Consider the following 144,179-nt stretch of genomic DNA (forward strand, 5'->3'; position numbering starts at 1 on the left):
TGACACTCGGTAGTACTGATAATAATGATTTAAGTGCGTCTGTTATGACCACTAGTAACAATACGGTCAGTGGCTTAGACCTTCTCGGAACATATTCTGATAGTGACAATTCTTCAGACAGTAATGAAGAAGTGTAAAGAGAGTAAATTATTTTTATTAAAGTTTTAAATAAATTAAATTCTCCGAAAACCAATTTTTTTATTTAGGATTTTTTAAATATTTGTGTAAAATGATAATAACTATCCAAATGTGTAAACTTTGAATCTGCTTCAGCAGTTCAAATTGAACTACTGGGTGTCAATAGCTGTTCAATTAGAACTGCTTTAAGCACTAATGAGCCAAAGACGAAACGCGAAGAAAATGAGTGTTCCAAGACAGTGTAGAACTGGTTTAATGAATTCAAACGCGGTCGCAGTTCGCTCACCGACGAATTTTGTGAAGATAATCCAAAATCAGTAGTTTTACCAATAATCGTCATGTGACCACAGAGAACAGACATCCAACTTTTTTTAAAACCTGTGTAAGGTATACAAGTGAAAATTCGCAAACATTCACCTTTGCGTACGATTTTGCTGGTATAAATATCATTGTATTCCAGCTCGAACGCAACAGCCTATAAGCGATTGCAACTTGTTGATTACTTTGCCAAACAACCGTTAATTTTTTAAATGTATATATATATATATATATATATATATATATATATATATATATATATATATATATATATATATATATATATATATATATATATATATATATATATATATATTTGTATGTCTGTTCTTTGTGATGTGACATACCGTGAAATAGGGGCATTCTTTGGCATTAGTTACACTCGCGTACATTTGGTATTGCATTTAATCGTTAGAGAGATTTGTTTGAGTTGGATCCCGCATAATCTGATAATTTCTGATAGGTGCGTGTCGATTTGTGCAGGAAAATTCCTAATAAATGCAACCGCGGAAGTTCCAAAGACATATATAGGATCGTGACTGGTGACGAATCATGGATTTATGCGTATCAGTCGGAAACAAAACAGTAATCGACTGTAGTGGTCTCCAAAGACAAGCGAAATCCAACAAAACTTATTCGCACCCGAAACACTTCGAAGCCAATGGTCGCCTGTTTCTTCGGAAGAACGTGATATGTGGAAACTGTGCCAAAGCACAGTGGTTCTAAAGCCGAATTTCACGCTCTTAATTGATAATTCATTCCCGTAACTTGAGTGTAATTCATGATATAATGTATTTTCTGAAAAGGGTGCCCTTCAAACCAGTTTTTGTAAGAAAATATATAAATTTTCAATTTATATGAGTTTTTCATGTTTTACAAATTTTTTCATCATTAAAAACTACACAACTTTCTCAAACATACTATGCTGCTATCATTTCAGTTTAATGAAATAGAGCCATTTTTCATGTTTTTTTTCTTCAAAATTCCAACTTGTCTATCATCAAAAGGCGCAGAAAGGTGCAGATGACACTACTTACATATTACACTACTTCAAAAGAGCTTTCATATCATGGTTGAATTAGTCAGCGATAGTTTGAAATAACTTTCTGCACAACTTTGTCGAAGTAACTTAGCCCCTATATTGGCCCTGAGCTAAAATAATATTTTTATCCCGCTTTTAGGGGGATTATTCACATAAATAAAATTCGCCAAAAGATGGGTCTATCATTCTGAGCAACTTTGTTGAAGATACTGTACCTCAAAAAATCACGTTTCTATGAGTTATCAATTAAGAGCGTGAAACTGCGATTTTGAAGCACTGTGCACTGCAACGTAAAACGGTCAATTTAAAATGGTATACAATCATTTGTTTGCCTGAAGTCTTTGGAGAAATTTGCAAAACAAACAAAAGAAGACGAAGATCATAACAATGCGGGCTCTCACACAGCAGTCAAATCGGCCGTACTGTTACGATTTAAAACTTGTACGTTGTACGTTTATTGTACAATCCGTAATGGTGAAGTATTCGATATGGTTGACCAAGCATCAGTATTTGGTAGTTAGAGAGTTGATCAACACAATAACTTGCACTGATATTTTGCTGTATCGCAGTGTGATTCGTGGTAAAAAGTTTTATCCTAGCAACCAACGAATAGATGAAACCAGAGTGCCTATAACCAGAGTGACGACAGCTGTTCGTTTGAAATGACAGCTTCCAGTTCCAAACGAGCAAAGTAAAGTAAAGGTTTGGGATTACGTTCCTTTTGTGTAATTTGGCCTTTCTGTTTCAACAGACTACGCAGCCGATTCTTAGCGTACAGAATCATTACATGGCTAGTATTACGATCTTACTGACATTATAAATCATTCCAGGTCGGGGCTCGAACATATGACAACTGACTTGTAAGACCAACACCGTATGCATTGAAACGCCAACGAGCAAACGACCTATCAATTACAAAGCTAACGACACTGCCGGATTAAATGTTTTGAATTATAGCCAATATTACGGATGAAACTATAGCTGGAGTGGAACTTCAGAATTTACTAGATCACACTGTCAATCAAGACTCATCATCAAAATATTGTGAAGAAAGATTTACCAAATAATTCATCAATTGGATTTCATCGGAAAAAATGGCCTCTGATGGTAGCTCGGAACATAACGAGCAAAAGCAAAGTTTCGTTGCAGGCTGTTTAGAAGATGGGTAAATTTTTTTCTTCTTTATGTATGATTAGTTTATTTATAAAATATGGTGATATTAACAAATCATTTTCTAAAATAAATTTTAATTCGATTTGATTCACTATAGTACATTGATTTATGTAATTTGTGTATCGAATGAAAACCTTAAGGATGTTTGCCTTCGTTGTGTTTAGTATTCCATCTAGGGAAGGTCGAATAAGATCCGCAAAATTCACTCTTCGTCATCCGTGCAATAATAACAGAAGTTTTCGTTGCTATAGAAATCATGCGTCTCGTACCCTAGGACACTCACAAAATTTGTGCTCTGATGTTGCGACCGCGTTGTTACAGTGTTTGCAGTTTCTCCGTCTGCCCGGTGTTGAACGAACAATAATCGTTTGTGATCTATTTTTCTTTTGACTATCAAAAACAGGACGCTTTTTTGAAAAGATGATAGTCCTTTAGCTCGATGTACGTTCGACCAAATTTAACACTCCTTTGATTTCGGATTTTCGCGTTCAAATTTTGGTTCTGCTGGTACTGCTTGGTACTGCTGACAGAAGGAGACTGCTGTAATTGAGGTAAGAGCAAGGGGATTATATAGGTTTCGAGCTAACTGTTTCATTGGCACCCGTGCCGGTATTCTACGCCACAGAAACGTACCCATTATCGATGTAAGCTTTGCTATGTGTACACTTGAACAAAGACATCATATTAACAAGATATCCAGCTCTCACATTTCCCGAACAAATAATTGGCAACATCCTTTTTTGCGAGCATGTCGCCCTCAGGTGAGTCCGCATCGAATCTCATACATAGAAGTAGGGGAGAGAAATGTCAAATTCGTACGCGCCAAAATAGCAGGGCTGCGCACCCATACAATTGACATGACATGTTGAATGAGACGCCGTGCGATGGCGTTGCTGAACCGAAGATTGAGATCGCTCCAAGCTGACAGGGTCTGACTTGAAGGAGGTATGATCGATAAAAGATACCAGATTCTAGATGCGATGAAAGTGTTCATAAGGGAAATGTTTTGCAGCAACGTCAATAATCGCTTTGAATGTAACCATACGAGTTGGTTAAATTTTCTCACTGTTGCCTCCCAGTTTAACGAATCGACGTCAACATTTCAAAAGGGCCTAAAAACAATTAACAGATTCTCTTTGTTTACTTTCTCTTTCGACTGTATCTGCGTTATTATACAAACGTTCGTTACATATTCGGTACTGATGGAAACATGGGGATATTGTGTTTCATTCTACACTAATACTTTGTAGGTACACGTGAAAATAATATAATATAATTCAATAATATAATATATTTTTAGGTACACTGCTTAAGCTCTAAGATGCCAAGGGTATTTTCTAATCTTAATTAACGACTAACTTAAAACCAGAATAGTATCATTAGATTATGTCGTCTCGGATTTTCGAAAATACAGCTTTCAGCTGACGATCGGCAGTGGTCGGTGAATTGAATATTGCATGAGTCTTCCAGATGGCGTTGTTTAATATCTACGACCGCTTCCTTCGGTTCGTGTGGGTCTGCGAGAAACACCCCCAGGCTACGAAGGCCCGGTGGGTGACCCGCATGCTGGTCATCGACTGGAGCGGTCTTCCGTGGGCGGTGATGGTGATGTTACGGAGGGTTAGGTATATGGCGAAACACAGACTGCTGATAGAATTTCTTTGGGCTACCGAGCGTTGTATGGCAAAGGGAGCCGATAAATGTCCGTTAACCAGTAGTCGCGACGAATCTCTTTCTGTTAATCGGGAAAGTAACAACCAATTCGGGATTTATGCCGAGGGAGCACATGATCGCGAATAAAAATTTTCTATTAATTCTATTATTCTAAGAAATGAGTTTTGCTTTGCGTTTGCGCACGTTTAATTGAGCGATTCTATCTTTGAGAGCGAGAGTGGCTTGAAAAATGTCTCGATCGGGACTTTCTCTAGTCTGCTCTTTAGTATGCGAGACAGGAGTTTGTAGTCGTAGTTTTTTAATGGTCTTTACGAGTGAGCGGTGTCGCCAGCACCTGTCTTCTTCACTAATACGAAAACACTATCTACGAAATCGGAGGGGAAGTTCGCGTGTAGTGCCTCGTTCAACACGATGTTGACTTCCCGATGTATAACGTCGAATGTTCGTAGATAGAATTCTATCGGGATTCCATCGGAGTCTGGAGACTTTATTGGTGAACTTGGTTTGATCGCTGCTAAGATTTCGGCTGTCGTTATTTCGTCCATGCATTGGTTATTGGTTTCGTCATCTTCGGGTATTACTCTGTCGCATCGTTGTTCCGTTCCCGCTCTGGTTCAGTTTCTGCATATAGGTCGCGGCAGCTCTCTAACATGTGTTGTTCAATAGCATCTAAGTGATCGAGTAACTCGTTTCTCTCGGTCCGTAGCCTCGCGATGGTTGTTCGCTTTCGTCTTCGCTCACCTAGCTGAAACGTGGATAAAGGTTCACCGGCGACGTAGGTTTCGTTGATATGTACAAACATGTGCGTGAATTCGCGTTGTAATTTCAGCATTTCTCCTTCGAGACGGTTGATGGATGTCAATATTGTAGTGTCACGGTAGTAATTATGTTATCACTAAATAACGCGAATTGGCAAGAAATAATGAAAAATAGCCGCAAATTTTCCTTACAAATTATTCCTAATATTAGGATCGCTGATTGAACAGAACAGAAGATATCCGTATCTAAAACAGAATAGGCGAAATTACGAGGAAAACTAAACGTGAGTAATTTGTATATTTGCGAATATACTATGTTCATATAATTAAATGTTTTGAACTAATTAATTGTTGCATACCATTAGCTAAACTGAACTTATGCATTATACTCGATAGGAAAATTATAACTTCTTATCACCAAACACATGTGTTTCATTTGATCATTATAGTTTCGGAAAAGTTCTGCGAGACAAGTTCGGTCAAGAAAAACAAATAAAGTCGGTTGTGGTAGTGATCGCGGTGCAGCTGCTGTAAGTTCTGAATGTGAAGCAATTGAAAATGTGCAATTGGTGGTTACAGTCGATCCAGAGGTTACAAACCCGGGCCGCTCGTGTAGAGTTTGCCGCGAAAATGATACGGATGAAATGGTCAACTGTGATAAGTGTCTCAAATGGTTTCACTTTGATTGTGTACGGGTCACGCAGGAAATTGAAAACAAGCCTTGGAACTGTCAGTATTGTGCTAATCCTACCCAGAAAACCAACTTGACGGACGATCATCAGAAAACACTACCTCTGAATGTCAATACGGCTAAGTCTGTATCATTTAGCGAAGATTCCCAAGCGCTTGACAGACTGAAGTTGAAACGGCTGGAGGCGAAACGTGATCTGAATAAGAATCGACTGGAAGAAGAGCGTTTACTGATGGCGAAGAAAGCGGAACAAGAAAAAACTTACTTGGAGGAGAAATACAACCTGCTGGAAGAAATGGTTAGCGAAGCTGGGTCGAATCGTAGTAGTGTCGCAAATACTGTCGAAAGTTGGGTTGGCAAACAGCAAGTTCCAGTACTTCCTCCTTCGGATCGTTCAAGTTTCTAGCCTACAGCTCATTCTAGTCGACAGTCACAAGCTCTCAAGACGTTCCGATAAAGCTAGCAACTTTTTTTAAATAACTATTTATTGGAATATGAGTTAAAATTAAATTATTAGGATTTAAATTGGGTGTTTAGCCACAAGTGGTGACTTTTCAGCCCTATTATATATATATATATATATGATTTGGTTGTTACCATGAGGACATCATTTGCTTCCGCAATTCTGAGATTTTTGTGTAGGGAAAATTCTAAACCTACTTGTATTGTGTAATGGGGCAAAGGAACTTATATACTAACTTACTAACTAATACAGAGAGCGAATCGATTCAATTGAAGATTGCATCGATTTTTGTCGGAATTTGCTTATAATATTATGTGACATTACATCTAATGGTTCTATATTTGTGAGTCTGTGTAACTCATTTGTACTAAACCAGGGAGGACGCTTCAAAATCATTTTCAGAATTTTATTCTGAATCCTTTGAAGCGTTTTCTTCCTGGTGGAACAACAACTTGACCAAATTGGTACTGCATAAAGCATGGCTGGTCTGAAAATTTGTTTATAAATTAACAATTTGTTTTTAGACAGAGCTTAGAATTTCTGTTTATAAGATGATATAAACATTTAATATATTTATTACACTTTGCCTGGATTCCTTCAATGTGATCCTTGAAAGTGAGTTTTTTGTCATACGTTAAACCTAAGTATTTAGCTTGATCAGACCATGTCAAGTCCAAGCCTTTCAATTTGAGAGTGTGATTATTGTTTGGTTTAAGAAAAGAAGCTCTTGGTTTATGAGGAAAGATAATTAATTGCGTTTTTGCTGTATTTGGTTTAATTTTCCATTTTGACAGATAATCACTGAAAATATTTAAACTTCTTTGTAGGTGACTGCAGATCACTCTTAGATTTCTACCTGTGCTAACAGACTTGTGTCGTCACAGAATAGCGATTTCTAACAACCAACGGGTAGATTTGGAAGATCAGAAGTGAAAATATTATACAAGATTGGAGCTACGCTCGAACCCTGCGGAACACCGGCTCGTACGGGTAGCAATTCAGATTTACAACTCTGATAGCTAACCTGAAGAGTACGATCAATTAAATAATTTTGAATCATTTTGATCAAATAAATAGGAAACTGGAAATCAGACATTTTTTTCTATTAAACCTTTGTACCAAACACTGTCGAGTGCTTTTACTATGTCTAGAAGAGCAACTCCAGTGGATAACCCAGAAGATTTTTTGCTTTTATCATGTCGTAACTCTTACAAGTTGATGAGTAGTTGTTCATGACGAAATCCAAACTGCTCTGGTAAAAAAATTGAATTCTCATTTATATGAGACATCATCCTCAACAAGATAATTTTTTCAAAAAGTTTACTGATAGAAGAAAGTAAGCTAATTGGTCGATAACTTGATGTTTCTGCTGGGTTTTTATCAGGTTTGAGGATAGGAATTACTTTAGCGTTTTTCCATCTGTTTGGGAAGTGAGCTAATGAAAAACACTTGTTGAAAATTTTAACCAAAAGTCTCAAGGCAACATCGGGAAGATTTTTAATAAATGTTTTTAAGTTTCCTAATGATTGATTTAATTTCATCAAAATTCGTCTCAATAATGTCATCTTGTTATAACACTTGGGTTGAAATATGCTCATATTTCAATGAGACTTCATTTTCAATAGGACTCACAACGTTCAAATTAAAATTGTGTACACTCTCGAACTGCTGAGCAAGTTTTTGAGCTTTTTCGCCATTTGGAAGAAGTATTTGATTTCCTTCCTTGAGAGCAGGAATTCTTTTCCGAGGTTTCTTAAAAACCTTAGAAAGTTTCCAGAAAGGTTTAATTTGTTCAACTTCTATAGCGAAATTTTCATTTCGCAAAAGAGTAAATCTGTTTAATTTCTTTTTTTAAATCCCTAATTATGTTTTTCATAGCAGGATCACGAGAACGTTGATATTGTCGTCGACGAACAATTCTTCAACCGAATGAGCAGTTGAAGATTGTCATCGATGATAGGAGAATTTAATTTAGTTTGAGCTTTGGGAACTGAAAGATTTCTAGCTTCGATAATGTAATGATTCAAATTATCAATTGCTGTGTCGATGTCCGCAGAATTTTCTAAAATAGTTTCATGATCCACATGATTTTCAATGTGAGATCTGTAATCCAACCAATTAGCTCTATGATAGTTGAATATAGAACTAAATGGATTAATTATAGCTTCGTTGGAAAGTCTGAATGTTACTGGAAGATGATCTGAGTCAAAGTCAGCATTTGTAATTGGTTCACTACAAATGTGACTTTGATCTGTTAGAACCATATCAATTGTAGACGGGTTTTTCACGGAAGAGAAACAAGTCGGATTACTGGGATGAAGAACTGTGAAGTAACCAGCTGAGAGTTGATTATGAAGTATTTCACCATTACTGTTATTTTACCTACAATTCCACTGGACATGCTTAGCATTTAAGTCCCCTATTACGAAAAATTTCGATCGATATCTTGTGAGTTTTTGCAAATCGCCTTTAAAGAAATTAAATTGTTCGCCGGTGCATTGGAATAGCAAATATGCTTCAGCGATGAAATAAATTCCATGATTGGTTTCAACTTCGATTCCCAAGGTTTCAATAACTTTAGTATTGAAAGAAGGTAATATTCGATGTTTAATTTGCCGTTGGAGAAAAATGGCAACTCCACCACCCATTCCAGTAAACCTGTCAAATCGATGAACCACATAATGTGGATTACTTTTCAATTTGACATTTGGTTTAAGGCAAGTTTCTGTCACAATGGCAATATGAATTCTGTGAACTTTGAGAAAATTATAAAATTCATCTTCACTCGATTTCAAAGATCGAGCATTCCAATTTAAAATATTCAAATAATTATTTAACATCACTGTTAAATTTTAAATACTTTATAATATTATTTGCGAATTGCCATCCGATTTGAAATGCTTCAAAAAGTGATGAAGTCGAATTCATTGGGATGATCATTTGAAAAAGTTGATCTTGTAGGTTATTTCATTTTCAGTTATATCGCCTAAATCAACTTCATTTAAAGAAGCGAATGGCATTGAAGGAATATTTGTAGGTAGACTGCCATTAGAAGTAGATGATATGGCCGATCTACCTATTAATAAATTGTTTTCGTTAGAAGATGAACTGCAAGGCGGTCCTGTGTTTTGATTATTTACATTAGAAGAAATAGGTGGTAGATTTCTACCTGTTATACTGGCATAACTGACATTAGAAGAAGATGATGACGAGGTCGATCTACCTGTCAATAAATTGTTTTCGTTAGAAGACGAATTGGCAGGCGTACCTGTTTTTTGTTTTAAATTAGAAGAAATATGTGCCTTAGAAGAATTAGGCGTGGTATTTGTAACGGTTTTTTGATTTTCAGGTATGTTATGTAAATTTAAGGTCGTTGATTTGGCTTGTTGTCTAAGCGAACGAGCGTTTAAATTTTTTCCCTGACAGGACATTTCAAATAATTGGATTTATGATTTCCATCGCAATTTGAACATGAAAATTTATCAGTGGTTTCATTCATTGGACAAACGTCTTTCGAATGCGATTTACCACAATTCAAACACCGTATATCCATATGACAATTTTTGGTTCCATGGCCGAAGCCTTGGCAACGACGACATTGCGTTAAGTTTGCAATACGATTATGCCGTTTATAATGTTCCCAATGAATTTTAATGTGGGAAATGAAACGTACTTTTTCGAAAATTTTCAAATTGTTTACATCAGTTCGATTGAAGTGTATTAGGTAAAGTTCATGGGAAATTCCAGAGCGTGGTTTAGAAGTACCATTCGCTCTTTTTTCATAAGTATTACTTGGGAAGGGGCAAAACCAAGCAATTCTTTTAGTTCATTTTAAATATCATCAGTACATTGATCATTTGATAAGCCTTTCAAGACAGCCTTGAAGGGTCTATCTGATTTTATATCATATGAATAAAATTTATGAAGTTTCTCGGACAAATATCGAATAAGACGTTCGTAATCTTCCAATCCATCAACCAAGACTCGACATTCTCCTCTTCGTCCGATTTGAAATGAGACTTTTACTTCCGGGAGAAAAGTAGAAAGCTCAATCCGGAATGCTTTGAAGTCGGAAATCATCACCGTCACTGGTGGCATAGATTGTAGTTTCTTCCCAGAACGACAAGCGTCCATTTTGGGAATTTATGAAGAATTTTCTTCTATGTCGCTACAATCGGATTCAGGAAGAATCTCGTAAATATTGTTAGACGGCATAGAATCAACGTAAGGAAAATCCGTCCGTTGTCTTATATTTTTACATTCAGATTCTATAAGATCGTGAATGTTATTAGAAAAATGTTGAATAACGGATTGTGATTTATTCCGTATTGAATTATTTTTAGCCTTAGGCTTGTTGCCTTTCCGGTTGGACGCAGGCACTTTTGAAATGAAAGAAATTTTAAATTAAATTAACTAAGCTAAATTAGTCTTCGATTAGACTCCTAGTTTGGAAAAGTCTTGATAAAGACTGATTAGTTCGAAGAATAGTTATTTGCCTTAAAAAAGGCTGATTAATTTCTGAGTCACTCTAATATCACTCTTTGTTTCACTTAGTCACTCTAATATCACTCTTTGTATAGCCTTGAGAAAGGCTGACTAATTGTTAGTCTTTAAAAAAGACTGCTAGTGATTCAGGTAGCCTTGAAAACGACTGAAGCCTTGAATCAATGAAACTCTAGGTAGCCAGAAAAAATTTCCAGGAGCAAAGAGCTATACGCGTGCGGTGCGAACGACTGTTCAACACCGACTGAGCTAGCAACTTCGGGATGACTTCACGTCGCAACAACAAACCAGACACAGTTCATCGGAATTCACCGCATAAAACCGATTACCGTGGGCGCGAAGAAGATCGCTGTTAACTGATCTATAAACAACTAGCTGCACGGAACGCTATTCCGAGAGATTTGCCCCAGTTTCCCGGCGATCCAGAGGACTGGCCACTCTTCCTAGCGACATTTAACAGTACTACGGCAATGTGCGGTTTCACGAATGATGAAAATATATTTCTTCTGCAACGTAGCTTGAAAGGTCGAGCTTTCGACTCCGTTAAGAGTCGACTAGTGCATCCCGCCAATGTTCCTGCAATACTCAAAACTCTGAAAATTATGTTCGGAAAGCCAGAAGCTATTATCCACTCGCTCATCGAAAAAATCAGTGCCTTGCTGGTCATAAGAGAAGACAAACTAGAAAATCTGGTAGACTTTGCTGTTTGTATAGACATTTTTCTTGCTATTGTGGATGCTTGCGGTTTGGAAGAGCAGCTATACAACGTAACACTCTTGCATTAACTTGTGAACAAGCTGCCACCATCCATAAAACTTGGATGCACAACTAAACTCACAGATTTACCGAGTGAACGTTTCAACAATAACCAATATTGAGGTCCCGGGAAGTCTTGTTTCCTTGTTTCCATTCGTGATAACTGGAGGAAAATTTGAAATACTATCGGGTAACGAATAAAAACTTCCCTATTTTTTCTAAATGGTATTACCTGCTACAAAATAAACGAGTGAATAGGATTTAGATAAAATAGTTGATTCATTGTAGTTACATATTCTAAAAATTTTGATAAAATCATTTTAAATCACCAAACAAACGTCAACAGATTTCACGCGCGACTTCATTGTTTGTTATTTCCGCTTTATTATTTTAATTATTTATTAAAATCATTAAATGGTTATATTGGTTGATTTTGGCAGCCGGATACCGAGAAAAAATTATTAATTTACAAACAAACAAACCAAAATATTTTTGAATGAATTTGAACAAAGAGATAATTTAGTAAAATAGAGTAATAAAAAAATGTTGAAAATATCTGATAACTGAAAGGAAAAAGAAACTCCTGCAATTGTCGCCTTTTACGACCTGGAAGCAGGAACCCAGTGGATCTATTTTTTTCCGCCGGATTCCACACGGCATCTAGGCTGGTACCGTCCGGAGAAAGATAATAGGTACTATCAATCTCTTAGTGGACCTCAGCCCCTATACCAACTAACATGACGTACATACTCTACTAGTTTTTAATCAAATTTTGAAGTTTTTATACGATTTTATAGCGTGCTCTAAACGACGGTTTAAATTTTTGTCGAATGCGAAAATATGCAGAAATTTTTGATAGGACTATAAGACCCTTCATTTTAGATTGGGAATATCGGTTTTGAGTCCAGTTTAGAAATTCTTTTACGGTTTTTGTTTCACCGGTTTAAATGACGGTGTACAATATTTAACACACTTTACTCTATAACTTCGAAACCGGAAGTGGAATTCAGATGAAATTCAAGAGTTCCGTATGGGACCACAAGAACTTTCATTTAAATCTAAGTTTGTCGAAATCGGCCATCTCCGAGGAAAACTAGTGAGATTATTTGACACATACACACATACCCATACACATAGACATTACTCAGCTCGATCAACTGAATGGTATATGAAACAATTTTTACTAGTCGATTTTCAAGGAATTACATAACCTTTCTATATGAGAAAGGCAAACGGCAAAACCGAAAACAGAAAAGGAAACGAACATTTTTTTTCATATGTCATTTATACGAAAAATTGTACAACATTTGAAAAAATTGATGACTCGATCTATTCTATGGTCACCCTTCTATAGGACCTAAACCATCATGCATCGAAATACTTTCGACAAATTTTTCCTTTCTCAAATAGAAAGAATATTGCATTATGTTGAAAACACGACGATGTGGTAAATGACACTCGGTTTTCCAAGTCTCGGTCCAAAATCCTTTTTTCGCAGTGACTGCATAGCCTTTCCAAACGAGAAAGGAAATTCGATTGTTTTTTAATTCGACTCATCCTGTAATTTATGATGTCCGGATATAGTATGAATTACTTTAAAAAAAATTGTCGCCGGTGTATTCAAGCAATGAAGCCTCTCTTGTTCAGATAATAGCCGTTGTATTATGACGTGAGGACGCAATTAATTTTAATTGGAATTTTATGCTAAATGACCTAGGTTCATTCGATGCGCTTCGCATTGATTCCAATTTGCAGTAGTAGATTCTAGCGTTTTGGACCCAAACAACTTTCAATAGGAAAATTGAAGATAAAGTAATTAGGAGGTTGTTGCAATTTTGATGAGTGGAATAAATGAAAGCTGCTACTTTTTGATTGAATAGGTCATAATGAAAATTAGGCGATTACGGTTGGCCGGGCATGTTGCTAGAATGTTGGAGAACAAACCAGTCAAAATGGTCCTCGATAATAATCTGACCGGTACAGAAAAGAAGAGGCGAACACGACCTTCAGAGCCTTCGCAGCTACCGAGGCGAATAGCCATGAATCGAGTAGAATGAAGACGCCTTCTATATATAGTTGAGAGACTACAAACTAAGGTTCAAATGAAAGGTCATACAATGCCATATACGCTATCGAATTTTATCCAGGCCCGGATCCAGTCTTCTGTTCTGGAAATACAGGGTAGTGTGTATGAAATTGTAACTATGACCGAGAGATAATGCCAAACACGTATTTTTTTCTAAAGTTGACTCAAAACTGTTTCAAATTAGAGGTTATGCTAGTTGCTCGCCCAACGCATCGATTCCAGCTATCCCAGTTCCCGATACCGGAAGAACCGAAAATGGTGCCTCAAAGGAGGTTCAATTATTCGAAAAGATCATGATGTTGGTTTTCTGGGATTGTCATGGTATAATTTTGAAGGACTACTTCAAAACAGACCGCAAGTATTCCCGTGCCATAACAGAGCGATTGAGAAACGAAATGTGACATGACCTTATCTGAAGCATATGAGCATCGCTAACCATGGTAAAAATAAACGGTTTAGGGTTCCAATTACTTGCCCGTCCACCTTCGTTTTGGAGTTTTGGACCTCTACTTCCGGAACCAGAAACCAAAACCAGTATAGCCAAAGTTAGTTTGTATGGCCATCAACTACAATATGACCTACAAATTTAGAAGATTCTTTCCGTTCTTTACGAATCGGAGTTCCACCTCTCAAAATCTATCCACATTTTAAAATCTACTGCATCATTACAAGTCTTGTGGATTGTTGTGTTCTATAAATGGACATTTAAATGATCTTAGAGATGTGTGATAGAAATGGTATGATAGTAAACGTTAATAAGTGTAATACAATAACCTGATTTCGGACACAGCCACCAATTTTTTTAAATACTCAATAATGAGAATTCCAGAATTCCAGTTGAAAAAGTACTGTCTGTAAAAAACCTAAGCATCATTTATGATCGCGAGCTCTACCTGTCTTTGCGCAAGTTTTTATGATGTTTTTCGTCTGAAGAAACATTATATTTCACTAGTATGCAGTATTCTTGAATACAAATGTACAATTTGGGCTCATGTTCACGTCGGTCTGAATCGTCAATTGTCACGTTACGAGAATCGCTGTGCCCTCATTTCGCAATTCGCTAGGTTTATCGTGCTCAATTTTGCAATCCGCGAGGTTTATCGATTTGTTAGAGTGTGCGATTTAGAATTTTGATTACTCATATCACACATCCAGTTTTGAAACTACTCATTGTATTATTTACCTTAAAACTATGTTGAGCAATAAAATTTTTACGTGAATACGCCTTACTTAATTAAAATATATTCAAGTTATATGATGTGAATCTTACTTTCAAGGATCATATACAAAGAGTCCAAATGAAATATAATTCTGTTATCACATAATCAAGAAAAAAAATTACATTTAATTCCACTTTTTTTAACGTCACTAACGTCACGAGATAGTAACAGATAATTTTGTTATGTTTGATTGTATGATACTTGATTTTTAGAAATATTAGATATCATCCATTTCGTTATTGGAAACGGCAGAAGGTGTTCATTCCACGATTATCCATGTAAGTAACTGTAGAGAGTCTGTTTGTTTTTGATAATAATAGAAATATAATTCTTCAGTAAAATCTTATGTTGGCCTCCAAATTAGTACCTTATACAAAATTATAGAAGTTCTATTTTGATTTTAGTTTCTATTATATTGTAGTTCTAACGCCCTGTATATTGAATGTGACGGATTTATTTCGTCGCGTCGCGATTCACTTACATTCACAATTCAAAGCATGTAAAGATAAGTCATATCATTAACTTTACAGTTCGTTTAGCTGAAGCTTACATCGATACAGATGCAAAATTTATTTTTACATGTCAATAGATGTAATATTATGTCATCAACGAACAAATTATGGCATGCTTGAGTTTACGTCAAGCGTAAATTTCATTTTTTCTAAGACTGTACTTTACCAGTTTGCTCCACTTAGACTGGAAGTTGTTCCAATGGACACGTTTCGTATCAAGAATAATGAATCAATTGCACGTCCGGTTGGTGACTACACAAGCTGACTCCACACACTTAGAAAAAGTTACATCTTTAAAGATGCATATGAAAGGAGCGTCGCGATTCACTTACATTAACAATACAAAGCATGTAAAGATAAGTCATATCATTAACGTCACAGTTGATTTAGCTGAAACTTACATCGGTACAGACTCAACATTTATGTTTACGTGTTAGTAGATGTAATATTGAGTAATCACCGAAGAAATTACGGTATATTTGAATTTACGTCAAGCGTAAATTTCATTTTTTCTAAGAGTGCAGTCATACTGGCCTTAAGAACTTTAAGAATGTATTGTATGGCACATATATTTACTCATGAAAATTAACCGATAGTCAGATTTTCCTTCAACATTCTGAGAATCAAAAATTACCAATAAGTTTTAATTTACATTTTTTGCTCAATTTCGTTTCCCATTCTAAATGCTTGCTTTTCACTTTTGTTCAACAGATTTTCCCTGTGTTTACTCTAATTTTCCGGGGTTTTAATCATTCGATTCGAGGTTACAGAACATTTTCATTTTTTATCGAACACAACATTTACATCGATTCTTAAAAAATGGTTACTACGGGTACTAGTGTGATGTGTAAGTCGATGCTTTTCACGCAGCCGCCTAGGTTCGATTCCGAACTCCGTCCTAGGGTCAGAAAGTTTTTCTGGCCAGAAGAAGTGAATTACTATGAGATTAAGACTTGTATAATCGTAACAAAAAAAAATGGTTTGATCGATTCTTATAAACTTAGCGCTGCACCAGTGTAGTGTAGTAACGACTATTTTCGTTCAAATTCGGGTGTAATCAAAGCATCCTTTTTCACCCTACACCGGTTTAGCCACCGTTGAAAACGAAAATGCTATTAGATTCAAATCATATTTTCAATGACCTTTTTTCAGCCTTTTGAAAAATCCGAATTCGTATGCTGTTCACCAGCTACAATATACAAACAAAAGCAGGATATAACAATGCAGAGCCGATTTCCTAATTGGTTCATAAAATTTTTTCACTTATTTTTTGCCTGCCGTCACTTGAAAAACCGACTAGTTAAAATTGGCCCGGAGGGCCAAGTGTCATATACCATTCGAATCAGTTCATCGAGCTGAGCAATGTCTGTGTGTGTGTGTGTGTGTGTGTGTGTGTGTGTGTGTGTGTGTGTGTGTGTGTGTGTGTGTGTGTGTGTGTGTGTGTGTGTGTGTGTGTGTGTGTGTGTGTGTGTGTGTCAAATAATCTCACTAGGTTTTCTCGGAGATGTTGAACCGATTTTGACAAACTTAGATTCAAATAAAGGTCTCGTGGTCCCATACGGAATTCCTGAATTTCATCCGGATCCGACTTCCGGTTCCGGAGTTATAGGGTAAAGTGTGTTCAATATTGTACACCGTCACTTAAACCGGCGAAACAAAAAACGTAAAAAATTGTCTAAACTGGTCTCAAAACCACACAAATCGAAAGTCATTACCAGTAGGCAACTAAACAAACCGATTCCGGCTATCCTGGTTCCCGATATCCGGTTCCGGAAGTACCGGAAATAGTGGTCATATATACCAAAATAGATCTCACTCACTTTTCTCAGCGATGGTTTGACCGATTTCCACAAACTTAGATTTAAATGAAAGGTCTCATGGTCCTATACGGAATTCCTGAATTTCACCCGGATCCGACTTCCGGTGCCGGAATTATCGGGTAAAGTGTGTTCAATATTGTACACCGTCACTTAAACCGGCGAAACAAAATACGTAAAAAATTTTCTAAACTGGTCTCAAAACCACACAAATCGAAAGTCATTATCAGTAGGCAACTAAACAAACCGATTCCGGCTATCCTGGTTCCCGATATCCGGTTCCGGAAGTACCGGAAATAGTAATCATATATACCAAAATGGATCTCACTCACTTTTCTCAGCGATGGTTTGACCGATTTCCACAAACTTAGATTCAAATGAAAGGTCTTTCGATCCCATATGGAATTCCTTAATTTCATCCGGATCCGACTTCCGGTTCCGGAATTATAGGGTAAAGTGTGTTCAATATTGTACACCGTCACTTAAACCGGCGAAACAAAACACGTAAAAAAATTCTAAACTGGTCTCAAAACCACACAAATCGAAAGTCATTATCAGTAGGCAACTAAACAAACCGATTCCGGCTATCCTGGTTCCCGATATCCGGTTCCGGAAGTACCGGAAATAGTAATCATATATACCAAAATGGATCTCACTCACTTTTCTCAGCGATGGTTTGACCGATTTCCACAAACTTAGATTCAAATGAAAGGTCTTTCGATCCCATATGGAATTCCTTAATTTCATCCGGATCCGACTTCCGGTTCCGGAATTATAGGGTAAAGTGTGTTCAATATTGTACACCGTCACTTAAACCGGCGAAACAAAACACGTAAAAAAATTCTAAACTGGTCTCAAAACCACACAAATCGAATGTCATTATCAGTAGGCAACTAAACAAACCGATTCCGGCTATCCTGGTTCCCGATATCCGGTTCCGGAAGTACCGGAAATAGTAATCATATATACCAAAATGGATCTCACTCACTTTTCTCAGCGATGGTTTGACCGATTTCCACAAACTTAGATTCAAATGAAAGGTCTTTCGATCCCATATGGAATTCCTGAATTTCATCCGGATCCGACTTCCGGTTTCGGAGGTATAGGGTAAAGTGTGTTCAATATTGTACACCGTCACTTAAAATATTTTCGGATACAACAAACATTTAAATCGTAATTTAGAGTGCGTACTAGAAGAGTTTGTGTGTCATGTTAGTTGGTGGCCGTACGAACCGACTTTGGTTTGTGGAAATGTGGATGACACGCAATCAAAGCATTGTTTTATTTTGTATGTTATACTAGTTAATGCACAAACAATCTCTTGGTTTCTTTCAAAAATCGAAGAGATAAATTTTGAATGGAATACCACAATATTATATGTGCATGAGAAAGGCATCATTACACCACTAGATGGATTGAAACATGTTTTTTGAATAAATTTTGTTCTAGATGGATTGAAACATGTTTTTTGAATAAATTCTATTTGTACATATTAAACATTTTGACAATAAGCAGCAACAATAACAATTACACTTTGAAGCCAGAGATTGTATATGGAGATTGATCTTTGAACATAGTATGGAGACTGATCTTTGAACATAGTCGCAACTTCATCGTCGTATTTCAGAAGAAACTAAAATAAGAAAAAAATTGAATACCACAGATTTCTAAATTATTTATGGAAATAGAAAAATCTTTGGGAAATAACTGTCTCATTTCATTTGTTTCCACTCGCATTGATTGAATCGAAAAATCTTTTCTCAACACGAGAAACCATCTGAAGAATGTGATCTACTCAAAGTTCCAGAATGGCACCATCATGAAGCAAAACACATTGCAACATATCGGGGGAAATAGAAGTTGTAATCGACCGAATGTTTTCCATCATACACGACGGTAGAATGAAGTAAGTTTTTCTGTTCGTGCTGGGAAGCAAAGAGTTGGAACAACAGATGAATGAATCTTCTTCTTTGTTTGTAAATCGGTTCCGATTCTAGTTGACTTCAAAAGAGTGAGCTCGCAAAAGTGTATTTGCCCCGGTGAACGACTAAGATTCAAGTATGTAACACTAATGATTTAAACTTTTTGGATATTGTTCTGAGTCAACAAACCTTACTTTGATATCAGGCATCTCATTCGCACTAAAATCAACGACAAAACAGCAAAAGAGCAATATATCCTCAATAGCCTAACATAACTTGTGAAAGTATCCGTCAGGTCCCACAGGGGTTAAACTTTGCCCATCATAGGTCCTTCATATTGACGAAAGTTTTTCTCATTGCAGGGATGGTTAGGAATGCTAATGGGCCAACCGTTTAGATTCCCTTGCTGTGTAATGATAGTTCATAGCTTAGTTGGTTACTCATGAGAATACCAATCTAGAAATGTTTCAATTGTTCCTAATACGCAGCTATATATCTCCCTCATTTTGTAATTACCTGAATAACAGTAGCTGCTGCGGAATTCATGTCACCGGACAGCAGAGTTAGAAGCTTTAATTAATAAAACGTGTTTAATGTGGAATGCTGAAAATGGAAACTTCATGAATAGAGTCACCGTTATCATATTCATCTCTGTTCAAAGGATACGATGAAAATCGGCATGTCGCGCGATTTAGATTTCTGCCTTACCTACGTATAACAAAAGTATTCCACACGATTTGTGATTCGGGCTACGGTTACAGTGAGATCAGTTGACTTTAGGTGGTGTAATCAATGAAACGGTATTGTGTCTCGTCTAATGATATAAATGCCGCATTAAATTTTGCATTAAAAACTGTTTCAATGGTGCGACGACATTGCAAATGTTAGAGGAGTGTTTCGACAACGATACTCTGAAGAAAAAACAGTCGTTTATCAGTAGCACGAACGTTTCAGAAGTGGTCGTGAGTTCGTTATCGATGATGCGAGAGTTTTCAGTCGAAAAAAGACGATGTTCAAAGCTTTAATTGATTACAAAGGTGTTGTTTATCATGAACTCCTTCCACCATGTGTATATCATGAACACCTTCCTTTTTCGCCGAAAAATACCACATTTGTGGCCAAACAATTTCTTGCACCACGATAACGCACCGTCACATAATGCCATCATTATCGGTGAATATTCGGCTAAAAACGAAAAAAAACTTACGGCTTTACAATCAGACCAAATTAGCTCAAAATTTGATGTTATGCTGTCCTGGTTACTAGTATATATGTAATTTTCTAGAACTTATCCAAACTTAAAGATCGGTGGAATCATTGATTATTGAAAGTACGATGATAATCCTGCAAATGCCTTGAAAATAAACAAAGAGAAACTGACACTGGCTTTGATTACCCTATGCAGCTTAAACATAATTGAATCTAGACATTTTAGATCAATATTGACTTCTCATTTCGTTCAAATGAGATCTGAAAGTTGACTAAAATTGGCATCTTGAAAATATTTTAATCTTGTAATTTTCGATCACCGTTGACTTCCTTTTTTATTCAATTAATATTTTTTTTTGGGTTTTTCGAAAATAGTTACTTTTTATTTGTTGACAACCCTATGCAACTTGAAAACGCTAAAATCTAGTCAATATTGACATTTCTCATTATCCAACTATTATTAGGAAGTTTTTTAAAAATTGTCTTTTTGCATTAAGCTCTACAGTAGCAAGTCGAAATTTGACCGTTTCATAGAACAGCATAGAGATGAAGATGAGATTTCATAGAACGTCACTAATGAAGTTGTTATGAATTTCTTAATGATAGTTCATTACCCGCAATAAAATTCGCACCGAAAACAAAATACAGCCCTCCTGTTGATTACGATCATTCTTTCGTTGCAATCATCGCCCAATGCGAACATGAAAGTCGCCGCTGCATTAGTTCAGCGTTCGGTCATGACTGTCATATTTGACATTTTATCGTGTGATACGTGTGACATTAACATGGGATTGCTGGATAGTTGGCAACATAAAAGTTCTCATACACATGGCATCCAAAAAAAATCGGTGGTTTCCAGCACTGAGCGCAATCGTATACCTCCTCTGCTCCTGGAGATAGTTTATGTACTTAAGCTAAAGAACACGCTAAAATGTTATCCAATAACAAATGTATGATTTAAACAACTTTTCTTGAAACAAAATTATAATATCTTCACTTAGTCCTGACATAATGAATACAATCCAATCGATACATAAGTTATTTGATTTAGACAGCCAAGGAACAATTTTTTCGATATTATATTTATATATTTCTCATCGTCAGCCATCAATCTGAGTTCTTCAACATTGTTTAATGTTCACTACCGTATAAGTGATAGTCCAAGCAACAGCAATGATGATGGAAAAAGTTTTTCCATGGCCGAATCCATCGCAAAAGGACTTATGTTCACTTGGTTTCTTCAAGCGGAAACAAAACTTAATTCACTGACTGTTTGATTAAATAAAGGCATCACGTGACGGAACTTTTACCTCCAGCCCATCCGATTGCATTTTGTTCCGTTCTGGGCTTTCGTCGCAATGCAGAGATGAAAAGGAAAAGATGATACTGATAGTAGACACTGCCAATCAAACACAAATCCACCCGGGTAAGCACGTTGGTAGTATAAATTAGATGGAAACAAGATGCATGATACTCATTGCTAATGGATATCTTGATTTTATTCTTATGCTGGTATTATACTGAATCTCCTCTTCGTGTTAGTGTTCTTGTCTACTTACATGATCGTTCTGTGACACCATGCGTGGTGTGTATAACACACAGAAAAACTATATTGTAATTTTATATCGCACATGTGCATATTTGAATAATTGAATAAAGTTTGATGTCGTATCATATTTCATTATATTTAAATAAAGTAATACCCTAAATTTCATTTATTGGTTCAAAATTACAAATTTTCATCAAAGAAAACGTAATTCGATTTTACTTTGAATACGATATTTCCTGGAACTTTGATTTGCACGTCGTTAAATTTTCTAGTATTGATCCAAAATAAAAATCTCTACACATTGAAAAAAACGAAGCAAAAACAAGAAAAAAAATGCATGTGAATATTATTTCGAAATTGAAAATATTCGTCATCAATGGATCGATACAGCTAATAATTGCATCGTTTCGTTCCAGTCGTCCGAAGAAATTTCAGTTTCTGACGAAGCCAATTTACTCAGGACCAAAAACTGGAGCATCCGCTTCCAACTAATCTGGCGATAATGTTCGCCTCGCTTGTGGTGTGGCCGTTTGTGGTGTCACCGGTGTGACTGAGAAGTGCTGCTGTGGTTACCGAGTTCGATCCAATCGCTATTAGCTCACTATTTAGGAACGAGAACGATGTGCCTCTCGGGGTGGGTCAAGTTAGATCAGGCTTCAGAGTGCTGTTCGGTCAAACGGTTTGCACTTTTGGATGATAACCCGGTGAACGGAGGTCATTATGAAACATGGATAGTAGCTTGATAGTCATATTTTGTGTACTAGTATTCCGACACCAATGCGAAATTTTAATACATGAATCCCTTGTTAGAAGGGAACATCAATAACGCGGTCCATACCTTCGTAAGCATCAACAGTAGCTCTAACTTGACATGAATAAGCACGTTGCAGATGAACCTGTCTTGTGAGTCGTTGTACTTTGGAATATAGTTTCATGAAGCTAACTTCGTATCATTGTTTTGAATTGATTGAACATTAGAATACTATATTTTGAACATGGTTAATTGATCAGAATGGATGTATTACTCAATTATCATAACGGAATCCATTTTTGAGAGCAACACATATTTTTCCATTCTTACGCTTGAATCGGACATTCGATCCGGATAAAATTTAATAAAATTTGTAAAAATTGATCCAGACAGCATCGAAAAAATCGAGTGCATATTTTTGTTACATACAAACACAAACATTGTCTGTTCTCGATTAACTGAGTGGAATGGTATATGTCTATCGGACCCTCAGGCCTCGATTCAAAAGTCGGGTTTCGTAATGATTGCACTCGCTGCCTTATATAATGAGATAGACAAGAGGTATTCCCTCTATTTTTTTTAAATTTTAAACCGTTCTTAATTTTCAAGTAGAATGTTAGCCATGTTTTTGTTAATAGACTATGTTGTTTCAAACGAATTCCAATAATGTAAATAATTTAACGAGTTACCGCACACGTTGATTAATTTGCTAGTTCCCAGCTTTTGTTAAATACAAGTAACTTTGAAAGAAACAAAAGTCAGTTTCTCTGTATAACGTTTGCAAAATATATAAAGACTTTTTAACTGAGTTTCGCTGTATAACTTTATTTTGGAAGAGATGCTTTCATTTCCATCCAGCAAAGGTTTAGAGACAATCATTATAATTGACTGATAACGTTTTCGTTTATTAATTCGTCATCGCTATCAGGAGCATTGTTGTAATGTTTTGTCTTTCTCATATAGAAAGGCTATGCAATCACTGTGAAAATCAACAAGTCCACAGTTCCAAACATGAAAAAATATACACTGATTTTTCTCGGAAACTGTTTAAACGATTTTCACGAACTTTATTTCCAGTGACTCCTATGACCCTATGCTATGAAAACTTCTAAATTTTATTAAGATTCTAAACCAAGTTTTTTTATAACACCATGTAAAAACAAGATTACTGGTTAGTAAATTGTTTCATTGTGATCTTACTTCGACTACACTGGTTCCCGGATTCCGGTTTTAGAAAGAAATCCACATCGAATTTTCTGAGATTTCTGTGATATTCCTATAGAAAACTCTAATCAAAAACAGCACTACCGATCAACCACATCTTTATTCCTCCTGTTCTCATATCCACACCCCCAATCCCCTCACCACTCACTCGACACTCAGGATCCCACATCCTCCATTTACAACAAATAAAAACAATATCTATCTCGTAGTCCTGCACATGTGAAGATAACGCCTCGGACGCTTTCTATCTCTGACACCACGTCTGGGGATAACTTCTTCATTGGTGTATGATTTAACCGAATTATCTAACTCATTAGATGCACGCGGCTCATGCTGCTTCTTTTCCGCAAAGTTTCCTGACTCAGTTGACTTCGCTCCCGTTAATACTGGATTGTCGTCTCGCTTGACATATTTCTTCAACATCTTGACATTACTTGACGCTCATACACTTTATTGTTTGTCATATCCATTAAAGTTGCTCTACCAGCTCCAGACAGGTTTATCACTTTATGTATCGCATTTTTATAAACTGAATCTGCTTTATCCTTTTTTTGTTGCATCACTAACACCATATCTCCTACCTGAAATTCATTCGCATGTGCCCGTCGTTTCTTGTCTTCCTTTTCATTCCGCTGATATTTTGAAATACGGTCACGATCCCGTAGCTCTTCATCTAGTAATTGTGCAGAATTAACTTTGATATTGGGCAAAAAACTTCTTACGACTCTTCCGAACATCAATTCTGCTGGAGGAATTTTTGTTACATGGTGCGGCCAGGTATTATATGCGGCAACATACTCAGCCAGTGCCTCCTTCCAATTCTGTCTCGTGAGTCTGGCTATAGCAATAGTTTTGTTTATACCTTGCATGCTTCGTTCAACAAGGCCATTTTCGGTGGGATTAAGTGGCGTACTATGTATTAGTTTGATACCCCAAATATTATTCAACCACGACTGTAAATCCGAGCTATTAAATGGGGGCCCATTATCGGCTTTCAAAGTCTTAGGGACGTGGTAAGTATTGAAAATACGCTGTAGAACTCGTTTCACCGCTTCTGAATCGGTTTTCTCCATCGGTATTGCCACGAGGAATCTTGAATAATTGTCTACAAGGACTAACGCCTTCCAATTCATAGTATCCGAACATGAAGCGAAATCCATGGAAACGTACTCCCACGGATTATTAGGGAGATCTGTCAAAGTAATTGGCGTCGGCTTACTGCTAGAAATGACGAGTTGACATTCAGGACAACTTCTTACGAAGTCTTCTACATCGCGGTCCATACTAGGCCACCATATTCCCTGCCTCAAGAAGAACTTCATTGTGGACATCCCTGGATGGCAACGATGAGCTAGAATCAAGGCCCGTCTACGTAGAGTAGCAGGTAACACTAGCTTCTCTTGCTTTAAAAGAATGCTATTTTGAACATACATATCGCGTTGGAATGGTTGAAACTTGGCAATATTTGCAGGCCATTTTTCATTTTTGTTTAGCCATTGAACAACGGTCTGAAGCTCCTCATCTTTTATTGATTCTTCCTGAACTTGTACTGTGGTTAAAGCTAACATTTGCTCATTGATGCTGTTTATGTTTGTATGAACAAAACATAATTCATGTGGTTCTTTTTCCATTCCAAATTGCATATCATCACGTCGCCCTCCAATTCGAGATGCTGCGTCAGCAATATTATCCCTTCCTGAAACATGCTCGAAATCGTAGAAAAAATGGTCCATCCTCATAAACCAACTTTCTGCACGTGACATAATCCTTTTGCCTACATCCTTCCTTTGTTTTCCTTTAATCATAAACATAAGCGCTTCACTATCTGATCGCAACGTAAATTTGCGTCCCAACAAATAATACGTAAATTTTTCCATGGCCCAAACAATTGCAAGGGCTTCACGATGCAGTTGTGGATACCGACTCTCTACATCGGTTAAACTTTTCGAGGCACATGCTATTATTCGGCGCTCACACGAGCCTGTGTCCTCTTGAGTCAGTACAGCGCCAAGCCCCCAGGGAGAGGCATCTGTATAAAGTATTGTTCGATCATCACTCTTAAAGTATCCTCGTTTTATCAAATCATTCTCCGTCGCCGCTTTTAAATCATCAAACGCGATCTGTTGTAACTGGGTCCATTCAAACTTACTATTCTGGCGAAGTAAATCACGTAGAGGCTTAGACATGTGAGAAAAATTTTTAATAAATGGGCTGATAAACGTAAGCATGCCCAGAAAACTTTTAACTTCGGAGGAATCCTTAGGTTTCTCAAAACACATTATATCCGAAATTTTCTTTTGCGCAGGTAATATTCCACCTCCGTCCAGAGTAAATCCAACAAAATCTATAGTTCTTTGATTATATGATGACTTTGATTCATTTATCGTTAAATTATGACTACTAAGCACGGATTTAACTTCACTGACCTTCCTTTGAAGTTCTTGCAAAGATGTCGCGAACACAAGAATATCATCAAGGTAAACAATGATTCCTTGGCAATTCCTCAATATCATTTCCATCGTGCGCTGAAATAGCTCTGGGGCACGTGAAAGTCCAAAAGGTAGTCTCGTGAAGCGCATTAAACCATTGGCGGTCATAAAAGTAGTAATATGACGGACATCTTTGTGTAACCCCACATGAAAATATGCGTCTTTTAGATCCAATTTCGAAAAGAACATTTCACCTTTGTTCTGTGGAATATCTGTCCATATCTTCTCCAACGATGGCATCGGGTATGGCTCACGAACTATAGCCTTATTGACTTCTCGATAATCAATCACAATACGGAAATCTTTTGTACCTTTTGGCACCAACACCATTGGCGACACAAACGTAATAATGTAATTCTCTTTATCGGCCCTTTCAATAATTCCTCTTTTTTCCATGCTTGCAAGTCTCTCATTGATCGCGTGTTCAAAAGCTTTTGGAATGTTATAACGGATTATTTGCTTCGGAATAACCGAAACGTCTATCTTAAATCGTACTTCTTCAACGGCTAGCTTTGGGAACTCACTATCGTTTGCATTATGCATATGGTTGGAGACTTGCATTTCGCATGAATTAACATTTTCCTCCCGAAAATTCGGATATCCTATTCGGATTAAATTTAACTTCTCAGACGTTGAATATCCAAGTAGAGACAGCTTTGTTCCATTTACTACGAAAAATTTTGCCAATACTTTTACTCCTTCTTGTCCTTTGATCGCTATGTATGCGTTAAATGAACACAATACGTCCAAAGGCTGCGAATTGGCATAACCTCTCAATACTTCCTCAGGCTGAACGGTAAGATCACGAATAATGGTGTGACCGTTACTTTTAATCATCTGCCACCCTTGATTCGTTATTGTGTTCACAGTGGCTCCGGAATCTATCAAAAATTTGATATTTTCGGACCCAATTATACAATCTACAAGTCGAGGATCACAGTTAGAGTCAAAAGCTATCGATGCTGAATTACTACGCCCTGCGATCATCTGATTAATTCTCTCAGTTTCCTTTTTAGTATTCTTGTACTCATCTATTTTAGAGCTGCTTACTGACGAACGACAAAACTCCGCGTAATGTCCGATTTTGCTGCATTTAAAACATCTTACTCTAAAAGCAATGCACTGTCTCGGCCCGTGCCAGCGGCCGCATCGTGAACAATTACCCTTATTATCCTTATTGAGGTACCAGTTTTTACGATCGCGTAGATACTTCACATCAGTCCCGTTTGAAGTTGAATGATATGGCGTAGAATGAGATTTCTTGTAAGCCAAATTCTTCACTTGCAAAGAACATATCGGTTTCCACTCTGATTCCTGCGCACTAGCACTCGAAGCCTCAATCTCACGTCGCTTAGTCGATCCGTTACACGTTTCCTCTATTTCTCTAATTACCATGGCTAATTATTCTGTCAACATTGTTTTCAAAAATATCCGACATTTCATAAAGTTTGTCAGTAATTTCCGGAACCGATCTTCTTAACATCGCTTGAATCAGTTCTTCTTTTCGCTGTTCTTCTGTAAACTCACAGAAATGGGACTGAGACTCCAATCGTAAAACCCAGTCCGCAAATGCCTCATCCGATTTCATTTTCATGTCACGGAACTTCATTCGCTCTTTTGTAGCATCGCACATTTCGTGAAAATATTCATTTAAAGTAGAAATAATAGTATTGTATACATTTTCTGCTCCTTTAACAATTCCACTTGAAATTCGTTTCTCCTGCATCTCGATAATACCGAGTAGATAACTGCCGGCAAAGATTTTTAATCCCGTTAGTCTAGTGGTCGCGTCCACCGGAGGTTTAACCGAAACGATTCGTTCAAACTGATCCCGAAAACGGATCCATTCAGCTTTACGTTTATGTGTAGGCAAGGATTCGTCGAATTTATGCAATGGCCATGATCCTGATAACCATTCCGTCCTGCGTTTTCTACCGCCAGCTAATTTTTCCTTCACATCCGAAATGGTCAAATATGGAACAGAGCTTTCTGCGCCACCGTCAGTACCAATGTCACTTTCATGCCAGTATCCGCTCATTCTTTTCGAAATAAATCAGAAGCGCTTGGCAAAATGGCGTTCAATGAATTTTCTTAATTGACAAACGGCTGCTCCAAAAGTAATTTAATTGTTGTACATCAATACATATATGACGGGTAACTCACGCTCTTGTATACCGTGCTAGCATCTTGACAGTCGTTTTCTAGGCAGTGCTGGCAGATATATTATGTTTATTTTATTTATTTTTTTTTATACAAATATTTTTTCGAAAAAAATTTTTTTTCTGAAACTAAATTACTTGTTACTCTGCTAATTATTCAAATTTGCCTTTAAGATTTATTCGCTGCAATCTATCCATTAGTTATGGGTTTAAACCCCAACCGCAACCGTTTTGTAAAATGTTTGGCAAAGAACTTGAACTCCACTCAAACAACAATATTGACCATGAGCTTAACTCGGTGCAATGTATCATATGTTGGCCATGGGCTTAACCCGACGCAACAGTAATTCTTTTTTTTTTTTTTTTTTTTTTAAACAATATTGACCATGAGCTTAACTCGGTGCAATGTATCATATGTTGGCCATGGGCTTAACCCGACGCAACAGTAATTCTATTTTTTTTTTTAACAATGACCATGAGCTCAACTCGGTGCAATGTATTATTTATTGGCCATGGGCTCAACCCGACGCAACAGTAATTCTATTTTTTTTTACAATGACCATGAGCTCAACTCGGTGCAATGTATCATATGTTGGCCATGGGCTCAACCCGACGCAACAAATGTTTGGTAATGAGCAAAACTCTACTCAAACTTGAATCCATTTTTTTTTTGGCAACCCAGTTTCTCTATTTTTTTTTTATGCATTAATTTTTTTTTTTACCACATATTTTAATACAAACCTAGAACATCTCGCCAAAAGAAAGCTATTGTGAAATAATGTTCATAAATACCTTAATTTCGGATTCAATGATCATGGCAGGATCGCCAATGTGATATTCCTATAGAAAACTCTAATCAAAAACAGCACTACCGATCAACCACATCTTTATTCCTCCTGTTCTCATATCCACACCCCCAATCCCCTGACCTCTCACTCGACACTCAGGATCCCACAATTTCCACAAACTTAGATTCAAAAGAAAGGCTTATAGGTTGCTATTGAATTTTATCCGGAACCGACTTCCAGCTCAGGAATTATAGGGCGATGAGTGTTACTAATTTCACAATCCAATTCGTGACAATTAGGAATTGAATGAAAAAAACCTCCACACAAAATATCAAGTATTAATATGCATTAAGAATCAGTGAAAGATTCATTGCGGCCACTAACTGCAGCAAATGAGTTTAGAATTGTAATTTAACTGGCACCTATATTACGGTTTTCATGTAATTATAACCTCACATGCATTAAAACATAAAGCATTTAATTTGCTCTAACAAACACGACTACGTGGTTCTCTTTCACTGCAATCAAAACATGTACTATGATAATTAAATATGTTGTGTACCTTTTCCAGTTATAACGAAATACCCCTTCAACGTCATGAAAGCAACAGATTAGTGTTTGCTGAAACCAATTACAAAACCGCTAATTATTGGCACAGTCGAGAGAAATACTGTCATCATATTTGTGCATGCTTTATATATACATGAGAACTGACTTATTTGTCAACATTGTAACCACTACATGTGGTTGAATGGATGCACAGCCAGGAAAAGTTTAATTGATTTCCTCTCATATTTCGTTTTGCTCAAGTCGGTAACGATATTAGATTTCAGCACCATCCGGTTGTTACAGCAACAGCTGGTGATGACGATGTGATGAACCGTTCTGATAGGTTACTTGGTGCTATCGGAAACGCAAGGACAGGAAATACCTAGTAGTGGAGGAAGGAAACACCGGTTAGTTCAAATACTTTATCCGCCAACTTCACCCAGCAGCCATTGAAATAACTTTTTGTATCCTGAGTAGCGCGGCACGAACCAACAGCCAAGAATTGAATTAAACGCTTAATGATGCTTCAATACAAGGAACGCAAAATGGAATTTAATTGCCATCACTGCATCGTCTATAGAAAGTAAAACATGGTGGGGTGATATGAATTTTAATCTTCATTAAACATGTGTGCGAAAATAATATGAAACTCAAACATTAAGGTGAAAGTGACCCGTATATTAATTTGATTATCACGTTTCATAGCATATCAATCAAGAACAACAATTAAACAGTAATTTTAACATTTGGTATTTCATTTAATAATCCCGGATCACCTACGCTCGATGGAAATTCCAAAAATATTATCAAGTAAATAGGGCATATTGAATCCAAGAAAATGTTTTACACGGACGGATCACGGATTAAAGAGGTTACTGGGTTTGGAATGTTCAACAATATTGTTTCGGCCTCATTTAAGCTTCATGAACCTGCATCTGTTTATATAGCAGAATTAGTAACAGTTTATTACAGCTTGAGTGTAATCAACACATTATCACCAAACCATTATTTACTCTACACAGATAGAATGAGTGCAATAGAAGCCATTCGCTCAAACATGACTGGCAAGAATGAACCGTTTTTAATTTTTCTTGGGCTAAAGAAAACAGTCAAATTAGCCAAATGTGATGCTATTGAGAATGAAATTTATGAGCGACCGATTACTTTCAAGGAATTTTATATCGCGTCTCGCCAAAGAACACTTGAGATAAAAATGACCTGGGTCGGTGGATGCCCTCAATTATTCATAAAATATCGACAAAGGAATGGTTCAGGGGGCTGAATGTGAGCAGGGATTTCATTCGTGTGATGTCAAGACTCAAGTCCAATCACTACACTTTAGATGCACATATCCTTCGAATTGTACTTTCCGAGACTAATCGTTGTGCTTATGGCGAAGGTTACCGCGATATTGATCACGTCGTTTAGGCATGCGTCGAGTATCGCGATGTCAGATCTCAACTAATAAATTCCTTGCGTACTCAAGGTAGACTATCCAATGTCCCAGTTCGCGACATTCTTGCTTGTCGTGACCTTTATTACATGAAACTTCTTTATCATTTCATTAAGACCATTTGAATTCCATTTTAATTTTTATTTTATGTTAGACTTCTTCCTCTTCCATAAGTTCTACCAATAGCCAGCTATTTTACATTAAAAAAAAGTGATGGACTGATACAAACAAACCTGAAATAGTTACAAGATAAAAAAAATGTTTTTTATTTAATGTAACTAATATTAGCAAATCGTTTGACAACAACAGTGTTTAGATTAAGTAATGAATACCGAAATACTATTATGCTATTTAGGGAAACTTGTAGTAATGTGTTTTATTATATATTAATCGTTGTGACTGTGTTCGAAATATATTAGGTTTAAAATACTATGTATTGTACTAAGGCGAAGAAAAACTAATGTATATTGCCTTTAGAAATAATCGTATTCATGGAAATTTTTTTTTAACAATTCATTAAAATTGCATTTTTTTATTGTTTATTTTTGCATTCATTCGTTGATTCATTCATATCATGAGGACTAACAATACAGCAGCATATTGCTAATTATTTCTTGGTCTTTGAACTGAGAATATCCCATTTTGAAAGGGAAAGGAGAGGTTTTGTGCATGTCCGTTTTAAAACTTTAAATTGTACACTACGATTTTTTGACAAGTACTCACTACTAACGCTCGTATCAAAACTGTAATTCTTTATAAAAAAAAAACCTGTTTTAATCCACCTAGTGGTGTAATGATGCCTTTCTCATGTATAATATTTTGGCATTCTATTAACAATTTTCCTCTTCTTTTTTTTCGGATTCGACATACAGAATGAAACAGTGCTTTACTCGCGTAGGTCATCCTGAGGAAAACGAAGTGGGTTCACTATTATATGCACTTCCGGCACCGGAACTCGAGAACCGGTATAATCAAAGTCGGTTCGTACGGCCACCAACTAACATGACGTACAACTACTAGGTCTACTAGTTTTTATTCAAATTTTGAAGATTTTATACGATTTTACCAGCGCACTCTAAATGATTTAAATGTTATGCAGTAATTTTTGGTAGGACCATAAGACCTTTCATTTGACCCTAAGTTTGAAAATAACGGTTTTGAGTGCAGTTTACAACATGTTTACGTTTTTGTTTCACCGGTTTAAGTGACAGTGTACAATATTGAACACACATTACCCTATAACTCCGCAACTCGAAGTCGGATCCGGATGAAATTCAGGAATTTCATATGGGACCAGAAGATCTTTCATTTGAATTTAAGTTTGTGGAACCATCACTGAGAAAAGTGTGTGAGATCCATTTTGGTATATATGCCCACTATTTTCGGTGCTTCCGGAACTGGATACCGGCAACCAGGATAGCCGGAATCGGTTTATTTAGTTGCCTACTGATAATGACTATCGATTTGTGTAGATTTCCAACCAGTTTAGAATTTTTTTAATGTATTTTGTTTCGCCGGTTTGAGTGACGGTGTACAATATTGAGCACATTTTACCCTATAGCTCCGGAAGCGAAAGTTGGATCCGGATGAAATTCAGGAATTCCGTATGAATCCATTTCATTTGAATCTAAGTTTGTCAAAATCGGTTCAGCCATCTCCGAGAAAACCTACCTTATTTGACACATACACACATACACACACATACACACACATACACACACATACACACAGGCACACACACTTTATTAGCAAATCCAATACCTTTCAGCGTTTATAATGGCTTGACCATAGTTTGAGCGAGATTTTGAGCATATTCTTCAGAAAACGATCAAAAAATTTTGTGAAATTCGCGAACAAGCTTCAAATTCTGTGGTCGGTTCTTCCCAAGCTTTATCTTCATTTGAGCCCAAAAGTTCTCAATTGGATTGGCATCGGGCAAGAGGGCCAATCCAAGGTCACACCATGGCCCATTCAAGACGTTTTTGCACATGTTTTTCACTCAACATCGGTTTTTTGAAAGTACTTCAAAATTTCAAACTATTTTCTATCAAGTGTCTGCGAACAGCTCCATACGATATATTTAAACATTTTAGGTCAACTTTGAAGCACCTTCGCGCAAAGGTAATGTCGGATTTTTCAAAAACAGGTCACAAATCACTTTTTTGTTTTTTTTTCCGACAATACACCGACAGAACCCCGATTTAGAAAGTCGTCGACCTCTTTCAAACGATTCGCCAACTTACTCACAAACTGTTTCGACTTTCGCATGTATTTCGCCGCGGCAGCTTGGGTCATTTTGGACCTTTCGGGTGCGAACACAAAAAACGGCTTCGAAGCGCGAAGCGTACGCAATACTCATTTTGGAAAATTGTTGAGATCGAATTGTAAACAATAGTCAGTTGATTTATTCTCGAATTGCATGAAGGACACTACTGCCCTACACTGTGTTAAAAATAAATCACATCATTCGACTTTATACGTTACGTTATTTTGTTTTACTTCAATATCTGAAATCGGCCATGTAGTAGAAATGTTGCATTGATGTTTAAACGAAGCGAAAATCCAAAACAAGCAATATTCAAATTAATAGGTATACCAGTATGAAGTGAACTTCTTTTTTGAAAATGAAACACATATTTTGAATGAGAAAATGTGTATTGACCATTGCTTTCTTGACCACCTCCCAGGCAATTTTTGGATACCACACCAATAAAAATGGTCGTCTTTTGAAGCAAACCAGTTAGACACCCAATTTTTGACTGCTTTGTAGGAATCGAAGTGCTGCTCAGCCAATGCATGGCCGATGAAAAAGTAGTTAAAAGGGTCTGGTGAATACGTTTTTCGGGGTAGTGCTTTGATTGCATTCTGAACTGATTTTGCTTTGTGTACAGGTGCATTAACGTGAAACAAAATTACTTTGCCGTATTTTCTGATCATTTGACGACTAACTCATGGTTAAAATTGATCATTTGTTTTCTGTAGCGATTAGTATTAACAGCTCCATTAGGTTATAGAAGCTTATGATACACCACACCATTCTGATCCCACCAAACACAGAGCATTGCCTTCTTGCCGAATCGATCTAGTCTTTCAACATATGTTGATGGTTATCCCGTATTATGTCATGATTTTTCCGATTAGGTTTCCATTTTTCATCGCCAATAACAGCTGATTTTCTAGAGTGTCTTTGGAGTAAAATTTCACAAGTGTTTGTTCGGTTTTCCATCTCTCTTCCATTCAATTCATGTGTCACATTTAACATAGTCGCTATTCACTTTTGACTAGAACTATTATCTTCATCCAATATTGCTTGCAATTCGGCGTCCTTAAACTTTTTTACGGTCTTCCACGTACTTCATTACTAGCATCACAATTATCTTTTGTTGCATGCACATATTTGGAACACAACATTGATCATAGAGTTACTTTAAAGTTATAATTTTTTTCAAAAAAAAGCAAAACTAAGTGTTAATAAATGGAATGGATATCTATTTATAGTATTATTGATTTACATTATTTTTTGTGTTTATTTATGATTTATAATTATGTTTAAAAATCGAACCTGAAGGACAAAATAAAACAAAATGAAAATCCAATCATTTTTTTTGGGAAGGGTTCTACCAAAAGCGACTAAATTATGATGATTTTATAATATTACTAGGTATACGCAATATTACCGGAATGTATTGTTGATTGATTGTCAATCAAGATGAAATTAGGAGCGTTTGCTTCGATTTTTCGCGTCATTATAGCATCAGTATTGAACAATTTTCGAACTATTTTTTCAGCAGTCGAGTATTCGGTAAAATAACATGTCTAGTAATGAAGTGACTATTGGTGCAATAGCCTTATATAGATCCCGAAAAAATGTGAATGAATTTGAATTTTATTTGAAGCTTCCAAAAATAATACTTTTCTAAATTGTTTCTTTATTTTATTACCGAATTGAGACTCTGTACTATTACGAATGAAATGATGCATGATTTCTTTTTATTCCAGATAAATGGAACATCTGAAATCATGACAGCAGTGGCTTGAGATAAATTATGGAACCAAGATCAATAAGGGAGCAGGTACTCTAGTAACTTCTGCAGTATGTTGGAGAGTCACATCAGAACCAATATCATTACGCGTTGGCTCATGAGCCGGAGTTTGTAGTCAAATCCTACTCTGTTTTTGTAATTCCAGCATTATTGACTATCATAACGGCTTTTTCTAATAGAAATACTTACGAGCGCAGGAAGTTGTTTGGAATTAATAATCATTTAAGTGAGAATAAATGGCAGGCACGTTTAAATTTTCTGTGTTGCTAACGTGACAGAGTAATGCCAGTGATGGCGCATCTTGCCCATAATTGAATCATTTGTAACAAATGATGCTTATTTTATAAGCTTTAGATTCAACTCAGCTGTCAATTGAAGTTTCAGTATACGTGAGAATGAATTCAGGCGTATTGTGGTAAATAAAGACATATACTTATTTTTATTCATCTACTGACGTAACATGTTTTTCTCATGCATTGTTTTTTTTACCATAAATGCGTTTATTTCTTAGGCAATATACATACGTTTTTCTTCGCCGTGGCATTCACAATACATAGTACTTTAGTTTTTATCAAGCGATTTGCTATTATAAATTACATTAAATAAAATACATTTATTGTGTACATGATCTTATAACTATTTCAGGTTTGTTTGTATCAGTTCATCACGTTTATTCATATAATATAGCTGGCTATTAGTTGAACTCATGGAAGAGAAAGGGGTCTAACATAAAATAAAATTTAAATTGGAACTCCAATGGACTTAATGAAATGATAAAGAAGTTCCATGTTTGTAAGGTCACGACAAGCAAGAATGTCGCGAACTGGGACATTGGATAGTCTACCTTGAGTACGCAAGGAATTGGAAAGTCTACTTGAGTACACATGTCCAAACGACATGATCAATATAGCGATAACCTTCGCCAAAAAACACAATGATTAGTCTCGGAAAGTCCAATTCGTTGAAGATGTGCATCTAACATCTCATGCATTGGTTTTGATAACATAATATCATAATAGGAGTTTTTATTAAATACTCGCAGGAAAATAAAAAAGGTTTGAAATATTCGTAATCATAATTATGTTATATCTATGATGTAAATATATAATATATATAAAAAATATAAATATTGAAAACATATTATGTAACAGATATCAAAACATTTCCGTTGTCCCAAAAACAGTCATTGTTTCTCTACAGTAATATTTAAGAGATAATGAGCATTATATTCACCTTTGCGGTTCAAAGTTACCTATTTAGTTAATTAATTAATAACAAGTTCCGTTTCTGGGAAGCTCAGTAGCACAGCAAGAGAGCAGCAATTTATTCGTAAATAATTTACATTCTGCATCTATCCACAGCGCAAATTAACCGGACGGAGTCATATGAATCACCCACACCCAGTCAGGATAAAAGGTGGTATACAACTTGAGTAGCGCGCCCTCTTACTTCCGACATTGATCAAGTGGGCGCTATATAATTGGAAGCAATTGCAATCATCTTGCTGCTTTCTACCATGTCAGCTTCTCAGAGTCTACTTGAAGTTATATATATAGCACGGAGCAGCGGTAATATTCGTTTTCTCACAAACGTACGAACTGTCTGATTTGAAGTCGCGGTCTAGGTCTGTTGGTCTATCCACTTTCTCGCAAAGGAAAAAGGATACCGATCTGGGTTAACACGGGTTTTCTTTTCCCTGGCGCTTTAATGCAGTGACCGAGTTCTTTGATTATTGATTCCGGTGTGTACCACTTTTGTTTTACTTGCTTGATGATGTCCTATGGCTCTTCTATTTGCGAAGTGGATCTAGTGTCGGTTGCTAGGACAGTTGAGTATTTTTGCATATTCAAGTAAATCTATTACTAATATCTAACAACGTGATAAATATCAAAAATCGTTGCAAGATTTCACGAAATAGTGTTATTAGACACAACTTCGATACACATTGATCACATTATACAGTGCAGAACCACAACAAGTTTATAAAAAAGAAGCCTAATATACTGTTGATCTATTGTTCATCGTCATTAATTGATTGCATCGAAGTTATTTACTTGATCTACTATGATGAGGCCAATATTCAATCTGAGCTTTATCATCAAGAATGTCATCATAACAATATGAATGTGAATTGTTGTTTCAAGTAACAGGTTTGAAACAAATCAAAGTTTCCAGAATTCAAGGACAAAAGTGTGCTGATGATATAAATTTGTGAGAAACGAATAAAAAGAGAACAGATACTGTGAGTTTTTATAAATCAACTTCATTTGTTTCGTGATCAGAGCTACTCCAGGAATGGGTAACAAGTCAAAAGACTGATTTTGTCAATAAAAAATAATAAACTTTAAATTTATGGTCATTGACTCTTCTTATTAAGATTTTTTATCCATATTTTTACGACTTTCGAACGGAGCCTCGAAGACTCATAGTGTTATCTACCATTCGATTCAGTTCGACGAGATCGGAAAATGTCTGTGTATGTATGTGTGTGCACTTTTCGAAGATTTTTTTTAAATATTCTCAGAGATGGCTGAACCGATTTTAACAAGTCTAGGCCCGTTTGAAAGCTACTATTAGGCCATTGATCAAGTTCGAAGATCAAATGGCTGTGACTTTCGGTTCCGGAGATATGATTGTATAAGTGACGTAACCGACAAAACACGTTGTTTTTGCCGCTCTAATGTATATAATGGTGTCAATATTTTGGGATCACCTCTAATTTCGTAAAGCGCTATTGTTCAGAAGTTTAAGCATCTCGAGAAAAATCCCCATGCAAAATTTGAGCTAAATCGGACATGGGTAAGGGGTGCTGCCCAACGATTAAAATTTGAAAATTTTCGATCTTGACAAATCACCGTAGTTTGAAAATTTTCGATCTTGAAAAAGCACCATAGGGAGTAAAATCTTAAAATTGCATGAAACGTCGAGATTTAGTGTTATCTCAAAAACAATTTTTTTTAAATCGACTTTCTGGGACTTAGAACATTTTTGATATTTTTATTAAGTCCCAGAAAGTCGATATTTTCAAAAACAAAAATTTTTCGAGATGACACTAAATCTCGACGTTTCATGCAATTCGAAGACTTTTGGCATCAACAATTTTTTTTCGATTTCGAAAATTTCATGCATGCCCTTGACGGACGAAGTGAGTGTAACATGTGCAGAATGACAGGAAGGACTTATTCTGTTTCGGAAAAGAACACAGGTGAGAAAAACTGTTTCGGAAAGAGCACACTTCATTAGCTAGAGGGATTTGTTCGTTATGACGATAAAAAAGATCCATTCAGTTAAATTATATTGTGAAGAATAAAAATCGTGCAGTTCTGAGTTTATAAGACCCAATCTGAATTTTCTTTATCAATTAAGTCAGACGTTTTCTAAGGTCGTGTTACAATATGCATTTATTTTTCCGTACATTTATCATTACATCACTTGTTCTTTTATTGTTGTTGTTGATATACCTCAGTTGATTGACGTCGAAATAATACCTAGGATAACGATTATTATGCTCATTTGTTATAATCAATGACTAATCATGTTTAAATAGTCCCTCTATAATATTAGTGTCGAATTGATTATATCTTCTTGTACAAAAATTGTTTCCCTAATTATAACCGATGATTTCGAATTGAAGTGCTATATCTTTTTTTTGTATAGACAAATCCGAAAAAGTTTTTAACTGATAATTTTTACCACGTACTCGACTAAAGTCTGAGCACTCTGTACATTAAACTATCTGCTCCATAAATATGCAATGATCGTGAAAAATCCACGGGCGATTCTCGCCTCATTTGTGCCTATCTCTATCACCGCTCCATAGGACAGGACCTGAGACAATTGTTAATCCACATCGCGAGCCAGTTTCGGACCAGCTGAAGATTGGTTGAAAGTTGCGAAAGCAAATACAAGATGCAGAATTTAATGTTACTGCAGGGTGGCATAAAAAGTGTTGTCAGTATCGTTGGTAGTAGTGTAATTTGGTATTGAATATTTTTCTATACTGATACATAATCTTTTTAAAGTTATTAATTTTAATTAGATTTAATTTTACTTTCCTTTTAATTTATATCAATGTGAGAAGTATATAAGTTCATTGAAAAATCACAGGATAATACAAAGATAGAGATTGGAATTACCAAGTGTAATGTAGATTATTTGGGTTATATTTCAGACAAGCGCCAGATCTTTGAATAGTTCTCTTTGTTATTGCTTTTAAATTGTAATATATGTTAGATAGTTTAGTATAAAAAACAACAAAAGCTAGTTACTAAAAAATATACTTTTTGGAATATTTGTATTATCTTTTCACTCTTTTTTTCACTGATTACGTTTCCTAAAATCATTTTATTAAAATAACTTTTGATGTATATTTTTGATTGAATTAACATTTCTCTGAATTTTTTGAAATGAAAAAAAAACACATGAAATAGGGGGATGCTTTTTAGAACGAATAGCTAATTCTATTGGCAACAGTGCTCGCGAGGGTTGTAATATTTATAATAGGGAGCAACCGGAATAATTAAATGAATATTTTTTTAGAAAAAGAAGCCAGTTGTCAGGTCTTGTCCTAGACCGCTCCCATCCTTCCTGACATTCAATTGCCAAGCAAGCAAGGCATGATATCACATTTTCGCTCCTCGAGACGATGCGGACAGTAGCGAGTATTTTCCGGATTCAAAACGTACCGTGTGCGCTGTTGAACAGCGAAATCACCGCAAGTCTTACTACACGGAGACCATGCTGACCAGGCTGAATACTCACATTCGATAGGTTCTGGCAAGTAGCGAGTGCTGGGACCCCACGACGGATTGGTGTCATGCCGGGAGGAGTCACAATGCACGAAACAACGTTCCATTTTCCGTAGTTTTCGAGGACAGCGCTGACCTCCATTAGTGGGGTGGACCTGGTGGGTAGAGAGCAGAAAAAGATTCATGTAGATGCATTGGAAAATGAATCTGAATTTTCGTTTGCATTGAATTCACAATGAAAAGAATCGATTAATAGCGAATGTAACAATGTAATATTAGGAGGGAAATACAAAACATGTTGAACTAATACAACTATATTCTTCTTATAGCCCCATAAATTCTAGTAAACAGCGTTCAATGGATTAGTCTTATAAAACATTGAAAACTAAACCTCAACAGTATTTTTCTTAAAAAACTCAACCTTGGATTTGAGTGGACATATAAAATTTAATTATTAGTGTATTAATCTAATTTGATATCAAGTATCAGACACGTAGGTATGCACATGCCCCAGTCGCACTCTACCTTAAACGAATACTAACCAAAATTGATCGACTTTTTACGCGAAAACCCTCTCCACAAGTAACATTGCATGGTCCTCTCTTCCAGTGGGACGTCTTGCAGTCCTGTTTGAAGTCTGTTGCATAATCCGAGCTAGTACTGATCTGGTCCCGGATAGGGATGTTTGTGAATTTACGATCTGAAATCAATTTTACTTACTGTATTACAAAACAACTGTCAATTTTCTTTTCCTTAGGGCAAGTTCAGGAGTGTTCTAGGTCTAGATGGATAATTTATGTCAGTTTTCAATTTTAAATCTAGAAATAATAACAAAATAAACTGGCAGCCCATCACAATAATCGAAAGAAAGAGTGATTAAAGAGAAACTGTCACTTGCTTATACGCCCTTTTGACAAATTACTCGAGATATAGAAAAATAGAACGGCATCGTATACCAGTTTTAAATTTGACAGTTGAACTAACTAAAACTAAAACAGCTTGCTGGGGATACGTTTATTTCAGTTTCAGTTATATTATAGACCACCCATATGAATCTTGCAGCTGCTGAATTTGCTCTTAGAGTATTTACCTTTGCTACATGTATCTAAACAGTCCTCCCGCGACATGAAGTTATTGTTGTTACCGCCACAGCCGGTGAAAAACAGAATCGAGCAATCGTTTTTGGTATTGTCGAAATACCAACGGGTCTGCGAGTCTCGACAGTTTCCTGGTTTCGGCTCCAGATAGCAAAGTTCTATTTTGGATCACGAAATTTCAGGAATGAATTTATGATCGACTAAATGCATTCAATTATTTTACCTGGTACACCATACAATCCATCACAAGCAGGAAGATCATGTCCACATGTAACTTCCTCTACCGTTTCAACACCGTAGCATGGATCATTTGGGTCTGTTATTTGCAAACTGTTTTCAGTATTATCTTCTTCCTCTTCTTCATCATCGTCCTCATCCGTAGTCGGACGTCGCTTTGTCAAATAGTAATTAACGAATCGTTTGTAATGCTGCTTCGTGTTCAGTGATTTACTAATCGGCATCCTTGTTCGCATCATTCTACCAAGACCGCAAGTGACACTACACGGTCCCCATTCCGACCACTGAGTCATTTTACATTTGGGATTAATCTGTGAAAAATAAAACTTTCATTTACCCATGGTGTACTATATGATTACAATTCAAGTTTGTCAAACTAGATTTAAACAATCATGAAAATCCTATGAAATGTTCTGAATGATCTTTGAAAATATCATCTGATATTACCCATCAATGTGTGGGTGTTCTCAGCACATTCTGTTTGTTTGAATAGTGTAGCAAAACTACATGCGACACACACGAACAAATTAAGCTAGAACGGAAATCGATTTCAACCATTTTTACTCACATTTGCACTAATCACTGGTTGTGAAATGTCTCCAGCACACTCTTCACTGCACGGTACCGTCTGCTGTAACATCGGTGGGGTTGGCATACGCTCGCATTTCTTCCGAGCGCCTTTCTTTTTGTACTTTCGAGAACGTGTCTTGTTTCCCTTGCCACAAGGTGTGCTGCACTCACTCCATGGTCCCCACTCGGTCACCTCACACTCCGGGTCACTTTGATATGTTTCATCAAGCTCCTGGCTTGTTTGGTAGTCACAATCCCTTTCGCTTCCGACACATGGTCGACGATCAAAAAGTTTCTTTTTACACTCCGCTTGTTTTGCCTTCATGGGATATTTATATGTTCGACGTCGGGTTTGCTTTCCTTTACCACAACGGGAACTGCACTCCGTCCACTCACCCCAGGATTCGGTCTCACATTCATTATCTTCTTCGTTATCCGAATCACAATTTTTTTCGTATAATCTTTGTCGAGAAAGATAAATTCTAGCGAGTGGTTTCATTTCCGCACCACTCGGATCATAGAAGGGCGATCGTGGATCATTCGGATAGTTGGCTTTGATTCTTCGAATAACATCCGGTGGATTAGTTGGTTGGTCAGATGAAATGTAAGTCGGTCCGCTATCGGTACCAGCATCCCATGGATAGAGATTCAATATTTTATTCTCGATCCAGGAACAATTCATCAAACATAATTCTAATCCTGATACTCCCACGATCCAGTCGGGGGAGGGGTCAAGCATTGAAACAATCGATACAAGGTGATGGTTGGAGTCCACTCGGAAAACCGCGAAAGTTTTGCCCGTTACATTCGGATATGATATGCCACGTGCTTTGATGATTGTGCGAATTTTATCACTCTGTCAGAAATAAAAAAAAATCAAACCACTGTGATTACGTACATCGGAACTCAAAACTCATTACCTGGTTCTTCAATTCGCTCTCTAGCATCCTCGTGGATCCATGCTCCGCAACTTGCTTTAAGCCTTCGCTGGCGATTTGTCCGTACTCCCAGAACCGATAATCGACTGTGTGTGATGCTCCGATAACATCGCTAAATCTCGTCAGCCATCCGTTAGATGGAAAATCCTTTGGATGAGTGTGCCTAGACCACAGTCCTTCGAACGTCAATTCGTACTTTGCCTCGTCACAAGCGCAGCACTCCTTCAGTACTAGCGGTTGTGTATCCACCGAGTCAGCTTCATCCTCACATAGGACCTTGCTCAATGGACCATCATCCATGTACCACACATCACGGTGTTCGATTACTGTAGCACGAATCGCTATACAACCACTCCTTGCCGGTGGTGCAACCCAGGTGACCTGAATTTCACTCTTTGGAATGGAGCTAGTTTGTGTTACGGCGTTCGGACATCGCTCACTAAACTTAGTCTGAATATCCCCCAGGAGATGAAAGGTACCAACGCTGTGAAAATCTCCGTTTAACGGTTGCTCCGGACGACTCAATGATAGTTCCTTTTCGGCAGCCAAGAAAAACCCGGAGAACTTATGTGGCACCTGCATCGACCGGATACCAACGAGACTAACTGGTGAAAAGAAAGATAACGGTTGGCCGATTATCTATATATCTATACATATGTAAAATTGTTGGCAAAAGTGTGTGTATCGAGTCTTCTTTGGTATGCGTGAACCGATTTACAAATGATTTCTTTTGGTATAAAAAATTCCCTTACTCCACACTATACGGAACCGGGTGTCAATTTAAAAATGCAAAACTAGTCGCGTAACCTTTTTATGTCATAATTTTGAACGATAACAACTCAGGCGTTGTGGATGGAATGATATAATTTAACAACCAATGTATTCGGAAACATTTAACTTAAACATGTATGGTAACGTCGTTCCAGTATTTAAAAGCATACTATTGAAAAATTGGTTTGAATCGACGTGAATGTTTTCACGAGTCAATCACACCATACCATCATGATGTCATCCGTTTGATTTATCTCGGACGGCCGATAGTTTCGATCGTTACTCTACACTACGAATTTCATTTAGTAGCAGTTCTGCTTCAATTGGTATAGGGAGGATTTACGTCATGCAAGAAAAAGTATCGCTCCCTTGTGCATCGTATGAACCTTTGCACCAAAAAGAATCTATAAATATATGCCATTCTACAATTTAAACTATATTCTGAGGCTGTCTGCCAACGTAACATGTAGCATGTCGAGTGACTGGGTGCCATTTTCCGTCTGCTGCATATCGTGTTCGCTTGAATATATTGAATACCGATCAGCTGTTGATTCTATAGTAACTAGCAGGACAATTTAGAACTATCGACGATAAATTTTTCGGACCTAATTTGAAGCGCTCCACTTCATCGAGGTTAATGCAAATTATTACAATATTATTAGTTCTGACACGGTATGGCGAACTAATGTCAAAAAGTAATGTTTTAAGTAATTTTTAAATCTAAACACTGGTGGCGTAGATTGCTCTGGTTTTGCACTTTCGAGCAGAAATGGCAATGAAACACCGTCAAAAAAATGGCACTTTCAATGAAAAACGGCATAAGATGCCGACTTTCTGTGTTTTCAAGTAGGATATGATAATTGATATTTCAAGTTATTTTAAAAATCTAGACGGCGAATTTCGGCTTTATTTAATTTTATAAATACTTCTTGAACGCACTTGACGATGATATATTAGTAACAGAGAATTCTTACTTCCTAAAATTAGCTTTAGAATTCTAGCTAACCATTTATTGGTCTGTTTTCAAATTTAATTCTGTTGATGAGAGTTTTAAAATTGCATTTTGAACAAGTACGAGAACTGGTACAAAAAGTACAGAAACTATGAGGTTAACGGAGGTATTTTTACCACTTTAATATATTTAAGCACATAGAACAGATATCCAAGTAGAGATTTCAATGTGTGTCAGAGATTTAAAAAGCAATCAACAAGTAGCAATTGCTTATGGGCTCTTGCGTTGGAGCTGATTTTGAACGGATTTTCACTTGTATGTTTTACACAGCTTTTCTGAAAAAGTTTGTACTAGCTTGTATGTCTGTTTTCTGTGATTTAAGCCCGGCGCTAATATTTTTGGTGGCAATCAAATTGTATATATTCATACATAATGGGCCGTATGAATAAAACGTAGCATGCTTCAATTTCGGTAGTAAATGCTACGTGTGGATCACGTTCCTGTCAAAACATGCTACAAACTGTAGTATTTACTACAAGTTTTCGGTAGGTAGCTCTAGAGGTTACTACTCGTGTGTTTGCTGATAAAGTGAAGTACAGAAATTAAAAAAGTGGAATTTTTACAGATGTAAGTACGTTTCTTGCTTTGTGCATGCTTATGCCAGCTTTTACGGCTCTGTGTCGATACGGTATGCAGTAAATGCTTAAATTCGGAAGTAACATTAACTACAAGTTCGAACTTGTTTTTTATTCATACCAAACCGCGTTATATTCTGTGGGCTTTGTTTTTGAGAAGATACTACAAAAAACAGACTTTACTACATTTTATTCATACGGCCCAATATGTTCAGAAAGCGCAGGAAGTACAAGAACAGGTATTTTAGCGTTGTTGACCGTCCGTGACTTTCCCGTGATTGATCAGAAACCAGTTGAAATTGCATATTGAACCAAATGCATGATACTTGGAGAGATACATATCATGCTCAACGTGAATCCTAAACTGGCTTAGAACATGAACTAATAAATAACGTAGATGGCCTCGCCCGTGCAGGTCAATATGGGAAGGGAAGGATTGTTATACCGTTTTCATATATTGATCAGAGCAGCCCGAGAGCTGACCCGGAGTCGCTTGAGATGTTCGTTTTAGCAACCTGGGGTCGCTCTAGATCGGACTCCAATCGCGTAGTTTCGCTCTGAAAATTTTCTCGGGTCACATCACGACATCCTTGAGAGTTTGTTTATTTTTTCTTTTTTTATAAGTTGTATAGGGCGCGTACCATGTGTTCGTTTTACTCGGAGTCAGAGTCGCCCGTGTGTAGGTTCAAAAACGAAAACGGTATTAGTTCATCACTTGTTGCTACTAGTGACCGAGGAACTCTCTGCATCACCACGAGGGCCACAGGAAAGGAGTGGTGTTAGTGAGGTGAGGAAATGATCAGGATTTATCTTAGTAGAGATTGTTATCTACTTATTTCGAACAAATAAAGGAAAGAATTCTAGCATTAGCATTAGAGGCCACTCATGTTTTGATACTCGTTTATTGATCAGAACTAATTAAGTCTGCAAAATATTTTTCAGAAACAACTTGCCTGGGCATAGCAAGTAGTTTCACATTGTGCAACCTGTATTGATCCCTGTATGCTGATCAATACAGACGCTGGCCACGTCCGGTTGCAGATCTACTTGGGAAGGAAGAATTGTTAGTTCAATGCATGTTGCTTCTAGAAACCGAGGAATCCTCTGCATTTTCTCTGGGTTGCCGGCTGGGTTACCTAACAAAAATAATATAATACCAAATTGATCCTCCTCGCAGTCTAAACTTTTTTTATTGATTAATTTATTTATTCGTCAAGCACATGTAGACTACAGACAAAAAAAAACGTTACAATGGTCTCTTATATGCTATACATTATTTCTACGATTTGGTTTCAATTTTTCTTTTATTTGTTTCCTGGACAGAGTTACAGACCCGTACTCAGGATTTCGTTTCGGGAGGGGCCCAAAGATGAAAAAATAAATTAACAGAAGATTCTGATGTGCCTAAATATCGTGTGCCTCTTACTGGTGTTTTAACAGACACTTTAAACTTTTCCACTGGAACTATTATTATATTACATTTCTTTACGCTTACTGTCTTGTTATTTCTGTAACACATGTCTGAGACCTTCTAAATAATTATATATCTGTTTTTGATTTCGGGAGGGGCCAGGCCAGGAAGAAATCGTCGTTATTTTCGAAAATTCGGTCTTGTAAAATTGTGTTCGACTTCCCGGATTAGTTGGAGTTGGCGGATGTGTTCACTTGTCAAAAATTTTCCATAAGAGTAAGGCTGCTGTCAGAGTGAAAGCGTAACGCGAAGCGTCTGAGTACGCGTGCGAGCTAGTTGCATTTGATCAAAGCAAACCTGTGTAAAGGTCGGCCAGCATTTCCTTAGGTTTTATTCCATATACCTGATGCACTTCGATGAAGATTCATAGGAGGTGGTCAGGTGTTGTTGGAAGGCCTTCTGTTGCTAATAGCATTTTTATACTAGTGGGTGTCATACCCTCGATGCATACTGTAGGTTGTTACAAATACAGACGGACGAGGTGCATTATTTTCGGGTCACGAAGTCTTGCTTTCAACGTTTCGGAACACTTAAATCCATTTGCAACACAAAATTTGATGCACGCACGTTGTTCTAAATTTTCATCCATTATAAAAATCGCCACACGAAAATTTTTCAACTTCTTTGTATAGACGCCAAACAAAAACTAATCGTACGATATACGTCAAAATTTGACAGAATGTGTATAAAAGTGTTGCCAACATTGAAAGAATAAAAGTGTACCGATTGGACAAGCGCGGGAAATTTAAAATGAAAATTTCGGTTCTGTTTTGATCATAAGGTAAGTTGCTTGATACACATTCAAATTAAACTTTTTTTAGATCAATAATTAGGCACCACATCGTACCCCCAGTGATGTCAACTCTCTCAAAAAAATACAAGAACAGATATAGGAACAAATATAGTAAGTACCGGAACAAGTGCAGGAACAATTTAGAAGGTAAAGGAACAGGTTCAGGAAGTGCAGGAAGTACAGAAACAGCTACAGTATGTCTAAGAATAAATGCAGAAAGCACATAAACATGTACAAAAGGTAGAGAAACAAGTACTGAACGTACAGTTACAAGTGTGGGAGGTACAGGGCAAGTACAGTGGAGAAAGTACAGAAACAGGTGTTTAAAGTTTAGGAACTAGTACAAAAAAAAGATTAAAAAGTTGATGGAATTTCAATGAAAACTGTCATATTAATTTCCAGTCGCATCTCAATTCTAGGACATCTGGAATGAATGAAAAGGCGGGTGAGTAATGTCAGAGACATAACTGGATGTCGTGAATACGAAAACAACTGACATGTTCCTTAACACTTCCGAATATCAATTAGTTGATCAATTGTATGAATTATTCAAGCATTCCCTTTTCCACATTTTTCCACAAAGAAGGCTTCACTTGATCTAGATTACTGTGAATTTCACACAGCAAAAAGTGCACAAATCTAACCAAACTGTTCTAGATTTGCACTAAACTGAGGATATTCCCCTTCGATTTGCTCCCCACCGTTGTCCCTTTTCGTTGTTTTTTCACCAATACAAACGACTAGCAGTTGTGACGTAATCGCTCTTGTCGGAAGCGAAACTAGCTTTGCAAACGACACAAAATACATCTGCTCGCAGTGGCGATAGAATCTATACTGATCCAATTTTTCTTGAGAGGTTTGTTTTTATCTGATCTATAAAAATAGCAGCATATAGAATTTTAATTTCGATTATTTCATTTCAGATTTGCATTTCATTGAAAAAAACTATCCGGATGCTGTACGGGATTCATTCCTGCCTTTCAGAAGGACCAAATTGTGGAACTCACTACGATATTAAACACTGTTCGGAACATTTTCTCGGACGATTTGTTGTACAGCAGCAGATATTTTGTTCTCTTCCTTAGAACACGTTCTGATTGGCTGGTGTTGACATGGGTCAAATGAGACAGGGTTTTCAATAGTGTACTATTGAAATACTTCAATGTTGTTGCTATACACGCTTAGGTTGAAAAATTTCGATTCTATTGGTAGTTAGATTATAAAAATCCTTTCACAGATCACTGAGCTATGAGCTTTAAAAATACGAGAATGGCAAACGCGCCTTATGACTATCCTCTTTGATACTCGTTTATACCAAACATTTCAGAAAAGTTTAATTTTGAATTATTTGAGATTATGTCACACAACTGAATATTTTATGATAAAATTGTGATCATATTTCCGATGGCATGTAGCAAAAATTATGTTGATTCGTTAGATACAAGAGATATTCACGATCAAAAACTTATCACTCTCTCAGAGGGTAAATTTTGAAAAGGCACCCCATAGTAAAGTAAGTCGTATTCACGACAAAAATTGATTTCGGAAATTTAAAAACTACATATCTGGAATTGGGAGTGTCAGCCATTTAATCTCAGAGGTTGGTCAATGATTCAATAGTTGCTTTAGACGTGCCTAGAATTGTTGAAATCATTTGAGCCCTGTCCGAGAGAACTGACCGAACATAAAAAATTGCGGTTTATCGGTTACGAGGGTTTTGAACAAGCGATATTTTTCAAAATTTATTCAGCTCTGGTAAAATTAAGCGGATAGAAATAAAAACTTGTGCCACTCATACCAGTACATATCTCCGGAGTCGGAAGGGTCTGCCAATTGATTTTATCAATGACACAATAATAGCTTTCAAGCGGATAAAAAAAATCCTTGAAAGGTACTCGTACACACAGACATTCTTCGATCTCGTCGAGCTGAGCTTATCGTATAAACACTAGAGGTCGCCGTGGGTTTCCAGCTATCTTGAATCATATCTTTTGTTAAGATAATAATAATAATAATAATAATAATAATAATAATAATAATAATAATAATAATAATAATAATAATAATAATAATAATAATAATAATAATAATAATAATAATAATAATAAAACACAGTTTCTTGAAAAGTGTTTGATGAAACTACCCTGGGTCAGTTTCAGTTTAAAATAATGGAAACACAAATTTAGACAAACTTTGCTTTCAAGTTGGACTCAAATAATATGAATTCCAAGGTAAAATTATTTTCTGCTTCTCTTACACGTGATAAATTAATTATTGTTTGGCTTTTACTCAACTGCCAAAAAGGCATTGGTAGCGCAGGATTGCTCACACGAACGAGAAAATATCGGTGGAAAAAAAAATGGCTGAAAAGCAATAACGATAATGGTTATACTTGCTCCACCCATCAATATCAGTAGATAGATAATGAAAACCCCAGCTTAACGTGACGATGCACGATGGAGAAACGAATTTATCGCTATCCGAAATGAATCGTTCAAATATTTCGCAATGATTTGGAATATGTTCCCATTCTCAGGTCGTTATGATGGAAATCGATTCGATGGGTTTCTACAATTAAAAAACGTAGGCCGCATCCGTGCGTTGGAATGGAACGATCGGTGGGATGCACACAATCCTAGAAACACTTTCATGCGTATTTGTGTCATTTATGTAACAAACAGGCATTACTGCAATTGAAAAAGAAACCGCTAGTTGGTTCGAAACAATGGCAATTTGTGTACGAGTGAAGGAAAAAAGCTGTTTCTGACAACTTTTCAAGAAAAACTGTATGAGGCAAAACAATATTATAAATCTATTGAATAAAAAAAAACAAAATATTATAAATCATATCATCATTTTATATATTTAGGAAATGTAGTGCATCATAAATCCTGGTAAATTTTTTGAGCAGTCAGTTTTTGCAAACAAGCACTTCTATGAAATACTCTTCATCTTCTGATCGTTGTAGGGATACTACCTTGATATTGTCCCCTTCAAAGTACTCCCCATTGATTGCAACACAATTATGCCAGCGCTTGATGCAATCCTCGAAACAGTTTGTATATTCAGTTTTCGGTATGGCCATCAGATCCATCTACGATATTTCCATAATATCATATCGGGGGCTGAAACGCTTTCCACGAAGCGGTTTCTTGAGTCGACCGAATACGGAAAAATCGCAGGGAGTCAATCAGGTGAATTCGGTGGTTGCTGAATGTATTCGTTTCGTTTTTAGTCAAATGTTCACGAATAACGATGGCATTATGTGATGGTGCGTTATCGTGGTGCAAGATCCACAAATTGTTTGCCCACAAATCTGGTCTTTTTGGCGAATTGCTTCACGCAAACCTCTCATAATGCCCAAAACTACTCCTTGTCGACGGTCTGACCTTGTGAACGGAGTTCATGATACACAACACCCTTGTAATCAATGAAAACTCGAGCATCGACTGAAAACGACATGGTCACTTCTGAAACATTCGTGCCATTGATAAACAACCGTTTTCTTCAGAGTATCGTTGTTGACGCACTCTTCTAACATTTGCAATGTAGTCGCACCATTGAAATCGTTATTAACGACTCGTTGCAAATTCAATTCCATTTTAAAAATTCTACAAAATCGAGGACACGCTCAATCGCAGATGTACTCAATAAAGCGAAAATTTTACGAATGTCCAGGTATCAATCTGAAAATTTAATAAAATATCAATGACAGATGTAACAACCTAAAAAAACATTATCGGGTCACTGAGAGCGCCACAAGGTGGTGATCCCGGGAACTTTTTGATCAAGGTAGTAATAAACAACAAACATTAACCAAGTTTTTCTCCAGAAAGATTTCACACATTCAGAGTGTCTCGGATGAAACTCATAGTGTGAACAATAAATCTTCTCTCAAGTTTTATTTTTCTGAACCAAAAACAAAGTATTCAGTTTTTCGTACTCATATAGTTTTATCTGCATCACTCGTATCCAAAATGGAAACAGTATTTGCATACACCACTATGCTGCAAATAAATTCGTTTTTTTAACTGAAACAAAAGTTGCATATATATTACACCTACGATACGGGCGTGTTGATATTTATACAAAAAATAGAAAACACGAAATTCATTTCGTTTTCGATAAAACTTTATCTAAACTCGAGCCAAGATTTGTGCTGTCTGCTATCGGTATTTTCACCAGTAACTTACACACTATATTGTTCGTTCCGGTTTCTGTTCATATCTAGCGTGGCGGGCATTATACTATTTTCATTCGCCAGGTATTCGTTTTAGATATTTTACTTATTTTTGGTTTTAGTCGACAAAACACCTCGCGCTTCCAGTATTCCTTCAAGATGGAAGCGCTTGATGTATTGTTCCAAAAGTACTAGTAAATGCTGCTTGCAAATCACTTAGCTTGCACCTAGGTACATAACGATGTCTGTTGATTCGTAAACTCCAGTACAGTGGAACACAACTTTTGACGTCAAGGTATGTCAAAATGAAAAAAACCGACTTTTGTCTACTGAACCCCGTTTTGTTTGCCGGACCTTTAAACTACGGTCGGTTTACAAGTAAACGAAAGTGAAAACTTCATGAGAATCTGAAATTTAACAATGCTATGCGTCATTTGCTCAATACTTCATAGAGTCTTTGAGTAATCACTCGATATCATAGTAGTTCGACCACATTCATCAGTAACATTGTTTGGTATGGTTATAGGATATCTAGTTTGATCAGTTTCGAACCGATTAAATCTTCTACTATTTATTTGAACATCAAATTTACTTCACTGCATTCAATATTTAGGCCGTGTGAGCCAACTCCAGTAGGAAGTTAAACACTAATACTTTTCTACGGTCGCTATGTTAAAATATCTCTAAATACTCACTTGTGTACGACTCCCCAGGAACATATTTCTCCGGATTGCCGGAGATACGCAACCGAAAGCGACCATCGGCGGGCGACTTGCTTGCAACAGCTCCCTCCGGCGTCCGGTCACATCGGACGGCGGCTGTGGTGTGCTGCCCGACCAACACCAGCACAAGTATCAGCAGACTGTATACCAGTGATGCCTTCTGGGATTTGAAAACGCTTGCTGTCGATGTTGTATTTGGATTCATTGATTGTACAGCTTGTCGTGAGCTACATTCGTTACAGAGACTAGCGTTAGTAAAGGCTCCACCTATTGATTCAGGTATAGTCAATTATTCTGAAAGTAGAAGAGTAATAACATTGAATGAATATTCAATCATTTTTCATATGTACTTCTCAGCTATCGTGGATTGTACGTGAAGCAAAAAGAAATTGTTATTTGTTTAATGTTGGCTTGCATAAAATCGCTATTCGAGACGAAAATTTTCTGCGAAGCATACAATGTACTTTTTGCTTTAAAATCCATCACGAGAAGAAGCGAGAATCGAAAGTTCATAATTTCCGTCGTTTCAACGAGACTATCGTGTTTATGACTCAAGGGACTACCTGCTGTTTTGGAATGGAAGCTTGATTGAATGTTCCATGCTATAACAGCGTCGGCGAAGAGAAAACTACCTCATAGTGGATTACTTCATTCAATTCACATACTGTTACTATCTGGGCTGCTTCTGACGGTACGAGATGGAACAGGGTTGCTGATTTCACTAGCATAGTGAAAATAACCGTCATCTTTTGACTACATCGCAACACTTTCAGCCACAACTGATTCTGACATCGGAGATAAAAAGCAAAATGAGAAGGGAAATATGCACTGATGATGGCGGCTTCCGCTTCATTGAAATGTCATAAAACCCCTACAATATGGGTGTTTTTGGAACAGGATTGATGAGAAGATGTCAATTTTTTTCCTATGCCAGGTTGTTTAACTAACTGGGACCACTTCATCGAAATTTTCCGACATCTAACCATAACACCCGATATGAAAATATCAAAGTTGTTACGGTTTTTAAAAGATATCAATAAACCACCATCTTGGAATTTAGAACCAATTTAAACATCCTGTCTCGACATCTACATATCGAATACGTTCCGAGAATACTCTTATTGTAAGGGTTTTCAATGAATATCAAAGAGGCCATCGTAGATTTCAGAACCTCTTTAAACCCCATTTAAGGACATCTTGTCATCAAACCTGTTCCAAAAGCAACCATATTGTAAGGGGTTTCATGAAATATCAATGAACCGGAAGTCATCATCTAGGATTTCAGAACCACTCCTTACACCATTTTCAGAAATCTACTCGTCAAACCCTTTCCAAAAATACTTATATTGTAATTCCGTATGTAATATAAATGAGCCGGAAATCCTTTATCTTGTATGCAAAAACCTCTTTCTACGAAGTAGGTTCGTAAAAAAATTTACGTTATTTGGAATTTGCTTCGTAAATAGAGTTAAGTAAAAAGAGGTAACGTATAAAAAGTTTACGTAAACGGAGGTTTGGGTGTAATCGAAAACAATAAGACCAATATTGCAATTTTCACGTTCGTCAATATTATAAGTCACTGTAGGGCAATTTTGTAGTCATCACAAGCCTCGAATTTGAGAATAAACTGGAAACTTGCAAACTTTTGGTTGGTGGCTATTTTCACAGATTTCACAAATCCGTTATTCCATGACCGGAAATCGAAACCGTATAACATCCAGTAGCTGCTAATCATGGTCTATGAAACAGTTCATATTTCGTATATGTCGATTTAGTTAACTACGTAAAAATTATGTGCATATTCTTGTCTCATTCACTCGATTATGTATCGAATGTTAGGTTGGTTTTTGTGCTTTTTTGTATAAGAAAGGTAGTGCTAATCTAAAACAAAATAATCAAACTAATCCCATATGAATCTAAAGTGTATTGTATTCAAGATAATTTCCGTTTGTTTCAACTGATTTAAAGCCATATAAAATTTTCACTAAGCCATATAAAAAATATTTTTATACATAGGCAAACATCAAACCTATGTACATCTCGTGTCACATCTATATAACACGCACAACAATTGTATTTAAAAAATTGAGCTAATTGATAAAATATGCACGAACATGTTATTATTGGTATCAGTGGCAGTTCAGTTCAGTTTCTACCCTGTAAGAAACAATGGCAATCACATTTCATTTAATCTTTTCCGTCGCTAAAAGATCCTCCTCCAGTTTTGAACCGCCACTTTTATATTTAGTAGAGTAAATGTCATCATTATCGTAACGAGTACAAAGAAGAACAAAAATTAGAATGAATTCTATGTTCCACGAATAGCTTGTAAGAAATTTTCAGCACTCAATTTAGACAAAGTAGCTATTTTAGGCAATTTGCGATCATGCTTTATCACGTAACAGATCGGCTGAAAAGTTCGTATCGTTTCTATGAGAGGGCGCCACTAAATCCATACCATTTTCAGTTAGTACCAACCTTCAAAAGATACGTGTATAAATTTGACAGCTGTCTGATTATTAGTTTGTGAGATATTGCATTTTGAGTGAAGCTACTTTTGTTATTGTGAAAAATGGAAAAAAAGGAATTTCGTGTGTTGATGAAACACTACTTTTTGATGAAAAAAAGTGCCGCCGATACCAAAAAATGGCTTGATGAGTGTTATTCAGACTCTGCACCGGGCGAAGCAACAATTCGTAAGTGGTTTGCAAAATTTCGTACTGGTCATATGAGCACCGAAGACAATGAACGCAGTGGACGTCCAAAAGAGGCTGTTACCGATGAAAACGTGAAAAAAATCCACAAAATGATTTTCAATGACCGTAAAGTGAAGTTGATCGAGATAGCTTACACCCTAAAGATATCAAAGGAACGTGTTGGACATACTATACACGAATATTTGGATATGAGAAAGCTTTGTGCAAAATGGGTGCCGCGTGAGCTCACAATCGATCAAAAACAACAACGAATTGATGATTCTGAGCAGTGTTTGGAGCTGTTATATCGAAATAAAACCGATTTTTTTTCGTCGATATATAACAATGGACGAAACATGGCTCCATCACTTCACTCCGGAGTCCAATCGACAGTCAGCTGAGTGGACTGCACGCGATGAACCGAACCCAAAGCGTGGAAAGACTCAACAATCGGCCGGTAAGGTTATGGCGTCTGTATTTTGGGATTCGCATGGTATAATTTTCATCGACTACCTTGAAAAGGGAAAAACCATCAACAGTGACTATTATATAGCGTTATTGGAGCGTTTGAAGGACGAAATTTAAAAAAACGGCCTCATTTGAAGAAGAAAAAAGTTTTGTTTCATCAAGACAATGCACCGTGTCACAAGTCGATGAAAACCATGCTGAAATTGAACGAATTGGGCTTCGAATTGCTCCCTCATCCACCGTATTCTCCAGATTTGGCCCCCAGTGACTTTTTCCTGTCCTCAGACCTCAAGAGAATGCTCGCTGGTAAAAAAAAATTAGAAGCAATGAAGAGGTAATCGCTGAAACTGAGGCATATTTTGAGGCAAAGGACAAATCGTACTACAAAAATGGTATCGAAAAGTTGGAAGATCGCTATAATCGCTGTATCGCCTCTGATGGCAATTATGTTGAATAATAAAAACGAATTTTGGCAAAAAAATGTGTGTTTCTATTAAACGATACGAACTTTTCAGCCGAACTGTTATGCCATTATTTACAGGAACTTTCAATCTGTAGCGTATTACCATTCAAACATTTCAGGTTTACACACCCCACGCAAACACCCGCTTACATGATCACTCACTGATTAAAAAGAAGCGACGCAAGAAGTGTGCGACGATGGAAACCATCTACATTCAGCTTTATTATTAAACACCGCTTATCATGTATTGGAGATATTTCCATCTACTCATAGGTAACCTTCACAGTCTCGTGTATTCGAAGTGTGTGTTGAAACCATGTTTGAAAATCAATGTAGACATCTTTGAGGAATCGTAGTGCGAATTAAATTTTTGGGTGCCTTCCGAAACGAAAACTGAATACAACCAAAAATAGAACAAGTTCATTTGGTTATCGACTATCCAAATCTGCTAACCCGAAAAACCTGATTAATTTATGTGAAATAGACATTTTTATACTAATCACCTTGTATCTCCGAAACCGGGAACTGGATCTGACTGAAGAGCAAGATGTTTTATAGAATCTTAAAACTTTTCATTTGAATCTTAAAACGGTTCAGCCATCTACGAGAAAAATGAGTTACACAGTTACACGGTTCTGCCAACATCTGGTTTACATATGGCATATTCGAACGATTATGTTGACTAAAACGAACCGTGCTAAAATCGGTCCGAGGCAAAATATCATGCTGTACACAGTCTTTTGGGTACTTAGAAACAAATGTACGTAATAGTATAAAAAATCGTGTTTTATGGTGCTCCCTAGCATTTCTCTGCCAGACAGCGCTCAAAACATCTACTGCTGGAATAGGGGAAAAAGTCCCTTACACAAAAATTCCGATATCTCCGTTAAAAATGGATGGATTTTAACAATCTATAGCTTGTTGGATAGCTATTACCGTGTGGAATCAAAGTCTGAAAATATATTCTGTTTTCAAGGTCAATTGTGACAGATACTGTCAAAAAACATTTGAAAATTTTGACATAAAACTTCGTATAACTCAAAATCTCTGAGATCTCGACCTCTTAGTTGATAACACACATACAGACACACACATACACACAGACATTGGTTCAGTTCGTTAAGCTGAATCGATTTGTATATGACATTCGGCCCTCCGGGCCTCGGAAAATTTTTCTAAAGTTTGAGCGAATTCTATACCTATTTTTTATATTTATAAAAAAGGTAAAAATATGATTAAATCGGCCACGTAAAGCTAGTGTAAAAAAGCATTCTTTAGAATAAAATTCAGGAACTTCATGAGGGGTTACAAGACCTTTCATTTAAATCTAAGTTCATGAAAATCGGTTTAGTCATCTCCGAGAAAAGTGAGTGCAAAGAAATGTTACATACATACATACATACATACATACATACACACATTCATTCATTTCATTCTTAATGTGTGGAAGTCGATTCAACTACAACTCAAAAGCATACCGGTGAAGTTTTATTTTTTGCCTATAACGCAAGCAAGCACATATACAGTTATCAGCCCATTGGTCTTCTCTATCCCTTGATAAAGGCATTTGAAATTCATTTTATCTTATTTGAAAATCAAATCATTGATTAAACCATTATCAAACGAACGGTTTCATGGCTACGTAGAAATAGGAATATCATTAGTTGTTTCCTATAATATGATTTGATTTGAAAAAAAAGATGTGCACTAAATCAATGATAGAATAGGATCCATTTTAAATCGTATACAAAACTCATACAGTGAGTAATTGCATAACATCGTTAAATTTCGAAACTATACCACCAAGATCTAGTATAATTAGTTTCCATAGCTAGAAGGTACACATCCTACGTTAGCGTTACGGCTTTCTAGGTACAGTGCAACTGCATTCAAATATAATTAACGAGTACAGCTTAAATCCAAGCAGCAGCATGACAAATAGTTATGTTTCCTTTTCAAGAGCAGTCGCAGCAACTATGGATGGAGCCCACGAACGGTATAGTACATACGCTAATTGCATTGTAAGAAATTTTGAAAATGTTCACTAATCAGTTTGAAAACAGGAAAATGTGCTCTGCCAGCTTCAGTATTCATTCTTCAGCGTTTCGTCCTCGTCAAGTTCTATATTTTAGAACTCAATAATCGTGTGATCTCTGATTGAATTTGTACTCGGGGTAGATAGAGCGAAAATCACCAATAAATCGGAATAATTTGAACACTACATGCCCTATACGTGGGCCCAATAATAAACTATAATTATCTTACCAGAAATGACAGGTTCACAGTTTCGACCAGACCCTGTTCGCTTGAAGCGAAATCAATTTTCAGTTCAGCAACGCCATCGCACGACATCACATTCAACATATCATGTTAATTGTATGGAGCGTAGTGCTGCTATTTTGACGCGCACGAATTTGACATTCCTCTCCTCTACTTCTATGTACGAGATTTGATGCGGACGCCATGCTCGCCAAAAAGGATGTGGCCAACGATTTGTTCGAAAAATATGAGAGCTGGATATCTTGTTAATATGATGTCTTTGGTTTCGACAGAGCGTTTGAAAGTTTCGAGACCTTTTTTCTTTGCTCACAGAAATGAGTAAACACGTCTTGCTTTACAATATCCTCAAATGAACGATTACAATTATTGTGTTGCTTACGCATATGAAAGCCACAAAATGGTCGTGCTTTTTTTCTAATAGTGCGCAAAGGTAAGATAATAGTGCGCAGTCCAGGCCCGTACCCAGGATTTCATTTCGGGAGGGACCCAAAGCTTAAAAAATCATGTTAATGAAGATTGCTTATGTACCTAACCTTTTTTCTCGAAAGCAGGTTTTGAAAGTCCGTGTCCATCGTCATTCAAAAACTACTGCACCAATTTTTTTTAAATTTTGCACACACTTTCTACATATAAAAAACCAAACCCCAACGTTTTCCTTTTCGTTGTTTGTTACTATGGGGAGGTTTTACAACAATAAAATGGCCGATTTTTTCGTGAAAAATCGTACTTTTGAATTCAAACAACCACCAAAAATTCAAAAAAATTAAAACAAAAAACAAACAGAAACGTTGGGGTCTAGAAAGACTTCTGCTCTAACTATGCTGCTTTGATTTGGTCACTTCTGATTAGTCTGCGCTGAGATACAATGGACACCGCAAATCATGAGTTTTAAGAAGCGTCTTCAAAAATGCTTCTTTACCGACTTATTTCTAATTATTTTTCCACGAAAAAAATACAAAATGATACAATTTTCTTTTTTATGAACAAACAAAAAAGTTTGTTCATAAACTGGTATAACCTACAGAGTAAAACAGTGTAAAGGTCGGTTAGACCATCTCTTAGAAAAAGAAGTGAGTTCCACTACTGCAGGTACTTACGTACCCTGAATCCGGGAACCGATACAATTGAAGTTGGTTCGAGAAAGGTGACTGGGATCTTTTTTGATTCCCTGGCTACAATCTCAGGCCGTTAATCGTAAACCGGGAACCAGGAAAACTGAAATTAATTTGTTTGGCAGTCTACTGACAATGACTACAGTATTGGAATAGTTTTGAGGCAAGTTTAACCCGTTATTAGGTTAAAGCAATAAATTAATCATTATAAATTAATGATATATATATATATATATATATATATATATATATATATATATATATATATATATATATATATATATATATATATATATATATATATATATATATATATATATATATATATATATATATATATATATATACAGGAAATTAAAATTAAAAACTAATAATTTTTAAATTAGAAATAAATTTTAGAATTCAATATGGGACCATAAATCCTTTCATTTAAACAAAAGTTTGTGAAAATCGGTCAAACCATCGCTGAGCAAAGTGAGTAAGATCCATTTTTTAATATATGACCACTATTTCCGGTGTTTCCGGAATCGATTTGTTTGGTTGTCTACTGATAATAGTTACCCATTGAAGTAGTTTCGAGGCCAACTAAGAAATTTTTTCACGTTTTTCGTTTCTTTACTGGGACCATGAGACCTTCCATTTGAAGTTAAGTTTGATAAAATTGAGAGGGGAGCGGTTGTGCAAAAATGATAACTAGATTCGGTCTTAGCCGTTGATTTTTCATGAAAAATGGTTAATTTTAAGAAGCTTTACACTATTTTTGGGTACGATATTACCGACAACGTTTCTACACGGAGAACCCTTCGATCATAAAATTGCCATATCGCAGTTTTTGATTTTTGCGATAGTTGATTTAACTAATTTCGTTTTGATTCAACCAAAATGGTTTTTGATTTGCATATATTCAAGTAGTTGAAAAATATGTTGTTTTGAATGCTGTCAAATGCCGGAGACAGTTGAAAGCAAAACAATAATTGCAATGCAAAATCAACAACTTTTTTAGATGAAATCTGTTCGCGTCGCTTCAAAATGTCAATGAAAACAACATCGATGGTTAAAGCGTTTAGTGAAATTGTGTTCATTCGATTTGAGAATTTTATGATAACAAGTGTTTATCTAACAGCGGTGTTGTGATAAAGTTAACCTCGTTTGAGATGAAAGAGATTTGGTGACAAATTAGAAAATGTTAATGAATGATCATTTCGTAATCTTTCAGGTATGCGCAAAAATTTTATGCTTCAAATTCGATCATTATTTACTTCCAGCAGACTGTTTTACTTCCAGCTGTTTGTTTCCGATGATGATGTTCATGCATTAGCAATGAAACGCTTTTTGACATGAATTTAATTTATAAAAGTAACAGGAGCGAAGGGTTTCAAACGCACAGAACGCGCTGCGATTGAATGGCGCGTTTGAATTGCCGTCGCAAAATTCAAATTCCCAGCGGTTGATACACACAAGCTCATATAAATTGACTAAAATTATCAGTGCATAACTTTAGTTCAACCGTTTGAAGGCATCATTTTAGGTAAATTTAATAATTTCGCTAATTTACTCGCCCCTCCGGGCACTTTTGCTGATTAAAAAAGTTTTTCTACATCAATCATTTCTGATCGAATCAGAAGTATTTTTTTTAGAATTTAGATCTTTACTGATCTCAAAACAAACAAACAAATAAAACCGATTTATTTTTCAACTAACAGAATTTTGTTTCAATAACAACACCAGTTATTTCAACTAAAATATTTGTTGAAAGTGAAAGGTATGTGTCCTCACTAATTGACAGCATTTTTTTTCAAACAGTTAAATTAGTTGTTTCAACCATCGTTTCTGCTAATCGAAAAACAAAAATGACAGTTTAGTTAAAACAACAATCGATTAGTTGTACAAAATTTTAACCAATCGAATTCAGAAAATCAACTAATATTCTGGTTGAAATGGGATCGCGGGTGGTTCCGTGTAGATGTTTCTAAAGCGCATTCGATGTTCACATCGTACTCATACAAATAGAATTGAGTTGTTTTCGGTAAAATCGTTTGTGCTTATAAGCGCAAAAAAGCACAACTTGAGAAAGGAAAGTTGAAATTGACTGCTGTTTCGGCGCTTCGCTAGGATATATTACTCAATAATTAGCGCTACAAAGTTTGCATTCGATGCTTCCACCGAGCTAACCCAGATTGTGTGCGCACAAGCGACAATATTTTCACATGCGTGAATTGTTTTCCTGAGCCAGACAGCGATTCAGATTATAAGTGAAATGTTTTTTTCTTAATTTTAACTTTGACCTTAACTCAAAATAATCCAATTTTATTTAAATTTTTTATCATTTTTCATATTTCTCTAACAAACTCAGTAATTTTAAGATAAAGTAAGATTTTTCTTGTACGAATCAGTTGTGAGATACAAATAGAGCATTAAAATATCGTTTTCACTGGAATGTTTTCTCAATAAGAAACCATTTCATTTATTTTCCCCTATATTCAACAGTTCCTCTTGCTTCGTTCGGTACTTCCTATTGTGCACCTTTCCACAATCGAGTGTTGCCTCAGTTATTCGCTGGTTCGCAATCTCTTACACTGTGGCTGGAAAAAATACTTCTTGTGGGTGAAGGATCCTCTCTAACATGGGCTGAAGCAGCGAAACATGACTAACACTGATGATGCTACTACTGATACAGTTTCAGCGTGTCTCACACTTCTCTGTCCAGAGCTCTCATTCCACGATTTACTGTCCATGGCCGTACCAGAGTATGGTGAAATAACGGTAGCCAATGATTCTAGCACCTATTCGAGCACGGTTATTTCTCTTCGTATGCATTCGACGGACGTAGATTTACTTCCTAAAGCGGCACTTGTCGTTCAGTCAACCATCGTTATTTTTATACAGATTCAGATTTTTTCTTTCGCACATTCTTAGTTTTTTAACAAGCTGTTCTTGAAATTGTGTAGGAAATGTGGGAAAATATTCTCGATCGGTTGATACTTATATTGCAGCGTCTGTATAAGAACTGATATAGTGAAACTCGGTGCATTCAACCATCAATTATAATGAACTACAAATTATAAGTTTGTAGTGGAACTTTGAGCTCAATTAAAAAGAATTTATAAGTTTTCTGCCCGTTTAAAGCTGCGATTAGAAATAATCGACGTGTCCAAAATAACCAAAAACAGTTCGTATCGCCCAAAACTAACATATTCTACAATTTGGAACAGTTTTGAGGCCAATATATGATGGTATGGAATTTGAAATTTAAATGGAGAAAGTTTAGTAAATTTTTCATTCTGTTGATAAAGTACTACACTCAAATATCGAAGTAGCATTGAACATGCGATGTATTATTTTTAATTTACTACATTATAGCAGATATCGTTAACAAGATTCATTATACAAAACAAATACGTCAGTATTTCTTCATCTTTCATATGGTGATGATCACATTCACATTACATTAAGGATTTTCTTAGTAGAAACTTGCGTACAATATGTATTATGCTGCAAACCAGATTTATCGTCATTTTTACGTCCTGCACCGAAATGTTGGTTTACAGATGATGTTGATGATGATAATGAATATTAACGAGCGAAATGGAAGTCATTGTGATAAAGCTAATTTTTCCGGTTCCACCCAGTAGAATTGTTTGCAAATTGAAGTTCATTGAAATACTGAGAACAAAATCGTTCAAATCTGCATCTATTCCAGGCACCCTCCAACAGTAATCGGTTGCTAAATTTTCCATTCTGGTCATGTAAAACCTGCCCTGCTCTCCGTTGTTCTCTGAAATTCACAAATGGTTGTAACGCTCGCCGATCTCTTCCCGTTGATATTCTAAATATACACGCATGTCACCACGTGTACATGGTTGATGGATGTGTCGAGAAAGTTTAGTTTTATCAAAGACATCATATTAACAAGATATCCAGCTCCCACATTTCCTGAACAAATCATTGGCAACATCCTTTTTTGCGAACATGGTGCCCTCAGGCGAGTCCGCATCGAATCTCGTACAAAGAAGCAGGGGAGAGAAATGTCAAATTCGTGCGCGCCAAAATAGCAGAACAGCGTACCCATACAATTGTCATGATATGTTGAATGTGATGCCGTGCGATGGCGTTGTTGAACTGAAGATTGATTTCGCTCCAAGCTGACAGGGTCTGGTTTTATGGTCGTGGAGTTTATCATCCCTTTCGAGAAGAATCTTATTTATTGCATCGCTCGAGGCTTAGTGGTGATAAACTGGTTACTAAACCTATAAAACGACGTAGTGAACAATGCATTTTTTCGACTCGTAATTGACTAGAAGGGGATTACTATTATACTTCAGAATAACAGTTTTGTTACGACTCCGAAACATCCTCTGACTGTCTTAGGTGCGACCTTAGACTGAATTGCAAAACTAGCTTTAAACAGTTTAACACTGAGTTTGATTCGACATCAAGCGAGGGAAAAATTTAATTAAAACTGAGGAAAAACGAAAGTTTATAAAATTAACAGGAAATATTCGAATGAAATGATTCAAGGATTCTCGGTTTTCTTTAACAGATTCTTCACTTACACCAACATATGTACGTATTGTGAGCTACGATGAATATAAATTATTGAGAATGAAGCCATATTATAATTGGACAGCAAATTTCCAACTTTGTCTTAGGCAAGTGAGTGAAAGGAAGCATTTTTTCTCCTTTGATCTTATAAATCAGCAGTAATACAGGGAAAGTCCATCAAAGTAACTGCTAGAGTAAACTTATTATCAGGGTAGAAATTGGCTTGTTTTACTTATTGATGTTTCAATTATCGCATCAGAATATTTCAAGCTGAGAAAACAATTATACCGTAGGGATGCTTGAAAAGGTTACACCACCCTGCTGGATGCTGCTCGATAATGAAGGTACCGCGGGAAAGTTCTAGTACCCAATACATTGAAAAATAAAACAATATCTCAAATCTGTAGAATGAGTACCTTGATACGGCTTGTTAAAAAGTTATTATGGCTTGATGATCGGGTTGGCGGTTCAATGCTTGATTAACCCGGGTTAGCGGTTCAATGTATAGGGCACTGGTCTTTCAAGCCAGTTATTCTGGAAAGCTCCACCTGGAAAGATTCTTCGTGTCAGTAGGATCATAGTAAATGCCACGCAATGATTCTGTACACTATGAATCGGCTGCGAAATCTGTTGAAACAGATGAGCCATATTCCACAGAAGGAATGTTATGCCAAAGCTTTGCTTTGATGATCGGGTAGTTGGTTTTTAAAAACTTTTGTTTTATTATTATTTCCTGTTCTCATTTACATTTACAATCGAGATCTACGATTTAAAATATCTGAAGCCAAATTTGAAGAGCTGTTTTAACTCGTAATTGAATTTTCTCTCGCATTTCCTTTTGTTCTCATCAGTGTATTAATATATTAAATTGAACTGTCCATCCCACCAAGCAGTTTAACTTAAATCGCTAAGCGGACGCAAAGTTTACATTATTAAAGTACTGACTTTTTTCTGGCCTTTTTGATGTATGGATTTCTTCTGTATGTATATTCTGATGTAACTGGCATTACATTTCCAACCATGCCATACCTTAGTAAAATTATATTTCAACAACATATCTGATTTGGCAGAGAAAAAGGTTTTTTTATTTTATCAACCAGCGTGCCTAAAAAACTAAAAGGATCGGATCCATGGGGTTGTTCGAACCAAAATTTGTAATGATCGACATTTTCAATCAAACAGTTCAATCAATCGTCACACTTTTGAATCCACAATTGAATGAGAGTCTGCTTAGAATGATCTTTATTAGGAACCAACACCAAGCACGCCAACCTAGAATATAGACTCTGTTTGTCTTGATTTGTATTTGTTTTATAGCCGACGAAATAACATCAATATCCCAAATGTATACAATTACATCTTTGTACATACTTGCGATACGGATTTCGATATTTAAGCTTCTCTTCGCCAAGCTTGATTTCATATTTTGTATACTATCTAGCAACAATCTACCTCTGGCATGCTACTCGTAGGCCTGAAACGTTAGCTGTAATTTTGCTTATATTTATAGACTAGCTGAATTATCCGGCGTGGCTCGGAAATATTTCATGAAGGGAAGTCCGAAAAAAAATCTAGCAATTGTTCTGCCCGTTGAAATACTCTGATTGTAATGAAACACAACTTAGACGGCAACCCGATTGAACAATATTCCGTTCATGTTTAGATGGCGAATGATCAGTGTCCCATCTCAGATCTCACAATAATCATAATTTTCACGGTATTCTCGACAAATAGTGTCAGCTTTATGTTTGAACCCTTTAGTTAGGAACATTTAAAACACATTTCATTCTATAAATACCTTCTTAGGGCATATTCAGTAGTGTTCTAGTTCTAGATGCATAATTTATATCAGTTACAAAATTGAAATCTGGATTTTATAACAAGAAAAACTGGCAGCCCCAGCAGTGTTTTACTCGTGTTTCAAATATACAAAAAATAGAACGGCATCGTAGACCAGTTTAAAATTTGACAGAAGAACTGGTCGAATAAATAAAACTAAAACGGCTTGCTGGGGACACGTTTGTTCCAGTTTCTGTTCTATTATAGATTTTCCATATAGAACTTTTAACTGCTGAATTTGCTCTTAGTAACCTCTGAGTTCCAAAAAGTATATATGTTAGTAACGTACTTGAATTAATGTTTCAGTTTACATCCGATCTACAATACCTGAGGCTTCCATGATTATAAACACTTGCTACTTGCTCCCCATTATAAAAATTCTCATGACATCGTTATTTCCACGCAATCGCTCAAGAGATTCTATCTAATTATGATTATTTTATAACAAAAGGCTACATTCGCGATATAAAATAACTTTTTATATCATATATTTTACCTCTGCTTTAACCATTTTGGTCGTTCACCGGGGAGGAGAACCTATAAAATAATGATTCAGTTAATACAAATGATGTCACAAACTTATTTCCATCACCCTGTGTCGAGAGTTTTCACAATTTACATAAAAAATGCACATTGATTATATGATTTCTTCGTCAATTCAGATCAATGTTGAGAATACTACCCTCTCTCTTGTGAATATTTTTGTGAACCTGTGAACTTAGTTGCTAGGAATATACTGTACTCGTAAAGAAGTACTAATTTTTCGAACGAACCCGATCAATTTTTCCTTACACTTCCCATGTTCGGACACTTACTTACTCACTCTTTTAGTCGTAGACCACGCGGGTCTCTGCTGTATACAGGAGGCGTCTCCATTCAACTCGGTTCATGGCTGTTCGCCGCCAGCCTCGGTAGCTGCGAAGGGTCCGCAGGTCGTCCTCATCCATCTTGCCCGCTGCGCGCCTCTTCTTCTTATACCGGTCGGATCATTATCGAGAATCATTTTAACCGGGTTGTTCTCCGACATTCTAACAACATGCCCGGCCCACCGTAACCGCCCGACCTTGGCCGTTTGGACGAGGGTTGGTCCTCCCAGCAACTGGTGCAGTTCATGGTTCGTTCGCCTCCTCTACGTACCGTCTTCCATCCGCACTCCGCCGAAGATGGTTCGCAACACCTTCCGTTCAAAAACACCTAGTGCGCATTGATCCTCCGCAAGCATTGTCCAGAACTCGTGCCCGTAGAGGATAACCGGTCTAATCAGCGTTTTGTAGATAGTTAACTCGTGATGGGTGACTGACGTTATCTTCTCTCGAGCCCCTGTCTTTCATGTACTGTGTCTTTGACACATCCGATCCGCTTGGTCTCAGCTTTTAGTCCGATGTACGTATCTTCCATCTTCTCAAAGTTGCGTGCTATACTATCAATATCATCAGCGAAACCAAGTAGCTGGACGGACTTTCTGAAAATCGTGCCACTCATGTCTATCCTCGCTCTTCTTATCACACCCTCCAAAGCAATGTTGAATAGCAGACACGAAAGGCAGACAGAATAGCAGACACCTTGCCGTAGCCCTCTGCGAGTTTCGAAGGGACTCGAGTTTATCTCCGATACTCGAACAACGCACATCACTCGATCCATCGTAGCCTTGACCAATCGTATCAGTTTGTCCGGGAATCCGTAGTCGTGCATGATTTTCCATAGCTGTTTGTAGTGGATAATACTTAATAGTAATAATAACAGTTGTAATAATAACAATAGTATAATAAAAAAAATAAAAATAAAAATAATAATAATAAAATCAGACTTTAGCATCAAATAAAACTAATCATTCTGCCAACACTGTGTGCCGCCCAAACTACCTCAATGCATTTCGTTACTTTGAACTCACTTATACATAGAGGCTCGTATACTTGGCTTGAATCGGTGTACCTATTTAAGAGGACGATGATAGACAGACGCCTCATTCGATTGGCGACGTTTGGACAAGACACATCGGACAGGAAGTATCGCAAACATGCAGTGTTACGACACTGTTCTCGATCGATTGTGTCGTAGGCTGATTTGAAATCGATGAATAAGTGATGTGTGGGCATTGTATTTGCGGCAATTTTGCAACACCTGGCGGATAGCGAACACTTGGTCCGTGGTAGCGCGTTCGCCCATAAATCCTGCCTGATGTTGTCCCACGAATTCGTTTACAATCGGTGAAAGTCGACGGCATAAGATTTGGGAGAGTACCTTGTAGGCGGCGTTCAGCAGAGTTATCGAGCGGTAATTGCAGCAATCCAGCTTATCGCCCTTTTTGTAGATGGGACACACGATTCCTTCCATCCATTTCTCCGGTAAAATCTCGTCCTCCCAGATCTTGGTAACGACCCAGTGCAGTGCTTTCACTAATGCATTACCACCGTGTTTTAGTAGCTCGCTTGGTAGTTGGTCAACGCCTGCGGCCTTATTATTTTTCAACCGGCTTACCACCTCCTCGACTTCTTGGAGGTCTAAGACCGACAGTCTATCGTCCTCCGCACGCGTTCCCAAGTTCGTTACCGCGCCGCCACTTTCGTATTCCGCCACAACGCCATTGAGGTACTCGTCGAAATACTGCCACCACTTCTCGATCACCGCATAGTCGTTCGTGAGAAGATCTCCGTTGGTGTCCTTGCACATATCGGCCTGTGGCACATGGCCTCTGCGCGAACGGTTCGCGTTCTCGTAGAAATTCCTTGTGTCATTAGCACGGAACAGCTGTTCCATCGCTTCGCGATCTCTGTCTTCCCTCTTCTGTTAAACCGCGACGTTCGGTTTCGACGTTTGGTAGCCACCGTCGAAAGTTTTGAGCACATGCATACAGCAACCAAGTAGTGGTCCGAATCTATATTCGCACTGCGGTAGGTGCGAACATTGTTGATGTCCAAGAAAAATTTTCGGTTTTCGGTCTGTTGGTCAGGTGATCTCCAGGTAGCTTTGTGGATATACTGCGGGGAAAGAAGGTGTTGACTACCATTCCTCGGGAGGCCGCAATGTTGACCGGTCGGTACATTGCTTCCCTTCCTACCTGGGCATTCATTCTTCCAGATGGCGTTGGTAAATATCTATGTTGGCCGCATCCTTCGGTCCGCGTAGGTCCGTGGGAAACACCCTCAGGCTACGAAGGCCCGGCGGGTGGCCCACATGTTGGTTTTCGACTGGAGCGGTCTTCCGTGGACGATGATGGTGATGTTACGAAAGAGAAAGAAATAAATATTGTGGAAAACGGGACTAAAACGGGGTTGTTGGAACAAGATGTCTAAAAACGACAGAGATATAATTAGTTGCATTGAGATGGTGAAGAGACAGGGGAAGGGGGAACGAGAAAGTTAGTAACAAAAATAGATATTGTTAGTTCCAATGAAGATGGTGGACAGGGACGAGGATCGAGAGAATCGGGCGGATGTTAGTGTCGAACCTGTAGGTGGAGATTATACTTTCTGAGCGAGGAATTACACATTACACTTGTATATCAATGTGTTTGAGGTACTGGTATATGAGAAGCATATATATATATATATATATATATATATATATATATATATATATATATATATATATATATATATATATATATATATATATATATATATATATATATATATATATATATATATATATATATATATATATATATATATATATACATATATACATATATATATACCATCCCGACTCGCCAATACATCCCGAACCGAAACCTCGTGCCCTAAGGGATTCCAGTAGCTCGCGATACTCTACGCACAACCACACGAAATACCGGATCCGGAACAGCAACGCCAACAGAAAAGAACCCATAGTTCAACATAGCGACAGCCGAGAGTCCGCCGACCAACGCAGCAAGGAAAATGCTGACACGGGGTAAACCCGACATAGCAACCATTCCAGCCGCCAACCACACGACATCGAAGACAACGTGGCCGATCGACGATATCGAACTTTGCTGAATTGTCAAATCCAAATTAACAAAAGGTTTAGCGATAGGAATTTTAGTCAGTCTTGAGTGAGATACGTAAGCGAATCCATGTAACCGAAAATTAAGTGAAATAAAGTTTTGCCTTTCTCTATAGAAAGGTATTAGAATTGCTGGAAAAACCGACTTTCGAACGGAGCCTCGAAGACCCATAGTGTTATATACCATTCAACTCAGTTCGACGAGATCGGAAAATGTCTGTGTCTGTGTGTGTGTTTGTGTGTGTGTGTGTGTGTGTGTGTGTGTATGTGTGTGCACTTTTCGAAGATATTTGAACGCGCTCAATTTTCTCAGAGATGGCTGAACCTTTTTCAACAAACTTGGGCTCGTTTTAAAGCTACGGTCAGGCCATTGATCAAGTTCGAAGATCAAATGGCTGTGACTTTTGGTTCCGGAGATATGATTGTATAAGTGACGTAACCGACAAAAAGCGTTCTATTTCAATGCGCTCAATTTTCTCAGAGATGGCTGAACCGATTTCAACAAACTTGGGCTCGTTTGAAAGCTACTGTTGGGCCATTGATCTAGTTCGAAGATCAAATGGTTGTGACTTTTGGTTCCAGATATATGATGGTATATGTGACGTAACCGACAAAACACGTTGATTTTTTCCGCTCTTATATATAAGCGTGCCAAAATTTTGGGATCACCTCTATTTTCGTTAAGCTCTAGTGCTCAAAAGTTTAAGCACATCGAAAAAAGCCTTCATGCAAAATTTGAGCTAAATCGGACATGGGTAAGGGGTGCTGCCCGGTGGTATAGGTTTGACAATTTTCGATCTTGAAAAAGCACCATAGGGGGGAGTACATGAAATTTCCAAAATCGAAAATTTTTTTTGATGCCGAAACTCTTAAAACTGCATGAAACATCGAAATTTAGTGTCATCTAAAAGAAAATTTTTTTTTGAAAAAGTCGACTTTTTGGGACGTAGTCCCACTAAATCTCGACGTTTCATGCAATTCTTAGCCTTTTGGTATCAAAATTTTTTTTCGATTTCGAAAATTTCATGTACTCCCCCCTATGGTGATTTTTCAAGATATATGAAAATTCCACTAAGTGGACTAAGAAGGGTTTTTTTAGATTAGCATCACTGTTCTCATAAAAATAGGCAACGCGAATGTCAAGCACAAGTTTGGAAAATGATGCTGACTGTGTGACATAAACACTGAAGCATGCTTTAGTGAACTACTCGAATCAATCTGATTCAATTGGTGTCAAAATTAGTATCCGAACATATTTAATAAAAGTAATAAAATATAGTAATATAGTAATAGTAACAAAATATAATATAAGTAATAAAAATTATTAAAAGAAATATATTTTCATGAGACTGTTATGAAAGAAGAGAAAGGCATTATCACACCACTAGGTGGATTAAGAAGGGTTTTTTTTTATTCAAACCGCGATAGTACACGGCATAATTTATATATACCATCCCGACTCGCCAACACATCCCGAACCGAAACCTCAGGCGGTCTACCTCGTACCCTAAGGGATTCCAGTAGCTTCGACCTGGCGTCGCGATACTCTACGCACGACCACACGACATGCTCGATGTCCTGATAACCGTCGCCACAGGTGCAGAGCCCGTTCTCCACGATCCCGATACCCCGGAGATGTGCGTTGAATGTATAGTGATTTGGCATGAGCCGTGACATAACGCGAATGAAATCACGACTCACGTTCATCCCCTTGAACCAAGGTTTTATCGATACCCTAGGAATAATGGAATGTAGCCATCGTCCCAGATCGCCATTGCTCCAAGAAGTTTGCCAACTTTCGAGAGTTTTCTGACGAGAGATATTGAAAAAATCATTAAAGCAGATTGGTCTTTCATAAATATCACCTTCTAATGCTCCCACCTTAGCCAATGAATCTGCCTTTTCATTATCCGGAATGGAACAATACAAAGGGACCTAGACTAACGATATTAAATAAGACCGTCCAGATAAAGTTCTCAAGTGTTCCCGTATTTTCCCCAGGAAATATGAGGGATACTTTCCTGGCTTCATTACCCGGAGAGCTTCTATTGAGCTTAGACTGTCCGTGACAATGAAGTAATGGTCTTTGGGCAAGGTTTCAATGATCTCGAGAGTGTACTGAATATCAGCTAACTCTGCGATGTAAACTGAAGCCGGATCACTGAGTTTGTACGAAGCGTAATGTTTTGATTGAAGATGCCGAAGCCTGTGGCCTGTGTGTTGATGTTTGATCCGTCAGTGTAAAACATCTTTTCACAGTTGACTGTTTTAAATTTATTATAAAAGATATTCGGGGCCACTTGAGGTCGCACGTGATTCGGAATGCCACGAATCTCTTCCCTCATGGATGTGTCAAAAAGCACAGTAGAATCAGAAGTATTCAAGAAATGAGCACGGTTTGAAATAAACGAAGAAAAAATAATATTTTGAGTCATGTAATCAAAATACAAGGACATAAAACGGGTCTGAGAATTGAGCTCGACAAGTCTTTCGAAATTTTCAATCACCATCGGATTCAAGATATCCATTCGGATTAGTAATCGATATGAGAGATCCCAGAATCGATTTTCCATCGGTAAGACGCCCTCGAGCACTTCGAGACTCATCGTATGAGTCGACTGCATGCAACCTAAGTCAATACGCAAACAACGATACTGAATTCTTTCCAGTCTAATGAAATGGGTGCTCGCGGCGGACCGGAAACAGAAGCATCCATATTCCATTACGGACAATATCGTTGTTTGGTAAAGCCTGATCAGGTCTCCTGGGTACCCCATCAAGTTCCGGTTATTGTGCGAAGAAAATTGATTCTCTGCTGGCATTGATGTTTCGGATGCCTAATGTGACATCTCCAGGTGCCTCTGGAGTCGAATCAGACCTCGAGATATTTAAATGTGAAGATCTGAGCTATGGTTTCACCCCTTAGTTGTAGCTGTAATTGTGCTGGTTCTCGCTTCCTTGAAAATACAACCAGCTCAGTTTTCTCCGTAGAGAATTCGATACCCATTTGAAGAGCCCTTGTCGACATGTTATCGAGGGTATCTTGCAATGGTCCTCGCAGATCGGCAGCTTTGAGTCCTATAGTAGACACTACGCTGTCATCAGCAAGTTGTCTTAGCGTGTAAGATGTATTGAACATTCATCAATGTTATTTACGTAAAAATTATATAAAAGGGGGCTTAAGCATAAGCCCTGAGGAAGACTTATGTAACTGAATCGTATTGTCGACAAATCACCATGCGCGAAATACATGTATTTCTCGGACAATAGATTATACAAAAAGTAATTCAAAATTGGCGAAAGACCATGCTGATTCAACTTCTAAGATAGGATGTTTATGGAAACTGAGTCAAAAGCCCCCTTGATGTCTAAGAAAAGTGATGCCTTTTGTTCTTTCCGAGCAAATGCCATTTGAATTTCTGTTGAAAGCAACGCAAGACAATCGTTCGTTCCTTTGCATCTGCGGAAACCAAATTGTGTATCTGAAAATAAGTCATTTGTCTCGACCCAATTGTCTAGACGAAACAGAATCATTTTTTCGAACAATATCCGGATACAGGAAAGCATAGCAATCGGTCGATACGAATTGTGATCGGAGGCTGATTTCCCTGGTTTTTGAATGGCGATAACTCTTACTTGTCTCCAGTCATGTGGGACAATATTATCCTCAAGAAGCCTATTGAATAAATTTAATACGCGCTTTTTGGCAGAATCAGGCAAATTTTTCAACAAATTGAATTTGATTTTGTCTAACCTCGGAGCTTTATTGTTACTTGACCATAGCGCAAGTGAGAGCTCTACCATCAAAAAAGGTGTTTTGTTTCTGTTTGATGAGGCGACGCGCATGATCGTCTGTTCCGGAACAGAGTCAGAACACACTTTCTTAGCGAAATCGAATATCCAGCGATTAGAATATTCCTCGCTTTCGTTCATGTGTTTTTCTGCGCATTCGTCGAGCTGTGTTACAAAGAGTACTCATCGATGTTTCTTTGGTTAATCCGTCAACAAACTGGCGCCAGTAACCGCGTTTTTTTTGCTTTGATTAAGTTTAGTGATGAGCACTCTTTGTCCCACCAAGGGTTGGGAGGACGGATGTTAGTTTTCGCGCCGGGTCGTCTGAGCTCGAGTCGCGGTTTCGAGAATCAAGCCAGCAAAAACGGGTTCTTGTGCTGTTTCTAGTTTCTCAGATATCGAATTTGTGTAGCATTTCCAATCAATATTTCGTGCAAGGTCATACGAAACATTGATTGTCTCCGATGGTCCTGCAATCTATTTGAGTTGTTATTGTCGATCATATAAACAATTTGAACGTTGAAACCCCCTTGAATGAGACCTTTGCTTTATCCACCCCCTCCCCTTCCTCAAGAAGTATCGTTTTCAGAAAAATTCTATCAACTTCGAATAAAACTTCCTTTTTAAGAGGCACTCATTATATTTACGTTCCGCAAATACCCTTAAAACCATATTTGAGTTTTTCAAAAAGTGTCGATTCTCTTCAAATTGGAAAAATTTCGTCAAGTAGTAAGTAACATGTCGAAATTTTGAAAATCTGCTCTTAGAACTAGAAACAAACAAGTTGAACCCCGAGCTTTCCGAAGTTCTTCAGTGCTCACTGTATTAATTGTAGCTATACTCAATGGCAGTATAGGTTACATTCTAGCTTTCACTTAACTGCTACTTGTATAATGCGCAACAAGTGTAAATCGTCCACTTAAATTTAAACATATGTGAGACGAATAAAATCATCGTACCGATAATATAAAAAACATAATTCAAATGTAATATCAAATTTCAATATTTACAAACAATTTAACAAATCAGAAGGGCCCTCACGGTTTGACATTTGCATTTTGAATATTAGATTTTTCACCGTGACGTCACAAATGAACAAGAATTCATCTTTGACAGTTCAGCGGTACTGCTTACATACAAGCTTAAACAAAATCAAGGAACACATCTCAAACAGTCATCTTTACTCTTCACAGCTAGCCACTTTTTTTAATAAATCTTTCTAACGAACCGTATCGAATCGTTAACAAATGTTTTGAAACTCTACTTAGGCGCTATGGACCGTGCACGGTCTCATCCTTATGTCAACAAACAAAAAAATCTTTTTAAAAATAGTACCGCTGAACTGTCAAAATATGTTCATCCGATTGAGGTTGGCAGTGGCGGTAAAAAACCTTATGGTAATGGGAACTCAGCAGGGCAACCAGTTTATTATCATTGTTACCAGTTTCACGGAGGATGGGCGATGTGCCCAAAAAAAGATAGTCACTGTCATGTCTGTAATTTTTCTGTGTTGTAACTATTCTACTGTGTATCCCGGAAAAGCTCAATAGCAAGAGACCCCTCGAGCTGGGTCTCAGGGTCGGCTTACTACTGGGTACACAGAAGGGCTTCGCGAACAACTTGTGTAGTGACTGTCAGATGTCTGAATATGGGTTGTGAAAAAAAATGAAATGTATTTGGACTAACAAAACGGAATTATTTGATTTACTTCATTTTACTTTTTAATCTGTAAGTGTGAGTGTATGTGAGTGCCGTGGGGTTTTACTTGCACGTACCACTGCTGCTGTTAGGCGAATCGGGACGGTCCTGCGAGCGCTCGCGTGGCTGCTACGGACGGTGCCATTGTACGGGAACTATGGCTGGCGTAGAATTCCGGCTGGTCGAAATTGGTTGGATGATGTAGTGTTAGACGTAGTAGTGTAGGGTTAGACCAAAGATAAATAATAAAGACATGTATGTGCTTACAAATATTAAAAAAAAATCTGGTCCGTTCCCGGTACCTTCTAAAATGACACGAACTCACCGCTTGGTGGAGCGCGAGATTAATTGCATTGTTATCATTTCGACCAAAGTGTGCCATGAAATCTCAATATATACAAATGAGCTAACGCATCGAAAGGGTTCTCACGGTTTGACATTTGCATTATGAATGCGATGATGGGAACTCAGCAGTGCAACCAATTTATCACCATTGGTGCTAGTTTCACGGAGGACCGTAGATGTGCACCAAAAATAGATCGTGACTGTCATGTCTGGAAATTCGTTTGTGGTTAGACGTAGTAAGCATTCAGGGCTCACTAGGCCGAATCGTGTGCTACCTTGAGAGGATTTTCCTTCAGTCCAAGGCGATCAATTTAACACACCAAAAAAAATGGTCCTGAACGAATTATTGTCACACCTCATAATTTGACAAAATACCACAATGTTCAAACTATTTACTATGTACTGTTCTACTGAACCTCAGCACACGAACGCCAGATTAATTCTGAACCGTTGCTCTGGGTTCGATTGCTCTTCTTCTTCCTGTTCACTGAAAATTGGCGGTTGTTTTCACCTCCTTCCAGGCGCGAACAGTTAGTGTGCCGCGCAATCGTACTTCATCAGCCGTAGAAAAGCTTTCCTCCCCCTTGCATTTTCTGTTATACGCTTCGGTGTTTATTCGTACCCACTGTGTTGTTAGAGTGTGTTGACAATTGTGTGTTTTTATTGATTTAACCCTATTAATCCTAGTTTTTCAAATAACATATAATCTAACAATTTGAAAAAAAAATTTTTTTGTCTAACTCTACTAACAATAAACCCTTTTATTAACATTTAAAAACGTGACAGTACAAATAACATTTAGACATATACTGAAAATAATCAGAGGACTTTGTAACAAACGGTTAACGACTCACTCACTCAAACAACATGGCGGACGTACCCCACACGGAGAGTGGCGATCTGACCTCAACGGTGCACAAATAACCACACAACTATTAACACGTTTTTGTTCAAACTCACCTTTCTGTGAATCTAAAAATAGAGTCATTCATCTAATCTTCCCTGGCGATGCTCATTTTGTATTTTTGAATCTTGTTTGACATTAGAAAGTTTACAATGAGCTAAATGTATTTCGAATTGAATAAAATCAAAAATATTCTAATAATGTGTATTGTAAATGTATTCGTAAAAGGTTATTTAGTCATCAGCGAAGCCAAAAAATTGTACGGACTTTCGGAAGATCGTGCAACTCGTGTCGATCCTCGCTCTTCGAATCACATTTTCTAAGGCAATATTGAACAAAATATAAGAGAGTCCATCACCATGCTGTATCCCTCTTCGAGATTCGAAGGGACTCGAGAGCGTCCCAGATACTCGGACGTAGCACATCACTCTATCCATCGTTGCTTTGACTAATCGTGTCAGTTTATCCGGGAAACCGTATTCGTGCATGATCTGCCATAGCTGTTCTCGATCGATTGTGTCGTATGCCGCTTTGAAGTCAATGAATAGGTGATGCGTGGGTACATTGTATTCACGACACTTCTGGAGTACTTGTCTTATCGCGAATATATGATCCGTAGTGGCGCGGGCTCCAGTAAATTCCTTAGATATTAATGATAGATGCTGAGGCTGAGCATGCACCCAGATTGATTCCTGTGTCGTTCTCTGTATCTAGTGCTTCGCCATTCAGATGCTCGTTATAGTACTGCTCCCATCTTTCAATCACCACATTTCCGTTCGTTAGAAGGTTACCACTGATATCTCCGCACATTTCGGCCTGTGGCGTGTAGCCCCTACGTGAGCGGTTCACCTTCTCATAGAATTTTCGTGTGTCATTCGCGGGTTACAGCTGTTCCATCGCTTCGCGATCTTAGTCTTCCTGGTGGCGTTTTTTCCTCCGGAAAACCATGTTCTGCCTGTCTGTATCGTTCCTCGTTCGCTCTCGTACGGTGTTACAGCATTCTCGCTCTTACTGCATTCTTCTATTCGACCAACTGCTGACATTCGCCGTCAAACCAGTCGTTTCCTCGATTCGATAACCTCGTACCTAGTACGGTTGAAGCAGTACTACTCACGGCGGACCTTATATTCCTCCAGCCGTTTTCAAGAGTCGCCGCACCAAGCTGCTCTTCCGTTGATAGCACTTGCTCCAGTTGTTACGCGTATTCCTTTGCATTACGAACGCTACGTAGCTGCTCAAGATTGAGTCCCGGCGTTCCTGTGCGACGAGTGTTGTGCACCGTCGATAGTTTTGAGTGCATACAAACCGCGACAAGGTAGTGGCAGAATCAATGTTGGCACTGCGGTAAGTGCGGACATTGATAACGTCGAGAAGAATCGCCCGTCGATGAGAACGTGGTCGATTTGATTATCCCTATGTCGATCAGGTGATCTCCAGGTGGCTTTGGCGATATCTTTGCGGGGGAAGGTATTTCGAACTACCATTTCGCGGGAGGCTGCAATGTTTACACATCGTTCACCGTTGCCGTTTGATACCGCGTGCAGGCAGGGAATTGATTCAGGAAACCTGTTTATTTTTATATTTTGCAACATGTAAACGACCAACTGTTTTATGTAGGTTGTTTTTAATTAATTGAAAAACAGTTAAAAACTTTGTATATACATTCAACAATTTTCATGTATCGTGTGAATAGGCTATAAAACCGTGGTTTTCGCGAAAACACACATCAAAGTTTAGGTACTTCGAAGGCTTGGTAGAGTGCAAGTAAGCTCAGAACTTTGTAATTATCAGATCGGTTGAAAAGTTCGTATCGTTTCTATGAGAGGGCGCCACTAGAATTAAATCCATACCATTTTCAGTTAGTACCAACCTTCAAAAGATACGTGTATAAATTTGACAGCTGTCTGATTATTAGTTTGTGAGATATTGCATTTTGAGTGAAGCTACTTTTGTTATTGTGAAAAAATGGAAAAAAAGGAATTTCGTGTGTTGATGAAACACTACTTTTTGATGAAAAAAAGTGCCGCCGATACAAAAAAATGGCTTGATGAGTGTTATCCAGACTCTGCACCGGGCGAAGCAACAATTCGTAAGTGATTTGCAAAATTTCGTACTGGTCATATGAGCACCGAAGACAATGAACGCAGTGGACGTCCAAAAGAGGCTGTTACCGATGAAAACGTGAAAAAAATCCACAAAATGATTTTCAATGACCGTAAAGTGAAGTTGATCGAGATAGCTTACACCCTAAAGATATCAAAGGAACGTGTTGGACATACTATGCACGAATATTTGGATATGAGAAAGCTTTGTGCAAAATGGGTGCCGCGTGAGCTCACAATCGATCAAAAACAACAACGAATTGATGATTCTGAGCAGTGTTTGGAGCTGTTATATCGAAATAAAACCGATTTTATTCGTCGATATATAACAATGAACGAAACATGGCTCCATCACTTCACTCCGGAGTCCAATCGACAGTCAGCTGAGTGGACTGAACGCGATGAACCGAACCCAAAGCGTGGAAAGACTCAACAATCGGCCGGTAAGGTTATGGCGTCTGTATTTTGGGATTCGCATGGTATAATTTTCATCGACTACCTTGAAAAGGGAAAAACCATCAACAGTGACTATTATATAGCGTTATTGGAGCGTTTGAAGGACGAAATTTAAAAAAACGGCCTCATTTGAAGAAGAAAAAAGTTTTGTTTCATCAAGACAATGCACCGTGTCACAAGTCGATGAAAACCATGCTGAAATTGAACGAATTGGGCTTCGAATTGCTCCCTCATCCACCGTATTCTCCAGATTTGGCCCCCAGTGACTTTTTCCTGTCCTCAGACCTCAAGAGAATGCTCGCTGGTAAAAAATTCAGAAGCAATGAAGAGGTAATCGCTGAAACTGAGGCCTATTTTGAGGCAAAGGACAAATCGTACTACAAAAATGGTATCGAAAAGTTGTAAGATCGCTATAATCTCTGTATCGCCTCTGATGGCAATTATGTTGAATAATAAAAACGAATTTTGGCAAAAAAATGTGTGTTTCTATTAAACGATACGAACTTTTCAGCCGAACTGTCATGCTCTCAGAAAATAAATTAACAATTAACATTTTGTTTTCAAGCCATTTCGTAGAGTGCTTTTTTTAGGTACTTCCGGAGCTTTCACCATCAATTGAAAGCTATCTCGTCCCATTCAGAACAAATCAATTTATTTCACCTGGTTCAACAGTTAAAATGAAAGAATATGAAAACAAAGCTTCGTTTTACCGCAGACCCGTTAGTGTGAGACATATGATTTCCGTTGATTTGTAGCATACTAACAAACCAGCAAGAACGAACACAAACGCATTACGGTCAACTGTAACATGTTGGAATTTGTTCGGCTTATATTCTTATTGTATATTTGTTATTCTACTTCCGCCCCTCCATTTACCGTGCAGGAATAAAGTTTCGGTTGATTGAGCGTTTGTTGTCGAAAGTTCCCTATGAAGCAATTTGGTTACGCAAAGCGATGCCCTGGTGTGGGTTGGTGTTGACACATTGGAACAACCCCATTCCGGGAAGAAATCATTTGAGATTTTTCGTCCAAAGATGTAGGTTAAACATCGGCTGGGTGTGTATAATTTGTAAAATTGTTTCACTCAAAATACGAATACTTTAATTATTTCATAGTAGCGCTTCTAGAAAGTGTTGAAATATTTCCTTAGCTGTTTGATTTTGTAAATTTTTGGCATAATATGAATTTTTTTACTCGCAATTGTTCGGTGAAAGCAGAATGTTTTGTGTATCTGTAATGTTTTGTATTTGAAACATGTTACAAGAGACCATGTCTGCTAGAATAGAAATTAGTTCTCAGACAACCACGTGAAAGTTTTTTGAAGCCATGTTTGATGGCTTACAACGCCATCAATATATTTATACTACAAAACTACTATCACAAATTTGGTCTTTCTGTTTCAACAGACTTCACAGCCGTACAGAATCATTGCATGACATGGCATGCTACTGAAACTGAGAATTCTTCGGGACTCGAACATACAACTAGCTTGTAAGTCCAGTGCTCTATACATTGAACCACCAACACGGAAAATGCATAACATGTCATCCAATGAACAACTTTTGGTATTTCTAAAATTAATTGATCATTATTAGAACCGGTCAGTCAGAAATGTAGAAAGGCTATAAAGACGGGACTCAGTTCAGCACATGCTTCTACTAGAACCCATACATACTACTGTGCATTTCACAAGAGCCACATTTTTATTGACAATCTCTATGTCGCCATCTGATTAAATTTGGATCAAAGAATTTTTTTTCAAATAGTTCACTTCAGTATATATCGAATCATGTGAACGAAAAAAATATACAAAATTCATTTAAAAATTCTTCACCAACGAAAGCCCACTTTGTATTAATGATGTATCCCAAGTAGAAAACATTGTTCTAGAATTGTATTTTTTCACTCATCTCGCAACGATTGTGCAGTTTACTTGGATGATGTGCCACAAATTTCTTGTTTGATATGTTTCATAGCAGTAATATTTGTTAAGTAGAAACCGAAAATGAAACTGCTTTTGATTTGGTTCACATGTAGTGACATGAATGATTTTCACATTTGTTACAAAAACACGTAAAATCATTTGTCAAACAGAAAAAAAAGCAAAGCCTTGGTGTTACATTCCTGTCGTGCGATTTGACCTTCTGTTTCAACAGACTTCGCAGCCGATTCAGAGTGTGCAGAACCATTGCATAGCTTGTGCTACGATTCTACTGACACTACGAATCCTTCCATGTCGGGGCTCGAACATACTGGTTTGTAAAACCAGTACCCTATGCATTGAACCGCCAACCCGGGCATATCTAGCATGAATAACCCGGGCATATCTAACATGAATAACCGTTCTGTAGTAATTGTGAAACATGACAATTTTAACAAGTTCTACTTGCTACTTCTGTAGTAATTGTGAAACATGCCAATTTTAACAATTTCTAATTGCTACTTGGGACTTATGATTGTTATTATACTAATTGTTCCAATTATCTCATTAAAGTAGTCACCACGTTATTTCGCAAATTTCTCGACTTCTAATCATCGAATTGTGACTAAATCGGATACAATACCTTTGCTTAAGGCTAACAGAAGTAATACCACATGAAAATTAGTTTGACGAATGTGCGATGTGATGTTGTACCCGATCAGATGGTAATAACATAATTATAACAACCTGAGTAATTTGTTTCAGAAATATTTTGAAACAAATTTAGAAATATTTTTGGCTGGTAAGCTGTTAAAATAACAAAAATCGTAACAAAAAAGACTCTAGCGGGAATCAAATCGTAACAGATGATATAACTACAGAAGTCCGAAAGCAGAAATTTATTACAATAGTTGTAAAAAATTAGATAGCAAATTTAACACAGAAAAACTATATCTTAGCTAACTTTGAGCATCATTTCAATTCAAAATTGTTTAATGATTTTTTTTATTAAATGAATAACATAACTGATTTTGTTATTATATTATTATCCTAAGTTTTAACTTTCAACCGTTTTCATTTGTTAAATATCTCAGAATAACACAAATTGTTATACATATCCACTGTTAAAATACTTGTGTTAAGATGTTGTTATGTGCATCTGATCGGGTAATTGGGCTAAGACAAATGGGGGTTCCGCTACCCTAAGATAGTCCTGTTGAACTATAAAATTGAAAATCATATCTATCGATGAAATTTCCTTTTTCGTTGTGGATTTTAAAGCTATTAATGCTTAGATGCTACACAGAAAATTGCTAACAATTTCTTTTCTATAAAGCACGTTGCTTCGAACTACTATGTATCCCGAAAAGAGCAGTTGATCGGACTCACTGCACAGAAAAAAAGATTAGTTTGAGTTTGAATAAAAGTTGTGCACAATCTTTGCGATGAATGAAAACCGAGCTTCTTCTTGGAATATGAAAGCTTCTGTTCTATCCCATTAACAGTAAAAAAAGTTCTCAAAATCAGTTTCTTCTTCATAGAGAATTGAACAATGTACTAGTCTGTATATAAATCCAACAATCCACTCAAATATCATATTCGTAAAATTTTCATCACCCACAATATGTCTTATCTACTGTATTTGGCTTCACTTCCCGTTACAAATATGAAGCAGTAGCATCATTCCTAGTTAGGATCATAATCCAAATATTGCTCGTACCTGCGTTGTCTTTTTTCACTTGCCGATGAGCTTCCGCTCTGAAACGGAAATCTCGTAATCCAATCTCTTGAACAGTCGGTACGGAAAGCTACTTCAACTTCTCCATCCCCAACGCCAATCTGCAATCTGAATGATAAGCGTGATAACCGTCCTTCACTTACAGTAGGGTAACAGAGGTATTTTGGCCACTACATATATTTTGGCCCACCTACCAACTTTATGGATTTTATGTTAAGTAGCCCATGTTGCATCATTTTGAAGCTAATCACATTGAATTACCTATTGCGGAAGGGGTTTTCGAAGATATTACATGATTTTGTGGATATTTTTGCAAAGTGGGCCAAAAATTCTCTGTTACCCTATAATGCTGTGCTTTTTATTTATCTCGCTTTTCACCTTCCATCACAGTCTCAGTTATTTTGAGCTGTGGCTTTAGGCAGCTAGAAGGACAGATGGATTGAGAATCGCGATATGCTTAGCAGATTTCCGTCACTACACTCGACAGTACAACCATTTGTTTTTAGAGCCCAGTTGAACAGGTGGAAATATGCCTTTGTGATTTTCTTTTGGCATCTTTCCCTTTTATTCTTGAATTCATGTCAGAGAAAATTACGTACGAATCAGATGCATAAGTGGGAACAACCTGGCTCTAGTGGCACGTTAGGCTGATTACGAGAGGAGGAGTTCAAGCAAAACTTCAGAACTTTGCAACGAAAGAAAACATAGGTGAAGGGACGGGTATAGCGTGATGTCGATGTCATTCGCGCAGTCCACCTGGGTTCGAATCCCTAGACCACACATCAAAAAGAAGCTTTTCTGGTCCGAACAGACGAACGCCCTCTAGGTTAAAGCCATTATAACCGGAACAAATAAAAAGACTTAAGTGCTGCAAAATCAAAGACGTCACTTTACCAAGATATTCTCACACCTTACCGATAAATCAAAATACAATTGGTCGTGTAAAACATGTTTTATATTTGAGCAGTTTTTTAATGCTCTACTAGAACAAATGGTGTAAAATGGTTTGAAATTTTAGTTTACAGTATTATAGAATTATGATAATTTAAAAAATATTCATTGATCAAACATTGAATAATTTACTTTTTAATATTTGGTTGAGGACCGGATTAAACTCATATACTGTTTGCCCTTCTTTCATTTTGTTATAAAGAATAACTGTTCTTTATTAGTTGATTTCGTTGAAATAATATAGAAAAGATAAAAAGAGAATAAATTTTCTACCATTTTTAAAAACAGTCTATTGCTCTATCTCTGATACTCCGGACACCAAAGTACATACACCTTACTACATACAATATAAGAAATGATGCACGAAACAATGCACTTAAATGTGTATATTTATTATTAAAAGAGTATTTCTTTATTCATACACCTGATGCATCGGCGTTATTTCCTGTGCAACATGTACAACATGTGCACAATTTTCTTAATGCAGAAATTGTGTCCAAACTGAACCTCGTTTTTTTACTGACCATCTTTGCGTTGTAATGTAGAGGAGACCGGGGCTAAACCCGACACGGGGTTAAACCGGACAGCTTTATCTTATAAACCAACAATTATTTGATCCATGAATTGACTTTGGAAACGCCCTTTCATGGGATAAACAACAGTTAGCTGAATGACGCTAAGGTTGATGTCAGAGTGAGCGCGGAACGCGATGCGAAGCGAAGCGATTCAATGCAATGTACTGTTATTGCTTCGCGTTCACTCTGACAGGTTTGCCTTGATCAAATGCAACTAGCCACCACGCGTACCTCGACGCTTTACGTTATGCTTCCACTCTGACAGCAACCTAAGTCAATTAAATTTGACGTCAATCGTGTTCACGTGTACGTTTTGTAGTGAAATTTTGTTATTGAAATTTTCTGATTTCTGTGCATCGTAACATAGGTCTGATTAGTGCTTTTGAAAGTTAATTTTGTGCTGAATCCGCAATGATTATTGAATGCTTTCGAATACGAGGAAAATAAATATATTATTGCGTCTCGAAAATTAATTTTACGTGCGAGCAGAAACCAGATAAAAACCTTTTTTAATCCACCTGGTGGTGTAATGATGTCTTTCTCATATTACTTATGTTCTGACAAAAATTTTTTTCAAACTTGAATAAAATCAAAACCTTTCTTTGGTAAAAACTAACATAGCCTTTTCGATTTGTAAACAGCTATGTCAAGTTAATATAGATTAAAATGTGGCAACTCTGCACGCTATACAAAATTGACAAAGCACACTATGTGCTAGGCGGGTGCGTTTTCTTCTTCTTCCATACCAGCATGTACCGATGCATACCGATTTTGCAAAATTTTGTATGATAGTTTGAAAGTTTTAAGACTTATTGCCCTATAATTTCGTAACCCGAAGGCGTATCTGGATGTAATGACACAGTGTCTCTTAAGACACTGAGAGCTTTATTTTGAATTATGTTTAACCGTTGCTGAGAAATCGAAGTGAGATCCGGTTTTGGAGCTTTTCATCTCTATTACCGGGCACTAGTAGTCCCAAAGTAAATTTATATATCAACCAACTAACAAGGTCTGCCAACTAGATAATTTACCAGTAAATTTTCTAGAAATGTGCACCTCGTTTTGCCATCGCTTGTGAAAAAATACACATGAAACTGAACATTTTTACTAATCGCACTGTAATTCTGGAACCGGAAATCGGATCTGAATCATCTTTTTGGGGATGATCTTTTTAAACAATTTCAAAACCTTTCATTCGCATCTTAGTTAGTAAAAATCGGTTAAGAAACTATCGAGAAAATTGATTGCGCATTTTCTTATAGATTTGCACATATTGCCGTGTAATTCCTGAACCGGAAGTCGGATCGGAATAAAATTGAATAGCAATCTATGGGACCAAAAGACTTTTCGTTTAAATCTAAATTTGTGAAAATCGGTCACGTCATCTCTGAGAAAAGTGAATGACATTTTTTTCACTTTTTTTGTGCATATCACCCTGTAATTCCGGAACCGGAAGTCGGATCGGGATAAAATTCAATAGCGATCTATGAAACCACAAGGCTTTTCATTTGAATCTGAGTTTGTGAAAATCGGTTCAGCCATCTCTGAGTGACATTATTTGTCACATACACACATACATACATACATAAATACACACATACACACATTTGTTCAGTTCGTCGAGCTGAGTCGAATGGTATATGAAATTCGGCCTCGGTTCAAAAGTCGGTTTTCACAGTGATTGTATTCTGTATGAGAAAGGCAAAATTATATGTCAAGCATGAATAATTTAGCATAAACATACCATGTCGGTTTCCAATAAAAACCGGATTTTGAATCTCGCTCAATTAAAACACTTTTTAAACAAATGTGGATTTTTAGCGGTGTTCAGGAATGCTTTCCTTTCGCAACATTTGAATCTGTATTTTTCAAAAGCAATAAAATGTGACCCTGTTTCGTAACGACACCCATACTAGTATAAAGATGTGTTCTTCATCAATACTTTCATTCTGAGAGAGCCTTGTCGTCATAACTTAATATGTTAGTGACGGCGCAAACTTTTTCCAGTTCCATTTTGATGAATCTGATGATTTTTGTATGAAATGGAGAAATTTAAACTTATTTTTAATGATGATCTATGGAACTGAAAAGTGCTTTGAACTGTCACGAACAATACAATTTGCATTTAGACAGAACTGAGAAGGCTCGTGGCGTGTGCTTTCCAATTGGATCATATTTTCGATGATGATACATGTCATCGAAAATATGATCCAATTGGAAAGCACACGCCACGAGCCTTCTCAGTCTCAGCCTTTTCCAGATTAAAAATTTATCACTCTCTCAGGGGGTAAATTTTGAAAAGGCCCCCCGTAATAAAGTAAGTCATGTTAACGACAAAAGTAGGGCTCTACCGGAAACATAATTTTCGACTTTAAATTCTTAACGGATTCTTGAAACATATCTTAATATTGACATGTAATCTAATTTTGAAACTATATATACTATTAATTTAAGCAGAACATGGCTTATATGTAGCGAAACAATCAAATAGTCTTCATTAAAGACTTTAAAGTCAATTTCAACAGTGACTACAGTTACTGCACAGCATCAAGTTTCGAGACAATACCCATATTCCCGACGAGTAGGATTATGTCTCATGCAAGATTGAAACAAACAGCGATCCAATTCGAGCATGGTTTCATCATGCTAATAAAGGTATCTTGAGATTAGATGCCCTGCTGTGTTCGTTCTTCATTTTTTTGTGTAAAACTTCATAGTCCGGTTTAGGCCGCTATACCTGCAATATTCTATTTTGAGCTGATCACTTCATCGCGACTTGATACGATAACTGATGCATATTTCTCCATAACACAAATTGGGAAATGTGGCCAAAAATTGAAATTACACACTGGTATAGATAAATTGGGTCAAAACTGGACATGGATGTATTTTCAATTTCCAAAAACTATCCGATTTAGCCCCGCTCTCCCCTACTATTTGAAAAAAAACCAGAAATGCGGTAATTCATCGGACCAACTGGGCAACGTAACTTCCGTTGAACGTAGTTTCTTACCGGGAACCTTCAAAACGCACAAAGACACACGAAAGATAGAAAAATAATTCTTTAAAAATCATATTTAAATTTTTTCTGTAATAAGTAGATCAACCGATTCCTTAACCATCTTTAGGGGAAATTTATTGGGAGCATCTCGCATCATGCATTTCAGCCATCAGTATATTTTAATCTACCTAGAGCTGTGAGGACGCCATCTGCATAAACTGAGTCCAGTGCTCCGATCGAAAATAGGGTTTACCAGCCATTCTACATCATTTCTATATAGGAAGGCAAAACTGGAAGAGATAACGAGATCCGAAGAAAATCTAATTCATTGAATTTCCTATGAAACGTTAGATAGCTCGTATCAGAAAAAATAAATAAATAACCAAACCAGTTTGTCTGTTTGCATTTACTGCTTCATCATGAAAACTTTAAATGGAATGAACTTCAATTTCCCAAAGTGTAGTATTAACCGTGACACTGAAATTTGTGATGCTGTACACATGGCTCCGGAGTGAACAGAATTTGTTCCATGCGTTTCCTTCGGAAACTGAACGTGGAAGAACTCGGATGGTTAATGACCAGATGGGGCGTGACAGACAGTGGCAGAGTTGATTAAGTGGCATTATAACCGTCATCCACTTATCATATTTCCAACACATCAACCAGCAGCCGAGTGTTCTGGAATACTTTCAATATACTGCTGTGCGGGGATTGCACGACTATTCCATTCCCATCACGCTTAACCGTTCCTTTCGTCTTTTGAGTATCTTTCGTTTATTTCCATAGATTCCTAGGTATGCGGGACTCAAAACTAATTGATGGCACAACACCGTTTAAACTTTTATGACGTGAGATATAATACCATGCGTCCGCATATGATCTACCGGATCTATTAATGTCGGCTTGGAAGCAGCTGAGGTCGGTAAAGGAAAATAGCGATTGTTTTTGTATCAGTATGCCATCACTGACTCATCGGATTACCATTGGATTACGAACCATAAAATAAAGCCTTTGATGATGAGAAAAAATGATGATGAAGGGTCATTATCTTTGTTTTTCATGGTTATTTCGTTTAGTTTGCTCATTTGCATCACATTCGAAATCTCGTAATACACTATAGCCGTAACATAATGAGCGTGTTCTGCAGTCAAATGAATCGTCGAAGAAGATATTTATGATATAAATGGTTTTGATAACAATACCATTCACTGTTGATAAAATTGAAATCAAAATTACCAGTATTTTTCTCACAATTGAATCGCAACGATGCAAAAAAAAACTGAAAATTTACCCACTTTCCAAAAAAACTTATCATGCGACCATTCATCGGTGCAGAAAGTTCAACGAAAGTCTGCGGAAAATTTTCTTTTTTCTGTATTTAGTGACAGCTAGAAGCAAAGCAGGAAAGAAAAACCTGTTTCAATCCACCTAGTGGTGTAATGATGCCTTTCTCCTATCAATCATACTACCATATATAATACTGTGGTATTCTTCAAAATAATTTTCTCGGTTTGTTTGACCGTCTACTGATAAAGACAATCAATTGGAGAAGATTTGAGCTCGACTTAGAAATTATTTTTTTTGCGATTTTTCGCCCTTTTCAGTGATGGCATAAAATTCTTAACTCACTTTACTCTATATTTCCGGATCCGGGAGTCGAATCCGGATGACATTCAGGAATTACGTATGGGATCACAGGACCTTTCATTTGAACTTAAGTTTGTGAAAATCGGTCGCGCCATCTATGAGAAAAGTTAGAACACATATTTCATTTTCTTTGCACATTTTACCCTATAATTCCAGGACCGGAAATCGGATCCAAATAATATTCAAGAATTTTGTATGGGACCATAAGATCTTTTATTTGAATCTAAGTTTGTGAAAATCGGTGCAGCCATCTCCGAGAAAAGTTAGTGCAAAAAACGTTACATACACACACACTCACATACACACATACACACATACATTTTGTATACTCGACGAACTGAGTCGAGTCGCCCTCCGGGCCTCGGATCAAAAGTCGGTTTTCACAGTGATTGTAAAACCTTTCAATATGAGTAAGGCAAAAAAGAAGTAATGCAAAGTAATCTCCCCACTGACTCTTTATGAACTCATAAATCAGATCAACCTACATTGGCATAATATATGAAAATAGGTAAATGAGGAAGAGCGTCGGCAAGAGCTCCCCTTTTTCCCGCGTGAACTCTATATAATGAACCAAGTTGGTCCGGTCTTATGCAGGATAATGACATTGCCAAGCCACACAATAAGAGAAAAAGTTTTTCTCAGCCAAAAATACTTTTTGGAAATTACTTAATCATGAAAAAGCTTTTTTCTCATTGAAAGTTTTTTTTTCACTCGCTCTAGAAAGCATATCATATAGGTTTTGCTATTTCTCAGTTTTTGTATTTCAATTTCCAGTGTGGTTGAAAATTTGCAGAAAGATGATACTCAGTTTCAGCCTCCGTTTCAGTTTACTAAATTTGCATATAATTTACGCAAATGTGCAAATCGATAGGGTACTGCTTATGCTAATCGCATTGATTTTCAATTTCATGAACTACCAGCAACGACAGTGTTTGTTTTTACAGACATACTACCTTGATCAAAAAGAATTTGTTCAGAAAATTATAAAAATCAGATTATTAATCAAAATCGATATTGTCAGCTTCAAAGTACTTCCCATCAACTGCATCACACTTATGTCAGCGCTTGATCCAATCTTCGAAACATTTATATTCAGTTTTCGGTATGGCCATCTGCGATTTTTCCATAATCTCATCTCGGGTGCTGAAACGCGTTCCATGGAGCGGTTTCTTGAGTCGACCTAATAGGGAACAGTTGCAGGGAGCCTAATTAGGTGAATTCGGTGATTCCTGAATGGTATTCGTTCTGTTTTTAGTCAAATGTTCACGAATAACTATAGCATTGTGAGTGACGGTGCGTTATCGTGGTGCAAGATCCACGAGTTATTTGCCCACAAATCTGGTCTTTTTCGGCGAACTGCTTCACGAAAACATCTCATAACTCCTCTGCCATCCCTCTTATAAAACCCCACCCCCATTCACCGTTTTTAACGCAAAATTCAATGCAAATTCATTGTTGCAAATTCAACTCCATTTTGAAAATTGTGCAAAATCCAGGACACGCACTACCGCAGATGTACTCAATACAGCGTAACTTTTACAAATGTACAGGTTTCAAGCTGAAAATTTGATAGAATATCAATGACAGCTGTGGCAACCAAAAAAAAATTAATCTTGTCGGGAACTTTTTGATCAAGGTAGTATTCACAGTTGCTAAATGTGTGCTAACGTTCAGGACGAGGAAAGTTTATCTCATAAAAACCGGAATTATTGAATTTTTAGACTTTTTTCGACAACAACTTTTTGCTTAAACACTAAACTTAGTACAAATGCCATACGCCGTTCACATCAGAGATGCCAAGTTAAATTTTTAAGCAAATTTTTAAAATGTTATGTTATGGTATAACACTTTTTTCTGTTATCCTCGTAGTTCGTCTCCGTAATTCTTCATATTTCTTAACTAAGTAACTAAAATTTTTAAACTAATTTACTACAATGTGAAATGTGCTTTATTTTACAGCTTTCGAATATTGGTTATTACTGGAATAGTAAGGAAAATGTTTGTGATTTTTACTTGGTTGCTTTTTATTTGCTCTAACCTCTCCGTTTCATTTAGAAAAATGCTTCATATATTTCAAAGTTCAATGATCTGTAGTAATAATTTTTTGTGCCCCCAATATTTCATGGAACTTTCCGCCCCTGCATACATACTTGCATGTACTCCACAAGCAAACATTCGTAACATTGAGTTACTATTTCTACTCTCATAGATTCTAACTAGTGCTCTAGTCATCTCATTAGTAGAGGTAGCATGTTATTTAACCGATTACTCGACTTGAATCAATAAAATGTGATGAAATCGAACACAATAGCTTTGCTTCGGCTCTAAAAAGCAATACCGCAGAAACAGTAGTCCAAAATGGTTTAATACTACTGTTCCAAATTTCATCTTGCTCTTGAAGTCAATCTATTTTAGAATGAAACAACAGATTTCATCCTAACTAATGGTTTTCGTATATGACATGACTAATGGAGCTGAGATAAATGGGGCTACCGTTACCCTCTTTTATCTCTACTATTGGTCGATCGTTAGTCCTAAGCTGGAATGACAGCCTTTATTAGCATTCTTGCGTGCACTTCCTCTTACACTTCACTCACGAATTATCTCACCCACCAGGTCCCCAAAAAAACGACACAACCTCAAAAAATGAACTGGATGAACATCGTTTGGCAGCTATCAGTGATTTTCTCACATGTTCAGTCTATATAATTTTATTCTATTTCACAATTCTCAATCTTCTCATTCCACAGTTTTCATGGTACACAAACCACAAATAAACGTCAAAAGCATACTTGATTCACAGCTCATCTGTTGTCATCGTGTAAAATCCAATTGGGATACGTTCACTTCACTTAATTTCTATACTGGTAGTAAGGGCCGGTAGTAAAATTGTAACGCTAATTGCACCTGATGATCTTTGCAATATCGTCCCAACCATGGGAGGGAAATATTTTTTGCGCAGGAGTTTAATGTGTAAAATGTGTAATTTATAACGGGGCTGGGGTCCACTAGGAGATTGATAGTACCTATTAGCTCTCTCCTGACAGTACCAGCCTAGATGCCGTGTGGAATCTGGCGGAAAAAAAATGAACCAATAATAGATCCACTGGGTTCCTGCTTCCATGTCGTAAAAGGCGACAATTGCGGGAGTTTCTTTTTCCTTCCAGTTATCAGATATTTTCAACGTTTCAAGTCTGATTACTCTTTTTACTGAATTATCTCTTCATTCGACCTATCAATTTCCGTCTAGCGTGCGCAAATCCGTTGATATTAATATTTCAAACAACAAATTATTTTCTCGGTAGCCGGCTGCCCAGATCAACCAATATACCAAATAAATAATTTTATTAAATAATTAAAATAATAAAGCGGAAAAAATAAAGAATCAAGACGCGCGTGAAATCTGCTGACCTTTATATGGTGATTTAAAATGATCTTATAAAAACTGTTTAGAATATGCCAATGCAATGAATCAACTATTTTGTCTTAATCCTATTCACTCGTTTATTTTGTATCACGTTATTTCATTTATAAAAAGGCGGGTGGGTAATGTCAGAGACATAACTGGATGTCGTGAATACGAAAACAACTGACATGTTCCTTAACACTTCCGAATATCAATTGTATGAATTATGCACTCATTCCCCTTTTTCACATTTTTCGCAAAAACAAAGAAAGCTTCACTTGATCTCGATTACTGTGAATTTCACACAGCGAAAAGTGCACAAATCTAAGAAAACTGTTCTTGATTTGCAGTAAACTGAGAATATTTCCCTACGATTTGCAAACAACAAATCCTAATAGTTCTTTAGAAAATTTTTAGAGCCATTAGAACGGCTGATATTGTGCAATGCTCTCCACCGTTGTTTTTTCCCAATGCTAATGACTGGCAGCTGTGATGTAATCGCTCTTGTCGAAAGCGTGCAGACGACACAAAACACATCTGCTCGCAGTGGCGATTGAATCCAAACTGATTGAATTTTTGTTAAGAGATTTCCTTTTATGTGATTTCGTTTGTAGCGGTCCTAACGGCTATAAAAATAGCCGCATACAGAATTTTATTGTCGATTATTTCATTTCGGATTTGCATAATTTATTGAAAGAAACTATCAATATGCTGTAGGGATTTGTTTCTAGCATCCACAAGGACCAAATTGAGGAACTCACTGCGATATTCACCACTTTTCGGAACATTTTTCCCGGACGATTTGTTGTACAGCAGCAGATATATTGTTCTTTTCCTTAGAACGCGTTCTGATTGGCTGGTGTTGACATGGAGCAAATGAGACAGGTTTTTCAATAGTGTACTATTGAAATGCTTCAATGCTTTTGCTATACACGTTTAAATTGAAAAATTTCGATTCTATTGGTAGTTAGATTATATAAATCCTTTCACAGATCACTGAGCTATGAGCTTCAAAAATACGAGAAAGGCAAACGCGCCTTATGAATTATCCTCTTTGATACTCGTTTATACCAAACATTTCAGAAAAGTTTAATTTTGAATTATTTGAGACTATGTCACAAAACTGAAAATTTTATCATAAAATTGTGATCATATTTCCATGTCGGCATGTCGCAAGAATTATGTTGATTCATTAGATACAACAATAGATATTCACGATCAAAACCTTATCACTCTCTCAGAGGGTAAATTTTGAAAAGGCACCCCATAGTAAAGTAGGTCGTATTCACGACAAAAATGGGTTGTATAGAGGTACAGTAAAGTAAATTCCGCTTAATTCTTTAGGAGTATTATTATGGTTTTAAGAAGAACCGAATAGAAGTCTGGAATAGAGAACTGGACCCTGAGTTCAAGACCTAAATTTAGATCCAATAACAGACTCAGAATCCAGTTTCAGTCGCTGCTGGTTCTCGCCTTGATGGCCAGCAAGCGAATGAGAGATGCGACCTGAGCGTTTGAGGTTTTAACCACGCAGAAGGTGCATTCTCCGTCGCTGCTGGTTGATGATTCCACTGCCACGACGTCTGCTTCCATCGAACGCACGAAAAGAAATGATCGATTTTCGACCACGGTTCCCTTTTTATACGCATTCAGTTGAAGATATGTGCCTGACTACCTCAAAATCGTTGTCCTTGCGCGAAAAACCCAAGCGAAAGTAAAGAGTTTTCCGCGTTGTTTTCAAATTTAAAGAAAACTTAATTTTTGAGTTGTTTGTGGTTATCGCACACTGTTCAAAATATTATCCTGAATTCCTGATCATATTTTTGATCAAATGGTGAAAGAATTATGTTGCTACCATTAATACAAGTCGAGATATTCACGATTAAGTTCTGCCCATTCTTCCATGTGGCTAATTTTGAAAAGGCGCCCCATAGTAAAGTAAGTCGTATTCACGACAAAAATAGGTAAGTTTTGATTCTTTAGCGATAGAATTGAAATTTTTTTTTCAATTCCCTCGAAAAAGAGCGGTGAATCAAGACTTCCCGGGACTTCAATATAGGATATTGTTGAAACGTTCACTCGGGAAGTGAGTGAGTTTAGTGGACACTTGTGGAGTGCGCAGTAGTATATACGGCCTCTAGTAACAACAATTGTTGGACTAACATCCTTTCCCATTCCTTAGACGATCTACGTTCGGGCCTGTCCGGCGCCGGTACTGATCAATGAATTATGGGATTACCAGAAGATGGACATTGAAGGAAAATTTACCAGTCCCAGGTTGGATCATCTAGAAATTCCCTGTACAATTTCAGCTAATCCCGATCAGTAACGGAGTAGCAATCAGGGGTGGTCGCTCAAGCTCAAGCTCAAATACTTTTGTCTTTTGTCTTGGCATTACATTCCTTTTGTGGAATTTGGCCTTTCTGTTTCAACAGACTTCGCAGCCGATTCTTAGTGTACAGAACCATTGCATAGCTAGTACTATGGATCCTACTGACACTAAGAATCCTTCCAGGTCGGGGCTCGAATACACCATTCATAATTTGAAATATTTATTGCCCAAGTCTAGAGATAGCTAATAAACGAGACGTATTAAAGTAGTGTATTTTACGTTTGTGTATCGATCCATGCTCTTCTCCAGAAGTGATCGATTGAGCCAACCATATGCATTTTGCTATCAGCACACTTGAAGACATGTTATTTATAATAGGGTAACGATACTCTCATTCATCTCATATACAAAAACCATTAATTAAAGTGAAATCTGCTCTCTCTGTTTGATGCACTGGTTTTGAGATAAGATGAAAATTTGTGCATTCGCTTCGAATTTTTGAGTCGTATTGCAAATAAAATGATTGAAATTTTGAATGTGAAAATTTTCGAGTGAGTTGTATAATGATGCATTAGCAATTCTTATTTAAAACAGTACATAACAATTATTCGACTAATTAACAAAAAATACTAGTATTTCAAACATATATGAAATATATAAAAACCGCCAAGTGGTGTGCGTCTTGTGGCATGTATTCTCGGCAATGTTACTGATGTATTCTTGAAAGAACTGCTTACTGAATTGAAACTGAAAAGTTTGATCGGATTTAAACTAGCATAACATAAAAACCGAAGTAGTTTCGAGCCATCATTATAAGATTTTTGCAGCATCGGTCTTAATGACGGTTTAAATGTTTAACACACTTCTCCTTGTAGTTGCGGATTACTTTTTATTTGGGCCTTTTGTTTGTGAAAATCGGTTGAGTCATCTCGGAGAAAAATGATTGAGTTCCGTTTTGGAGATTTTGCTTGCAATTTCCAATACTTTCGGTACTGCTTTCCGGTATAGCCGAAGTCGGTTTGTATGGCTAGCAACTTACGTGACATATACATTGGAACAGTTTTGAGTCCAATTTAATAGAATTTTTTCCCTTTTTACATACCGCTACCGAATTCCGGGGACCGGTATAGTCGAAGTCGATTCATATAACCAACAACTTACGTGACCTATGCATTGGAACAATTTTTAGTCCAATTTAGAAGAATTTTTCCCTCTGTTCCATCATTGCTCTATACGACGTCTTGACATTTCAAACATTAATCATACTGTAATTCCGGAATCGAAAATCAGATCCGGAAAAAAACATAAATTTTGTAAAAGAATGTAAGACCTGTCAATTGAATCTAAGTTCAGATTTTAACGGTATCTTACACCACTTTACCCTATAACTATGTAAGTTAGTAAATTAAAAAAAAATTGAGTTCATTACAACGTAGTAAATGTTGAATTATAAATAATATCCCAAAAATGCTGCTGCCCCCATTTCCATTTTAAGGATGTCAATGCTGCACCTACTTTACGGAAGGAGTATGAGATCTGGGATTCACTCTAATCAAGTAATACAACGACGAAATAGGATATGTAGCATTTTGTGTGTAATCTTCGAACGAGAGTGAAGAATTACAATAATTTATATATCAGTACACGGTGCTTACCAGCTGCAGGTAACATATAATATGATAATTTATTTAACTATAAAAAATGTAGAACAGAAAACAGAAACCGTTCCAATCCATAGCATAATTGAGAATTTTTTAATGACTAAAATTCGTTATATTATAGTTCAAAACAACAGCTGGACACTAATCTAGTAAAGCAAATGTTTGTGTAATTTTAATTTCGATTCAAACACGAAGCTTCTTATTTGATCGATATACAGAATGCAAATCCATCTCAAATAAAATCTTTCGAAATATACGGACTTGATTGAGGATTGGTGTGCTTATATTTGTTAATTATGTTGTTCAAAGAATCAATAATGAATGAATTCTGTCGTGACGTACTACCCAAATATTTAGCAAGATTTTATACGATGTCTGGGTTATGAGATGTCTTCCTCTGAACGCGGCACCACACAAAACTGCACTTATTTTAATTTCGAGTACCACTGGTCCAAATGTAAACATTAAAATGTTTGGAATTCACTCTCCTTGGCTATAAAATATGCAACAATTTATTTTTTTTTAAACTTTGATAAAATTCTGCGTCGGACACACGTCTATCACGATTTCAATCTCAAATACCTATTTGAACCCACCTGGTTGTGTAATGATTCTTTTCTCATTACCATTAATAAGAGAGAAAGCCAGCTCCATATAAGAAATTTTTATACCATAAAATACCGGAAACAGACAGCCACTAATGGAACAATAAGATATTTTCAGCCATATCTGAGGAATCGGAGTGAGTTCCATTGTGGAGTTTTAAACTAATATTCCCGGTACCGGAAACTATCAATAGCCTAAGTCGGTTCGTTTTACTATCAACTAACAAGACTTTTAGATGGAAATCGCCGAAAACTAAAACCTCATATTTAGAAATACAACATCAGATCAGTCCTCTCGAACTCACACCTACGCATTTCACTCCGCTCACGGATTTCTATGAAAAACATTCTGAAACTCAAATTTAATCCCCATTAAAATTGGAAAATCACTGACAGTTTAAATTAAAATAGAATGAACTACCTTCTTTGCTCGCATTGTTCTTGTAGTTCGATGTATGTTGTTAAGAGGAATATTATTTGAATTGTACATGGATATATGTATATATATATATATATATATATATATATATATATATATATATATATATATATATATATATATATATATATATATATATATATATATATATATATATATATATATATATATATATATATATATATATATATATATAATATATATATATATATATATATATATATATATATATATATATATATATATATATATATATATATATATATATATATATATATATATATATATATATATACATATATATATATATATATATATATATGTGTGTGTATTCTATACGGAGCATTATTAAAAAGCAATCTTCAAACGGAGACAACAATCAACTTGAGTGTTTCAACTTGGACAAACCAATCATCAATCACTTCGAGATCAACATCCCAATTGATTCAATTAGCGAGCAACAACGTCACGTGTATCCATTTAAATCTAATGCGACATTCTCCGGTCCACTCTTCATGTGAGATGAAATTCGCACCACGATGTAATGGACTGACCTCGTCAATCTCCAGTTGAAATCACAATCAACGTTGTAGTAGAAAGGCCTATGTTTATTGCGTTGAGTTTCAGCCTAATCACCAGGACTTCAAGTATTGTTTGCATGTTTACATTAACTACAATGAACTCATTCCTGACCCCAATGAATTGTGTTGCATTTTTTCAGAGTTTCATTTCGTATAGCCACAGTTGTTTGAATTGATCAAAAATATTGCTGCAATAATACACAAACAACGACATTGAAAAATCAAAAATATGTTTATTTTAGATTACTATTTTCGAACACTCATTTAAATCTTGCTTTCGCACCAATCACTCCTAGACCAGAACACTTTGCCACATTCATCCGATTATTTTGCGTTACCAACACTAACGCTAATCTTTGTGGTCGGCTAGCAAACTCATAGGTCAAGTGCAGTTTCAATAATTTCCTGCCACAAAAAAAAAAACCACACCTTCTTTGGTATCCATCTAAACAAACGTATAACGCTCTCACAATGATTGGGGGAAAGTAGGGCAGAATCGGAAGGATTGTTGAAAAAGGATTCAACACTTACATTCACCACTACTGAGATTAAACAGGAATTTCTAATATGGTTTACACTTTAAGAGTTTCGCGTCCGATCGATTCAACGGTTGAAAATAAACTGAACAATTTTAGATGCAAACGCCGGAATATTATTGCGAATATAGTCTCGCGATGCGATACGAAAAGAAAATCTGAGAAATTCTTTCTCGAGGCTGATGGGATGCTGGGCTGAGAGCAGAGCAAAATATCGAGAGAACCGGAGCCGCGTGGTGGTGCTCTCTGTTTTGATTATTTTCGATCGCATGGATAGGCTAGCGGGTTGCGGTTCTTTGTCCAACTTTTCAATGAAAGCGAATGTTTTCCGCAAACAGGGACTCCAATATGCATAGGGACAGTCCGGTTACTGTCCGTTCAATATAACCCGCTTCCGGTTGGAATGACAGCAACAGAGCACAAATGATATGAATTAAACTACCGAACCTAAGGTACCAACATCGGAACTTTCGCGATCATTGATTGCGACCATTGTCGAGTACGGAAGAAAAAAAAACGAGCGTTTACTAAACGAGTAAATAAACCTCTATGTAGAGAGGGTACAGTGCTGTAGTGAGGGTGAGGTGAGTGAGGCGATCGCCTCGGGCACCAACATCTATGGTGCGCCAAAATATGATGGAACCGGTAAAAATTTGTTGCACGATTAGTTTATCAAAATATTAATTTCTTACAATTTTTTTCGGGGAGAAAATATTTCAATTAAATTAGTATTGTACTGATACATGAATCCGATGAGATGCCACCGTAATCATAATCATTTATTTACATGAAAATACAAATCGTATAACCATTTAGAATTTAACAATTATCTTTCATGACGGATCTCGTGCTGCTGCTGGTGTCTACTATAGTGAAATGAGACTAGAGCAGTCTCATTCACTTGGTGGATACTATACTGTATCCCAAGCAGAAATCTACGTGATTCTGTGTAGGATACGAACGAAACTTCAGCAGAAAATCAGTGGTAAGCGAATTTATTTTTGTTCCTACAGTCAGGCAGTTTTAAAGGCTCTCAGTTCGAATGATTCACGGTCGAATCTAGTGATCGCATGTCGAACTAAAATCGAAGACCTCTGTATTCCAAATACTGTTTACTTCTTATAGGTACCCAGCCATTCTGGTATTACTGAAAAAAGAAAGTGTTGATGGCGTAGCTTGCAAACTTGCGTTCAGTCAAAGGCATTTTTATCAGTTTTGAATCTGATGATTTGTATGAATGCGATTACGGTACTTCATAGCATCTAGTGTGTAACTGTTCCGCATTGACTCAACTACGCATCCAGGTATATTGTTCTCTATACATGATTTAATTTGTGTATGGAGATCTTAAATTGAAGGATATTGTATCGTTTCTCACCCAATATCCTAAGGAGCTGCTATCAGAGAGTTCATCGTTCTTCCTGAAGTGAACGAATCCTTTCTGTTTTAACCGTAAAAGACTTTTGGGGTACCAAATTTACTTCTGCTCATACGTATTTCGAATCATTCTGCATTCTCCCAGGAATGCAGAATGGTATCGCTTTTTTAATATCTCTATATCTTCTTGGGAGTTGGAGGTTTCAATAAATGTGCATTTTGGCACTTGTAGATCGTAGATAGACTACTATTCACTGCACAAATATCGCACAGCACGCACGAGACTATTTAAACTGATCCTCTAAACACAATTAAAATTAGTATGGAAACGACTTGCACTCTGTGCGGTCCGTAACACCGTGAAAATACCAACATATACACACAAACGGCATTTTTCAGGAAACTGAGCATTCTGAACGAAATGATCAAAAGTATATTTCGCTTGTATCACGGCGAAAAGATAACGGAACACAACTAATAACTTCTATACGGATACAAATCCATTGTCAGTACCATGTTTTAGAAATCATAAAAATCATGAAACATTATTTCTCATGAGCTTATCAGATCATTAGCAGACTAAGTTGAACTGTTATTGCCACCACGCGAATCAACAAAATCCGCAAAGCAGACGTAAAGTCATTGCAACAATCATGTTGATCCGCGAGGTGGTATTAGCAGTTCAACAAGGAGGGCCGAATTTCATATACCATCCAACTCAGCTAGACGAACTGAGAAAATGTCTGTGTGTCCGTCCGTGTGTGTATGTGTGTATGTATGTAACAAAAATATGCAACCACTTCTCTCGGAGATGGCTGAACCGTTTTTCACAAACTCAGATTCAAATGAAAGGTCTACTGGTCCCATAGCCTGCTATTGAATTTCATCCCGATCCGACTTCCGGTTCCGGAGATATTGTAGGATATGTACCAAAAAATGGAAAAAGTATGCACTCACTTTTTTCAGAAATGGCTGAACCGATTTTCACAAACTTAAATTCTAATGAAAGACCTTATGATCCCATATCCTGCTATTGAATTTTAGCTATTTTATGATCAGTACGACAGAAAAAATAAACGAATGTCAATGAATTAAAATTATTTGAAAAAATATGCAATTTTCACATCCAGTAATGCAGTAATACCGTGTCGGTGGTGTAATTATGTCAATTATAATAATAAAAGTAATAATTCTACTACATATTTTATGCTGCTGATTCATGCTGTTTAGCTTGACTTACATATGCAGAAGTAACAGAAACGCAGGTTAACTTCGTTTGTTTGATTTTGATTAATTGATTTAATCGAAATAGAGCATGCGATAGTAAGTATAGGTTTAACTTGGTTCAAAACTGTCCCAATTTGTAGGTCATATTTGTTTCTGGCAAACGAACCAACTTTGGCTATTCCGGTCATCCGAATCCTGTTTCGAAAGTATTGGAAAGAGTGATGAAAAACTGCAAAAATAATCTACCACACTGTTTTTTAAGATGACCAAATCGATTCTCACAAACTTATAGATTCAAAGGAAAAGTCTTACAGTTTCATACGAAATTCCTTAATTTGCTGTGGATTTCGGTTCCGGAACTATAGGATAAACAGAATTATTAGAGTTTGTCAGATTAAGTCCGAACAAACTTTCCTATTTCTATTCAATGAACAGTTGTTTTTGCGAATTCCACAGAAATATTTTTGATGCGATGAATAATATGAGAAAGGCATCATTACACCACTAGGTGAATTAAAACAGGTTTTTTATCTATTTTTTTAATTCAGAAGTTTCTGAAAATCGTAAATGAAATTCATAGTAACCCAAATAAATTTAATGTGGATAATAGAGATGGTACAAATACCCGAACCCGAACCCGACGAGTATTGATCGGGTACGGGTCCAGAAAAAGATATGTTAGCCGGATTCGGGTCGACAAGGGTGTCGATTTTTTTTCATTTTCAACGGGTACGGGTCAAGTTCGGGTTAGAAAATTTAATCGAGTTTTCGGGGTTTTTAGGGTTTCGGGACTTTTTTCGGGTTTGGTTCGGGTACGCGTAAATATTTTATCGAGTACAGGTTGGGTTCGGGTTTGTAAGCAAAATTTTTCTCGGGTTTGGGTCGGGCACGTGTAAAAGTTTTTTATTTTACGGATCGAGTTCAGGTTTGAAAAAATGCTTACCCGACCATCTCTAGTTGATAGTAGAACAGGTCTATATATTTTTATCTATACATTCGCAAGAAATTAAATTAAATTAAATAGCACTTTTTTTAAATGCACAGAATTGCTCAAAGTCGTAAATGTAATTCTTACTATGGAATTAACTCGAACAGGCACGTTGCCAGAGGGGGGGGGGGGGCTCGAGGGGCCCTGCCCCCTCCAGAAATCAGAAACAGAAACAAAAAAAAAAGTTTAATATGAAGCCAACAGTGTGAAAACTAAATAAAATGGAAATTAAACACCTGGAAAAATAAACGACATTAATAATAATACACTTAATTGTTCTGGATGACTGGAAAAAGAAAGTGAGCTTACCATAGTTGAGCAATATTCTGCAAATTAGATAGATATCCTGCCACTGGATCTCGCACATACTTATTTAGGACTAAAAATACTAGCGCTAGTGCAGTTCATGTTTGGGGGGATCCATTATTATACGCTAGAGAAAAAAACGATTACCCGACAATCGACTGATGTCGTCACGAGTACCTAAAAGAGAGCCTCAATGGGTCGGATAGATCATGATACCGGTTTTCTGGGATTGTCACAGTATACTTTTTTGTACTAAATTGATTAAAGACCGAAATCGCTGTGAAAGGGCCTTACATGAAGCACATGAGCATCGCTACCATAGTTAAAATAAGTTTAATGCTCCAATTACTTGCCCATCCACCTTGTTCGCCTGATTTGGCCTCTTCGAACTGTCATCTATTCCCAAACATTAAGTTATTTCTGAGAAATCGAAGTGAGTTTCGTTTTGGAATTTTAGACCGACACTTCCGCAACCTGATACCGAAACCTGTATTACTAAAGTAAGTTTGTAGGGCTGTCAACTAATATGACCTATGAATTGAAAAGATGCTTTCCGTTTTTTTATAAGGTTTATTGGTTAACCATTTCAAAACCGAGTTACAATAAAATACATAAAATAGTATCTGATATAATGAGAGTGGGATTTTAAAATTTTTGTGAAACCTCCGATGTGTGTTCCTATCTGGGCTTCAATGAAGATGCTTTCCGTTCTCCACGAATCGAAGTAAGGGATCTATTTCGGATCACTTATCAAAATCCATCATAAGTCTTGTGGATTTTTGTGCTCTAGAAATGGATATTTAGAAAGTCTTAAACATGTGGGATTGAAAGTGCATGACAGTAAACGTTAAGAATTGTAATACAATAACCTTCTCTCGGTCATAGTCACAATTTTTATTTAAATTCCTAATGATGATAGTTCCAGTGTAAAAGTTTAAGGTGTGAGTTAAAAACGCCGGAAATTATCTACTTAAGCAATCTTCAGTAACATAATTTTTTTTATTCTGTGCCCCTCCCGAAACCAAATTCGAAGTACGAACCTGAACCCGAATAAATTTAATGTTGATAGAGATAATACAGATAAACATGATACAGATGTACAGAAAAAGATATGTTTGTCGCGTTCCTGTCGGGCACGGGTACCGATTTTTCATTTTCAACGGGAATGGGTCGGGTTCGGATTAAAAATTTAATCGGGTTTTCGAGGTTTTCAGGGTTTCGGAAATTTTCTCGGGTTTTGGTTAGGTTCGGGTTCGAAAAAAATGCTTACCCGATTATCTCTAGTTGATGATAGAACAGGTTTTAAAACTTTCTTGAATTTGGAATCATGTTGAAATAGATTTAAAGCAGGTTTACACTGATTTTTAATTTTGCGTCATAAACCTTATAAAGAATTGTCCGTTAGACTGCACGTGGAAGGTGATCCCCGATCCCCACGGTAGCGATCATCTACCTATCGTGATTTCAATCGCCTATGGATTAAGACCATCGGAGACAATCAATGTTTCGTATGACCTCACGCGAAATATTGATTGGAAATGCTACGCAAATTCGATATCTGAGAAACTAGAAACAACACAAGAATATCCTCCGGAGGAAGAGTACATGTTTTTGGCTGGCTTGATTCTCGACACCGCGATTCAAGACGAAACGTGCACCCGACGCGAAAACTAACATCCGTCCCTCCGACCCGTGGTGGGACAGAAAGTGTTCAGAATTATGCGCGGAGAGAGCTTCATCATTTATCGAGTTTAGGAAAAACGGAACACTTGATAATTTTAGAAACTACGCAGCATTAGACGCTAAAATGATAAGCTTGATAAAAGCGAAGAAAAGCGGTTATTGGTGTCGATTCGTAGACGGATATCGGAATAACTTTATGTATAATCTATTGTCCGAGAAATACATGTATTTCGCGCATAGTGATTTGTCGATAATACGATTCAGTTACATGGGTCTTCCTCAGGGCTCATGCTTAAGCCCCCATTAATACAATTTTTACGTAAACAACATTGATGAATGTTCAATACATCTTGTACGCTAAGACAACTTGTCGACGACAGCGTTGCGTCTATTATAGGACCCTAAGCTGCAGATCTCCAAGGACCATTGCAGGATACCCTCGACAACTTGTCGACATGGGCTCTTCAAATGGGTATCGAGTCCCTACGGAAAAAACCTGAGCTGGTTGTATTTTCAAGAAAACGAGTACCAGCACAATTGCAGCTTCAACTAGGGGGTCATGTCTTCACATTTAAATATCTCGTGGTCTGGTTCGACTCCAAAGGCACCTAGGGATGTCACATTAGGTATCTGAAACAAAAATGCTAACAGAGAATAAATTTTCTTCGTACAATAACCGGAGCTTGGTGGGGTGTCGCATCCTTCGGTGGGACCGCGGAAAACACCCCCAGGCTACGAAGGCCCGGCGGATGGCCCGTATGCTGGTGTTCGACTGGAGCGGTCTTCCGTAGATGGCGATGGTGATGTTACGGAAGAGAATGAAATATAACTTACTGTACGATTAATAATTTGAATAATATCTTCATTTTCGACTATTCTTGATACTATTTGTTACTTAAATAAATTCAACCTTCCATAACAATTCCTAGAACTAACATTAGCCAATGATTTCAAATTAATTAATCCTTTTAAAGATCTGGGTAATATTAAATTCCTGCAGAAACAGTACGATTGTTTTCTCCAATTGATGCGGTCTCAATAGAATGGTTTTCTATGCATTAAAATAATTCGTAAATTCTTTCTATCGCAAACGATCAACAGTCGTATTCGACCATATAGTTTCCCGAAATGTTTTCAAACGGAATTCAACCGTAGAGGATTTGAGCGTCCTGTTGTCAACAAAACCTAATTTTGAGGATAACATCAAATAAATAATTTTCGAAGTACTTAGGGTTTACATTTAGTATCACAAAAACATTTAAAACATGTATTGCCTAATGGCACTATATTGTGAACTGTTTTACGGTTCCTGAAAATGGTACTGTCTTTTTGGCTCTTTATTGTTAACTCGACATCCACCGCGTCGAAGCCATTCAGAAATTTATCGTTTTTTACTTTTTATCAGTTCACCGAAATATGTCTTTGGTCGTTTACGTAGCAGCTTTTGTTACAATCTCGAATTGGTTATCCGCACTTGTTACAAAAACTGAATTTGGCCTTTTCCCTGTTCAATATAAAAGGTTTAATTCATATAAAAAATAAAATGAAACTATATGAGCAATATATGTCATATAATTGTATAAATAATCAAAACATTAAGTATGAAATTCGAGTTTTCACTCTATCAAGTTCCTCAGATTTCAGATGTCGATAGCTTATTCATCTTAATACTTTAGTAACTTACTAACGCCTTCTAGAAAAACAGTTTAAAATCGGTCTCTCCTTCATCAACTTGTTCAAAAACTGATCGATAAGATCACTCTCATAAACAAGTATGGTATTCAGTTACAGAAGATCACATTGTAGATACAATAAGAACTGTTTCATCAATCATTCAATGTTGGAATCTTAAAACACCTTCTCGAAGAAACCATCTTAATAAGTCAACATGATTTTGAGTTGCAGGAATTTCGAACGCTGAATTGCACACTAGAGTCAGCCATGCGAGAAATTTCAATTACTGTTTACACCATTTGATCTGTTTTGACCTCCGAAACATTCTTTCTGAAACACCGACACCATCGAAAATAAAATACTCGCGATATTTCATGTTTAAACTGTTTTTCTATTGTGAAAATATGAATTATTTCATGCTCTTTTCAAAGCGCTCCTGGCGGAGCAGTTCTCAACCAATTGTCGGTCAAACTACACTAAATTGTTGGTCTGAGTATCTACAAAAGTTTGCCGAAGATTGTATAGCTCTATCTGTCGACCGAAGCGAAATAATCGTTCACAGCCCCAATCAGTCGAAATCCCATATGCTCTGGGTCCCGTTTATCGTGGATTCGCTTTTCACGCCCCCGGTGTACCGCGTTATACGAGACCCCTCTGTACTGTGGAAAACGGGGTAAAAAGGGGGTGTGGAAACTTTTTTTATTGCCGTTGTATAAAGGTGTGCATGAGAATGCATTGGTATTTTCTTTCTTGAAGAATAAAATACCATGTATTTTGTTTTTGATAAGTTCAAAGATAACAAGTTACGCCCCGTTTACACTTCTGCTGGCTGCCAGCATGCTGGTGTCAGTGTACTGCCATCTTAGGAAAAAACGTTCAACTGTGGTCCAATGATCCAAAGTATTAGACCAACGAAGGACCACCGTTAAACCTTTTTTTCCTCAGAGGGCAGTACACTGACGCCAGCATGCTGGCAGCCAGCAGAAGTGTAAACGGGGCATTAGTATTAAAATAATTGGATAGGAACTGAAGGAGGATCAATCAAGGAGATCAATGTTTGTACGTCAGTTCGGTTTTACATCTCCTCCAAGTCAGTCGATAAAACAAAACCGCTTACGTTGGAAACAGAAGAAACCAAGTACAGTATTGTGTAGTGAACAATAGACCTCGAAAATGAGTGAACCAAACGAACAAAAGCTACCGCCGACACGAAAGAATACAATTGTTGTTGACTTTAGGCAGTGCAAAATTCGACCTTCGATACGAGAACTTGAAGGTTTGCTGAAGGAGCAAATGCAGCTGGACATTAAACGTGTGCATTTACTTCAATGCAATAAGACGAATAATGTTGTTTACATCCAGTTTTATAAAGAGTTGGATGCAATTCAATTCGCAAAAGACAATAACAATGTGCACTATGTGGAACACGAGAACATTAGGTACAACATTCCAATATATATGGATGATAGTGCTATAGAAGTGCGTGTGCATGATCTTCACTCGAGCGTCACCGATTATTATATTCGCAAAACTATGTCCCAATACGGAGAGATTCTCTCTATCGAAAAAGAAAAGTGGAAGAATTTTTTCCCCGGTATTCTAAATGGCGTACGTGTATTACGCATACACTTGAAGAAGCCTATACCTTCTTATGTGTTTTTCGGTCAAGATACAAGAATTCCGTGCAAATCACTTGTTACCTATGACAATCAGATGGCCACATGTCAGTATTGTCAAAAAGCTGTTCACTACGGTAAGCCATGTGATAAACTGGACAAGGAGACAACTACACCAAAGGACAACAGTGCTTCCGTCACACCAGCCCAAAGCAATCCCAGTACACCTGTGACAGTCACCAACAACAGTGAAGCATCCACTTCAACGAAACCATCCAACGTATCCCCTATAGAACAAAGTGCATTAACTGCAGTGAACAACTTACCATCCAACCAACCAGCAACAGCAAACAATGTACAACAAGGCTCATCTCCAGCAACTAGCAATTGAACCAACAACAATACCATCGATGTGGCAATGGATGACGAGACGAACCACGAACGAAGTGCCCCTCAATCCTCGCAGGAGGGAAATGGAAGCTCCTTTCCTCCTAGAAAAAGGGTGACAACGAGATCCAACTCAAGAAAAAATTTATTTAAAAAATCGGCTCAATCGGCCACGTAAAGCTTGTATGCAAATAGGCCTGAATAAAAAATATCTTTTAAATAAAAAAAATGTTTGTACGTCTTTGCAGGGATAAAGCAGAGCAATATCGTCAGTAAACAACCTAGGTATTCCTTTCAGTTTTAAATTCCCAATATCTTCAAAATAAATTTAAAAAAATAACGGCCCGATATTACTGCCTTGAGGTACTCCTACACTAATAGAGCGATAGGATCTGGATGAATGATCAATAGAAACAAACTATTTTCAGTTGGTTACGTAACTTTTAATTATATCTTACTTACTCTTACTCTTTCAGTCGTAGACCACGCGGGTCTCTGCTGTATACAGGAGGCGTCTCCGTTCAACTCGGTTCATTGCTGTTCGCCGCCAGCCTCGGTAGCTGCGAAGGGTCCGCAGGTCGTCCTCAATTTGATCGATCCATCTTGCCCGCTGTGCGCCTCTTCTTCTTATACCGGTCGGATCATTGTCGAGGATCATTTTAACCGGGTTGTTCTCCGACATTCTAACAACATGCCCGGCCCACCGTAACCGCCCGACCTTGGCCGTTTGGACGAGGGTTGGTTCTCCCAGCAACTGGTGCAGTTCCTGGTTCATTCGCCTTCTCCACGTACCGTCTTCCATCCGCACTCCGCCGAAGACGGTTCGCAACACCTTCCGTTCAAAAACACCTCTTTGACACATTGATGTCTAGTCCGATCCGCTTGGCCTCAGCTTTTAGTCCGATGTACGTATCTTCCATCTTCTCAAAGTTGCGTGCTATAATATCAATATCATCAGCGAAACCAAGTAGCTGGACGGACTTTCTGAAAATCGTGCCACTCGTGTCTATCCTCGCTCTTCTTATCACACCCTCCAAAGCAATGTTGAATAGCAGACACGAAAGGCCATCACCTTGCCGTAGCCCTCTGCGAGTTTCGAAGGGACTCGAGTTTATCCCCGATACTCGAACAACGCACATCACTCGATCCATCGTAGCCTTGACCAATCGTATCAGTTTGTCCGGGAATCCGTAGTCGTGCATGATTTTCCATAGCTGTTCTCGATCGATTGTGTCGTAGGCTGATTTGAAATCGATGAATAAGTGATGTGTGGGCACATTGTATTCGCGGCACTTTTGCAACACCTGGCGGATGGCGAACACTTGGTCCGTGGTAGCGCGTTCGCCCATAAATCCTGCCTGATATTGTCCCACGAATTCGTTTGCAATCGGTGAAAGTCGACGGCATAAGATTTGGGAGAGTACCTTGTAGGCGGCGTTCAGCAGAGTTATCGCGCGGTAATTGCAGCAATCCAGCTTATCGCCCTTTTTGTAAATGGGACACACGATTCCTTCCATCCATTCCTCCGGTAAAATCTCGTCCTCCCAGATCTTGGTAACGACCCAGTGCAGTGCTTTCACTAGTGCATTACCACCGTGTTTTAGTAGCTCGCTTGGTAGTTGGTCAACGCCAGCGGCCTTATTATTTTTCAACCGGCTTACCACCTCCTCCACTTCTTGGAGGTCTGGGACCGGCAGTCTATCGTCCTCCGCACGCGTTCCCAAGTTCGTTATCGCGCCGCCACTTTCGTATTCCGCCACATCGCCATTGAGGTGCTCGTCGAAATACTGCCGCTACCTCTCGATCACCTCACAGTCGTTCGTGAGAAGATCCCCGTTGGTGTCCTTGCACATATCGGCCTGTGGCACATGGCCTCTGCGCGAACGGTTCACCTTCTCGTAGAACTTCCTTGTGTCATTAGCACGGAACAGCTGTTCCATCGCTTCGCGATCTCGGTCTTCCTGTTGGCGCTTTTTTCTACGGGATACCGAGTTTAGTCTGTTCCGCGCCTGTCTGTATCGCTCCTCGTTTGCTCTCGTCCGGTGTTGCAGCTTGCTCGCCCAAGCTGCATTCTTCTCGGCCACTAACTGTTCACATTCGTCGTCGAACCAGTCGTTCCTCACGTTCGGAGCCGCCGTACCTAGCATTGCTGATGCAATGCTACCTATGGCAGAACGGATGTCTCTCCAGCCATCTTCAAGAGTAGCTGCACCAAGCTGCTCTTCCGTTGGTAGTGCCACTGCCAACTGCTGCGCGTAATCTTGGGCTACTCCAGTATCCCGGAGCCGCGCGATGTTAAACCGCGACGTTCGGTTTCGACGTTGGGTAGCCACCGTCGAAAGTTTTGAGCGCATGCATACATCAACCAAGTAGTGGTCCGAATCTATATTCGCACTGCGGTAGGTGCGAACATTGTTGATGTCCGAGAAAAATTTTCCGTCGATCAAAACGTGGTCGATTTGGTTTTCGGTCTGTTGGTCAGGTGATCTCCAGGTGGCTTTGTGGATATCCTTGCGGGGAAAAAAGGTGCTTCTGACTACCATTCCTCGGGAGGCCGCAAAGTTGACACACCGTTGGCCGTTGTTATTCGATGCGGCATGCAGGCTGTTCGGCCCGATTACCGGTCGGTACATTGCCTCCCTTCCTACCTGGGCATTCATGTCCCCGATGACAATTTTTACGTCTCTGCGTGGGCAGCCGTCATAGGCTTGTTCCAGCTGCACGTAGAACGCTTCTTTCTCGTCCTCGGGTCTCCCTTCATGTGGGCAGTGCACGTTGATGATGCTGTAATTGAAAAAACGGCCTTTAATTCTCAACTTACACTTCCTAGCGTTGATCGGCTGCCACCCAATCGCTCGCTGACGCATCTTGCCCAGCACTATAAAGCCAGTTCCCAGCTCGTTCGTTGTGCCACAGCTTTGGTAGAAGGTAGCCGCTCGATGTCCGCTTTTCCACACCTTCTGTCCCATCCAACAAAGCTCCTGCAGCGCTACGACGTCGAAGCTGCGAGGATTTAGTTCGTCGTATATTATCCTGTCGCAGCCTGCGAAACCTAGCGACTTGCAGTTCCATGTTCCAAGTTTCCAATCGTAGTCCTTTTTTCGTTGCGTGGGTCTATGCCGATTGTTCCGGGTCGTATTCTCTCCTGTATCATTCGTAATAGGTGTTTTACGGGCGGCTTATTAGGCCTGCGCCAACCCCCTGTCTCGCCGGAGGATCATCGTGCTTGCTCTGTTTAACGTCCCAACTAGCACTAGGACGATCCCGTTGGTGGGGTTGCCACCTTGGATTTAGCTGGACGGGATACAGCATTTCATGCTCAGCCGCTGGATACCAGAACATACGCTGTTTGAAGCCGCTCCTAACATGGAGTACAGACGCTCCGACATCCTCTAAAGAGGACCCCCTTCCCTGTCAGCATACGACCAAGGTCCCGGTTGGTTACCCGATCTTTCCTATGGTTGCTCGTACCCCAGCCGTCACCGCGGGGAGGTAGGGATAGGAGTTACTGGACAAGAGGCTAAGAACCACATTGGGGCCTGAATTGCGCATTGTCCAGTCGTTTACCAACCAATTATATTATATCGTTCGCCACTTTAATTCACCTAAATTCGTAAAAATACTACACCCAAACCTCCATTTACGAACCTTATATATGTATGTATGTATGCTTACACACTCACCCGTCTGCATATACGTGTATATATTTATACATATAAATGATCGCTTTTACTTCACTAATATTTATATGTATTAAGAAATACAAATATTTGCACACATGCGTACGTATATTAATACATATATACATATATAAGTTACGTAAATGGAGGTTTGGGTGTATCATTCCGCAAAAGAGAAACATCTTCGGATTTGAAAACAAAATGATCGATAATGTTTTAACTAACTGGTCGAGTCGGGATGGTGCTAATACATACAAATCCATATGACTCGAGTAAGCTACAGTATCGCGAAACAACGTTGTTACTTGGTATATAGATACAGTGTTGGTGATTGCCGATAATTTGACAGAAGCTGCTCGATATTTATCTACATTGCATTTACAACATTTTCAATCCGGTAGAAGATGCCATTTGAGCCAATTTGTTCTGAAGAATAAGCGGCAATGGTAGAATGATTCTATCGCAATTATCAACTGCCCATATAGAATCGGATCGCGAAACGAGTATAAGCGACCGTTTGTTGCTTCAGAGAGAATCCTCACAGCAGCTTGCTAACTCGTGATGCTCAGACATCAGACTCTCAGACTCAGATGCTCAGGTCATCGAGAGAAATTCGCTCTCCCAAGTAGCAATCCGCAACTAGTTTTGATACGACTAAGTACAAACAATGTTGCAACAAGAGCACGAACATGTTTTTTATGTTATACTAGTTAAAACAAGGTGACAGCTATATTTCTTTCCAACATGACTAGTTACGAAATAGTTATTTGGGTTGCAATCACCATACCGTTTCGTCATATTGAATTAATTATAATTTATAAGCTATCGTTACCTAATCCAAACATATCTTTAATCACAACTATGCTTCTAGCTACTAGTTGCAAATAAGTTTATTTGACTTCAATCGTAGCAACCCGTAACTAGTTCTGATACCACTTAGCCCAACTATGTTGCAACAAGAGCGCGAACATGTTTTTTTAAGTTATACTGGTTAAAACAAGGTGACAGCAGTGTATCTTTATAACATAAACATTGAACTAACTATCATGTGTAAGTTATCGCTACTTAATTCTAACATATCTTTAATCACAGCTATGCCATGCAGCTACTAGTTAAAACAAAGTTTATTTTCCGTTGCGAAACCTTTATTAATACGTAAACGAATGAGAAAATCGTTCCTGTGAATTGATATAGATATTACAAGATTATAACATACAATTTTTGCATTGATTCGGATAGCTATCGGTTGGTTTTCTCAACGTAATGATAACGAAAATGCAACCTAAAAAACTTTTGTTGGCATCAATATGGCGAACACACTATGGAGTCGCAAGAAGTACATAAAACATAAATAAAACCAGAATATTACTGTTTTCAAAACTACTTTTGGCCAAAATAATTAAAGCCGGAATAGTCATTTTTGTTCTATGCAGTATAACAAATACGAAGAAAACAATATTGGAATTGAACATCGATTGTGATAATATTATAATTCTCATAATATAGGAATTGAAAAAAAAATGAGAAATCACTCTACTTGAATTAATTTTGAGCAATCTGAACAGGGTTATTTCGTTGTTTATATTTCATATGTTCGTAAACAGATTTTGATTGAAGGCGCTTAAAAAACATTAAAAAAAATTAAAATTGAATTTTGCTCGACAGTTTCAAAATCGTTGTAAAATCTGTACCTCGTATCAAATTTGTGATTTTAAGTACTTTACTGCCTTTTTATTGTTGATAGGAAAGCATTATGGAATCATTCAATGTTTATAACGTCGATGGTGACTAAATTTCAACTAATTTACTTGAAAACAAGTTATTTTGAAGTTATGGAAAGATAAGTTATTTTTATATGGCATTACAACGTAACGAAAACTCATTCTTAGCCGACTTAGCAATTAGTAGAAACTGCGCTTTTTGAGTCACGCAAGTGGTTAGATGTTAATTGCAATCACTCAAATTTCTGGTTGCAAACTAGTCATAAATAAGCTATCGTAACAAAAATTGTTACTTGGGGCTCGCACTAGTGTCCATTCTATGTTAAATGAACCATGCCGGTTTTTTGTTGCTGCGATGATATCCGTCTCTCTTCGATGGCACTAATTTAATCGTGTGAAGAGTTGGTAGAAAGCGTTCTTTGATACTATAAAAGCCATCCTTGTTTACATAGGAACATTAGTGTCTACTATGATGTAATATGGTATATTCTTTTTCACATTTGAGAGCCATGATTCTAACATGTCGTGAAACCGATTAAAATCAGAAACAGGGGGTATATAAACATCAATAACATCAGAACAATGGCCGTTAATGTTAATTTCAATTTTAGTAGTATGCAAACATACCATTCTTGTTTTCACTCGAAAGTGTACGAATGCGATTCCTGTGCAAAAAAGGATCGGCATCGCAGATAGTTTTCTAGGAAGCATCAAAGAAGTGACAACAGCTACATAACAAATAAATATCGTACTCAAGACTAATTTTATTCAAGTCGGTGAATAAAATTTCAAAATTAGACTTCGTGCAAAGTAAAAAAAGTATTGAAAATAGTTGTCCAATCAGTAGTATCTACATTTTTCTTTCAATTTTATCATGTTTTCGATAGTCTAGTTATTTATTACATTGGTGAAATCATGCATTTAATATTAAATAAAGCCTGTTTACCCATCGTGTATATTCCATAAACTACGTAATAGATATGGTAAAATTTGATGAGTAAAAACTTGGAACCGCGAAGACAAAATAAACCAAAATTTGACTATGACTGCAATGCTATCTAAATGTTTTAATCAAAAAATAAATTCATCATTTGATTGCAAATCACCTTTAGCACTGAAAAGAAAGTTGTTGAAAATGGATTAAATTGTTTTCAATGTATTCGAACGGTTAGTTCGCAACATTAAACTGACGTATCCAAACCACGACATTTCGTCTATTCGTCAGTAAACGAGAATGGCAATTTTCATTCATACGAAAGATGTTCGAATACACGTATCGTTCGTAACTACACTGGCATACATTCTAGCGTTTCGCATATCACAATCGCATATCACAATATCACAATCACAATAATTGGAGTCATTTCATCATGGCTTAGCATTTATCTGAAAAAAATTACTGGTATTTCACTATTTTGTGGCTAACAAGTCGCGTTCGAATTCATTCGAGTGTAAACATTTCGTATTCGTATCCGTAAACAAAAATGAGGGTGAATATCAATCGGTTAATCGCATTGGTCGACCAAATATTTTATATTATCAAATTTGTCTAGATCATTCATCCCTTTAATATTCCATTGAAATATTCTCAAACATTTCATATCTTTTTTGCTATACCGTAAGTTGCAATCAAATATATTATCGTGGTATGCATTGACAATATCTTCCATTATATAATAAAAATAACACACAAACCTAACATTACCTTACAAACTTAACATTTGATTGCAGTGAATTTCTATTTCTTTTTCGCTTGGGTAAAAGCGAATCAATGGAGACTGAAGTATACAACTGGCAGTAAATTAAATGGATCATGTATTCTCTGCTTCTAACTAGATCAGGTTATGAATGCTCGTCCCTTTTTACCAAAATTACTACCCATTTATGAGGCCAAATGTACTTGATGTTAAACGCTTTCTGAGAGTCTCTAAATTCTTTTAAAAGTTCCAGTGAGAGTGGTGTCATTTCGTCGCGAATCGAAACAGTCGTGGGCCTTCCATTTGTTAACAATGGTTTATGGATTGACACAGATTGACTTAGCTATCTGATCTTTGAAGATGATTCTGATAGGAATTTGAAAGTTAACGGGTTTGTTTTATTGGAAAATTGTAGATGCAGATACGAACTAGTTAGATTCTGGCGAAACACTTTTTATTGTTGGTTCAAATATATTTTCATTTGGCAGTACGGATATACTGTACAACATTGCATTGCTACTGATTATTTGTCTCTCTGACTTATCGACATTCATTTCTAATTTATTAACGGTTTCATTAAGGTTAGCATTGGATTTTTTCAAAGATATGATCTGTTTCAAAATTTGATTCTCACATTGTGATAAAAATTCTTGCGATTGTCAGCTATTTAACTTCCAACCTAACACTGTTCATCTAACTAGCCACTGCGTTTTAGACGGATTTTTTTAACTCCGTGGCGAGTTAGCCACCTTTGATGTGTTATTGTTTTTCATGTCCATTATGCGCTGATATATAGTACAGCAATCAGCGGAGCAAATGAACGGTATATCTCGGGCACGTTTAACCGCATTACCAATAATATTGCGCACTTAACGTGCGCACTAGCAAAATAACACAAACATGTTAAAAGTTTACTTTGATCATATTCCTTATATTTACATATACCACAATAGATCTCATCATCTCCCTTTACTGTTTAATACAAAAGTCGAAGTGAACTGAAAATGTTCAAATGCAGTAAATCAGTATGATCTTTGAGAAACAAAAATATGTACAAATGCTAACGAGAAGTGCGTTTATGTTGTTAATGTTTACGATTAACAGTACCAATAGTAGTAGTTGTTGTAGTAGTAGTGGAAGTGAAGTACTATTAGAAAAGTTGAATGAATGGTTGAGACTAATTAGACAAATATCTATGCTAGCATACCGTGCAGCCCGAACATTCGCACGTTACTTTGATGCTATTTTGTCAACCGATCGCGAATTCGTTCTAACTGCTTCAGCCTAAGGTTGCTGTCAGAGTGAAAGCGTAACTAGAAGCGTCGAGGTACGCGTGTGAGCTAGTGGCATTTGATCAAAGCAAACCTGTCAGAGTGAACGCGATTGCATTGAATCGCTTCGCTTCGCATCGCGTTCCGCGCTCACTCTGACATCAACCTAAGGTTGCTGTCAGAGTAAAAGCGTCACAACCAAACCTGTCAGAGTGAACGCGATGCGACAACAGTACATTACATAGAACCGCTTCGCATCGTGTTCCGCGCTCACTCTGACATCAACCTGAGGGTGAAGCCAGAGAGAAAGCGACACGCGACGCGAAGCGAAGCGATGCGAAACTTGATAGATTGCACGGAGTTGCGCGGCAGGGCTCCGTCCATTCAAGTTCAGCAGAAAAATGACATGTATGTCAGAGTGAGTGCGATGCGATCGGTCAGTAGTCGCTTCGCAACGCATCGAGTTCACTCTGACATACTTGTCATTTTTCTGCTGAACTTGAATGGACGGAGCTCTGCCGCGCGACTCTTTTCTCTCTGGCTTCACCCTTAAGCTGAAACAGCCCTTAGGGTGAAGCCAGAGAGAAAGCGACAAGCGACGCGTAGCGAAGCGATGCGAAACTTGACAGATCGCACGGAGTCAATCAAAACTACGAAACTGCAGAACGCGGTTAGATCAAATCAACGCCTTAGGCAAATTCATCGAATATGCAATATAATAAGTTGGTGATAGTAAATTGGAATGCTTGCTCACTCAGGAGCAAAACTGCAGAATTGTCTGACTTTCTTCAAGAGAAGAATGACGTTATTGCTATTTTAACTGAAACTCATCTTAAACCTGAAATTTCTATTTTTATTTAAAATTACAGAATTCACATCAGATAACTAGTTCCACGCGTATTTGTAACGATCTTAATATTAAGAAAACAATATCACATTTCACCATTCAGTAAAAACCATTCAAGCGAAGAGGCTGTGCTTCGATTATACTGGCTCGTGAGTTAACGGCTGCAGGTAGTTAAAACTGCTGGTGCTAATCGCAAAGGCATTATTCGGGGCGTTTCCCGACTGGAAAGCTAGCAACGAAGGCCATCCCGTTCATACGCACAGAGGTGCGAGAGCATAGAAGTGACGAATCACAAAGGCCATTGCATAAAGGTGCGAAGACGAAGGGGTGCAAAGGCACAGAGGTGCTAAAGCAACCCAGTGCTGATCTACCAGGTACCAGAATTTGTAAGCTGCGTAGGATCGGAAGAGACGACATATAACGCGAAGTGCTACACTGCAAGCCACCACATTTGATCGCCACCAAGAGCAATAGCACTGTACCTGGGGTCAGGTACAGGCAGCACACCAAGTTCAGTAGTGACCACAACAACGGCAGAGCAACTGAGATAACAGAAAACGATACCAAAAGACTGCCAATTAAAAATCGTTGGATGAGCTTCACATCGTTCTTTGCTACAGAGGAACAGAAACAACAGCAACAAGGTAGATTTAATTTTTTTTTATTTCTCTTATAACTGAAATTGTACTACACATGCGTTTTCATTTTGATATTATTGATTTACAAAAAAAAAACAGTTTACATTAAGATGGAAGATCATCCGAATCCGATTCCGGATACTAGTAAGATCTTACATACTTCAAGGGCTAAACATTATTCAGAGGGTACCACTGGGCCATGGATAGTCTATTTTCGAAAAAAAAAACTACAACGATCAGCCCCATGTGGTTGTTAGAGCCATTGAAGTCTGACAACCGATGATTTACCTCAAAATGGAGTTGATCGTTTCAAAAACTCCATGCTTTAGGGAGTTAAGATACTCGAGTGCAAGCAATTGTACTCAGCATCTATTGTCAATGGAAATAATTCTTATCATTTCTCATTAGTTTCGCTTCCGAGTAACATTTGCCGGATCTGCGTTGCCTAGCCATGTCTGTATCGATAAAATTCATCTTCCTGTTTGACTTTTCGTACTGCATGTTATGATGTCAAGGGCCCCATAAAGATACTCTTTGCAATAAGGATATTAAAAAATGTGTTTATTGTGGGGAGAATCCTCATAATCTCTCAGTATGCGCTGCATTTAAGTTGCGTAAAGACAAAATTAAGCTTTCTTTAAAAGCACGGTCTAAGCGCACATGTGCAGAAATGCTTAAAACAGTTGTTGATGTCCCCCCCACTCGAAAGAGAAAACGGTTGACTTCAAAACATGACAAAACATTCTTGAAATGTTTCGTTATAATAGGTTATAAAAGAAAAAATATGATTTTTTGAACATGTTAGATCCTACGGGCTCCCTGGAGTAATTAATTGTATCTATTGATTTTATAGACAAAAACCTTTAAACGCGTTTTCCTCGAAAGCAGGTTTTGAAAGTCCGTGTCCATCGTCATTCATAAACTACTGCACCAATTTTTTCAAATTTTGCCCACACTTTCTACATATAAAAAACCAGACCCCAACGTTTTCCGTTTCGTTGTTTGTTACTTTGGGGAGGTTTAACAAAATTGTGTATTTATTCGTGAAAAATCGTAGTTTTCAATTTGAACAACCACCAAAAATTTAAAAAATCAATCAGAAACGTTGGGGTCTAGAAAAACTTCTACTCTATCTATACCGCTTTGATTTGTTCACTTCTGATAAGTCTGCGCTGATATACAGTGGACACCACAAATCATGATTTTTAAGAAGCGTTCTCAAAAATACGTCATCACCGACTTATTTCTAAATATTTTTTCAATAAAAAATTACAAAACGTTGTTCGAATGATGCTTTTTATATTGCAAAACATTTGATTTTATTTTGTTGATTTATAATTCTGGAAAAAATTCGCGAAAATGATAATTTTTTCATCGTTTAGACCCTACTACCCCCTCCCCCAATTACCAAAAAAAACACCTAAAATTACACCTTCGAAAAAAGATCCCCGTGTTAAATCTAAAAAGCCAAATTTAAAAGTAAAAACTGTGCCTCATGGTTTGTCAAATTCACAAACCAATCCAGGAACTAGCACAAAAAAGACAATAATAAAGTGGGCTCCGTTTCACATTCAAAAACAGGATTACTGAAGGCTTCAGAAATTGTAGAATGGATTTTCGCAGTATTCAATATTTCTGAACCTCTAAAGACCATCATAACGGCATTGCTTCCAATAGCTAGAACTTTTTTGAAACAGTTATCACCCCAATGGCCAGTTCTCTCAGGTTTTGTATCATTTGATAGATAAATTATCATCCGCCGCAAATGATTCACTGTCCTGCAGTGGAATTGTCGAAGCATCATGCCAAAACTTGATTCATTTAAAGTTTTATTGCATAGTCAAAAACGTGATATAGTTTCTTTGTGCAAAACATGGCTTACATCAAACATAGCCATAAATTTTAATGACTTTAACATTATACGTCTCGATAGAGGCTCTCCGTATGGCGGAGTGCTTTTAAAAATTGAGAAATGTCATTCCTTTTATAGATTAAACATTCCTTCGACTTCTAGTTTAGAAGTTTAGGTTGCTTGTCAAATAAACATTAAAGGAAAGGAAATTTGCATTGCTTCGGTATATATTCCTCCAAGAGCTCAAGTTAGACAACGACAGCTTAATGTAATGGTCGAAGACCTCCCTGCTCCACGATTGATTCTGGGAGATTTCAATTGGCACGGAATTATGTGGGGTTCCGTTTACAATGAGCAGATCATATTAATATATAATATTTGCGACAATTTTAGCATGACGGTATTAAATATGGGACGAATGATTACCATGCATTACTTTCGTCTGACATCCAAATTGCCTGCGCTCAAAAACAACAAATGGCATCTATATTTTTAGACATTAAAGGAGCATTTGATTCAGTTTCCATTTATGTTCTTTCAGACAAGCTCCATCAACATGGACTTCCAGTGATAATAAATAATAATTTGCACAACCTTCTGTCAGAGAAATGCATGTTTTTTTCACATGGCACTAAGACAATTGGCAGATGATGGCGTGGTTTCAGTTACTGGACCCAAAGCTATTGATCTGCAAAAACCATTGCAAGATACCTTAGATAACTTGAACGTTTGGGCTCATTCATCTGGGTATCGAATTCTCTGCGGAGAAAACAGAGCATGATCCCGCGCAGCTTCAGTTTCATATGATGGGAAGAATGATTTCTTTTTCTTCGAACAATAACAGGATCTTGGTGGGGTGCTCATCCGGAAGATCTAATAAAATTGTATCAGACAACGATACTTTCAGTGATGGAATATGGATGCATTTGCTTTTTTTCCGCTGTAAACTCTCATATTATCAAACTTGAGCGAATTCTGTATCGTTGTTTGCGAATTGCTTTAGGCTGTAATGAGTCTTGAAGTTCTGACAGGAGTTCTTCCATTGAAAGATCGTTTTTGGGAGCTTTCATCGCGACTGCTAATTAGATGTGAGGTACTGAATCTCCTGGTTATTAATAACTTCGAAAGGCTAGTTGAGCTTGAATCTCAAACAAGATTCATGACAGTATATTTTAACCATATGCCACAGGAAATCGACCCTTCAAGATATATTCCTATCCGTGACAGCCCTTCAAATGTCCCTGACTAAACTTTGTTTTTCAACACATCCATGCAGAGCGAAGTGCGTGGAATCCCGGAACTCCTACGTTCGGTGGAAATTCCAAAAATATTTACAAGTAACTTCAGGCATATTGACTTTGAGAAAATATTTTACACGGACGGATCACGAATTGAAGAGGCTACTGGATTTAGTATATTCAACAATAATGTTTCGGCTTCAAGAACCTGCATCTGTTTATAAAGCAGAGTTAGCAGTAGTTCATTATAACAGATCGGCTGAAAAGTTCGTATCGTTTCTATGAGAGGGCGCCACTAGAATTAAATCCATACCATTTTCAGTTAGTACCAACCTTCAAAAGATACGTGTATAAATTTGACAGCTGTCTGATTATTAGTTTGTGAGATATTGCATTTTTAATGAAGCTACTTTTGTTATTGTGAAAAAAATGAAAAAAAAAGGAATTTCGTGTGTTGATGAAACACATGAAATGATGAAAAAAAGTGCCGCCGATACCAAAAAATGGCTTGATGAGTTTTATCCAGACTCTGCACCGGGCGAAGTAACAATTCGTAAGTGGTTTGCAAAATTTCGTACTGGTCATATGAGCACCGAAGACGATGAACGCAGGCTGTTACCGATGAAAACGTGAAAAAAAATCCACAAAATGATTTTCAATGACCGTAAAGTGAAGTTGATCGAGATAGCTGACACCCTAAAGATATCAAAGGAACGTGTTGGACATATTATTCAAGAATATTTGGATATGAGAAAGCTTTGTGCAAAATGGGTGCCGCGTGAGCTCACAATCGAAACAGTGTTTAGATTTACTAATGAAAGTATTCGGTTTAAAGTACTATGTATTGTGGATGCCACGGCAAAGAAAAACTTTCTGTATATTGCCTATCACATAAACGTATTTATGGAAAAAATACAGAATTTACAGGCTCGACAGGACAACTACCAGAGGAGGGGGAGTTGCCATTGCCGTTAAACGATCCATTCAGCACAGGCTTCTGCCTGCCTTTAAATTGCAACTTATAGAAGGCATCGGAATTGAGATTACAACGACGATGGGACCCATCATCATCATTGCAGCGTACTGCCCCAAACAAACCAATCTTCCAGAGGGTACGTGTGCATCATTGAAGCGAAATCTGGCTATGCTCACTCGACGATAGAACAAATTCAGCATTGCTGGGGACCTGAACGCACGGCATGAGCTGTGGGGAAAAAAATACAGAATCGAATTCGGATTCGTACTTGCCGAAGATTACGAAGCTGGACAGTACAACATCCGCGCTCCGGATCAACCAACGCAACTTTCCAGATCGGGAGTTCATTCCATTTTGGATATATTCATCAGCAACATCGCCATAGACAGCTCTCCGGTTGTCTTCAACGAGCTCTCTTCCGACCACTTTCCAGTAATATTGACGTTGGGATCTTCACCAGAAACAGTGCCTATTCAACCTCGGAGGAACTATTATCGCACCGATTGGGTCCAATTTCAACAAATCGCCGACCAACATATTAATATCGATCTGCCACTTGATTCTCCGATGGAAATCGATGCGGCCCTATCTTCCTTCCAGCATTCAATCACAGTCGCTCGTGATAGGACGGTTCCAGTACAACATATGCCGAGTTCCTCTCTTCAAATCGACAGTGTCACCAAGATACTGATCCGACTTCGAAATATCTACCGGAGTCAGTATCAACGAACTGGCATCCTAGATAATAAGACCTCTTCTCAACAGGAACTTCCAGCAAAAGCTTCGACAAATTCTCCCACATTCAAAGCCCTTCTGGTCATTAACGAAGGTGCTTAAGAAAAAACCGAAGCCTTGTGGCGGAATTACAAAACCACCACGTTTTCCACGTTAATTCCTCAGGACAATTTCAAAATTACATTTCATTTCTACACAATGTGTTACATTGTAAACGTTTTCTTGAGAATATGGAAATATTCTTTGTATGGAAATCAGCCATACATTATAGCACATTCAGTTTTATAATTTGATGCATGGGCCTTTACAAATCATAAACTTTAAATATTTTATGAGTTAGACCGATATAACCGAAATTATGTTCGGTATCAAAAATTGTCCTTCTCGCTTAAACACTAGAATTACTTACAGCGCACAAGCAAAGGAACCATGTGTTTACCGTGCGATAGGCTAAGTCCCAGTTACGAAGGGACTTAGTTCGAAAATAGTGAACACGGAAAGATATATATATATATATATATATATATATATATATATATATATATATATATATATATATATATATATATATATATATATATATATATATATATATATATTATATATATATATATATATATATATATATATATATATATATATATATATATATATATATATATATATATATATATATGTATATATATAAGAAAAAAATAAATAATCTAGGTCCCAGTTAAGAAGGGACTTTGGAGGAAGTTGGATATACAGCGCAAATGAAAAAGAAAATTACCAAAGTGATAAGACTTATCTAGTGGTGATGATCTTCGGGTATTAAGCCCCGTTCCATAGTAAATGCAAAAGTGGCGTGAAATACAAAGCAATAAAACTTACATGTGACTACTAACCAAGTCAAGTGCTATATCCATTCATAAAAATACATAAATGAAAGAGAGCTAGTAAAACAATTGCGGAAGAGCCTATTTTTTATGTTAAGGCTGACAAGGGAAACAAAGTCGTTATTATAGATAAGGATGATTATGACAATAATAAAAAAAAATAATAACGGCAAAAGTCAAAAGTAGTAGAGCATGCGTTTTCCGAAAACCATGATTTCACTACATGACATAAAAATCTTAAGACCAATTTCGAACCCATGAAAATTAGATACAACCGAAAGTTTTGAAAATTTCAGAAATAATTTGACTTCGTTACTAAACCGAGACCAAGGAAATAAGTCGTGAACGCCATCGTGTGAACTGGAAGACGACTTTTTCACAACCAGCATCTGAAGTTGCTTAATATACCCGAAATTTGGACGGTATTTGTATATTTGTTCGGACCTAATCTAACAAACTCTACAAATCCTGTTTACCCTATAGTTCCGGAACCGGAAGTAGTATATACAACAAATTTAGGAATTCCATATGAAACTGTAAGACTTTTCCTTTGAACCTTGAAGGAAAGGGAGTGAGACCCTTTTGCAGTTTTCAATCACCATTTCCAATTCTTCCAAAACCGGATTCAGATGACCGGAATAGCCGAACAATGCCAGTAACAAATATGACCTACAAATTGGAACAGTTTTGAACCTAGTTAAACCTAGACTTACTCATTTAGAGGTTAACCAAATTTTGTGCTAGGGCACATAACCTCATGCTCTGTTTCGATTAAACCAATTAGACGAAATCTAACAAACGAAGCTAACCTGCGTTTCTGTTACTTCTGCATATGTAAGTCAAGCTAAACAGCATGAATCAGCAGCATAAAACATGTAGGAGGATTATTACTTTTATTATTATTATTATTGACATCATTACACCACCGGCACGGTATTACTACACTATTGGCTGTGAAAATTGCATATTTCTCCAAATAAATTTGAATTCAATGACATTCGTTTATTCTTTCAATCGTACTTATCATAGAATAGCTAAAATTTTTATCATCCGCAGCACCGTCTTTTTCCAATATCACACATCATTAGCAGACATCCGTAACCGTTTCGATTCCTTCATATCGGAATAGAACAAAGCGCGCATCCTTTGTGTTATTTTTGAAGATAATATGAGCTTCAATTTAAATCATGATTTGTGAAAATCGGTTCAAGAATCGCAGAGAAATCGAAGTGAGTTCTATTTTTGGAGTTTTCCTCCACCACTTTCGATACTTCCGGAACAGGAAAAGGGGAGACCAGTAGTACCGAATTAAGTTTTTATGGCCACAAACTAACACGCTCTGCAAACTAGAATAATTTATCAGACAGTTTTATGGGATTTGTACCTGTTTTTGACCATCGTTTGTGATATTGGTAATTTTCCACTTATTACGGTTTAGTTCCGGAACCGGAGGACGGATCCGGATGAAATGTTCTAAAATTTTTTAGGAAACTATAAGACCTTTCATTTGAATCATAGTTTGTGAAAATCGGTTCAGCCGTCTCAGAAAAAAGTGAGTGCATATTTTTGTTACACACACACACACACACACACACACACACACACACACACACACACACACACACACACACACACACACACACACACACACACACACACACACACACACACACACACACACACACACACACACACACACACACACACACACACACACACACACACACACACACACACACACACACACACACACACACACACACACACACACACACACACACACACACACACACACACACACACACACACACACACACACATTTGCTCAGTTCGTCGAGCTGAGTAGAATGGTGTATGACATTCGGCCCTGCGGGTCTCGGTTAAGAAGTCGGGTTTCACAGTGATTGCATAGCCTTTCTATATGAGAAATGGCAAAAAAGAGAATGCGAATATAAACTCTTGCCGAGTCAGTCGGAAACATCGGTAATAAATTATCAAAGTTTTATCAACTTTTTCAGCAGCAGCTTGAACTGTGACCATCTCAGAGCAATATCCAACTCACAAAAAGCATACCCAAGTCCATTCTGAAGCTTAGCTTCTATGCATCATGAGAACGCTTTCGAAGTGAACAAACCCACACTGAGTAGTCTGAAATCTAGATTGGACCTGCTTCAGCAACGACATTTAATTTCGATTCATTGTTTTAAATCGCATCCTGCAGATTGGGATTCTTCAGTGTAATAAGTTTTCCACTGGGAAAAACAAACACTTTAAATGCAAACGAGGGTGGGCCATTTGCAACAGCCTAGATTTACTGATCGAGCATTCAACGAAGGAAACACCAAAAACACTCAATCGACCAGTTTCGTCCAAGTTCAAAAATTAGCACAGAGAAGAAACCTAGGGCTGCATTCGCTACTCGAAATTTATTTTGGAGTTTTTGTTCGAGCTCTTGTACGAAAGAGTCGATTCGACTCGATTACATAATGCCGCTCCCGCTCTCTACTTGACGATGGACACGACAGCCGTTATAAAATATTGTCTCACACTTGTTGTTTGATAATGTCTGTTAGACGTATTTTCGAAGTAGGAATAAAATTTATTCGCATTTCAATGAACGATAAGATTTCGTCTAAAATGAAAAGACAGTTTGCAGTTTTTACAACCATTATATAACCTTCAACTTTTCTACGTCAACTGCTGACGAGTGTATGGGTTTGACAGCAGTTGGATTTGGAACTAGGTTAATTTTGGATTCAAGCAAAAATTAGCTAAAAGTTAGCTAGTAAAAATATGTTAATTATATAAATACACATCAATTAAGTTATAATGAAATGTACGGCAACGATATCCGGGTCGCTACACACTTAGAAAATGTTACATCTTTATAGATGCACATAAAAGGAGCGTCGCGATTCACTTACATTCACAATACAAAGCATGTAAAGATAAGTCATATCATTAACTTCACAGTTGATTTAGCTGAAACTTACATCGATACAGACGCAACAGTTATGTTCACATGTTAGTAGATGTAATATTGTGTCATCGCCGAAGAAATTACGGCATACTTGGTTTTACGTCAAGCGTAAATTTCATTTTTTCTAAGAGTGTAATTCAGAGAAAGAGGTGCTGGTCGCATAATCCAGTTATCAATGTTTGCTACCTAGACTTTAAGAGCTACGTAGCACAAGTGATGCTTCCGTATATTGAGAAAGAAAATCACATTCTTTCGTATATTGAGAAAAAATACACTGTATCGAACTGGAATGTAGTGTTAATACGCATGCTCGGTTGAATTTTTATTGACCACCAATAGTAATCTCGAATACAATTTATACTGTTTTAATTTTTACTGAATAATTTAAAAACTGATACAATTTTTTCTAATGTCGTTTTCGTTTTTAAATTGCACTACACTGGTGTAGCGAAAGCTGCACTGAAACCGTTCGTTTTTACCAATTGCACTACACCAGTGCTACACTTTATCTGCACCGATACCACTGGTGTAGCACTCATCAAAAGTTTGGTGTAGCCCTGCGCAATGGAATCGTTTATTGTAGTCAATGGTTACTGTTTATGTTTTCGTCATTTTTGTTCGTTTATTCATGCCTCAGTGTAGCACTGCACCGGTGTAGTGCAAATTAAAAACGAAAACGCCATAAAATTATGCCTGGCAAAAAAAAAATTCTCATTGCATAAATTTATGCTCTTAAATCCGTAATATGTTCTAAAGCAATGTTTAACAGAATGACAACAACAACGGACAATTGATTGGTAACCTAAAATTCCATATAAACGAATACCAAACAAAAAATGAGTCACTGTTTGCCTCTTTGAGGTTGAAATTGAAGATCTTGGCAAAAGTTTTATAAAATCTAATCCGACTGTAATAAAAGCAATGGCAACCTAAGTCTGAACCAGGTAAAGTTGCTAACGAAACGAGAAGAAAACAAAACGATTATGTATTTATCACAAAAACGTGCTTTATCCACCTAGCAGTGAGATGATACAATTTTTTATCGATAGAAATTGTGTCTAGAATAAATGGTAATCGATTGCTTAGTTAAAATAAACAGAACAATTTCATTAAATAGACATATTTTCGTGAACATATTTGAGTGATATGGAAATTACGATTTTTCGGAGGTCGTTGAAGACAGTTACAATCGATTTAGTTATAAAAATGTATGGGTTAACACTTTAAATTCGAAGATAATGCAGAATTTCCAATATAAGGTTTAACAAGACATAGTCGACCAAAAAAGGAACCGTGCTGAAAACAAATCGAGCCAAAATACTATGCTGAAGAGTACTGCATTCAATTATTCAATTACTCAGAAACGATTGTTTCTAATTTTGATTCCAAGCGCCAATTCATGGCGAAAATCGATTACACAAAAATATTGATATCTCCGTTAATAGTTGACGGATTCTTACAATCTATGGCTTGTTTGATGGGTATTACAATAAGGTATTTCAATTTAAAACCATATTTAGTTTGCAAAATCAATGGCCAGATATTGTCGTAAAACTGCATATTTTGACATAAAGGTTTGTATAACTCGGAAAGCAATCATCAGATCTAAAATAAAAACAATAACATAACATTTCAGAAAGACCATTCACTTGCAACTAGTTTGGTCAAAATCGGCTCAGCCATCTCCAAGATCCACGCCTCTTTATTTGACACACAAGTATACACACACCTTTGCTTAGTTCGTCTAGCTGCATTGATTGGTATATGAATTCTATACCTATTTTTGCCTTTCTCATATAGAAAGGTTATGCAATCACTGTGAAAACCGATTTTTGAACCGAGGCCCGGAGGGCCGAGTGCCATACACACTTAGAAAATTTCGCAGTATTCGGTAATTTTTTACCGAATTTTCAACAGCTGAACGTTCGGTAATCAGTTCGGTAATTGAATTGATTACCGATTGTTCGGTAATTGCTGAACTGTCAAACAACTACCGTGAACTGTAAACCAAATGGATCTAACAGATTGTTCGGTAATTTTTGTTTGTTTGTTTTCCTTTGATTAAAATTCTGGATTTTCGGATGACAAAAAACAACGCATATTCACAAAAACGAATGGAGAAAATGGTTTTATTCCACGAGAAATTTAAAAAGTGTCAGATGTTCCGACTGACCGGAATTATGAGCGCCCTCCAAAACACTGAACAATCCGTCGAGTTCAACAAAAATTACCCTTGAACGATTTGTGTTGGCAGCAAGTGAACAAGTGATACAAAATTATTTTCTGCCTATAAGTAAACAAAACGCTGTTAGTGGCTCTAATGTCTTAAAAACTTTTATCACCTGTACCTCAATCCATCCGATGAAACCTTCAACATTTTTTTCGACTTTACCAAACGGACAGTATGATTTTTACCGTATTCGGCGACTATTCAGGTTTACCGTATCAATTGTATATCTAATACAGAATTTTGTAGTGAAAATTTACGTTAAACTGATCGTTCGGTGAAAATTTGTATAATTGTTGTAAAATAAAACCCATGTACCGAAATATCGGTTATTTCTATAGATTACCGAAAGATCTCGTCAAAAATATTACCGAACAAAGGAATTAAATCCTAGTGTGTATACCATTCGACTCAGTTCGTCGAGTACGCAAAATGTCTGTGTGTGTGTGTGCGTATGTGAGTATGTAACGTATTTTTTGCACTAACTTTTCTCGGAGATGACTAAACCGATTTTCACAATCTTAGATTCAAATTAAAGGTATTGTGGTCCCATACAAAATTCCTGAATATTTTTTGGATCTGACCTCCGGTTCTGGAATAATGGGGAAAATGTGGAAAAAAATATGAAAAAAGTGCACCGATTTCCGGATCCAGAAATATAGGATAAAGTGTGTTACAAATTTCATACCATCGCTGAAAAGGACGAAAACCGTAAATAAATTTCTAAATCGACCTCAAATCTTCTCCAATTGATAGTTTTTATCAGTAGACGGTCAAACAAACCGATTTCGGTTATTCTTACAAGAATCGAAGAACCATTAGGTGGATAAAAACAGATTTTTATATTTATAATAAAATAAAAACCTGTTTTAATCCACCAAGTGGTGTAATGATGCCTTTCTCATATCAATCATACTATCATATATAATACTGTGGTGTTCTTCAAAATCATTTTCTTCGATTCTTAAAATAATAACTAAAATCGGTTTGTTTGACCGTCTACTATCAATTGGAAAACATTTGAGGTCGATTTGGAAAAAAAATTAAGGTTTTTCCCCATTTTCAGTGATGGTATACAATTTTTAACCCACTTTATCCTATATTTCCGGATCCGGAAGTCGGATCCGCATGAAATTCAGGAATTACGTATGGGACCACAGGATCTTTCATTTGAACCTAAGTTTGTGAAAATCGGTCGCGCCATCTATGAGAACAGTTAGAACACATATTTTCTTTTTTTTTTTTTGCACATTTTACCCCATAACTCCCGAACCGGAAGTCGGATCCAAATAATATTTAGGAATTTTTTATGGGACCTCAAGACCTTTCATTTGAATCTGAGTTTTTGAAAATCGGTTCAGCCATCTTCGAGAAAAGTTAGTGCAAAAAAGCGCACATACACACACAGACATTTTGCGTACTCGACGAACTGAGTCGAATGGTATATGACACTCGGCCCTCCGGTCCACGGTTAAAAAGTCGGTTTTCACAGTGATTGCATAACCTCTCTATATGAGAAAGGCAAAAAATGAAGTATCATAGTATTTCTTAGTGCTCTCTTTTGCGCTTTTATAACGTATTGTGTTTTACGTTTCCGAGCATTGTTTTGTTTCCTAGGAGTCGGAAAGCAAAATGTTTTCTTGTGGCAAATCGGGGTAGGGCAATGTGGGGTATCGCACAACACTCAGCAACGTGTAAACAACTGAGTGCAAACTCTAATATATCTTACTGATACCATTTCGATCTAATTTTTGATCTTTTATTTTATGATAAAATAGAATAAATAATTTTCTAATTACCAATTGTTGATGGAATATTGCCTATAAATATTCAATTATATAGAGAATACCCCGTTTTGCACTATGTAGGGTTGATTTTTTTTTATCGATCTGAACAATAACTTAACGTAATATTTAAGATAAAAATAGTTATTCGGGTTATTAGTCACTAAAGATATCTCATTTAAATAGAGAAAACAATCATCAAACCAAAATACCAAAGTATGCATGATCTTTTCATCAAGCAACTGAAATGTTTTCCTAACCGCACAAAACTAAGTCATACTGATTTCCAAAGCGACAAAGCTCAAGAAGAATTCAACATTTAAGCCATAGAAAACTTTCCACTAGCAAAATGCAATTTGTGTGGAAACTTGTGCTTTCTGACGAGCATGGAGATTATGTGACTACATACATTCGAGCCTTTCGTGGTGCGGTTGAAGCTGGCTACCGCGATAAAGTCATAAATATTTCAATATCCAACCTTTCGGGACCAAAGAAACATTTTTATTTCAGTCTTTGAATATGAATCGTGCAAACTTTGAATCCGTCAACTGGAATCCAGGTATACCATATATCCTGAATCGAACGGAAAAATGTCGCAGGGTCAATACGTGTCTATGCTTGCCGAACTTGTATAGCAAAGGACGGGAAATTTCGTTTTCAGCAGCTCATTCAAAATTAAAATATCCATTCAGCTCGCTGTGAAAGCGTGACGAATGAATACTATGCTACAAGTTGAATACGGAGGAAACTTGGCTGCGAACGCGAAGCCATGATTCTTCCAGAGCAACCCCCGGAGGACGATCGTCGTTGCAGAACTTACGTACTCTTTCCCTAGCGGAAGTGACATTTCCTTGATTTACATCAATGTGCTCTGTGAGTTGGGAAAATTATGTGCTAATTAAACGTGATTTATTCAACCCCAGCAAGGCGTCTCTGGGATTGCAAAATTCGATGTAATACAAAAGTTCTAAGGTGGTTTAAACTTTTTTTTAAAGACCTAGACACATAACGATTTATTAATATTCATAAACAAACGTCAATTACCGTCCGTTATATTATTGGCGGTTTGGTGTAGGGTGTGAATATACTTTTCATATTCAAACCACTGGAAAAGCACCTCTTCCGTGTTATTTGCATAGTCATGGCCTGCCAAATTAGCAACACAGCTTTGCTTGCGAGAGAGAAAATTTACCCGGATTGGAGGATTAAGAGTTGGAAGAACAACTGATGAAATAGTTTTATTTCGAGTACATGATTACAATACATCATAGCAAAAAATTATGAAACTTTGAGAATATTTCCTAAGTGTTAGTTGTTTAACTTGTTTTAAAAGCAAATTATTGTTAAACATTTTTGTGGATGTATGTGTGTATTTATGTGGGTGAGGATGTGATAGCAAAATTTCATAATCCCGACAATTTGCACAACATGTAAATCAATCCTGATGTTAACACACATTTATGCTTTGGTATAACTAAGTTATGGTTTAAAAAAAAACCTGTTTTATTCCACCTAGTGATGTATAGATGTCACTTTTAATGTTCGTGTAAGGTAATGTAGTATTAGAAATGACACGAGTAATGATTATGAACATTACTACCGTGATCAAAAAGTTCCCGGAATTTGTTCAGAAAATTAAAGTACTCCCCATCAACTTAAACACACTTATGTCAACGCTTGATCCAATCCTCGAAACATTATTTCCGACTTTCAAACGGAGCCTCGGAGACCCATAGTGTTATATACTATTCGATTTAGTTCGACGAAATTGGAAAATGTCTGTGTGTGTGTGTGTGTGTGTGTGTGTGTGTGTGTGTGTGTGTATGTGTGTGTGAATGTGCGGTTATGTGCCCTAGCACAAAATTTGGCTAACCCCTAAATGACTAAACCTGCATCGGCCAGATACAGTCGAAAACACGTTTTCGTTCGGCACGTCAGAAGAGACATTGCACTCCGATGCAAAACAAAAAGTGCTCTGTAAATAGCAGAAACTTTACGTCTGCTTAGCGGTTCAAATTGAACTGCCGAATTTAGCACTAAGCAGTTTAATTTAAACTGCGCTGCACTGATGAGTCAAAGACGAAACGTAAAAATAATAAAAACGGTTATGTGCCCTAGCACAAAATTTGGACCACCCCTTAATGAAACTTATGCTCGTTTGAAAGCTACTGTCGAGCCATTGCTCAAGTTCAAAGATCAAATGGCTGTGACTTTTGGTTCCGGAGATATGATTGTATAAGTGATGTAACCGTCAAAACGCGTTGTGTTTTTACCCGCTCAATTTTCTCAGAGATGGCTGAACCGATTTTAACAAACTTAGGCTCGTTTGAAAGCTACTATTGAACCATTGATCAAGTTTGAAGACCGTGGCCGTGACTTTTGATTCAGTAGATAATGACGTAGCCGACAAAACGTGTAATTTTCTACCGCGCAAGTTTCTCGGAGACAGCTGAGCCGATTTCAACAAGTCTTGGCCGGTTTGAAAGCTATTGTTAGGTCATCGATCAAGTTCGAAGATCCAATGGCTGTGACTTTTGGTTCCGAAGATATGATTGTATAAGTGACGTAACCGACAAAACACGTTATTTTTACCGCTCTAATATATAAGGGTGCCAATATTTTGGGATCACCTCTAATGTCGTAAAGCGCTATTGTTCAGTAGTTTAAACACCTCGAAATAAGTCCTCATGCAAATTTCAAATCACCATGAAATTTTCGAAATCAAAAATTTTTTTGATACCAAAAACCGTAAAGTTGCGTCAAATTTTTTTCGAGATGACACTAAATCTCGACGTTTCATGCAATTCTAAAACTTTTGACATCAAAAATTTTTTTTCGATTTCAGAAATTTCATGTATGTATGGTGATTTTTCAAGATCTATGAAAATTCCACTAAGAAGGGTTTTCCTACATTAGCATCACTCTTCTCAACCAAATAGGCAACGCAAATGTCAAGCGCATGGTTGAAAAAATGATGCCTACTATGTGATATAAACACTGAAGAATGCTTTTGTGAACTACTCGGTTCAATCTGAATCATTTGGTGTCAAAAATGAGCCCAAATTAGTGTCAGAAATTATTTACTAAAAAGATAAAAAATGTTTTTATGAGACTGTTTCAAAAAAAGAAACAGGTATTATCACCCCACTAGGTGGATTAAGAATGGTTTTCATAACCTCATCTCGAGTGCTGAAACGCGCTCTACGAAGCGGTTTCTTGAGTCGACCGAATAGGAAAAAGTCGCAGGGAGCCAAATCAGGTGAGTTCGGTGGTTGCTGAATGGTATTCGTTTCGTTTTTAGCCAAATGTTCACGAATAACGATGGCCTTGTGTGACGGTGCGTTATCGTGGTGCAAGATCCATGAGTTGTTTGCCTACAAATGTAGTCTTTTTCGTAGAATTGCTTCACTCAAACCTCTCATAACTCCTCTGCCATCTCTCTAAAAGTCAATTTGAGGTTTACGGCCATCGATTCTTTGATTATGTTGAAGTTTTCGTCGGTTTTCGATGTCGATGGCCAACCGTTCATCTCAACGGATCAGGGTTTTTTCGCCGAAAGGGTTATTTCGCCGAATGGGCCACTTCGCCGAATGCCATTTCGCCGAAAGGGTCATTTCGCCGAAAAGGAGTTCCCAAGAAAACTTGTTGACTATTAGCTACTAAGCAATTGCATAGGTGTATCTACCAGGCAAATGTATGTGGTATTTTTCGTTTATTAAGTAAAAATGAAAAAAAAATTTAATGCGGCTACGCCACATCGTTTTGATTCATGTGCTTTCCGACCTCGCTACCGCTCGCTCGGACCTAACTAAAGCAAAGACACCTAGCTTTGAGTAGACCGGGCAAACGAGGCGGTTACAGGTTTGTATGCAAGAGGCCGCCGCTTCCGACGGCGGGTCGGCGGCCGACTCTGCTGGCGTCGTCTCGGCGGCTTTGTGCCCAGGTATCGAGCTAAAAATTTGATAGAATATAAATGACAGATGTGAGAGTGGCGATTCCGGAAACTTTTTGATCAAGGTAGTATTTCATCATTTTTTCTGAATCGATCCTGCATGTTACACATTACACTACATAGAATTTCTCTACAGTTGTAGGAATGGCAACTGAAACATATAGTTCACCGGAAAAAGTTGCCAGAACATGAATATTGTTCTTTGATGCATAAGGTTTCAGGGCTTTGTCAGACACATAACTTAATTCGTATACGTTCGTCATAGAATTTTCATCCTCGATAATAACGTTGAATGATTCTAACGTCATCGTATTGATCTGTGCCCTCGAATCTATAAGAAGATAAGCCACACGTGCCACTACATATGCACTTTTATCATCGGCGAGGCAAGATTCAATTTTGTCAATTTCAGCTCTTTCCAATTCTGTTAATGGAGATTCAACTATCTGTAATCATCACAGCATAAAATAAAATCAATTATTTTGTTATTCATCTTCATAACGTTATTCAATGTATTTCAACTTATCTCATATTTCAAGTTACAAACAATATTTATTGAATGTTATTTTCTTCCATTACCTTTACTTGTTCATTATCTAAATTTGTGTTTTCAACAACTGCAATTTTGGTTGGACGCTCGTTTTCATCCCCTGCCCAGTTCCGCTTCAAAAACTCTTGTTTCGGTTAAGACGAACACGCACGTGCAATATGACCACGGCGTTCGCAATTGCGACAAACTTTATCACTATGAACTCTACCACGATTTCCTCTATAAAACTCGTATTGTCTGACATGGCGCTTAGTCTTTCGATTATCGGGATATAGCTGCAATCGTAGATGATTTTCGCTGATGAAGCCTACGATAATCATTTTCGTTCTCAAGCTCGACTTCTCGAATGCGTACTTGGTCAATTGATTCGGTCAGTGCTCCGCCGTCAGTAAGCACTCGATAAGCTAGAGTTCTCATTCAGTAAAAACCATTCAAGCGAAGAGGTTGTGTTTCGATTGTACTGGCTCGTGAGTTAACGGCTGCTACCGAGACAATTCTAAGCTTCAGGTAGTTAAACTGCCCATAGCAAACGCAATATTCGGGGCGTTTCCCGACTGGAAAGCTAGCAACGAAGGCCATCCCGTTCATACGCACAGAGGTGTAGAGACACAGAGGTGCGAGAGCATAGAAGTGACGAGTCACAGAGGTGCCATCGCATAAAGGTGCGAAGACGAAGGGGTGCAAAGGCACAGAGGTGCTAAAGCAACCCAGTGCTGATCTACCAGGTACCAGAATTTGTACGCTGCGTAGGATCAAAAGAGACGGCATATATCGCGAGGTGCTACACTGCAAGCATCGCATTTGATCGCCACCAAGAGCAAAAGCACTGTACCTGGGGTCAGGTACAGCAAGTGCAGTGGTGTTCACAACGACGGCAGAGCAACTGAGATAGCAGTAAACGACAGAAGACTGCCAATTGGAAACAGCAAAAGACTGCCAATTGGAAATCGTTGGAAGAGCTTCACGTCGTTCTTCACGATAAAGGAACAGAGACATCAGCTACAAGGTAGATTTAATTTAATTTATTTTTTATTTCTTATATCTGAAATTTTACTAAACATAAGTTTTTATTTTGGTATTATTAATTTACAAAAAAAATTTAATGTAATGGATGATCTCATGGAAGATCATCCGAATCCGATTCCGGATACTAGTAAAAGTTTAAATACTCCGAGGGCTAAACATTATCCACAGGGTACCACTGGGCCATGGATAGTCTATCTTCGAAAAAAAGAAAAGATTTTAAACTTGATGCAAATTACAAAGGATTTGACATCACATTTCTCTGAAGTTAAAGAAATCTGTAAGGTTAATAGAGATAAAATTCGAGTTGTAGTTAACGACTTGAAACAGGCAAACGATATTGTAACCTGTAAATTATTTGCTATTGAATATCGAGTTTACATTCCATCGAAGGAGGTAGAAATTGACGGTGTTGTGACTGAAGCAAGTCTGACAGCAGATGATTTACTTAAAAATGGAGTTGGCCGTTTTAAAAACTCCATGCTTGAGGGAGTTAAGATACTCGAGTGCAAACAATTGTACTCAGCATCTATTGTCGATGGAAAAAAGTCTTATCGTCCCTCAGATTCGTTTCGCGTAACATTTGCCGGATCTGCATTGCCTAGCCATGTCTATATCGATAAAATTCGTCTTCCTGTTCGGCTTTTCGTACCGCATGTTATGAATTGCACGAACTGTAAAAAATTCGGACATACAGCTACTTACTGTAGTAATAAGTCCAAATGTATCAAATGTCAAAGGCCTCATAAGGATAATCTTTGCGATAAAGATGTTGAAAAATGTGTTTATTGTGGGGAAAGCCCTCATGATGATCTTTCAGTGTGCGCTGCATTTAAGCTGCGTAAAGACAAAATGAAGCTTTCTTTAAAAGCACGGTCTAAGCGCACATATGCAGAAATGCTCAAAACGGTCATACATGTCTCCCCTTTGGAAACCGAAAACGGTTTTTCAAATCTTGCGGAGCCAGAGGAATCTGACTCTGACGGAAATAGTGAAGATACCTCGTTTGTCACTCCTCAAGGGTCTGTTAAGAGGAGATTAACAAACCACAAAATACCAAAAAAGACACCTAAAATTATACCTTCAAAAAAAGATCCCCGTGTTAAAGCTAAAAAGCCAAATTTAAAACCAAAAACTGTGCCTCCTGGTTTGTCAAATTCACAAACCAATCCAGGAACTAGCTCAAGAAAAGACAATAATCCAGTGGGCTCCATTTCACATTCACCAACAGGATTACTGAAATTTTCGGAAATTGTAGAATGGATTTTCGCTGCATTCAATATTTCTGAACCTCTAAAGACCATCATAACAGCATTCCTTCCAATAGCTAGAACTTTTTTGAAACAGTTATCAGCTCAATGGCCAGCTCTTACAGGTTTTGTATCATTTGATGGATAATTTATCATCCGCCGCAAATGATTCAATCACTGTCCTGCAGTGGAATTGTCGAAGCATCATGCCAAAACTTGATTCATTTAAAGTTTTGTTGCATAGTCAAAAATGTGATGTATTTGCTTTGTGCGAAACATGGCTTACATCAAACATAGCCTTAAATTTTAATGACTTTAACATTATACGTCTCGACAGAGACTCCCCGTATGGTGGAGTGCTTTTAGGAATTAAGAAATGTTATTCCTTTTATAGATTAAACATTCCTTCGACTTCTAGTATAGAAGTTGTTGCTTGTCAAATAAACATTAAAGGAAAGGACATTTGCATTGCTTCGGTATATATTCCTCCAAGAGCTCAAGTTGGACAACGACAGCTTAATGAAATTGTCGAAGCCCTTCCTGCTCCACGTTTGATTTTAGGAGATTTCAATTCGCACGGAATGATGTGGGGTTCCGTTTACAATGATAGCAGATCATCTCTAATATATAATATTTGCGACAATTTTAGCATGACGGTACTAAATATGGGTAGCATGACACGGATCCCAAGACCTCCTGCACGTCCAAGTGCATTAGATTTATCTCTTTGTTCGACTTCAATTCGACTAGATTGCACCTGGAAAGTATTTCCTGATTTACATGGTAGCGATCATTTACCAATCATCATCTCAATTAGCAGTAACAAAGGCATTGCTAATTCAGTTAATATTCCATATGATTTGACAAAAAATATTGACTGGATTAAATACCAAAGTAATATTTCAAGTGTCTTAACTTCAATGGAAGAGCTTCCCCCACTTGAAGAATATGACTTCCTCGTTTGTTCGATTCTGGAGGCCGCAGAACAAGCCCAAACCAAACGATTTCTTGGTCCATCGTCTAACAGAAGACCTCCAAATCCTTGGTGGGACAAAGAGTGCTCAGATGCTAAACACGCGAAACAAAATGCTTTCAAGACGTTTTTAAAACGAGGAGGAGGAACTCCTCAGAATTTTGAAAAATTCTTGGTTTTAGAAACCAAGTACAAGAACATACTTCGGGTTAAGAAATGCAGCTATTGGAGACATTTTGTGGAAGGTTTGTCAAGAGAAACCTCAATGAGCACTCTTTGGAATACGGCCAGACGAATGAGGAATCGTAACGTAGGAAATGAGAGTGAGGAGTACTCGAATCGATGGATATTTGATTTTGCGAGGAAAGTTTGTCCAGATTCCGTTCCTACGCATAGCATTGTTAGGGAGTCTTCTTCAAATGATGATTCCATTGATAGCCCCTTTTCAATGATGGAATTTTCCATAGCACTCATGTCTTGTAACAATAACGCTCCTGGATTGGACAGAATTAAATTCAACTTGGTGAAGAATCTGCCCGACCTCGCAAAAAGACGTTTGTTGGAATTGTTCAACAAGTTTCTTGAGCAAAATATTGTTCCACCTGACTGGAGACAAGTGAAAGTTATCGCCATTCAAAAGCCGGGGAAACCAGCTTCCAATCACAACTCATATAGACCCATTGCGATGTTGTCCTGCATCAGAAAATTGTTCGAAAAAATTATTCTACGACGTCTCGACACTTGGGTCGAGACGAACGGTTTGTTGTCAGATACTCAGTTTGGCTTCCGTAGAAATAAAGGGACGAATGATTGCCTTGCATTACTTTCGTCTGACATCCAAATTGCCTTCGCTCAAAAGCAACAAATGGCATCTGTATTTTTAGACATTAAAGGAGCATTTGATTCAGTTTCCATTGATGTTCTTTCAGACAAGCTCCACCAACATGGACTCCCAGCGGTTATAAATAATTATTTGCACAACCTTTTGTCAGAGAAACGCATGCATTTTTCACATGGCGATTTGGCAACAATCAGAATTAGCTACATGGGTCTCCCGCAAGGCTCATGCCTCAGTCCGCTCCTCTATAATTTTTACGTGAATGACATTGACAGCTGTCTAGTAACCCCATGTACACTAAGACAATTGGCAGATGATGGCGTGGTTTCAGTTACTGGATCCAAAGCTATTGATCTGCAAAAACCATTGCAAGATACCTTAGATAAATTGTCCGTTTGGGCTGTTCATCTTGGTATCGAATTCTCTGCGGAGAAAACAGAGCTGGTCGTCTTTTCAAAAAAGCATGATCCCGCGCTACTTCAGCTTCATATGATGGGAAGAATAATCGAACAGGTTTTGACTTTCAAATACCTCGGGGTGTGGTTTGATTCCAAATGCACGTGGGGAGGACACATTAGGTATCTGATAACGAAATGCCAACAAAGAGTAAATTTTCTTCGAACAATAACAGGGTCTTGGTGGGGTGCTCATCCGCAAGATCTAATAAAATTGTATCAGACAACGATACTTTCAGTGATGGAATATGGATGCGTTTGTTTTCGTTCCGCTGCAAATTCTCATATTATCAAACTTGAGCGAATTCAGTACCGTTGTTTGCGAATTGCTTTAGGCTGCATGCATTCGACACATACAATGAGTCTTGAAGTTCTGGCGGGAGTTCTTCCATTAAAAGATCGATTTTGGGAGCTTTCATCACGCCTGCTAATAAGATGTGATGTGCTGAATCCCATGGTAATTAATAATTTCGAACGACTAGTCGAGCTTCGATCTCGAACAAAATTCATGACAGTATATTTTAACCATATGTCACAGGAAATCAACCCTTCAAGATATATTCCTATCCGTGTCAGCCTCCTAAATGTACCTGACTCAACTTTATTTTTCGACACATCCATGCAGCGCGAAGTGCGTGGAATCCCGGACCACCTACGCTCTATGGAAATCCCAAAAATATTTTCAAGTAAGTTCAGGCATATTAACTCTGAGAAAATGTTTTACACGGACGGATCGCGAATGGAAGAAGCGACAGGGTTTGGTATGTTCAACAATAATGTTTCGGCCTCATTCAAGCTTCAAGAACCTGCATCTGTTTATATAGCAGAGTTAGCAGCAGTTCATTATAGCTTGAATGTAATCGTCACATTATCTCCAAACCATTATTTCCTCTTCACAGATAGTCTGAGTGCAATTGAAGCCATTCGCTCAAACGCTGCTGGCAAAAATGAACCGTTTTTCTTGGGTAAAATAAAACAGTGTCTGAACGACATATTGAATAATAATTATCTAATCACAATAGTTTGGGTTCCGGCTCATTGCTCCATTCCAGGCAATGAAAGAGCCGATATTTTAGCCAAACGTGGTGCTATTGAGGGTGAAATTTATGAGAGACCGATTGCTTTCAACGAATTCTATAGCGCGTCTCGCCAAAGAACACTTGCCAGCTGGCAAGCTTCTTGGGATAAAGATGATCTGGGTCGGTGGATGCACTCAATTATTCCTAAAATATCGACAAAGGCATGGTTCAGGGGACTGGATGTGAGTAGAGATTTCATTCGTGTGATGTCCAGACTCATGTCCAATCACTACACGTTAGATGCACATCTCCTTCGAATTGGACTTTCCGAGACTAATCATTGTGCTTGCGGCGAAGGTTACCGCGATATTGACCATGTTGTTTGGACATGCGTGGAGTTTCGTGATGTCAGATCTCAACTAATAAATTCCTTGCGTACCCAAGGTAGACTATCCAATGTCCCAGTTCGCGACATTCTTGCTTGTCGTGACCTTCCATACATGAAACTTCTTTATCATTTCATTAAATCCATTGGAGTTCCAATTTAAATTTTATTTTATGTTAAACTGTTTTCTCTTCCATGAGTTCAACCAATAGCCAACTATAGGATATTGAATATAAGTGGTGAACTGATACAAACAATCCTGAAATAGTTATAAGATCATGTACAAAATAAATGTATTTTATTTAATGTAATTTAAAATAGCAACTCGCTTGATAAAAACAGTGTTTAGATTAACTAATGAGTACCAACATACTAATATGATATTCGAAATGTATTAGGTTTAAACTACTATGTATTGTGGATGCCACGGCGAAGAAAAACTTATGTATATTGCCTATGAAATAAACGTATTTATGAAAAAAAAAAAAAGCTAGAGTTCTGTTGATCCTTTGGTAATGGTTCTTGATATGGCCTCACATTCCTCTTCTTGTTTATAATTGCACAACTTTATGCCGTTGAAACTCTTTTACCTATTGGATATTGTTTTTTGTTTGTTTTGTTTCGATTATAGAGGTTTTAACCTTAATGTCATTCGCCTTTTCGGGCTATGTTGGTTGGGGTTGGGAATCGAACCCAAGTGGGCTGTGTGAAAGGGCATCGACTTACCCATCACACTATACCCGTCCCCCTATTGGATATTATGTTCATTACTTCGTTGAACCTTATTAACCAGCTTGCTGCGCTGAGACAATTAATATGCTCTTGAAGTGAAGTATGCATCCAACCGAGTAATTGCGTTTGTAATACGGAAATAGTTTTTCGTCCAGCATTCTAATTTGGGAGACAGTTGCTTCTAACAATTCAAGTTTTTCCTTCAACTTTTTGGAATCCGTCCTTTTTGTGTTTCTGTAAATATATAGAACACAATTTTTCAGATTTAATCGGAATCAAATCTTTTCTGTACTATATTCTTTTTTTTGCCTTTCTCATATAGAAAGGCTATGCAATCACTGTGAAAACCGACTTCTTAACCGAAGCCCGGAGGGCCAGATGTCATATACCATTCGAATCAGCTCGACGAACTGAGCAAATGTCTCTGTGTGTGTATGTGTGTATGTATATAACATAAATATGCACTCACTTTCTTAAGCAACTGTCTGATAAATTCTTCTAGCTTGCAGAGCTTGTTAGTTTGTGGGCATAAAAACTTAATTCGGCACGACTGGTCCCCCCCTTTTCCTGTTCCGAAAGCACCGAAAGTGGTGAATAAAAACTCCAAAAATAGAACTCACTTCGATTTCTCTGCTATGCTTGAACCGATTTTTACAAATCGTGAACGGAATTAAAGCTCATGTTATCTTTAAAGCTACTGTGAAATTTCATCCGGATTCGACTTCCGGTTCCACAGTTACAAGGCAATAATTGTCAAAGTTTTGAAATCGCCATATAGATTGACAATATGTTCAACACCGAAAGAAGAAGAAAACACTAAACGAACGATGCGTACTTTGTTCCACTGTCTGCTACTGGTGTGTGATATTGGTAAAAGACGGTGCAGCGGTTGATAAATTTTTTAGCAATTCTAAGATAAGTGCGACCGAAAGAATAAACGAATGCCATTGAATTTAAAATTTATTTGAAAAAATATGCAATTTTCACAGCCGGTAGTGCAGTAATACCGTTCCAGTTGTGTAGTTGTGTCAATAATAATAATAGTAATAATAATAATAATAATAATAATAATAATAATAATAATAATAATAATAATAATAATAATAATAATAACAACAATAATAATAATAATAACAATAATAATAATAATAATAAAAATAATAATAATAATAATAATAATAATAATAATAACAATAATAATAATTATAATAATAATAATAATAATAATAATAATAATAATAATAATAATAAAAATAAAAATAAAAATAATAATAATAATAATAATAATAATAATAATAATAATAATAATAATAATAATAATAATAATAATAATAATAATAATAATAATAATAATAATAATAATAATAATAATAATAATAATAAAAATAAAAATAAAAATAATAATAATAATAATAATAATAATAATAACAACAATAATAATAATAATAACAATAATAATAATAATAATAATAATAATAATAATAATAATAATAATAATAATAATAATAATAATAATAATAATAATAATAATAACAATAATAATAATAATAATAACAATAATAATAATAATAATAATAATAATAATAATAATAATAATAATAATAATAATAATAATAATAATAATAATAATAATAATAATAATAATAATAATAATAATAATAATAATAATAATAATAATAATAATAATAATAATAATAATAATAATAATAATAATAATAATAATAATAATAATAATAATAATAATAATAATAATAATAATAATAATAATAATAATAATAATAATAATAATAATAATAATAATAATAATAATAATAATAATAATAATAATAATAATAATAATAATAATAATAATAATAATAATAATAATAATAATAATAATAATAATAATAATAATAATAATAATAATAATAATAATAATAATAATAATAATAATAATAATAATAATAATAATAATAATAATAATAATAATAATAATAATAATAATAATAATAATAATAATAATAATAATAATAATAATAACAATAATAATAATGATAATAATAATAATCCAATTTTGAGGTCATATTTGTTGCTGGCAAACAAACCAACTTCGGGTATATCGAATATCTGAATCCGGAATTTTAAATGGTGATTAAAAACTGCAGAAAGGATTTTCACAACTTATAGGTTCAATAGAAAAGTCTTACAGTTTCATACGAAATTCCTTAATTTGTTGTGGCTAAACAGGATTTGTAGAGTTTTTTCAACAGTGTTCTCAAATAATATTCCTCCTCCTCAATTGGAATATACGTTTTCCATTTAATCTATTGGAATGTACTCAGTTTCATCTAGTCGCTCTCTTTTCTAAAAAACTTAGACTATATTCCACCTTCCCAATTGGAATTAAACTGGCCGAAAACTAAAAAAACCTTTGATTTAGAGATTCCTCTGACTGCGCCATTGTCGTGATCATGATGATGTGTCCGTACGCTTCGCCATCTGCTACCTGATTGAGCCCGTGAATTTTTTTTTACATTAAATATTTTATTTATTATCCATTTTTTATCAACATTTATATACAGTGGCTACAATATTTAGTTATACAGTTTATAACTTTACATCTATGGTATTATCTGCTTAGTCTATGTTTTAATTTTATTTCTTATTGTTTCAGTTCTACATTGTTAGTGACTGTTATTTCACGTTTGGATTTATATCCTTCAAATCCTTCAAAATTCTTAACCGTGTGTGTGCGTGCACCTTTTA

At 37.1% G+C, this 144,179-nt stretch overlaps 2 protein-coding genes across 11 annotated transcripts in view; one reads left to right on the forward strand and one right to left on the reverse strand.

Moving 5' to 3' along the window:
* LOC131438665 (splicing factor YJU2) overlaps positions 1 to 2,709 on the forward strand; it is a 36,242-nt gene extending 33,533 nt beyond the window's left edge. Inside the window, exons 3-5 of one of the 6 annotated variants that reach the window (XR_009230965.1) lie at positions 1 to 142; positions 2,098 to 2,270; positions 2,329 to 2,709. The exon at positions 1 to 142 is cut by the window's left edge and continues 365 nt beyond it. Coding sequence is in view for 4 of the 6 variants with exons in the window: in XM_058608825.1 (XP_058464808.1) it covers positions 1 to 137 (137 nt within the window). In the remaining 2 variants the exon portion in view is untranslated. The other 5 variants (XR_009230966.1, XM_058608825.1, XM_058608827.1 and 2 more) reach the window with 5 other exon arrangements.
* Positions 2,710 to 30,120: 27,411 nt separating this feature from the next.
* Positions 30,121 to 98,602, reverse strand: LOC131438663 (spondin-1). Of its 5 annotated transcripts, XM_058608824.1 has the most exons (10): positions 98,369 to 98,555; positions 97,913 to 98,127; positions 52,375 to 52,695; positions 42,860 to 43,482; positions 41,938 to 42,795; positions 41,356 to 41,680; positions 41,126 to 41,290; positions 40,578 to 40,735; positions 40,049 to 40,190; positions 30,121 to 30,173 (listed from the first exon to the last, which is right to left on the reverse strand). In XM_058608824.1, the coding sequence occupies exons 3-10, from the start codon at positions 52,604 to 52,606 to the stop codon at positions 30,136 to 30,138; spliced, it is 2,541 nt and encodes an 846-aa protein (XP_058464807.1). In that variant the 5' UTR covers positions 52,607 to 52,695; positions 97,913 to 98,127; positions 98,369 to 98,555; the 3' UTR covers positions 30,121 to 30,135. The 5 variants fall into 5 exon arrangements, with proteins under 5 accessions (XP_058464807.1, XP_058464806.1, XP_058464803.1 ...); XM_058608823.1 differs by lacking the exon at positions 30,121 to 30,173 and having other exon boundaries at positions 38,661 to 40,190; positions 98,471 to 98,561; XM_058608820.1 differs by lacking the exon at positions 30,121 to 30,173 and having other exon boundaries at positions 38,661 to 40,190; positions 98,369 to 98,554.
* Positions 98,603 to 144,179: the final 45,577 nt, after the last annotated feature.

Source organism: Malaya genurostris, chromosome 3 (assembly GCF_030247185.1).
Source record: "Malaya genurostris strain Urasoe2022 chromosome 3, Malgen_1.1, whole genome shotgun sequence".
NCBI lineage: Eukaryota > Metazoa > Arthropoda > Insecta > Diptera > Culicidae > Malaya > Malaya genurostris.

What these genes read in the sequence shown, in the direction of transcription:
- LOC131438663 (XM_058608821.1), bottom strand. Translation starts at nt 52,606, where the DNA reads ATGAATCCAAATACAACATCGACAGCAAGCGTTTTCAAATCCCAGAAG. An exon ending in TCCTGGGGAGTCGTACACAA is followed by an intron (nt 43,483 to 52,374) that starts GTGAGTATTTAG and finishes TCTTTTCACCAG; the next exon opens with TTAGTCTCGTTGGTATCCGG. An exon ending in TGGATTGTATGGTGTACCAG is followed by an intron (nt 41,291 to 41,355) that starts GTAAAATAATTG and finishes GATCCAAAATAG; the next exon opens with AACTTTGCTATCTGGAGCCG.